The 144,179-nt window shown below is 27.1% G+C and overlaps 8 protein-coding genes and 1 long non-coding RNA gene across 12 annotated transcripts; 7 read left to right on the top strand and 2 right to left on the bottom strand.

Annotated features, from left to right (window-relative positions):
* The first annotated feature begins 2,346 nt into the window (after positions 1 to 2,346).
* On the top strand, positions 2,347 to 9,826 carry LOC122269366 (uncharacterized). Its single transcript, XM_043042095.2, has 3 exons — positions 2,347 to 2,520; positions 5,442 to 5,563; positions 9,519 to 9,826. Exons 1-3 carry the CDS (start codon positions 2,448 to 2,450, stop codon positions 9,687 to 9,689), a joined length of 366 nt encoding a protein of 121 aa, XP_042898029.1. The 5' UTR covers positions 2,347 to 2,447; the 3' UTR covers positions 9,690 to 9,826.
* An 18,319-nt stretch (positions 9,827 to 28,145) lies between these two features.
* On the top strand, positions 28,146 to 45,629 carry LOC107446096 (coiled-coil domain-containing protein 6). Of its 2 annotated transcripts, none has more exons than XM_016060664.3 (8): positions 28,146 to 28,550; positions 33,245 to 33,394; positions 37,156 to 37,388; positions 38,039 to 38,196; positions 40,017 to 40,173; positions 40,952 to 41,055; positions 41,201 to 41,343; positions 44,474 to 45,629. In XM_016060664.3, the coding sequence occupies exons 1-8, from the start codon at positions 28,338 to 28,340 to the stop codon at positions 44,612 to 44,614; spliced, it is 1,299 nt and encodes a 432-aa protein (XP_015916150.1). In that variant the 5' UTR covers positions 28,146 to 28,337; the 3' UTR covers positions 44,615 to 45,629. The 2 variants fall into 2 exon arrangements, with proteins under 2 accessions (XP_015916150.1, XP_015916141.1); XM_016060655.3 differs by having other exon boundaries at positions 41,201 to 41,347.
* Positions 45,630 to 51,485: 5,856 nt separating this feature from the next.
* Positions 51,486 to 83,549, top strand: LOC107446081 (uncharacterized). Of its 2 annotated transcripts, none has more exons than XM_016060641.3 (27): positions 51,486 to 51,617; positions 53,364 to 53,783; positions 55,549 to 55,692; positions 58,359 to 58,441; positions 59,344 to 59,438; positions 61,258 to 61,391; positions 61,560 to 61,636; positions 62,518 to 62,556; positions 63,041 to 63,074; positions 64,163 to 64,246; positions 65,136 to 65,212; positions 65,977 to 66,071; positions 68,396 to 68,529; positions 70,062 to 70,135; positions 71,215 to 71,275; positions 72,567 to 72,641; positions 72,737 to 72,813; positions 74,663 to 74,757; positions 75,868 to 75,998; positions 76,401 to 76,495; positions 76,933 to 77,026; positions 77,763 to 77,833; positions 78,176 to 78,341; positions 78,894 to 78,973; positions 79,060 to 79,143; positions 80,984 to 81,052; positions 82,145 to 83,549. In XM_016060641.3, exons 2-27 carry the CDS (start codon positions 53,492 to 53,494, stop codon positions 82,202 to 82,204), a joined length of 2,520 nt encoding a protein of 839 aa, XP_015916127.1. In that variant the 5' UTR covers positions 51,486 to 51,617; positions 53,364 to 53,491; the 3' UTR covers positions 82,205 to 83,549. The 2 variants fall into 2 exon arrangements, with proteins under 2 accessions (XP_015916127.1, XP_015916110.1); XM_016060624.3 differs by having other exon boundaries at positions 78,176 to 78,344; positions 82,145 to 82,398.
* Positions 83,550 to 87,548: 3,999 nt separating this feature from the next.
* LOC107446072 (UPF0389 protein CG9231) lies at positions 87,549 to 91,162 on the bottom strand. Its single transcript, XM_016060610.3, has 3 exons — positions 90,940 to 91,162; positions 88,421 to 88,505; positions 87,549 to 87,901 (listed from the first exon to the last, which is right to left on the bottom strand). The coding sequence occupies exons 1-3, from the start codon at positions 91,058 to 91,060 to the stop codon at positions 87,721 to 87,723; spliced, it is 387 nt and encodes a 128-aa protein (XP_015916096.1). The 5' UTR covers positions 91,061 to 91,162; the 3' UTR covers positions 87,549 to 87,720.
* A 93-nt stretch (positions 91,163 to 91,255) lies between these two features.
* On the top strand, positions 91,256 to 96,218 carry LOC107446062 (oligosaccharyltransferase complex subunit ostc-A). The gene is made up of 4 exons (XM_016060599.4): positions 91,256 to 91,693; positions 93,411 to 93,484; positions 95,429 to 95,646; positions 96,129 to 96,218. Exons 1-4 carry the CDS (start codon positions 91,555 to 91,557, stop codon positions 96,142 to 96,144), a joined length of 447 nt encoding a protein of 148 aa, XP_015916085.1. The 5' UTR covers positions 91,256 to 91,554; the 3' UTR covers positions 96,145 to 96,218.
* Positions 96,219 to 99,680: 3,462 nt separating this feature from the next.
* On the bottom strand, positions 99,681 to 118,569 carry LOC107446044 (ZZ-type zinc finger-containing protein 3). Of its 2 annotated transcripts, none has more exons than XM_016060580.4 (8): positions 118,003 to 118,501; positions 117,565 to 117,820; positions 115,225 to 115,394; positions 113,886 to 113,966; positions 103,706 to 103,813; positions 101,091 to 101,210; positions 100,907 to 101,001; positions 99,681 to 99,876 (listed from the first exon to the last, which is right to left on the bottom strand). In XM_016060580.4, exons 1-8 carry the CDS (start codon positions 118,234 to 118,236, stop codon positions 99,732 to 99,734), a joined length of 1,209 nt encoding a protein of 402 aa, XP_015916066.2. In that variant the 5' UTR covers positions 118,237 to 118,501; the 3' UTR covers positions 99,681 to 99,731. The 2 variants fall into 2 exon arrangements, with proteins under 2 accessions (XP_015916066.2, XP_042898010.1); XM_043042076.2 differs by lacking the exons at positions 99,681 to 99,876; positions 100,907 to 101,001; positions 101,091 to 101,210; positions 103,706 to 103,813 and adding exons at positions 105,889 to 106,084; positions 107,192 to 107,286; positions 107,376 to 107,495; positions 110,591 to 110,698 and having other exon boundaries at positions 118,003 to 118,569.
* A 31-nt stretch (positions 118,570 to 118,600) lies between these two features.
* Positions 118,601 to 130,514, top strand: LOC107446053 (Ribosomal RNA processing 47). The gene is made up of 5 exons (XM_016060590.4): positions 118,601 to 118,942; positions 120,790 to 120,856; positions 124,232 to 124,287; positions 126,373 to 126,499; positions 130,354 to 130,514. Exons 1-5 carry the CDS (start codon positions 118,811 to 118,813, stop codon positions 130,452 to 130,454), a joined length of 483 nt encoding a protein of 160 aa, XP_015916076.1. The 5' UTR covers positions 118,601 to 118,810; the 3' UTR covers positions 130,455 to 130,514.
* Positions 130,515 to 136,360: 5,846 nt separating this feature from the next.
* Positions 136,361 to 142,127, top strand: LOC122268337 (uncharacterized). Its single transcript, XR_006225142.2, has 4 exons — positions 136,361 to 136,542; positions 137,339 to 137,542; positions 138,235 to 138,456; positions 141,690 to 142,127. It is a non-coding gene; the product is annotated as an uncharacterized lncRNA (long non-coding RNA).
* On the top strand, positions 136,540 to 137,284 carry LOC107446033 (serine/arginine-rich splicing factor 10). The gene has a single exon (XM_016060569.2). It carries the CDS (start codon positions 136,611 to 136,613, stop codon positions 137,124 to 137,126), a length of 516 nt encoding a protein of 171 aa, XP_015916055.1. The 5' UTR covers positions 136,540 to 136,610; the 3' UTR covers positions 137,127 to 137,284.
* Positions 142,128 to 144,179: the final 2,052 nt, after the last annotated feature.

Genomic DNA, 144,179 nt, shown 5'->3' with positions numbered 1-144,179 from the left:
CGATTTACCATTATAGCTTCATTTGTGTTGTTGACAGTAAATTGAAAAGTTCTTCTCTTTCAAANTTAGGTTGATCAATTCAAAAAGAACAATTAATCTGGAGTTGAAATAGCAACCAGATATGTGATGACCTTTAATTTTCTTAAATGCGTAGCTGTACATATTCCTTGACCACCTTTCAAACTAAACCATCCGATTGTTGCACCACAAACAGTAAATAGCAAACTTATAGTGGTTTTTCATGGGAACGAAATGATAACAAAAACACAAATCACAATTTCGTTCTGCGAATTTTTTGTTTATTGATGAATTGTATCGAGAAATTATAAGCATATCTATTCAGCATTATACAGTATTTATCCTTAGTTAAACTATGCCTTCAAATTTGATGATCTAAATAAAAAAAATTTCAAAACTTGAATTTGTGAAGAATAAAGCTAAAATATAATTTAAATGTTGATAAAAATTACTATTTTTTTTATATAAAACTGTATTGGTACCTTGTACCAACATGATACAATATGAAATATAATTTGAGAATTTTGAAAGTATGTGCATGCTGAAAAATTATTTACAGTGATAAAATCTTCATTTCTAATTGGGGATAAAGTATCAAAAAAGCAGTAAATAAAGAAAGTATCATAGTAAGCTTGTTTTAAAAAATTAGCTGCTATTAAACAACTATAAGCTGAAAACCGAAATGGCCCTATCTGTATTACCAATAGTGATCGAATAAATTTTTGCAATAAAGATAGTCAAAGAGGCATTTAGTGTAGCCATTTAGTCATAACTCTGCAATAAATGCTACTTATTTAAATTTCTTTAATTTAGATTTGAACACTAAATTTTAAAATACAAAAAACAAATATTTTTTTAATTACAAACGTAATAAACTATAAGGTTGATGATTGAACTAGTAGCATATTAATTAGAATTATAATAATAATAAAAAGCTTTAAGTCAAAGAACTAAAAAGTCAAATAATAATAATAAAAAACTTTAAGTCAAAGAACTATTTATAATATCTTAACCAAGTATGTTATTTCAGTGTGCTTCTTCTGCTTTGGGGCATCATGACAAATAATACCACCCAAATAAACTCCGATCATTATTAAAAGATTAATAAACAAAACAGTTTTAATTAAGAATCATACAAAATACATTATAAATAAAATATTTTTATTTAAATAACGGTATCCACAAGAGAAATTTCAAATTAATAAATTTATATTATTAAGTTTTCTCTCAGTTTCTTTGGGTACTCTATAAAACGAAAAGGTATTTAATATGTCAATTACCAATTAAAATTTTAGTTTATTAATTTATAGTCACAATGATACGTTATAAATGCATTTGTGTAATTATGGGATCTCTCAGAAATATAGGTAATAATAGGTTTTACTTTCTTCCTTTGAAGAAAGTAAAAAAATTTTATTTTCCTTTGAACTCTATTCATGATCTAATTTCAACATTTGTGGGTTGTGATATTTCCTAAGCTTTGATACATGTACTGTTTCAAAATTTTATTTACTTACATTTTTATTTTTTGTAATCAGTTTTTTGGTCATTCTTTCTTTTTCCTATTTTTCCTTTTCTTTTTGTTACCCTTTTTTTATTTTTCCGTCGATATTAACCTGATAATGTACGCATCCATTACCTAGATCTATCTTCGAATCATTTGACCTTTTTGGACATTCTTTCTTTTTATTTTTTCAATGTTCACTTTTACTGAAACATCTTCAACTTTTATTTTTTCGATGTTTACTTTTACTCAAAACATCTTTTTCATCATTTTTAAACTTAACATTTTGAGAATTCTGCTGTCTAATGTGCAAAGATAAGTTGTCACTTTTAAAATTAGCAGAGATGATCAGTCTCTTACCAAGTAGAGTAACAACTGGCCCGACACAATCAATAAACAAACAAAAACCTTTGCAAGTTAAAATGGGCACTACAATAAGAATAAAATAAAAGTAAACAAAACAATTCAGAAACTGGTTCAATCTTTTCTAAGGAAAGAAAAAGGCAAATAAGTTAAATAAAAGATGTTCATAGTCAAACACAAAATATTTAATATACTTTTATATGATAAATGAAATCTTACAATAGCATTTTATCACGTGAGCATAATATTTTAAGCAGCATGTAACATAAAAATAATACTATTTTTTTAATAACTAATTGCACAGAGAAAAACATTTTGGTAAAATCGTTATCTATTAAAGCTTTTCCAGCAATTTCTCTCATCTGATGGATTAAGCCAAAATAACAATCATTCAAGTCCAGAAAGTAGTGATAAAATTACACTGGGGCGCAACCGCAAGGGACAGATTTAATTCCCGAAAGATGAAATTTGGAGTTAGACTCGATTATTCAATTGCACTTTTTTTGGTGATACATATACTAAATCTGATATAATGGAACGCTTCGCAGTATAACAGCTTGTGATGGATAGATACAGACTGGAGATTTTTCTAGTCCTTTTTACCATGGGAGCTATACTCTCAGTTTGTAGCGGAGGTAAATAAAGCTTTTTTGAAAGTTAATTTTTAACATTGTATTTTATACTTGTTAAAAATATTTTATATGTCCTATTAACTAATTAATAATAAGATAATTATATTTTAGTTTATATCTAATTATTCTACAAAATAACGGGGAAAATTCAGCATTTTTAGAAACCATAGGCAAAACAAAAATGTGTGTTTAATATATTTTAAACCTTCATAAGACAATTTGTTTTAGTAATGTTATATTGAAATATTTTTGGAATTGAGATAGATTTGTAAAATTAAATTCATTGGGTTTACACGTAAAATTGATTTAATTTTTAAGAGCATTTTTTTTCTGGTAGGATTTTAAAAATTCTTCCTTCTTTAAAGGATTGGCCATAAACTTGCATTTTTGCGCTGGTAAATAAACAAAATTATAAACGTGATAACTACAAATAAACTAGAATTAGATAGTACTATTCATAATATATCAATAATGTATAAATATTTATATTTTGATCCAAAATAAAAACACTTTTCATTTCGCAGATATTAAAAGTTAAGGATAGCTTTAAAAAAGAATGCAATAAAAAGTTACCCCCATTTTCTGAGTAACTTTGCCCATCGGGTGTTTCAACTTTTAACTGAAAGAGAAAACAGTGAAAATACATTTAAACACCATAAATCAAAGCTGCAGACCTCTGATAACCCTAAGCATTTTTTTTTTCTACAACAGATGGAGAAACTTGAAATTTAAAACTGGATAAAAGAACGAGTAAACATAGTTTAGAAGAGACTTACGATAAAATTTACCTAAATTCATTTATTTTATATATGTTTCTTTTTAATGTTAGTCCTTACAAATTTAAAGATACAAAAAATTAAAATAAAGAAATAAAATAGTTTTAAAATGATATTTTCTCGCGTTAGCTATCCGCTTTCATTCTAAAAAGAAAACAAAAAAAGAGAGAATTAAACTCAATTAATATTAAATGCATTATAAATATCTTGTACTAGTTACAAATCGAAATCAATTTTATGCGTCTCGAGTTCGACAAATTGGATAAAAACCGTCTAAAAGAAATGAACATAATATAAAAATATTGAAAATGTGACGACCTTACAATTTTTAACATTCCCTTTTTAAATATCGTTATATTGTCGATGGTGTTCATGCCTGATATTTATTTTACTTTCTAGTTGGATGTTATACGTGCTCGGTTGACCTCAGAACAGAAAAGTTTCCAGCCAATAACAGCTGTGCTTTTCCAAAGGATGGCAATGATTTCGCCCATTGTAGTCACAATAGTAAATACTGCAAAGTAAGATAATTTTATTTAAATTCATTTCTTTCTGATTTGAATTTTATTGCTTTAAAAATTCAAAAAAAATAGTTTAAGGCTTAGAATAGAGGAGGGAGAGATAAAACCATCCATGTCCATCATAATATAAGCTTTTGAGACACCGCATCCTTATATTGGACAACATTTGGCACAATTTTAATACCTAAGATATTATATTTAATGATCTTTTTTCTGTTTGTTATGTCACAAAGCGATTGTATATGAAAAATTATGATTGGTTTTGCCTTCCTTAATTAAAATTTTTGAATACAACAAGTAAGTGATTCGATTAAAGTGAAGGGATTTATTCATAGTCGTGTATGTCAACCTTTATCTATCAAAAGGTAACTCAATAGTGAATTAAGTTAACATGTGTTATATACTAGTGAATTGGTATTTAATATTTATAGTGGTAGTTACACTACATTACTCCCTTCCAGAATTTTATCTGTGATAGAATTCGATGAACGGATACCAACCCCTAATCATTGGGGGCCCTAGGCCATGGCCTATTCTGGCCTGTAATGGGTAATTTAGTAGTGGGTAATCCAGCACTGCTTATCACTTCTAAACTCGAATTTACCAGAACTATTATTTGGTCGCCAAGTATCGCCAAGAAATATGCGACTTTCTTGTAAATTTTCTCATCAAACTATCTATGTAGGGTCCGTCTGCGTCTGAGATACACAGCCTCACAACACAAAAACACACAAATAATCAGAAACTCATTATACGTTACATTATGCATCATTCACGAGCAGTACATTATATCAGCGTATGTAAAGGTGAAGTGATTATGAATTTTTTTTTTTTTCTGTTNCATTTTTGCGCTGGTAAATAAACAAAATTATAAACGTGATAACTACAAATAAACTAGAATTAGATAGTACTATTCATAATATATCAATAATGTATAAATATTTATATTTTGATCCAAAATAAAAACACTTTTCATTTCGCAGATATTAAAAATTAAAGATAGCTTTAAAAAAGAATGCAATAAAAAGTTATCCCCATTTTCTGAGTAACTTTGCCCATCGGGTGTTTAAACTTTTAACTGAAAGTGAAAACAGCGAAAATACATTTAAACACCATAAATCAAAGCTGCAAACCTCTGATAACCTTAAGCATTTTTTTTTTCTTCAACGGATGGAGAAACTTGAAATTTAAAACTGGATAAAATAACGAGTAAACATAGTTTACAAGAGACTTACGGAAAAATTTACCTAAATTCATTTATTTTATATATGTTTCTTTTTAATGTTAGTCCTTATAAATTTAAAGATATTAAAAATTAAAATAAAGAAATAAAATAGTGCTAAAATGATATTTTCTCGAGTTAGCCGAGTTTTTATTCTAAAATGAAAAGAAAAAAAAGAATTAAACTCAATTAATATTAAATGCATTATAAATATTTTGCACCAATTACAAATCGAAATAATTTTATGCGTCTCGAGTTCGACAAATTGAATAAAAACAGTCTAGAGAAAAGATGAACATGTAAAAATATTGAAAATGTGACGACCTTACAATTTTTTTTATTCTCTTTTTAAATATCGTTATATTGTCGATGGTATTCATGCTTGATATTTATTTTACTTTCTAGTTGGATGTTATACGTGCTCAGTTGACTTCAGATCAGAAAAGTTTTCAGTCAATAACAGCTGTGTTTTTCCAAAGGATGGCAATGATTTCGCCCATTGTAGTCACAATAGTAAATTCTGCAAGGTAAGTTAATTTTATTTAAATTCATTTCTTTCTGATTTGAACTCTGTTGCTTTAAAAATGCAACAAAAAAAAATTTATGTGGCTCAGAATAGAGGAAGAAAGGATAAAACTACCCATGCTCAACAAAATACAATGAGCTTTTGAGACACCGCATCCATTATATTGGACAACATTTGGTACAATTTTAATACTTAAAAAATTATATTGAATGATCTTTTTTCTGTTTCTTATGTCACAAAGCGATTGTTTATGAAAAATTATTATTGGTTTTACCTTCTTTAATTAGAATTTTTAAATACAACAAGAAATTCGATTAACGTAACCATTCTAACAGCTTTATAACAAACAAATATCTAATTATTAGTCTAATCTAATGTATTCTCTTTCAGGGCCAAAATACGAAGAACAACCCTATAAAAATATTCTACAACGTGAAAAAACTCTAAGAAATTACAATTTATTATTTTTAAGCATTAATTTAAAGTAATTAAAAAACTAATTAACCCTTTTAAATACCAATCAGTCAAATGACTATATTTTTGAAATTTTTAGAATTATTGCATTTAATAATGAACATAGGAAGTAGAAGAAATGTTTTTTATTAAAAAAATAATTAGATTTTATTTTCATAGCTTGTTTCTTATATTTTCCGCTTAAACTCCCATTTCGGGACAGATATGATAATTTTCTTCGAACCAGCTTTTCACAAGTATTGAAGATGACTTACTTCTAAAAAAATTTCACAATTATAGAAAAAAATTTTTTCAAGGATTGCTTTCAAAAAAGTGAATAGAGGAAAAAGTCACAATTTCTTCATTTCAAATATTTTTCATTCTCATAAAAAATATGACAAATGACAATATTTTTTGAAATTTTTAGAATTATTGCTATATAGTAATGAACATCTAAAGCAGGATAAATATTTTTTACGAAAAAAAATAATTGGTTTGATTTTTCATAGATTGTTCCCTATATTTCCTGCCTAAGCTCCCCATATCGGAAAAGACGATAATTTTTTTTATCCTGCTTTTGACAGGTATTGAAGATGACATATTTCTAAAAATTTTCCGCATTTATAGAAAAAATTATTTCTGAGGATTGTATTCAATAAAGTGAATGGAAAAAAAAGTCACAATTTTCCCATTATAAAATTGAAATACTTAATAAATATTTTTCATTCTCATAAAAATTAATAAAAGATTATCATAGTTTATATTTATTGATACATTTATAGAATTTAAATTAATCTATAAAGGGTAAGTAGGAAAAATAAAGAGTAGTTGTTCCCATATCGAAAGTTTTGGTGCCTAATGGTTTAAATTTAATTAATTGATTTTTTTTTAAAACATATATATTATCGCATTAATTAGTTAACTTTCTTCTTAGAAACATATTTCTTAGAAACATATTTCTTAGTAACAATAACTTTACACTCTATTTAATCCAGTAAAATCGTCCCTAATATTCTTGAATAGTTACAACAAAAATTAATGTAGTTTAAATTTTTTGATAGAACTGGAAAAGAACTTTGAATTCAAGTTTTCTTATTGGGTACTTCTTGCAAGCGACGTTATGCGTAAGTCAACTAATCAGGTTCGACACACACGCGTGACGTCGTTAGCGTGTATCCGATTAAATCTGATACGAAAAGTGATTCAGCGTGATAATAAATCCAATCCTTTAACACATAACCACACGCAATGCACAACCACACAGTCATGTAATTTGTTACAAATATCTAATGTCTCATCCCCGCCACTATCTTGAAAGAAAAAAAATTCAAATTTCGAACTTTTTTTTTCAAATATCTATTAAACTATTGATTTTACAAAATAAATAAATAAATAAAAAAGGCGAAATGTTTTTGTTTCTTTCATTTTTTTTTACAAAATTAAGTTTTTTTACAATTTAAGACAAATACGAAAAGCTTCCTGAATAGAGCTCATTGAATTTTAAGATTTCCTCCAAAAAATATGAAGAGTTTAAATTCCTGGTAGTACCCTAACAGACAAACAGTTGTGCAAAAAATTATTATTAGTTGTATAATATGTATGTTTATCATTCTTGATATAATTTTTTCTAATAAATACCAGCATTTAAAATATTGTATCTCAGAGTTTATAGTCACTTAGATATCTATAATTATTATTCCGACAAACTTACTCCTCGAATTCACTTTTTAGTTGGAATCGAGCAATACCTACAGAATTTCATATTTTTGGCAAAATTATATCAACTCAAATGAATTATATCAGCAAATCAATTACATCAATTAAATTATATCAACAAAAACTCAAAATTATATCAACTAGCTTCCTCTTGGTCTCAAAATGTACAAAAAACAGCAATTTACATCTTTTTCTAACACGAATACTTCAGAAGAAAAAAAAAGAGTAAAAAATTAAGTGGTTTTTTTTCCTCACACGTAGTGGTCGAAGATATTGGAAAACTTAATTGGATGGGCTTGAAGTAATTGGATTTTTTATCACTCATTTTACCAACCAATGCAACAAATGAAAAAATTTCTTATTTTTTTCAGAAATTAAAAAGTAATATTTGAATCATGCATTTTAGTAAACACTTTTTGACAAACTCAATTTACTCCGATTGTAACGTAAATCGATGTTTACTTTTCGATAGCATTTTCGGCAGTTATTGATTCTCGCATGAATTTTAAATATCCCGATATATATCAAACAATATGGAAAATTGGAATCGTGCATTTGAGTGTTTACTTTTTAAGGCAATAATTCTATCGAATATTTGGCAATTGTTGCCATTGATTTCTCCATAGTTTTTTTTTAAATCCGATAATCGCGAAACGAAAACACGCATTTTAGGAGTCCCGATTCGCGTGATTTCATGGTCGATATTTTTTTCGGCAATTAAATTACTACTACATATTTAATGATTTTTAATTATTTTTTTTATTGTGATAATTATTTACAAAATGCGAAGGAAATAATTTGTCCAACAAAATGGGAGAATATGACCATAATATTAGAATAAAAAATTATTACATATTCAATTAAAACAAATTATATATTTTTTTAAACACAGTGCTTTTGTTATTTTAAATTAGCAACATATACACCGAAGAGCATTACATTATGACCACCCTCCATCTATAACAATGGTTTCTCGCCCAGGAACAATGTTTTCATGGGGCACATTAGGACCCATAATCCTCATAGAAAAATCCCTGACGTGTGTAAGCTACTTGAACATAGTTGCAGACCAGGTTCACCCATTCATGGCAACAGTTTTTCCTGCGAGGGATGGTGTTTACCAATAGGATAATGCACCATGTCATAAGGGTCGAATCGTCATGGATTGGTTCGAGGAACATTCCAGTGACTTTCATGTCTTGGCCCCCAAATTCACCTGACCTTAATCCAATAGAGCATTTGTGGTCCTACTTGGAAAACCAAATTCGTGCTTCCACGTTACCCCCTCGCAATGTGAGGGAATTACAAGACCAGTTGGTGAGCGTTTGGTACCAGATACCTCAGACTACCTATGCACCTTGTGGAACCAATGCCACGGCGGGTGCTAGCAGTTTTGAGGGCTAAAGGTGGTCATAATGTAATGGCTCTTCGGTGTATATGTTTAAATTGAATGGCTATTTCTTTCTGCTACTTACTGCTTTTGCTTTGCAAAATCACATGTTTCAAACATAAATATTTATATTAATAATAGTGACAGATAGAGGTACCTTATACCTACTATATAAATACTAATACTGAAATATGTATGCAACGACTTATCATAACTTTTATGGAAAAAAGTAACAGTCATTTTAGAAGGCGAGTGTTTTTTAAAAATGATAAAAATAACTAAATGAGTTATTAATTTTTAATAAAACCATTGATTTTACAACCATTTTTTAACTTTATAGAGTAATACTTAAATGTTAATTCAGAAATAGTTAAATGAACTATGAATTTATTTTCAGGCCGTGGTCACAAGAATCAATGGAATTTTTGTAATGATATCAAGAGGTTGTTCGGACGACTGCTCGGAGGACTGCGTTGAAAAAGGATATGGAATTCGAATAAGAGACTGCGTAATATGCTGTGAAAAGGAAGCCGACTGCGGGACCAGCGATCTTTACAAGAAAAAATGACCCGCGGAGAAACAAAAAAATGACCAGGAGAACCAAAATAACGTTGGATGCATGGTTTTCTCGTCATTTTTGAACACGGCTTTGTTGATTTTTCTTAATTTAAGAGAATGGAAGGTGTTCTACGCATTAGGTTGATCAATTCAAAAAGAACAATTAATCTGGAGTTGAAATAGCAACCAGATATGTGATGACCTTTAATATTCTTAAATGTGTAGCTGTACAAAGTTGACCACCTTTCAAACTAAACCATCCAATTGCTGCACCACAAACCGTAAATAGCAAACTTATAGTGGTTTTTCATGGGAACGAGATGACAACAAAAACACAAATCACATCAATTTCGTTCAGCGAATTTTTTGTATATTGATGAATTGTATCGAGAAACTATAAGCATATCTATTCAGCATTATACAGTATTTATCCTTAGTAAAACTAAGTCCTCAAATTTGATGATTTAAATAAAAAATTTGAAACTTGAATTTGTGAAGAATAAAGCTACAATATAATTTAAATGTTGATAAAAATTATTATTACTTTTTATAAAACTGTATTGGTACCTTGCACCAACATGATACAATATGGAATATAATTTGAGAAATTTGAAAGTATGCGCATGCTTAAAAATTATTTACGGTGATGAAATTTTCATTTTTAATTGGGGATAAAGTATCAAGAAAGCAGTAAATAAAGAAAGTAGTATAGTAAGCAGTATAGAAAGTAGTATAGTAAAGTAGTATAGAAAGTAGTATTGTTTTAAAAAATGAGCTGCTATTAAACAAATTAAGCTGAAAACCGAAATGACCCTATCTGTATTACCAATAGTGATCGAATAAATTTTTGCAATAAAGATAGTCAAAGAGGCATTTAGTCATAACTCTGCGATAAATGCTACTTATTTCTATTTTTTTCATTTTAAATTTGAACACTAAATTTTAAAATATGAAAAAACAAATATTTTTTAATTGCAAACGTATTAAACTATAAAGTTGGTGATTGAACTATTGCCATATTATTCAGAATAATAATGAAAAAAAAAACTTTAAGACAAACTAAAATAATAATATTTATAACTTAACCTAGTATGTTATTTCAGTTTGCTCCTTTTGCTTTGGGTTTCGTGACAAATAATATCACTCAAATAAACTCCTAACATTATTAAAAAATTAATAAACAAAGCAGTTTTAATTTTGAATCGTATAAAATACTTTATAAATAAAATATTTGTAAATAGAGGTATCTATAAGAGAAATTTTAAATGAACAAATTGATATTATTAAGTCTTCTCTCAGTTTCTTTGGGTACTCTATAAAACGAAAAGGTATTTAATATGTCAATTACCAATTAAAATTATATTTAATTAATAGTTAGTCACAATGATTATAAATGTATTTGTGTAATTATGAAATTAAATTTTTATGCATAAAATACCTTATAAAAAATTCAAAGAAACTTTTTTTAATCTTAGTTACGAAAACATATTTTTTTTAAAAAAAGACTCTTCTGTGAAATAAGTAAATAAGTTAGACTTGACTTGCACAACAGAAGAGGTTATTAAACAATGTAATAATGAAAAACAAGTTAGTAAAGGAAAATTCGAATTAACAGAAGGAATTTTTGAAATCAAATTCAATGAAATGAAAATTTATAAATATAAAAGCATTCTTTTAAAGTGTTTCTTTCAAACTAATGTAATTAAATAATATTCAATATTTTTTTTAACCCATCAATAACTTCATTATGCAATAAATGAGACAAATTTTTTTTTTAATAATCGGGGCAAATTTAATAATATTGGTTTGTGATTGCAAAATAATTTTTTTCATTTCAACTGATTCCAAAAATGAATAAAATATATATTTATTTAATGATATGACCCATGATATAAAATGAAAAAAATCTAAAAAGGCAATTTTTTAACAATAATCACTAAACATTTTTCCCAATCGATATATGGATGTTTTTTTTTTTTTTTTTTAACTTTTAGAACGTATTTCTACAATTCAGATACTTGTAATTTCACATAGATTGAAGTTTGAAAAATCACTCATTAAGTAAGAAGATATAATATTAAAAAATCTAACAAAAGCAGGCTAATATACATGATTATGAAATTAAAAACAATTTTAAAATATAGGAATTCTTTATTTCAAGACTATTAGATATGAAATTGTCATCCTACAATCAGAAACAATGAAAAAAATCAGTTAAAGGTAAAACATTAGCAAAGACGAACATCACAAATCCAATTTTTAAATATTCCACATGTGCGATAATAATAAATACAGTGGAACCCCGGTTTTACGTTTCGTACGTTAGTTATCCCGCTTTCTACGTCATTTTCTGCTGGTCTGTGAAAATTATGTATACAGATAATATTAAATTATCACGGATTTTACGTTTCCCTTTTAAGAAAATCCCGCTGAACAGATCAAAATCATATTTTCTCTACAAAACTCGCACAAACTTTTTCTGAATTTCCTTTTGCTTCGTTTTCTTTAAGAGAGACTTGTTTATTAGCCGTTAGTAGCATTATTGTATTACTTTCTATTCTATCTTATTGTCCGTGAGAGGCAGGGCCGGATTGAGCGTACGCTGGGCCCTAGGCCATTCAAATTTTTTGAGCCCTTCGATTAAGTTGTTTTTCTCGTATATTTTTTATTTATTCAACTATAAAAGTATTTATATATCTTTTCATTTGAGATAGCATATTTAAAATAAAAATAAATAATAATAAATTAAATTTCACTTTATTTTGTTAAATTAGAACTAAAAAAATTTATTTTGAAAAAATTTTAATTGAAAAAATTTATACAATATTTGAAATAGATTTTTTTTAAAAAAAATCATTGTTTTTCTTAATTTTTTTAAATTCATTTTCAAAAAATCCATTTTAAGGGGGCCCCAGGTCGCTCTAACGAGTAATACGGCACTGGTGAGAGGTTATTTCCCCCTCGAGTCAAAATCAGAAATGGAATGAGCAAAGCACGGGAGGGAACTGTGGTTAAAAGAAATATGGGAGTTTACGAGTGGAATTTTTTCCAGCAAACTTCAACCTTTGAATCATGGAATCATCCAATCATTTAAAGAACGTTACACTAAAACAACTAAATAATCCTTTCTTTTTTTTATTTCGGTCACCTGCAAGTTGCTTCAAAAGGAAAATTAAATGTTCTGGGAGGTCTGAATTTTATTTCTAAAGCGTTGGACAGTGTGGAAAGCCTCTCGGGGTTGATTGCTTCTTGGTATCCAATAGGAACATTGGCCCTTCTGAAAAAATGCATGTCTGAAGATCTTTCGAAGTCGATGATGCAACCCACATCCCATTTCTTTTCAATTCCTTCAATATCTGATTTAATGCTCTCAATGATAGTCACGAAAACGATGAAGATGAACAAAAAATATCTGACAACTGCTTAAGAATTTGAAAACTCTGAAACACTTGTGGAACTAACCTCTAAAGCAAATTTACAAACAATATTAAGTATCCAGAAGAATATTTTTATAATTGTATTTAAAAACAAAAAATATTTAAAGATTACACATTTTTTCCAGTTGTCCTCCATCAATGTATTTTTTAATGCAAGTTCCTTGGTAAAACGTAAAATCGAGGTTTCACTGGGTATAAAAATATATGAATGTAAAATAAAATGCAAGTAAATAAAATGCAGACAAAATTAAAATGCAATAAGTAAAAATGTAACAAATTGAATAATTTTCTTTACCCTTCATTAAATTTGGTAGTAAGAAAGATAACATTGTAAATGACTAGATAATGTTTCACATATGCTACAATAAAATGTCTGAAAAATATATCAAACAGAAATTTTTAAAAATTAAAACATAATTAACTTTTCTTATGATTAGAAATCTCATTTTTATTTGTGTCCATTGACAATGGAAATAAATACATAAAAATATTTTATTTTAAAAAAAGCATGTAAATAGAAGAATAAAAAACTGTAAAAGAATACAATACTTTAGAAAAAAGAAAGAAAAGATAATTGCATTACTTGCTACAATTTATCAGAATTTTTGGTTTCGTTAAATTCAGCAAAAAGAAACATAAATGCAGCAATAGTTAATGACTAAAAATGTTTCAAAAAGTATCATAATAAAATATTTCAGTAGTACTTCCAAAATTATAATAATAATTCTTAAATAAAGTTCAAATAATAATTCACCAAGATACTATTAAAAAAAAATTCTTTTTTTAATTTCGTTACTTTCCAGTAACAGGAAACAAAAAAATAACTTGAATCAAAACAATATATAAAAAATGCAAATGGAATAATTAAGAATTGAGTAATAACAATAAATTACAGAAAAAATTTAATTTTAAATAAATTGTAACAGCTTATAGTACAAAATTATGTAAGTTTCCTTAAATTCAGCAACAAGAAATATAACACAGTAAATTACTTGAAAAAAATTATAGTACCACAATAANATCACTTTTATGGAAAAAAGTAACTGCCATTTTAGAAGGCGAGCGCTTTTTAAATCTGTAATAATTACAATGATAAAAATAACTAAATGAGTTATTAATTTTTAATAAAACCATTGATTTTAAAATCATTTTTTAACTTTATAGAGTAATACTTAAATGAAAATTCAGAAATAGTTAAATGAACTATGAATTTATTTTCAGGCCGTGGTCACAAGAATCAATGGAATTTTTGTAATGATATCAAGAGGTTGTTCGGACGACTGCTCGGAGGACTGCGTTGAAAAAGGATATGGAATTCGAATAAGAGACTGCGTAATATGCTGCGAAAAGGAAGCCGACTGCGGGACCAGCGATCTTTACAAGAAAAAATGACCCGCGGAGAAGCAAAAAAATGACCAGGAGAATCAAAATAACGTTGGATGCATGGTTTTCTCGTCATTTTTAAACATGGCTTTGTTGATTTTTCTAAATTTACGCGAATGGAAGGTGTTCTATATATATTAGGTTGATCAATTCAAAAAGAACAATTAATCTGGAGTTGAAATATCAATCAGATTTGTGATGACCTCTAATTTTCTTAAATGCATAGCTGTACAAAGTTAACCACCTTTCAAACTAAACCATCCAATTGTTGCACCACGAACAGTAAATAGCAAACTTATAGTGGTTTTTCATGGGAACGAAATGACAGCAAAAACACAAACCACATCAATTTCGTATATGGTCACGATTATGATTCGTATATGTCAATCACCAATTATAATTATAGTAAATTAATAGTTAGTCACAATGATACATTATAAATGTATTTGTGTAATTATTAAATTAAAATTTTATGCATGAAATACTTTATAAAAAATTCAAAGAAACTTTTTTTAATCTTAGTTACGAAAATGTATTTAAAAAAAAAGACTCTTCTGATAAAATAAGTTAGACGTGACTTACACAACAGTAGAGGTTATTAAACAATGTGATAACCAAAAACAAGTTAATATAGGAAAATTCGAATTAACAGAAGAAATTTTTGAAATCAAATTCGATGTGTGTAAAATGAAAATTTATCGATGTAAAAGCATTCTTTTAAAGTGTTTCTTTCAAACTAATGTAATTAAATAATATTGCATATTTTCTTAAACCCTTCAATAACTTCATTATGTAATAAATGAAACAGAAGTTCTTTTTTTTTAATAATTGAAGCATATTAATTAACATTGGTTCGTGATTGTAAAATAATTTTTTAATTCATTCATTGAAAAATTGAATAAAATAGATATCTTTAACGATATGACCCATGATATAAAATGAAAAAAATCTAAAAGGGCATTTTTTTAACAAAAATCACTAAACCTTTTACCCAATCGATATATGGATGTTTTTTAAATTTTTAAACTTTTAGAACTTATTTCTAGAATTGAAATACTTGTAATTTCACATAGATTGAAGTTTGAAGAACCACTCATTAAGTAAGAAGATATAATATTAAAAAATCTAGCAGAAACAGGTTAATATGCATGATTATGAAATAAAAAACAATTTTAAAATATAGGAATTCTTTATTTCAGGACTATTAAATATGAAATTGTCATCCTACAATCAGAAACATTGAAAAAAATCAGTTAAAGGTGAAACATTAGCAAAGACGAACATCACAAATCCAATTTTTAAATATTCCACATGTGCGATAATAATAAATATAGTGAAACCCCGGTTTTATGTTAGTTATCCCGCTTTCTACACCCTTTTCTGCTGGTTTGTGAAAATTACGTATACAGAACACTGGCCCTTCTGAAAAAAATGCATGTCTGAAGATCTTTCAAAGTCGATGATGCAACCCCCATCCCATTCCTTTTCAATTCCTTCAATATCTGATTTAATGCTCTCAATGATAGTCACGAAAACGATGAAGATGAACAAAAAATATCGGACAACAGCTTAAGAATTTGAAAACATGAAAACTCTGAAACATTTGTGGAACTAAACTATAAATCAAATTTACAAACAATGCTAAGTATCCAGATGAATATTTTTATAATTGTATTTAAAAACAAAAAATATTTAAAGATTACACACTTTTTCCAGTAGTTTATCTCGTAAATGTTAATTTTTGAAAAATATATTTACATTTATTTTTGCCACAATTTTAAGTTATCCTCCATCAATGTATTTTTTAATGCAAGTTCCTTGGTAAAACGTAAAATCGAGAGTTCACTGGGTATAAAAATATATGAATGTAAAATAAAATGCAAGTAAATAAAATGCAGACAAAATTAAAATGCAATAAGTAAAAATGTAACAAATTGAATAATTTTCTTTACCCTTCATTAAATTTGGTAGTAAGAAAGATAACATTGTAAATGACTAGATAATGTTTCACATATGCTACAATAAAATGTCTGAAAAATATATCAAACAGAAATTTTTAAAAATTAAAACATAATTAACTTTTCTTATGATTAGAAATCTCATTTTTATTTGTGTCCATTGACAATGGAAATAAATACATAAAAATATTTTATTTTAAAAAAAGCATGTAAATAGAAGAATAAAAAACGGTAAAAGAATACAATACTTTATAAAAAAGAAAGAAAAGATAATTGCATTACTTGCTACAATTTATCAGAATTTTTGGTTTCGTTAAATTCAGCAAAAAGAAACATAAATGCAGCAATAGTTAATGACTAAAAATGTTTCAAAAAGTATCATAATAAAATATTTCAGTAGTACTTCCAAAATTATAATAATAATTCTTAAATAAAGTTCAAATAATAATTCACCAAGATACTATTAAAAAAAAATTCTTTTTTTAATTTCGTTACTTTCCAGTAACAGGAAACAAAAAAATAACTTGAATCAAAACAATATATAAAAAAATGCAAATGGAATAATAAAGAATTGATTTATAACAATAAATTACAGAAAAAATTTAATTTTAAATAAATTGTAACAGCTTATAGTACAAAATTATGTAAGTTTCCTTAAATTCAGCAACAAGAAATATAACACAGTAAATTACTTGAAAAAAATTATAGTACCACAATAAATAAATATGCATATAAAAATAAATAAATAAAAATAAACAGTAGGTATATAAATATGACAAATTGCAATGCGTGACTAAAAATATTTAGCTTTAAAATAAAGTGACTAGAAAAGTTTTTATAAAATAAATGAACAAAATTACAAATGAAATGTCATAAATATTAGAAAATAAATCATTGAATAAAAAATAAATCAGGAAGAAAATACATAAAAATAAATACTAAAATATAAAAAAATGGAAAATAAATTTACTGAGGAGAAATAATAATAAAAAAAACTAATATCATAAAATGAACCCCTTTTTAAAGGAAAAAAAATGGAAAAGGAAGGATTTTTAAAATATAAATTTTTTTTTAACAGAATAGCAAATGAAGAGAAGAAAATGTATAAAAACTCACACAATATAATAAACTCACATGTTACCTTTCATTACTCACATGTGTGGTAAAACAAGATTGATTAGTTGTTATTTGTTATTTTCATTCAATAACTATATTGTGAGTCAAATTAATTTGGTAGCATTGAAGAACTTGTAGCATATAATGTAGTCCATCAGAACTGTAGAATAATTATTACAAAATGAAACTTTAAATGGAGTTTAAAGCTAATATGTTTTCTTTAACGTTAAATTGAAATTAAAATTACAAATTATCTCTTATTTGGCTTAGTTTTCAAAAATTGCATCAGATTCACCACAATAATTTTTTATTATTTATTTTTTTTTTGAGCAAAAGCAATTCTAAAGGCAAAATTAAAAATACAGATTGGAGAAAATAATTTGGTGATAGATATATTTTTTCTTCATGTACTTAGTAATATGACATGACATTTATTTCATATTTTTTCAAGTGAAATCAGTTCTATAATATAAAGCTTTTTAATTCCTATTGTTTTAAAAATATCTGCAATTAAAATGCAGATATTAAAAATTAAAATGCAAAAATTAATTTATATGCAACTCTGCAAGCAGTTTTATCTGAAATCACAAAAATAGATAAATGCATAAAAAGATATCTGAAATAAAAATGCACCACCAAAAATATATATCTATATCACACATGAAGAGATGTACGAAGTATTGCACAATATTGCAACTAACAATTTAAATATATTGTACAGTGCGAAAAATAAAGAACGGACCACTCGGAATAACTTTTGATCTAATGATCAAATCTTCATGTTCTAGGACTCATTCTTAATGGTTCGAAGGGGTGACCTCAAATATGCTAATTAATGAGTGCAGACCATATTTCAAGTTACGAAATCAGACACAAAAGCATACTTTCTCTGAATAAACATACCCTTTTTTCAACGGATTTGGGTTTCTGATCCCCAAAATATGTAGCAACAATCTGGGAAATATAGTCCCTTTAGTTTGGTCAGGAGAGCGGTCCAAAGTTTGAACCCTTTAAGGTAAATTTTACTTTTTGTGTATCTTACCATATCTCGAGAATTGAAAAACTTTTGCACACATTTATTAAATTCGTTTATCCAAAGATAAACCTATGCAAAAAATAAATTTCAGCATATATTTAGTATTTTTTATTATTTTATTTCAAAATAGTCGAGAAATATTTTGAATTGTAAGGTATGTAATTTTTTACATTATTTAAAAGTATGTAACATTGCAAATAGAAAATTTACAAATACAAATTTGGCAAAATACAAAATTTGAGCAAAATCAGTTGAATGGTTCCAGAAAAATAGAATTTTAAAGAAGTTCTATATTTAAATCAAAGTAACCCCCTCGAGTCAACAAGAATGAGTCTTAGAACGAGAAGATCTGATCATTAGATCAAAAGTTATTTAGGGTGGTCATTTTTTTTGGCGCACTGTACAATGAGAAGTGCTATTTAATTTCGTTACATAATCTTTTTGAAAATATTTCAACTGCTAATTGAAAACAACTGCAAACAATTGTAGCAAATGAATTATCATTTTTAAAAAGAATCTACTGATAATGACTAATTAAAGAAAAAAATTTAAATAATAAATAAAATGCATGTAAATATATGAGGCTTCTCTAATAGCAGCATTGGTCCCTTTTCTAAAATCCCACAATAGATTTAATTATATTATGGCAAAAAATATAAATAAATGCACACTTTATTCACTCAAGACAGCAAAAAAGTGTCAGTGCCAAAAACAATTTAAAAAAATTAAATAACTTATTAAAAAGCAAAAGGATAGTTTTACATACATTGTAAAAATAGACAAAAAATTAAAATGAGGTAATTAGAGACTTCAATTATTACAAATTTAGGAAGAGATATATTAAAAGGGAAAGAATACATAAAAGAAAAATGAGTTATAGACCCTGTTAATTAAATAGTAATCTTACTTGTTATTTTATTCTATTAACAGTTAAAAGAGTTTTCTAAAAAGTTAAAAGAGTTCACATTATAACTACATTGTAATAGTAAAGTAATAGCGAAGCTTATATTAATCATCAGATGAAAAACTTATACAGTCAATTCGCTATAACTTGAAATATAATAACTCAAATGTATATAACTGGGTTGTTTTTATGAGGTTGCATCAATTTTATCTTTACCTTCATGTTAATTATTCTCAAGTTTTACTCCAACTCAATTTTTTCAAAAAATGATTTAATCATTTGTAGTTGAAAAAAGTAAAGAAAAATATTAGCCACAACTAAAAAAATAAAAAATATTTGCCCTGTTGCTTGCAATTTTAGTGCAATAGACTTAATTTTCTGATTAAGTCTATTGCACTAAGCCACTTTATAAAAATTAAAAATTTTAAGCAATTAAAAAACTGTTAATGCTATTAATGTAAGGCATTTTTCAAAATATGGTAAACACTATAAGGTTCATTTCATAAATGAAGAAAAAATTTCAAAAACAAGTTTGAAATAAAGTAACTTTCAAACTTTTACAAAATATTCATAATAATGCCATATTTATCAAACAAATTAATAATGATAATTTATATAGGGTGCGTTTTGGCAACAAAAAAAACAAACAAAAAAACCTTGGATCAGGTGGCAATTCGTAGATAATTTTTGAATAGATATTGGTCATAATAAGTTGCCATGCTGGTGGTAGAGAGGTCCTCTCAGGTAGAACGCGGACAGCCTAACCACTACACCATGAATACACATCAGCTGAAAAGTTTAATTAGTTTAAAAGTAAATGAACTTAAACATTAATGAGTCATATTTCATCATAAGGGTAGATCAGATGGAAAATTTGTATCTTATTTAAAGTTTTCAACCAGGCTCTTTACTTTCAGTTTACTTTTGTTTTAATAGGAATTTTGCAGATGCGTACTTCCTTTGTTGGCAAAATTTAAAAACTCTTAGTTTGGAAGTTAACATTAATCTTACTTAAGATAAGGATATATATCAAATCATGAAAAAGAAAAATATAGCTCAAAAGTATGGTATTCTTCTGAATGCTTGTAACCACAATAGCAAAAAGAAAAAGAGAGAGAAATAATAACGTTAAATGGTATTTACCTGTAAGGCATAAGCCGAAAAGAAATCTTCATTATTTTTAAGTCAAGAGCCAAAACTAGCATTAAATTTCATTATAATAGGGAGGAGTTATCACGAATTGACTGCAATTAGTATAAAGGTAATAGCTGAGTGCACCACAATAAAGTCAAGCATTAAACATGCAATGAAAAAAATTATTGCTAAACTGAAATAGTGGGAAAGATTCAAAATAATATTTCAATATTGTAAAATTTGACATTAGATATTTAATAATGTTAATATGTCATCAAAATGTAACTGGAATTGTAAGTATCTATTCTAATTTAGAAAAGAGGCACTTAGCATTCATATGCAGTGCAAATTAGCAAAGTGTCAAAATATAATGCATCTGTGTTAATTGCAGATAAAATTACATATTGCATATTACTTGCAATAGAAACATTCCCTGGGAGAAGTAGTATGAAGAATTCTAACTCTAATTTAGTACGGTTCTATATTCAGAAGCAAAATAATCTGTTGATCAAAAAATATGTAAGATAAGTTAATAATAATGACTACAAACTAGACTAAGTTATAAAATTTACAAACATGAACTACACCTTAAATACCTAAAAAAAAAATCAACAATACATGTAATATATACGCATAGTAAAATAAAATTAGCTTCCTTTAATTTATATTGAATGAATTTTCAAGTTAAAAAAAATATAAAATTCAAATGTTAAAACTCGTGTTTTTTAAATGAGTGTTTCACTTACCAAATTGGTAAAACTCACTTTTTACATTTTTTAAAATGTTAATAAAGTGCTTAACTGATAACTAACTGTATAAATTCAAAGCAAATTTCTCAAATAATAAAATATGAATAGTACCACCAATATAAAAATTTTTTTATCTTGACCATTAAACAATAAATTTTTTCAGATGTATTTAATTATTTATTTATATTACTATTTGTATTTGTTTTATAGAGATAATTAATTGAAGAATTCTAATATTTTAAGATTTATAAGGTGTTAAATTCATTGAATGATTTATTTTCAATTTTATTCAAAAAATACTATTTATTTATTTCTTTTTTTAATTTAAAAAAGTTATGTAAATGAAAATGTTAATTATACATCTAATTAATCTTACCTGACTAATAAAAGAAATGAAACAAAAAAAATTTTATTTTAAATAAATTTTTTTAATCTTAATATAATTCAATAGAAATATTTTTTTTCAATAAAGTAGTATGTAAATTGATAAAAAACTTAAATTGATTCTACAAAGTAAAGTTAAAAATGTCAGACAATCAATTTTATTCAGTAATCAAAAATAATTTGATTTAGTAGTTTTAAGTAAATTATTTAATGTTGAAAAAATTAATTTATATCTAATTAGTTAAATCCTACTAATTAGATATTTTTAATTCTTTTGCTATAATTACATTAAAATTTATGATTTTATCAAAATATAAAAAGTCTGATGAAACAATTTACAAATTGCATTGCCAATACCTGTTTCTCTTTTTTATTTTATACTAATATATTCATCATTCGAGTTGAACACATTATATTTATTGATTTTTTCAAGTTATATAAAGTTAATTTTAAAAGTTTTCATAGCATCTAAGCATCTGCTAAAGACATAAATCTACTTGATGTAATACTAGTACATATTAAAAATTTCAAGAGAAGCATAAAAATTCCATGTGCATATTTTTTTCTTAAATAAATATTTATTTGTGATTTTTGATTTATTATAGAATTAAAAAAAATTTTTTAATGACTTTACAAATAAGAATTAATATTATTGAACTAATGATTAATTATATATATACATATATATTATACAGTGGAAAATCCCATATCTCTGGGATCCTCGGGACTTCGGCAAGTCTGGGAAATGGATTTTTCCTGTTAATAGGTCTTTAAGGTAAACAAACATCATAACATGTGTTATTCAATAACAAAATAACAAATTGATGATAATTAACATCAATTTTATGCATAAAAGTTTTCTTATAGGTTCAAAATTTTATAAAAATGAGCAGGCAATAATTTGAATTTTCTCTTTAATGAATACAAACATGTTTTCTCTTTCTTATCCTTTCCAGATTGGCAGATAATTAGTTAAAAATAACAATAAAAAAGGAGCCTTATATTCCAAAAGTAAATGAATCTGATTTAATAAAAAAAATTTGTATAAAACAAGGAACTGAATAAAGCAGATTTTTACAGTAAAAACATTTATATTTTAAAAGGGAACACAGCTTGTCTACTGCTGTTCTTTTTAAACACCATTTATATTCAGCTTCAACTGCTCTCATCTTTTCAATAACTCTTTTAATGCAATTATTGAAGCAGAATAAATATTTAGGAATAGAAAAAAAAAACAAAAGAAAATTAATAATATTTTTTTAAACAGAATGTAAACATAATTTTTAAAAAAAGGGAAAAGATATGTATTTATTTCAGTTATAAAAAGTGTATGGAAAATAGACCTTTCCCGTAAAGAGACTTCCAGATGTGGGACTTTGTACTGTATATAATATTAAATGCATTGAATATTTAAATATTTTTAAGGAATATAATTTACAACAAGAAAATTAAAAATGATGATAAAATTTATTATAGTTACACAAATAAAGTGTTAAAAAATATTTTTAATACATTTTAAATAATTGTCAGTACTGCTACTAAATTAAATACTTATGAAACAGCGTCCTAATTTCCAAAAAATAAAATTATAGACTTTACATACTTTAGATAAAATAAATTTAAAAAAAAAAAAACTAAATTTAGTAAATAAATAAGATTTTAAGAAAGCTTAAAAATATAAGACTTAAATCAATAGTTGTTACAACTTTTTACAAATATTTTTCTACTTTTAACAAAATGTAAAGTTCTTAAAGACATCCATTACCAGAAAAATATTTAAATGTACACTTTAAAAATCTCTCAGGCTCAGGTAAATTACACATCATTATGAAGAGGTCATATACATAAATATTATATGTGATTATAATTAAGGACAATCTCTTAAAGCAAAGTTTCCAAGGATTTAAAAAATGTAAAATATCTGTATAGTGCCATTCCTGCAATTAAAATTAAATATTTATCATTTGGGGTAGCATTTTCTGTTCCAAAATTGCCATAATTGCAGAGATATTTATTGCAGCAAGATCGACAGAGAAAAAGCTTCACCCGCTCACCAACAGTGTTGCAACCTTCATGACATGTTTCTTCACAACGTCGCTCGATAGACCAAAAGAAATACTCACTAGAATCAGCAGAATATCGAAATAGAATAACCTAAAATACAACAAATTATATACTATCTCAAAACACACGATTTAAGTACTTTATTTCATATATATATACACACAACAAGATAAATACAAAAAAAAATAAAGTAAACAGAAGTAAACTTATTGTTTAAGAAAAACAATAAGTTTTATTTATTGCGCATAAGCTGCAAAGCAGCAAGTAAACAGAACTCATTAGATAAGTTCAAAATGAAGCTAAAACAAAGGAAAATTACAGACATATAAAAAAAGGGGGGGGAAGAAAAATAATAATTAAAAAAAAAAAAAAATTAATTTTTCTAACTAGTAACTNAGAAAAAAAAGGATAAAATTTTCTTAAAAAATCCGGAAAATAAAAGATATAATCTTTTGTGGGCTGATGAAAAGATTATACCTTTTATTTTCCGGATTTTTTAAAAAAAATTTTATCTATATTTTTTCCTTTCCCCCCAGTTGTTTGATATTTTTATTATTATTATTTTTATTCCCCCCCCNTGATTGTTAGATTAATGAATAAGCAATTAGCGACTATAGCTTGATGAACTTTATTACTTTGACTTTTTCAAAATCAAAATATCAAACAGAAGAAAAAAAACAGCAGCCGAAAATATTATCATGTTGCCATTTTTAAAAATATTAATTAAAACAAATGAAGAGCACATTTTATCGAAATTCTAAATATTTTTTAAGTTTTTAAAGATTCTGTGAAAATTTCTGTTACTAAATTCAGGATTTTTACATAAATTGCAAAATATTTAAGAAATTTAAAAAAATTTTTACTGTGTTTTTATTTGGCAACATGTTTTTTTCAGATGAGACTACGAGTTGTCGACAAAATGCGTATTTCAGTGTTTGCGTGGGTTGTATAATTAAAAATTTACTTTCATTAGTATAATTTTAAGTTATAACACTATGTAAAATATGTAGATTAATTCTTGGTTCATTTCATGTATCACAATGAGAGTTAGGAGTCAGAAATTTTAAGTAAACAATGGCAGACAGCGCTAGTGAGAGTGATAGTAGCTCGGTAGATGGTGGAATGTTAATTCCATCTTCACCAGCTTCTAGAGAACAATTTCAAAAAAGGATCGAATCTTTACAGCAAGAAAATAGAGTTTTAAAAATGGAACTGGAAACTTATAGATTAAGAGTTAAGAACATATATATCATACTATAAATTGCATCTTATGTATATTCACTAAGAAAAATCAAATTTTAATGCCTATTCAAATTAAGCCAATATAGGAAAAAACAAAACATATTTAAATGGGAGATTTATAAGTTCCTTAAAATGATCATAGTAGTTACATTCAAATGCATTTTCATAACAATTAAGATAAATATTAAACTTTATTAACATGCTATATTATTTTATTAAGAAAAATTACAATAACAAATCAATATATAAAAAGTAAACAAAAAAGCTAAGATGAAGAAATAAAATTTAAATACAAGATTTAGACCACACTACAATATACTCATTAGTTATTTTATTACACTTGATACTCAAGTTTAACTTTTTTTAAAACGAAAATAAGAATTAAATTATTTTTAAATTATAACCTTAAGAGAAGCAGAATTTGAAAACTAAACAATAAAACCAATGTAGAAAACAAAAAAGTATTCTTCAAATATGATATTTTTATAAGTTAATTAAATAAAGAGTTATAATTTTCATAAGTTAATCACATAAATTATTACACTGACCATCTTCCAAACACTAAATACTTCAATTTTTCCCCTTTTATGAAAAATTATAATGCATGAAATTTATTCATTTAATAATTTTCCGAAATTCAAACTTCAGTTAAAATCAAAAAGCATTTAAGTTTCTGATTGTGAAAAAATTACCAACAGAATTTTCAGAAACTTTACAAAATACTCTTATAGAAAATTAATCAGAAATTCAACTCAAAAAATTACAACTTATGTAAGTATAGTCTCAAACATTTACAAATTAATGCATAAAATAGATATAATAAAAAAATTCACAATTAAAAAAAAAAAATACCAACCTAATAAGCTAAACAAAACAATTCTAAGTGTACTATTTTAATTTCACTTTTAATTAAATATATAAACTAAATATCATACTTACAGAACAAAACATCTGACTTGTTTTACAGGATCTCTGTAGTGCTGAGTTGTTGTATTGAAGATTTCGGCATGTATCTCCATGATTTAAGGTATTACACTCATAACATGAAAGGTTATGAGGCGTGCGGGATAGATGGCCAGCTATAACAGTTTGACTACCTAAAATGAAATATTACATTTAGGTTAACTTGGTTAATTTAATAGATCGTTATTTTATCAATTGTAAAAAATTTTTAGAAGTGTACAAAAATTTTTTAAATAATATGGTGCTTTCCTTTTGTGGGGATATCCTATTAAAATGATTAATTAAAGGCCATCATTAATTCAAATGTAAAAGTTCAGTTGTTTAGCATACTTACAGCATAATTTTTATAGCATTATATATAGATGAATAATGGGATTACTGACAATTAAATTGAATTTTAAATATTTTTTCTTTTTAAATACCAACTGAATGTTTTATCGCCAGCATTTCTTTGTAATTTTATATTTGCACTGTTAAAAGATAAATAAAAAACACTCAATCTTATGCTGAAGCTGGTTTTATTCTCAAGTTCACCAACTAATCGATTTTAAAAGTATTCTGAAGGAAATATATATAATTAGAAAAATATACAAGATATTATGAAAAAAAATCTAAACACTGGCATTAATCTAATCATAAATATTTTGTATGAAATAAATAAAAAAGATAAAATTTCTCTAGGTTCCAATTTGACATAACCATAAAAATTTGATTAATTAAGAAAGAAATAATAACGCTCGTTAATTTTACTGTGTGAAAAAGTTTTTAAATATTAGCTGATGCTCATAATGCTATGAATAGCTATGAGTTTAATGAATTCATTAAATTTAAGTTTTGCAAGATGGATATTTAAAATATATATTCAGTGAATTTTATTCAAGAGAAATATTAATATTGCAAAATATTGTTAATGCTAAATTTTTTTTGAACCTAATCATTTGTCCAAAAAACGCGGGTTCAAAAAAACATTATTTTACTTTTAGATACATTTTTTTTACATTATTTTAAATAGGGGAGACTTTTGTGATAGAATAATCATAAAGTTTTGGCAACTGCCGGGCAGCAGCCCCGGAGAAACTAAAAAAACAACATCACAGAAAGGGACTAACTCGAAAGGTATAACTTGTAGCCATCCTCACAAAAATGCTTTTATTTAAAAAAAATTTGCAAGTTTAAAATCACATTTTTAGTGATTGTAGCAGATCATGATACAGAAAAATCCCCCAAAAAAATCACTGACAATGAGATAACTCACACATAAATTAATTACAATTTTATAAAAATAAAATTAAATAAAATTTTATCGATTGACAGAAGACATTATTTTTAACAACAAACACAAATATACATATATTTATTACAGGTTAACACTTAATCTTAAACTGAAATTTAATTAATTAATTAAGTTTCCTACATAAGTAAATTTCATGTTATTTAATTATCAAAATCAAGAATAAATTGTGTCAATTTACAGAACAGGTTTGAAGGATCCTTATAATATTTTCCGTAAAATTCGAAAAATTGAATTAAAAACAGAAACTGACTGTCGCTTTTGACTCTAAATAATAAAAAAAATAAAAAAATTGGATGATTTTTTTATTCTTTAACTTACGAGTTAAAACGGAAAATATTAAATTAAGAGTTAAAATCCAGGAGAGACAAATGCTTCCTTTAATACATTGAAACATTATAGGTTGATTAATTTACGGAACAAAATATTCACATAACAATAGTGTGCAGCTAAAATGGTTAATTTATTAATTTATATTTCAATAAGCTCAAAACATCTGTGTGATTGTTAGATTAATGAATAAGCAATTAGCGACTATAGCTTGATGAACTTTATTACTTTGACTTTTTCAAAATCAAAATATCAAACAGAAGAAAAAAAACAGCAGCCGAAAATATTATCATGTTGCCATTTTTAAAAATATTAATTAAAACAAATGAAGAGCACATTTTATCGAAATTCTAAATATTTTTTAAGTTTTTAAAGATTCTGTGAAAATTTCTGTTACTAAATTCAGGATTTTTACATAAATTGCAAAATATTTAAGAAATTTAAAAAAATTTTTACTGTGTTTTTATTTGGCAACATGTTTTTTTCAGATGAGACTACGAGTTGTCGACAAAATGCGTATTTCAGTGTTTGCGTGGGTTGTATAATTAAAAATTTACTTTCATTAGTATAATTTTAAGTTATAACACTATGTAAAATATGTAGATTAATTCTTGGTTCATTTCATGTATCACAATGAGAGTTAGGAGTCAGAAATTTTAAGTAAACAATGGCAGACAGCGCTAGTGAGAGTGATAGTAGCTCGGTAGATGGTGGAATGTTAATTCCATCTTCACCAGCTTCTAGAGAACAATTTCAAAAAAGGATCGAATCTTTACAGCAAGAAAATAGAGTTTTAAAAATGGAACTGGAAACTTATAGATTAAGAGTTAAGAACCTTCAAGAAGAAAATAGAGCCCTAAGACAAGCGAGTGTGAATATTGTAGGTTTATTTAAAGTGATAATATTATTAAACATGACAATACTGAAGAAAAAACATTTAGAAACTACTATTTAAGTTTGAATAAACTTACAGTTTAACTTAGAATCGAGTTCAGCTGTATGATTGTAATCGTTTTAATTCAAAATCACCTGACTTAATTATCAGGGGTAGATAGAAACAGTTTTATTTTTGTAATCATCAGCTATTTTTTTTTTTTTAAATAAGTAAAAAAACCTGCGTGTTGCACAAGTTTTTTGTATTAATTCTAGACATTTAAAATTGGTTTAGAGATTTAAGTGACACTTTTTAAAGGCTATTCGTTAATAGTTAAACAAGTAAAATTTAAATATATCTTTTTTTTCATGGCGATTAAATATAATTTTTCATATTTTTTAATCTATGTTGTTAGTTTAAGGATAAGAGAAATCAAAACGTACCCACAGGCAGAAAATATTGTTAACTTTATTTTCTTGTAGGTGAGAAGGTCATCCAATTTTTCTTTCCCTCTTAAAGATACCCCCCTCACAATTGCAATAAAATAATCTCTTGATAATTTCTAAAATAAATGAATAAATTCATTCACTTGGATCTATTTCCATATCTTGATCTATTATATCAACTAATATCGCCAAGACACCAAATGGATTTCTTTCTTTTTTTATTAAGAAAAATATTTAACTTTTTTCTTATATTCACTTTATTTTCCCAAAATATTTTGATAAAATAATTGAATTTTTTTAAGGAAATTTTGAACAAAAAAAAAACTTTGTTCAGAGGAAATATTAGGCTCAGAATTTTCTGCACTCTTGCTTATATGCACATGAATGATTCCAATAAATCATGACTATAATATATTTCTTGATAAGTATACTGATTTTAATTTATGAAAAATATAAATCTTTGTTTGAATGAGTAAATTTTCAATCAATCAATTCAAGGTTTTAATTAGTACTACAGTTATTAGAATAAATTCCCTAATTACATGTTATTATATTATGTTATAATTTACGCCTTTATTCTCGTCTGTGCAGATCAGCATCAATCAAATTAATAATTTCAAATTTTGGTCTTATTCATACAAAACTGCAAAATGAACTTGAGAACAGAGGACTTCATAACTATTTTTTGTAATCTCATGCCTTGGAGAAAGGAGGAGTTAAAATAGGTGTTAAAAAATTTTTGATTTTACATGTAACAATTAAGATGATTGTTAATTTATTTTTTTCGTAATATGATTTTTATTTTTAATAATTAAACAAGGTAACGAATTAGATGCATTGCGATTTTAAACATTTTTATTTATAATAATTAATAATATAATATTTATAATTATTTAATAATTTTACATGTATGTTTATTTATAAATACTTCATATTTATAATAGCTAATAATTATCTTTACACCGTTACTTTATTTTTTTAGTTTTTACTATTATCAAAAATTATGTCAAAAAGATTTTTTTTTAAATTTATAAAAGTAATTGAGAGTCTTCTAAAAAAGTTATTTTGAACGCAACCACATAACCAGTGGTTCCCAATTTTTATATATTAATTTTTTTTTGCTATGGAACTCTAAATAATCAAGTAATTGTGAACACTATAACCTTTAGAAGACTAATTTTGAAATATTTCATTAGGGGAATGAAGATTTTTCAATGTTTTACCTTTAATAATCTTAAACAAGGTTTTATATCTGACAGTTAAATTTATAGTCCTTGTGCTCTTTCTAGTCTAGTTATAAATTTATCTTTGGTGTATATACATAAACTGAAAATGAATAAAATAATCCTAATTATGGTTTACATCAAAATGAAAACTTAAGAGAACTGCTATAAATGTTTGAAATGATTATTAGAGAAACATATTTATTTTAATTTCGATAATTTATTTCGATTTGAAAAGCGTGATAGGAAATTCTAATGCAATATTTTATAAATGCTTGTTTTTTTTATAAGTCTAAAAAAAGCTATTTCTATTTCATTGGCATTTCATTTGAAATAATTTCACAAAGGCAACCAGAAAATAAAATAAATAATGAGTTATAGGTTGGATTTAAATATAACTGAGGTTCCAAACCTCATGACTAAAAAGTACTAACTCACAGAACCTCTTCTACTCTTTCATGTAAAGCTAGATTTCTGCGAAACATCATTGGGAACCACAGATCTAGAATCTGCATAGATGTAATTATTAGAAATCATGATCGTTTATTTGACCTGGCTGTAAAAAAAAAGTTTGTCAGAAAAAAAACCTCTCTTACAGACAGACACATTTATTTTATTTTTATTAAAGTAATTTTGCACAATTGCTTTATCAAAAAACCTATATAAAATTATGTGAAGAAAATAGAAAACTTTGTTTTTAATTCTTTACTCTTACTTTGCATCTATTAAATCATTTCATTTCTGTAGTATAATGTTTGACAGAGATTAAACAGTGATTTTATTTTTAAATACATCTATTATTTGTTTGCACTAACACTAAGCATTAAAATCTTTGTACTATTTTATTTTTCTAAAATAATATTTGATTGTATAATTATGAGTTTTGTTCAAAGAATTTTTAAATGATCTCAAATTACAGTGTGATATAAGATGCATTTTTAAAAGTTTATTTTTTTCATTAGAATAAAAAGATCTAATTTTATAATCATCTTCTGCATGTTCTGTCTTTTTATAAGCATTATTTTTTTCTCTTATTATGATCTCCTACCTATATGATTTCCTTTTCTTTCATAGAGCTATTTTTAGACATTACATCTGCTTTTAAAAAAGTTTTAAGTTTTTTTTTTGGGGGGGGGGAGGTCTTTCAAAATCAAAAAGTTGGATTAATTATTGAGAAAACTCTTGAATCTAAAAATAAATTATTAGCATTAACTTTGTTAATTTTTTCCCCATTGCATTTTGATATCTGAAAATCAACATTGACTTACAAAACTTTTATTGTGAGAATGAAGATCTTGATCATGAACCCCGTGGCAGAATCTCTGCTACATTGTTGCAGAACGTCAGAGTTCTTACAGAAAGGTTTTTCTTTTGAAAAGTAAAAAATTTTTTTTTTTTTTTTTTTTTTTTTTTTTTTGCAGAAATTTACATGTAATATTTGAAACATGCATTTAGATCACTTTTTGACGCGCTCAATTTACGGCAATAGTATCATAAATCAATATAATGTTTCAATTGTATTTTCGTCAGTTATTGACATTGATTTTCTCGAGGTTTTTATATATCCCGAAATATTTCGAACAATATGGGAAATTGGAATTGTGCATTTGAGTATTTACTTTTTTAAGGCAATGATTTTATTAAATTTTTGGCAGTTATTGCAATTGATTTATCAATAATTCTTAAATCTGATATTTTTTATGCTATATTACAATTATTTATTCTGCATTTGAGTTACACTTTTTCGAGGAGTCCGATTCATGTGATTTCGTTGTCGACCTTTTTTTTCGTCAGCGGTTTCAATTATTTTTTTACTGTGATGATTACTATTTATAAAATGCAAGGAAGGAAATAATTTGTGCATTACTCTGCCTGCTCTCAAAAAAATGCAAGAATATCACCCATAATATTAGAATAAAAAATTATTACATGTTCAATTTTAAAAAGAATTGTTTTGTACACACAGCATTTTTGTTAATTATTTATTAAATTAGTAATTATTAATAGTTAGTTAGTAGTTATTAATTAAATTAGTAACATATATGTTTGTTATTACTAAAAGTATCTTGCAGAAAAATATTAGTGCTAGACAGTTTTGTCACAGATAGCTCGAAAAAATTATGCCACAGGGATCATGAAAAGTAAGAACTTTTGGTGTGAGGAAGAAGAAAAAAAATTTTTTCCCTGTAGCCTGTAGAACATGTTTTTTCTTTTTTTTTTCTTCATTTTATTTTTCAGTTACTATACGTGCCGTAACTCCCCATTTATATGAGGCCTGTCATCAGGCTCGTGACATTGCTAGAGTAACAAAAACTCAATTTGTCATCTTCAATTCTCGTTACCTGCCTTTCGGCAAGCATTGTTAGCAAAGATGATGTGTGATGATTGACTCTTTGCGTCACTTGGTTATTTTTCACCTATTCTTCCAAGATGGGGTTCTTAATATCAGGAATGGTGTAAATTTGGCAAGCCTTTTTTTCAGGCTTGTGACACCTGAAGACTGCTTTCAGGTGCCTTTTTTCAGTTCTCCTGTAAATAGGCTTTAGTGCATGAGCTTAAGCACTTTTTATGTCAAGACAGGCAACAGTTTTAAGACTTTCTGGGTTACATAAAACATCCATTAAATATTTCTTTAATGTTCTAAGATAAATATGTAGAAGACACGCTAAATATACTATGAAATATGTATGTGTTCGTAAAACATCTTTAAAATTTGATTTATGACATTAATAAATTTTACTTATGAATGTTACAAGTAGTAGGAGATGGTAAGAAACTTTCCCAAAAATGGAAAAAAAATTTGGTTTTTTGTTTTATTACTAAAGATATTTAATGTGCTACCAATTAAATTAAACATTCATTTCTCTTATAATCTTTTTTTTTTTTAAAGAAGCTTGTGTTTTTAATTGGTGTTAAACTGCATTATATATTTATTTTTTAATTTATTTAAAATTATTAAGCGATCCTTTTTTTAATGTGTTTATAATTTCCAGATTTAATTGCTTGTTAATTCTTTATTTTTATAATTTAGCAAGCAAAGGCAGAACAAGAAGAGGAGTTTATCAGTAATACTTTATTGAAACAAATTAAAACTCTAAAGAAAGAAAAAGAGACATTGGCTCTGAATTATGAACAGGAAGAGGAGTGTCTTACTAATGATCTATCTAGAAAACTCAATCAAGTTAGTTAATTTTCTTTATTTATTTATTTATTATTTTATTTTTTTTAGAATTTTATAAGTTTTAGGTCACTTACCAGAAACTTTCTTTTCACTCTCAGAGCACAATGCTATAGAATAAGGAAAAAAATATGAAATCCTGTTTTTTTTCTTTAAAGAAATGTAAAGTTTGAGGAGCATTCTGCTATAGTTATTTTATTTCTAAATTTAAGGGTCTTTTTTGCTTTATTTGATTTTGCGAAAATTATTAATTGTGGAATAATGATTTTTGCAACAACATACTGTCACGTCTTGAAATGAGTTCGCAATCCTTTTTAAAGGGTTTTTTTTTTAGTTTTAATTTAAAGGTATATAAAGTAATCTACCGATGGCGCAGTTGGTTAAGTCGTCTCTCACACCACTGGCTGGAAATCTGGGGTCTGTGTATACGCAGCATTAAATCTGTCATGGCTGAAAGTCTCCTCATTAGTTGTGGAGTGGAAATTAGGAGAGCAAAAGAGGAGTACCAGGGATGTGAAATATGTATGATTGCATGAATTTGGTTTGAAATTAGTTCAAAGCCTTTGGTCAAATAAAAAAAATGCTACAAAAGTTTTTATAGTAAAAAATTTTTAACTTTACTAAAGTTTTCCTCTTTAAAAAAAAGTTTAATAACTTTATTTTGGTATTTTCTTTTTCAGAATCGAAAATAAATTAATTTCATCCTTGATAAGTTATTCATTTTTAAGTAAAATTAAACATTCAGCTTTTTCAAACAAAATTTTGCTTTTCATTATCTACGATGTGATTTTATGAACTCCCTCAGTGAGTAACGACGTATTAATGCGATTTATGAAAAAGTCATAGCTCCATGCCATTTAAAGACATTAAATATCGCGATTCCTTTACTTGCGATTAAAAATTATAATTTGAATGGATGTGATTTTGAAATTAGACGTGGTGATTCGTATTCACGCAATTTTAATATTCTGAAAACTCGTTTTTACATTGTTTACAATTTGTATTCACCTAATTTTAAAATCAAATGTGTTTCATATTTGCATGATTGTTTTCTCACACCATTTATAAAAATAAAATACTGCAATTCTTATTTACCTGATTTTAAACTAGAACATTAGCTTATCTGTAGGTTTGAAAGTCACATTGCAATTCATATTCCATGCGATTTCAAAATTACATGTCATATTTAATATTCATGTGATTTAAAAAATCGAAACATCTTGATTCATATTTGAACAATTTAAAAAATTTTCTTTTACCTATCAACTACTTTCATTTATAGACTTTTTGGAGTTAATTACAAAATATTGTTGTATTTCTCAAAATGTAAATGTTTCTGTTTGAACACTTGTTGATTGGAATTCATCAATAAAAAAATATCTTTAAACAAGGCGATAGAGTGATGAAAATCATCAAAGTGCCTTAACTTTATTGTACTCATAAACTTAAGTTTTTAAGTGGGACCTTAAATTTAATTTTACCTTATATTTATTTTGTATTATATTATTTTTAACACATATGTTAATTTAATCANCGAAACTGAAACATACAATGTAAACACAGTTGCAGTTACATCACAACCGCGATACTAGCGCCAGTGAGTGGAATTACATGGAAGATCCCAACAAACATTAGCTTATCTGTAGGTTTGAAAGTCACATTGCAATTCATATTCATGCGATTTCGAAATTACATGTCATATTTAATATTAACGTGACTTAAAAAATCGAAACATCTTGATTCATATTTGAACAATTTAAAAAAATTTCTTTTACCTATCAACTACTTTCATTTGACTTTTTGGAGTTAATTACAAAATATTGTTGTATTTCTCAAAATGTAAATGTTTCTGTTTGAACACTTGTTGATTGGAATTCATCAATAAAAAAATATCTTTAAACAAGGTGATAGAGTGATGAAAATCATCAAAGTGCCTTAACTTTATGTTACTCATAAACTTAAGTTTTTAAGTGGGGCCTTAAATTTAGTTTTACCTTATATTTATTTTGTATTATATTATTTTTAACACATATGTTAATTTAATCAAGAATTGTGCAAAAAAAAAATGAAATGAATTTTTTCTTTGTTAAGGAAAAAATTATCAGAAAATTTTGACAATTACAAACTTTACTTTCCAAAAATATTTTAAGTGGGGCCTTAAATTTAGTTTTACCTTATATTTATTTTGTATTATATTATTTTTAACACATATGTTAATTTAACTAAGAATTGTGCAAAAAAAAAAAATGAAATGAATTTTTTCTTTGTTAAGGAAAAAATTATCAGAAAATTTTAACAATATGCAAACTTTACTTTCCAAAAATATTTTGAAAGCGTTATTATAACTAAATCAAAAAGAAAAGCACCACAATTTTTAAAGAAATTTTGAACAAAAAAAAAAACTGTTTTGGGAAAATATTTGGCTTTGGGAGTTTTCTGCACCTCTGTGTCTGACCAGTGTCAAAATTACGTGGCATTCCTTCCATTAAAAGATAGAGCAGTAAATATGGAGTTAGGTGCTTGGCCATGGTTGGGTGATGATACAGAATCTATATATTTCTGAAAGATTTATAAAAATTTCGTATTTTTAGAAGATATTGACCTGTCTTCATTTAAAAGAAAAATTGGATTATATTTATTAATGAAGTTAACACAAATAATTTAAATTAATGAGAGATTCTTAATATTTTCATTTATTCGATCATCACTTGTGTAATGATTCTGTGTTAAACTTCTTCGTTTGAAGCTGACTATGAATATATTAACTTTCTCAAAACTGCTTGTAAACTCCTTTCAATTTGCTTCTGTGGTTTTTAACTGTGCACACTGAAAATTGCTTATCTATTTACTCATCTGCTAAGAATTTTTTTGGTGAACTTATTATTTCACTTGAGTGAGAATGTTTGTTAAATATGAGAATGTTTGATAATTTGTGTTTGTTAAATATCTCACATTTTGTAACTCAAATCATTAGTAGTTAGTCCGTCCCATTGTGTTTTGAAGAAGTTAAATAAGTGAGCAAAGCAAAGTGATCTGGGAAGAAACTGTACACGCAGTTTTTGAAACTTAAGTGAGCAGCCAGAATCATAATCTTCTTATCCTATGCATAAAAATATTTGCAAATGGGTGGTCAACTAATTTTTTGTAGAATAAGTAGTTGCTTGTATCTAAAAAAAATCGTCTGGAAGGAACGATGACAAATTTATAAGGTCATTTTAAAAGTGTTTCATAGTTGCAACTTGATATACTGCATTAAAAGTAATGTTTTATTTTTCTTTAACAGTTAATTTTAATTTATTACATTGGGTTTTTATTAGTTCTAATTTATTGACATACTTGTTATAAAGAATGTGCTATCAGGGGTCTGTCCAAGCCGAATTTACTACCGTTTAGCGGTACCTTCACAAATTCAACTTTAGGAAAAACGGTAGTTTCACAAATTCAATTTTAGGAAAAACGGTAGTTTCACAAAATACTTTTTCTTAAAATTTTATTTTTGTATCCCTTAAGAAACGATAAATCCATATTTTTGTGTTGATTTTTTAATATAATTTTTAATTTTTCACAAATTATGTCTAAATTTTCACAAAATAGGTACCTCTCAGAAAAACCTAGACAGACCCCTGGCTATAAAAATCTCAATTTTTCTTGTGATTTTATGGTTTTGTTTCCTGTTTTTTTTATATACTTTATCATACTAATTATAAATATATTAATTCATCATCAAAGTAAATAGCTTGATAGTGATTATTTCACTTTTTCAGTTAAGACAGGAAAAGGTGCAATTAGAACAGACTTTAGAGCAAGAACAGGAAGCTCTTGTTAATAAGTTGATGCGGAAAATAGAAAAGTTAGAAGCTGAGACTCATGGAAAGCAAAATAACTTGGAGCAGCTAAGAAGAGAAAAAGTTGAATTAGAAAACACTTTAGAACAAGAGCAAGAAGCCCTTGTCAATAGGTTGTGGAAAAGGATGGACAAATTAGAGGCAGAAAAAAGGTAACTTTTTATTCTGAATTTTTTTTTTTTTTAGCTGAGCTGTATAAAGCTAGAAGCTTTTTATAGGAATTGAAAACTTTCCGCTTCACCACATTTTGATGCAATATTGTTGACAAAAACATATCTGAACAAAATATTTCTGTTGAACAAAAAATCTATTTATTACATCAACTCGACACTATTCCAAAAATTTGTTGAAAAGAAGAAAACTGTTGAAGGATCATTTACTTCTTGTCTATCATATTTAAATAAATAGTATTAGATTTATGTAGTAATTTAATCATATTCAGTTAAAACTTTTCTTATTTGTACTTCATTTTTCCTAGATAATTTAAACGTTTTCTAATAACCTGTTCACTGACAATGTGTTGATCTATTAGTGTTACATCAATCCTCTTGTTAAAAGACTAAGAAATATATTATTATAACATTGTGTTAAATTTGATACTTTTCACTTCATGAAGCAGCAAAACTTGCATAAGTTTGTTCCACAAAAACAATATTTTTAGTTATTTTTTAAGTGAACTCTTTCATTTATTATTATTTTACAATCTTGTAAAAAAAAAAAAAATTATCTTCTCATTTTTTCAGAGTACTCAGTTTTCTTTTAACCATACTATTGTGCATTTTGTAAATTTTGCATTTTTCAGAATGCTTCAAGAAAAATTAGATCAACCTGTATCTGCTCCTCCCTCTCCAAGAGACATAAACAATGGAGATCTTGCTGCGAACTTAACAATGCATGTTCAACACCTAAGAAATGAAGTTGCAAAGTTGAAAACTCAGCTTCTGAATGCCCAGCAAGAACGTAATTTCCTTTGATTTTTTTATTCAATTATTTAAATTTGTATTTTTATTTCAATAACTTTATCTTTAAGGCATCAACTTACAAATATGGCTCAACTAATATCATGATCATCCAAAATTAAAACATTACATAAATGATAATTTAATTAATGCAGCTGAGTTCAAACATGAGTAAGTTTAAGTTGTAATTACAAAATATAGACAATATATGTATAACTTACGAAGTTTTTATACTTTCTAATTTCCTTCATACTTGCCACTGATGAAGCAGACAACTCAAATTATGATCAAAATAAAATGAAAAAAAACACTTATAAATATATACAATTAAAATAGTTGGCACAATACTTAAAGTAGGCAATACTTATTACTGATATTTGTTTTTTTAAAAGTGTTTATTTGTTATTGGTCTGTAAAAAGTGTTTAATTTTCTCCATTCCAATATGAGATTTTTTCTTTTCATGTGGGTGCATAAAAATAATAAAAACAGAGCATCAAAATAATAAAAACACAAAGTATTTTCATGTGGGACCAGAGCAGTCCTCTCCATTTTATTTATTTACTTAATAAAGATAGAAATAGGTATTTTTTAATCTTGGGCATTTGAACCGGAGGGACCACCCACTACTCATATAAAATATTTTAGGCTTTAATGGTAGTCTTATTTTACTGGATTTGTTATTAAAATTTGCAGTACTCTTGAGTTATTTCATGGGGTAAAAAATGGAATTTTATGGAGATAAAAAATCAACTCAGTAAATTTTAGAGATGTAATTATTAAATGAAGCATGAATTAAGATTATTTTAAGATTTAGCAAGTGCAGTAAAAAAAAAAACATATGTTATTCAAGTTTATCATTTTAAAATAATATAATTGACATTAAAAATTCAGCTATGTCAGATTTTTTAATCCCAAAAAACAAACCAGAAACAAACTCTATAGCACTCGGATAAAATTTCTGCAGAATATCTCCTGTGCCTATTGTACATCCCCCACAAATGCCATTCAGGTTATTCTGGCAATCCTTCCGCTACACATCATCCTTCAGCAGAGCAATGAGAATAAACCTCGTGGGAAATAAAAAATTTTCCACAATAATTTAACAAGTCTGACTTACGAGAAAAATAAACATATTTACAGATAGATCCAAGAAGGATGATGGAACGGGAGCAGAAATTGCAAAATATGAAGATTGCATAATCGCACCTACCATACAATTAAAACTTAATTCCTACAACACAGACAGTATATTAGGCGGAAGCTTTAAAGAATGCCATCACTCAAGCCATGAAACAAAAAGACCACAGTGTATTAAATTTAATGTATATGAATTTAAATTTCTAAAAACCATTGAATTGTTTAGTGTTCTGAATACATAAAGATCACCTATTAAGTTATATCTGTAATATACCCAGCCACTTTGGAGTCCTGGATTTTGCCCCTTAATGATTATGGTTAGTGATAAAAATAGTAAAGAAAAGTTTGTATACAATTCTTTGTTTAGTTGTTAAATATGTGTTGAATATTAAAAAGGTGAATTTTTTTGTATTGTGCATTTTCTTAGCATGAATTTGAGGTATGTGCATTTTTTAAAACACATTTTGAGCTATGTCCATTTTTTTAAACACAAACACATATTTTGAGCTATGTCTATTTTCTTAAACACGCATTTTAAGTTATGTCTATTTTCTTAAACCCACATTTCAAAAGCTTTTGTTCGTAAGCAATGACAAGCTCACCAACAATGTTTTTGTTAAGAAACCATAATTTCTTTCTTGACTTTACTCTTTGGCCTTATTTTAAAACTATTTCTGTTTTAGATTCTGAAAAAATGGCTCAATTTGCAATGGAAGAGAGACATGGTAGAGAAGAAAATAAGAGACTTCAAAGAAAACTTCAGTTAGAGGTTGAGCGCAGGGAGGCTTTGTGCCGTCACTTATCTGAGAGTGAGTCTAGTCTTGAAATGGATGAAGAAAGGTATTAGCTTGAAATTTTAATTACCTATTATTTTTCAAATACTAAATTTGTTTATCTCATTCACAATGCCAGGATATAAAGAGGTTCAGATTAAAATTGATCAGGCTTCAAAGACTTACAAATTAGAAGGTCTCAATAAATAATGTTTTTGATTAAAAATGCATTTAAAATTCTGGATTTAAAAAAAAAAAAGAATATTATTATAAACTTTTATATGCTCTTTATTTCAAATCAAATGCCTTTGTCACATCTGTGGGAACAAAAAAAGGGGAGAAAAAAACAATGACTTTATTTAGATGACCTTTGTATGTTTTTACAGTTCATAAATCTTTTCTCAATGTCTCATTTTGTTAAGAGTTACAAACAATAGAGAATACTTCATGTTTTACAATATTTGCTTTGAAGATTTGGCAATATAGTTTTTAACTAAAAGCAAATGTTGTGTCCACAAAAATGGTGGTCATCATTTAGTTTATGTTTAAATAATTATGTTTAATAAATCTTGTAAAACAGTCAAAACCACTGTAATAGTGTCATTATTTAAGTTTACATCTCTCTTACAAATTTAAATAAAATATCAGTAATCCTGCTCGATATGGTAATGACCCAAATATATGCATGTATTATATAAAAATTCGATAGTAAGCTCAAATTAGAAATTGCCTGAAAAAGTTTGTTTTGAATTGTTATGAATGGGAACAATATAGTATGGAGATTTTCTCAGCAAATTTATTTTAAAATCTTGGTTTAAAAAATTTTCTACATTTTAATTTTTCAGGTACTTTAATGAAATGACCTACTCATGGCATGCTCGACCTAGAGCTGCATCCAGTCCTGTTTTTCATATTCCTTCTCCTAGTTCTTCGCGTCCTCTAAGTCCTGGTAATTACCTTTTTCTGTCCAGTACTTTTTTTTNATTTTTTTTTTTTTTTTTTTTTTTTTTTTTTTTTTTTTTTGTTTATGCTGTTTTGTAAAGTTAACTAAAGTATATGAAAAGCAATTTGTCATAATCACTTATTTTTTATAGGCAGCAGAGATGCTTTTAGTCCTTCAACACATTCAACAAATAAGTGCCCTCACTGTAACCAGTATTTAAGTTCATCTCTGTCTCTCCCAGGAAGTCAAATATATAATCCTTCTGTAGGTTCTGGTATCGGGGCTCACTCCTCCGTAGGTGATGTTTATCTTTATTACAGATACATTTTCTTTGATTGTTATGCAAATTATTTTAATGCTAGCTCATGTCATACATATAAATCCTTTGAAAAACTTATTTCTAATAAGGGATTGGATTCATGGTTTGTGTAATTTAAATCTTTAATTTTACTACAGGCTTTCATATCCCTGAGAAAAAAAAATGACAAAAAATCTCTTAACTTTTTCTTTTATATTAATAAAAGACTTATTTTAACATTATTAATATAAAAATAAATAGGAAATTTTTCTGCCATTCAACCATGTTCAATTTTCTGCCAAGTTCTTACTTTTTTTGTATTGTTCTTTCAGTTTTTACTTTTTTAATATATTAATCAAATTTAAAATACATATTCAAGTCTAAAATTTATCTTTTCTATTCATGGCAAACTTATCTTAAAGTTTTGAAATACTGTGCTAAAATTTTCAAACCTTTTGTGGAAAAATTTTGAAAGCATTATATATTTCTTGATATTAAAGCATTAAGCAGGGGTGTAGAGCAATTATTCATAGCCAGCTAATATAAATAGTTCACACAGATGGTGAATTTTAAATATCTGCATGTTCAACATTGTAGTGTGGCAGCCCTAAATAGATTCATGTGGTCTTATTGAATTTATGAGCTGAGGCATTCATTAATGCCACGCCATGCCCAAATTGTTAACTTAATTAGTTTAATTTTTTGCTATGATAAAGCTTTGGATGTTAATGCAAGTGATTTTGTATTGAAGCATAATCACTTGCATTAATACTCAAATCTAAAAATTTCCAAAAATAAGTTTAATGATTAATTGTTATGCTTTGAATTTTTTTGGATTTTTTTTTTCTATGTATTTTTTTCTTCATTTTTGCAGCTTTTACTCTTGATTTTCTTATGGCAAGGTAATTTTTCTTGACATTACCAAAAGTTGAGGCTATTTTCTGATAGCCTAAAAAATTTTAGCGTAGTTAATATTAAATGTTTGAAATATTTCTGATTAACAATTATAAAATCACTGATGCTAGTCTAAAAATGCAATGGTATTCATGTCATCATACCACAATTTTTTTACATCAGATAAAAAAGTCATTTTTGATTTCATTTTTAAATATTGACAATTTTATGTTTGTCTTTTATTTCTAAGAATCATACATGCTCCATAGCAGAATATGCTTAAAATTTTGAGGCACATTGCAGAACAAGCGCCCATTTTGCTGAACAATAAAAAGTGAAAAAAAATTACATAATAAAAAAAAATAAACAATTGCATTGTGAGGCAAGTAACCTGTTAAGCATTGTTCAATAAATAAAAGAAGTATAGTAAGTTCGAGTAAGATTAATTTGTATCTGATGCCCATCGAAATACCACAAATTAATGACGACCCTCATTCCAATATTAACACTGATATCAGTGATGAAAATAATGTCAATAATATAATATAATTTGAAAAAAGTATGAATTATTGTCAACAAAGATACTATGAATAAATCATTATCAATCAAAATAAATAAGATTTTTTTTAAAAATAAAATTTATCTTAAGTTAATAATAAAATGTGTTTCGCACAAATTTAGACATCAATATTAAGGTACTTTTCATTAGTTTTTAATTATTAAATGTAAAAGCCGATTTCTAGTGAATTTTGCCATATTTTTTATTGCGTGATCAAAGATTTTTATTGATCTAAATAATGATTCTCATCTCATTTTTTTAATGATAAAAACTAATAAGGTGAGATACAAATACTCTTCATAAAAAGCACTTTCTTTGTAATTTGTTTAAGTAGGCAATTTTTACTCTTTTATCTAGCTCTGCATGTTGAATCCATGTTTTAATTTACTTTCCTTTGCTTTGAACAAGCTAACATTTTCCTGTATTCTAAAAAGTGAAACTCTATCTTTCAAAGTAAATTGTTTGGTTTTGTTTTTTAAAAAATCATTAACAAATTATTAGATTTGATTCTGTTTTATTTTATTTTTCCCCTCCCTTATTGTGTGTAGCCTTATTTTTCATTTCTGGTTTGTTTTACTTTTAATAAAATATTTCTGATATGATTAAATATAGCTTAACTTTAAAATGAATTCCTTTTTTTCTTCTGTTTTTTGCAATCTCATATGCCCATGTCTGTTTTATGTTGAATAAAATTGTCTGAAATTTTACCTAATTGTATTATTATCTCTCTTAGTTTCTACTAAATTTAATTTAATTTTTAAATGTGTATAGCAGTAATAGCAGGGTTGGCAAGGATTAGGACAAAATGGATTAATCCACGGTTTAAACCGTCCTGTCCAAAACCCCTTTGTCTTAAACTGTCCAAAACCCTTTTACTCAAATTATGTCACAATTTTATCTGAACAATATTTAATAGGTAAAATAAACATAGAACTAATAACACATTGATAATTAAATTTACTACAGAATATTCGTTTTTAAAAGTATAATGTTTTGTTAATATCCTTTGACTTTTCAATTTAAACATTAAACAAAGGAAGATTAATCAGTAATCAAGTTCATTTGGTCCTCTCATTCAATAATACATAACTGGATTTGTACCTTGCCTTACAGATTAAGCTATTAGGGACTAAGTGTTTGGTTAGTCATAAACAGGTTTATTTATCTATAGTATTATTCAAGAATACTGTTATTTCATTCATGTTCAATTCCTTTAGCATAGTGGTGATACATCACCAGTGTCAGTAACTGAAACTGATGTTATGCNCTTTTTTCTAATGATTTTTTTTATTTATTTATTGAAATGCACTATTTTATGACAGTAACTTTATCTGGGCCCACAAAGTTTATTTTATTGAGGTTTAACATAAGGTTTTATGTTTTGAAAATCTTAACTTCAATCATGTGATTTTGTTAGTATCTATGCTGAATTAGGTAATTTCAGAAGAAGGAAAATGTTAATTAACCATAGAAAACTTACTTTATAGAAATAAAAATTTGTGCAAACTCTCGACATCCTAAAGTATGTTCACAATTGAAGACACCGTACTTTCCCAGCATTTTATTATTGTTATTCTAATTAAGTCTGTAACTCTGAGATTATTACCTTTGTGTTGCAATAAATTGAATCAATATAAACAGTTATTATAAAATAAATAACTGAATCATTACAGGAATCAATCCCAATTCCAATCAAGAGCGTGATTCTAGGGGTGAACGAGAAATTTGTGAGGCCGAGTGCTCCACCACCAATCCTTCCAAGCACCCACTTAGCCCAAAATCTAGTGAATTCTCCGAACAGAGAAAAGAGCTAAAAAAGGCAAAGTTCCTCTCCATTGAAGACTTCATGTTAGACAAGCCTACAGGCAAGGAAGCTAAAGATGAATAACGTGCCTCACTAAAATTGGTTAAGAGTATTAACCAGATAACAATAATACCAGGAGTTTGTTTCAATGCTATTATGTTCTGACATAATTGCTTTAAAAAAAGGGGTTGTGCCTTTTACCAAATGACTGATAGATGTTAATGAAGTAAACTCAGTTCTGATTTTTATATCCTATGCAAATAGGACTTGATTTTCATCTCTTTGTGTGTTATCTTGTCATGTTTTCAAATATCTATACCAGTGAGCTTAGTGTAAAAATTTGTTATTTATGCATCTATATTTTATTAGTCTGTGTGAGGAAAGAGAAATATATGAGCAAATATCAGATATAATGTGATTGATGAATAAGCAAAGTGTTTATACATTTACTTTCCCTTTTATAACTTGTATATTCATATCTTAAAGAATGTATAACCCCAAGTTCAGAGGTATAATTTTAAAATGGGATAGTCAAAATGGTTTTATTTTGAGACTTAAGTCACAGGTGTGTATGTGAGTGTTGTATTTGAAATATAAGTTTAAATAGGATCATTTTGAGTCCAACTTTTAAAATAGAAATGATATTGATATGCAAAAATAATTAAAGATTGCTATTTAAATTGAAGTTTCTTAAAATATTATTAGTTAATTTGAGAGCATGTCCAGTATTAAGAGATTTTATTGGTACTGTTTGCAGGTATACCATCAAACATCTTTGTGTACATCATTTTCTTTACCAAATTTCTTAGATCGAAGCTATGTAAATTGATTTTTTTTTTCATCGAGACAAAGCATGCACAAATGTGAATATGACCAAAAATGTAACTCTTCATTTTCATATGTTAATAAATGAAACTCTATATTCTACTTAGGTGTTTTTAGCTGCGTAAAACAAAAACTTGTTAAGCAATTTAATTTTTTTCTTACTCAGTATTTGCACTCAAAAATATTTATTCAAAAATTTTCATATGTTAATAAATGACTTCATTTTCATATGTTAATAAATGAAACTCTATATTCTACTTGGGTGTTTTTAACTGCGTAAAACAAAAACTTGTTAAGCAATTTAATTTTTTTCTTACTCAGTATTTGCACTCAAAAATATTTATTCAAAAATTTTAAAACAAAATAATAGTTTTAACTGTAAAGAAATTAATTACACTTGAAGAAAATGCTTTTAATATTAAAATATGGCAAATAAGCTTTTAAGTTAACTTCATTCTGAATAAAACTGTTGAAAATTTTACTTAATGCTTTCTAGCCATAATATTATTTTTAATTAAATTAAAAAATAGAAATGATGCATATGTTATAAATAAAAAGTATTGTGCTAATAATTCTTAACATTATTATCGGAACTATTAGATAAAAGAATTGGAAATAGTTTAACAAAAATTGTTTGAGGTACCCTATTATTAAATATAATTGAGACTCAATTTAATGTCAAATTCTCTTGATTATGGTGTTCCTATTCTGTTTCAGCTTCAGATGAGATTGCCAAAATTTATAATTCTATTCTTTTATTAATTACTTGCTATTTAGAATGAAAATATGTATCTTCCTATCTCAAAATAAATGGTAAATAGAGTAATGTCTGAATCATACTTAAACTTTATTTGTGAGAAAAAAGTTTAAATCTTAAAAATAAATAATTTTAACTGGAAAATACTTGTTTCATTTTCCAAAACTAATTGATGTTCTAAAGAATATTTCTTAAATATTTAATCTACTCATAAGATATGAATATAAAATCTTAAAAATACTTCGTGATATTCCTATTTTAAAATTTGTGCCAAAATTTACTACATTACAATCTATGCAGAATAGCAATGACTGCTTAATGACACCAATTGTACATACCTTTATTATTCAGCTTTTGTAAAAGTTGAAGAGTTATTGATAGAAGGGCATCAATCAAAACATTAGAATTATCTATACATATTTATATATATATTTGTTTTGTTTTTTCTTTAAAAAATTGATATAGTCACAATACTGTGTGTTTTTGTTATTATGTGTTGTTAAAACAAAATTCATTTTATTCAGATATCATTTTACTTTGTGTAGAGTTTAAGTTGCAAATTCCATATCCTTGTTTTGGAAGCTCTTTTTCCTGCTAACCTACATTTTTATTTAGATGTATAATTTGGCAGTGGAATCAAATTAATTTTAAATTTTTGCCAAATCCACTGCCTTGTTTTAACACTTTATTTTCAGCAAAAATTTGCTAAAACTCTGTTAATTATTGTTACTTAAATTTAGTTTAATTTGTTAAGCTTAGCGTTTTTTGTTTATCTGTGATATTTGGTTGTTTCAATTACTTTTAATGTATTCTTTAAAAACTGGTTGTATTCTTAAAATGCATTTCAGTTCATTTCAGATTTGATTAAAGTATTTTTTTTTTTATGTAGTACAATCATTGTCAGAAAACTCTATTACATCTGTGGCAAAAAAAAAACAAGTTAATAAATAATATGTTGTAGGTTTATTTAAATATTTTTAATTGTAATATGTTGCTGTATAGAATGACAGTTATATTTTGCACAAGCGTAATCAGGCATAGTTAGCGCATTATTAACACTATTAAAAACCCCTCTATATAAAATAATAACAAATACGATAATTTTGGAAAAATTGGATTAATAATTTCTAGAACTTACTTCACAAGAAAAATATATGTATCCAGCACTTTTTTTTTTTTTATATTGTGCAGTTTTCATTTTTCCTTTTTTTTATTTAAAAAGGAATGTTCTCAGTTTAGTCCAGTTCTTTTGGGTTTAATTAGCACATGGAAAGTGACTTTTTATCATTAATAACTTTGGTTTCTATTGCTCATCTGCTATTGAACATTAAACCGTGAAATAAAACCTGGAGAAAATATCTTGGTTATTAATTATAGGAACAATGTTCATCTACATGGCTCTTAAGTTTTATGATTTTAAAAGCTTCAGCATTTACTAACAAATGCTTGACAATGATTGCACTTTTGATTAAGAATATTTTCTAAAATTGAAATCCATGAAAAGTTTCAGATTGAAATTAGTAATTTGAATAACTAATTTTTGATGTGTAGTTATAATTCTTTTTAAATAATCAGTAGTTTTTTATTTTTTTGAAATTTTCAAAATTTTATTACTTAAAAAAAACTTTTAAAAGTAAAAGTGTTTGTTAGTACGAGGTTTGAAAATTACAATGTAAATGTGTAAATATTGGGAAACAGAGTTGACTTCATTTAAAAAATTGGCTAAAGCTCTAAAATTGTGTAATGTAAAAAATGCATAGTTCATTCAGTTTGTGTATTAATTGTTTTACTAAGCAATGGAAATAGATGGTTGTACTAAAGATTGTCTTAATTTATACTATATTAATTGGAGAAAAAAAAATTATAAATATTTTTTACGTATATTATTTAGAATTTTAAAATTGGACTATTAAATAACAAATTATTTACATTGATTAATTTATACTATTAATCATTTATGTTATTTTTTTAATAACTTTTACCCTGTACTTTTCAAGCAAATAGTGCTTTCTTTAAGGTTTTTAAAAATAAAACAAGTACTAAACTTGCATTTGTGTTATCATATATATATTTTTTAACATTATATTTATATGAAGGTTAAAAGTACAGTATTTACCCTTTTTGTTGTTTAAAACTTTTTATTTTTAGTGCAATTGTTTTGAAGATCTTTATTTACAATAATAAAAATTAATTATACTCTTGATCTTAATAGTTATGTGTGCAAAATCTTAATCTGTGTAGTACATTTCATTTATAATCATATAGAAAATTATGTTTCAATGTTTTTATCATACTTTTGTTTTTGTTACACTATTGTAATTGTTGCCAATTCTTTGTTCTTTTTAAAAATTAGTAAATATTAAAAGGCTTTTAATTAAACCATTATGTTACTACAGTTTATTATTTGTTGTATAAATATATGATAACTACTTGCCTGTCTACTTGTTAAATATAATATTTGTTATTGAAATGTTCAACTTGGAAGAAAATCCCATTTTTTGTGTCGAATATTAAAAATAACTGTCCCACTGTGTTAGCCATCATTTGCATAAACTTGTAAATATTGTGCCACCATAACATTCCTTTTGAAACTTCCCATCTTATATTGTCTATCTTTTTCATTTTAACAATGAAATATTGTTCTTGGTGATGCTGATTGAGTGATTAATGGAGAAAAGAGAAATTTATTGGAAAAAGATTTATTTGTGTATTTGTAAATATTGTGAAGAAGGATTATTGTTGCTTTCTATATAGTACTACTTAGTACTATCTTTTGCGCTTCTGTTATTGTGAAATAAATGGTTGAAACAAAGAAAAAGTTAAGCTTTTTATTTTATTTGTCTACATTCATTTAAAATGTTATTGAGAGACTACTACTAGTACTACAATAGTTGAGTAAAAAACTCATTTTAAAAATTTTCGAAAATACTATCCAAATTAAATCTGTAAAAATGATGCTAAATAAACCTAAAATGTAAACAATATTCCTTTATAGAATTTGTTTCAGGTTTCTTGAAAGTAATTTTTTAAAAAATTTGGGGGGGGGATACCATAGACTGAAGTAATTGTTCTTTTTTTTGCAATTAAAATAATTCAAAGGATTTCCATCTTTGATAGCGTTCCCTCTGAATATGGGGGAAAGGATAGCTTCTTATGTACTTTAGTTTTATTAATATATTGTTAAATTTTCACTGATATGCTACGAAACCTTATTCTCAAGGATCACAAATCGAAAAAAAATATTAAGGATTTATCCTGTGACGTAAAAAAAATGAGATGACTGACGATTTTTGAAATAGAATTGTGATCAGTTTCTGTACTCTCACGAAATATTTTAATCAGAGAAAGTGCCTGACCTTCTGAATTACACAAATTATCGATAACAGACATGGTAATGAATTTTCGAATTGAGAGTGACAGTATAAAATAGTGATTGTAAATAAACGTGGCAAAGGTTTTGTTATATAAATGTAGTTGGAGGCATTAATTGAGACAATAAAAATTGCCTAAATCGGATTCTGAAAAGAAAAGTTTTTCTGTAGAAATTAGAAATCGATAAAAAAAAAAAGTAAACTAATGCTTATTAATTTAAACGAATGTATAATCCTCCCAAAAAAAACTTGCAATGGAGTGTTGAAATTTATTTTCAACATTCTAACCTGTAAAAAAGTGTTATTTTTCTCAATGTACTTTAATTTTTTGTTTTTGCCCTTTTATATTAGTTTTTCGGTGGGGCATTGGGCCCATGTCCGGGAGGTCGTGAGTTCGATTTCCGCTGACCGAAGACTTCCCATGTGCAAAATGGTGACTTTATTGGGTCTCAAAAGTTCCCATAACAAATTAATACCTCTGGGTGTACTGGATCGGAGATTGATCGTGCTCTGGTTCAGGTTAAAATTGCGCTCTACGGATGGATGCTGTGTAAATGTGTCTTCCCTGTGAAACGGGCAGTGATGTATGTATGTTGTTTCCGGTTCATCCGCAAGGATGTTTCCCAGACCGGCGCCAATTCGCGATCGCAACATTCGAATATACCATCTTGGGAGAAGACCGGTTCCATGTCCTCATCTTTTCAGTTGTATGGGAATACACTACGAGATTTTTTCGTATTTAAATGTCAGAAATATTTTCTAAAATTTCTACAACGCTTTCTTTCAGAACCAGAACTATGTTAAATGTAGGTTTCAGTTCCACAATGCTTCCTCACTTATAAGTTTTTAATCTATTTGAAAATCTGGACAGAAATTAATTAACTTTCTTTTCCTATGAATATCCATACGCTCAGTGCTGTCAAAGATACGATCCCAACTCTAGTTTCTAACAGTTGAAAACTTTTGATTGATTTGTATATTTTTTTTAGTATTTTTTTAAAATCTAAAATAGCTTATAATTAATAAAGTTTGTCCATATTTCGGTAAAATTGATGATTGAACGACTTCACAGTTGCGGCATTCGAATGCAGCACGAATAAACTCTGAGTGACTGTTCTTATTAAAATGAAATATTTAGTAGTTTAAAGATGGCATCACGTCTCATGACGCTTTATTTATACGGAGTGTCTATTGCACCGATTATCGGCGCAGTAAAATTCATTTTGCTATCTTACCGATCAAATTTTTAACCAATCATAGAGCGTATCTGTCCACGTGACTCTCCGATTTTTTTTTCAAAAATAATTTAGCTCTGTTTATCGTAGTCAAGGCAGCTACAATTTTTGTAGCATCTTGATTTTCTTCATATGAAGAATAACAAATAGCCATTCATGAATTTGAAAAAGAAAAAAGGACGATCTTCTGGAAGAGAGAAGCGAAAACTTTACAAAATGCTTCAAAGAAATTTAAAAAATTTGATAAGGCTCCGCTGGAATTGAAATACACATGGTGGAAGAATTCATTAAAAAAAATGNTTCACCAGAAAAAAAAGTAGGAAAAGACACCTTTATTTGTACTTTAGTAAAAACTTTATTTAAATTATTAATTAAAATATAAATGAGTCAAAAGAAACAATTAATATATTTAAATAAATCCAATATAATGTTAATAAATAATTTAGTTTTTAAAAATTCTATGAAAAATTTTATACGCTTTAAGGAAAAAAGAAATAATGTTCTTTTATTTTTAAATTTTTTGTTGTTGGTGAAACAATGACAACCCATTACCAATTTCACATACACAGGTAGAAAAGCATAACTTATAGCTATTGTACCGATGAATTAGTTTCTGTAAAGTGGCGCTGTTGTCAACGTCGGCGCGATAGCTCTGAGGCTATCTTACCGATAGTCGGTGTAATAGACACTGCCTTATTTATATTATTTGTTTTCCTCAGCGCTGAGTTTTGTTCTCGGTTTAGACGGTGAAGTGAACAAGCCGTATACAATAATATATAGTATAAAACTATAAATTGCACGAAACAATTTTAATTTTGTATATTTGTAAGATCATTTATTAAATAATGTGCTGATTTTCTGTTTACATTGTTTCTTGCATTTGTGCCTTATAGTTGAATTTAAGTTGTGAATATTAACAATAGATCAATATTTTTTTTAACTATTTAACTCCAAAGCATCTATTTTCGTAGCGTTTTCTGTACCTTAAGCTTTACTGATCATGTTTTCTTTAAACTTTATTCTTATATTTTTATTTAACATTTATTTTTACTGTTTTACTCATCTTTCTTGTTTAAAATGTTAAAAGTATGACTCTCTCCCTTGCAACCGAAAAGAATTAGATAGGAAAATCAATATTTAAGGAACATTTCTGATGTACTAACAGTAGTAATCGGAAGAAATATCTCTCTTAGTAATATATTTTTTGTATTCTGAAATTTTAGAAACAGTACTTTGTAACTTTGCATCTGATGTCTGCCAGAGTTTTTATTTTTTAAAAACACATGAAAAACTGTTTAAGAAAGGACATTTTTGTATTGGATCCTAAAAGCACCAACTGCAATGCCAAAGTGTTCCGGTCCTAAACTTTTATTCCTGATGTATTTATTTATTGTGGTTTGCCCGAAAGTGGCTAGATACAGATTTTGTCCTTTGATTTGCCCCATTCAGATATTTTACCGTATCAGTATCTGTTTGCTCCAACTACCACCACCTTTGGGTTTGTCTACATTTGCAATTTTTTGTTTGTTGCAGTCTGTTGGCTCAAAAGTCTAAAAAAATTGACAATTATTTTAGTGTAGTTTCTAATATGGAAATCTCTCTAAAAAATATCCATTTGGTATAAACACATATGTTTTTCCTCTTTTTCACATATAGGTATTTTTAATATATATATTCAAATTCTTTTGTGGGTGATCCATAATGGGTTAAGCTTCTTTAGCCTCAATAATTATTTTGCAATTTTTTATTATTTTTCCAAAATAGAGTAGATAATAATAAAGACTGTCTTTGTGTTTGATTTTTGGAAGAAAATGATCAACAAATGTTGAGTATACCTAGTTTCAAAGTTTTATGCAAGCAAGGCTGAATATAAGTTTTACAAGCCCCAAGGACAAACTTTTTTAGAGGCCTCTTCCTCTAAGTACTAAAAGCCTTATTTTCAGATTTTGTAGAATTTTTGAAGACCTTTTTCATGAAATTGTTTCTTTACATAGATCTAAAGAAATTCTCTGCAATTTTCTTTGAAAAAATAAAAAAACTAAGTAATAAATACTATATTTTTTTAAGGAAATTTTGGTCAATCTCTGATTTTTTTTTGTATTTAAGTTCACTCTTTTTCCTTTATTGTATTTTACAACATTTATCAAAGGTATTTAAGTTTTTTTGATTTTATTAAGGTCTATCAGAAATAAGAAGGTTTTTAACAGAAAATATTGTTTTAATATTGTTTGTTTTTATAAACAGGGGTCTGTCTAGTTTTTTCTGAGAGGTACCTATTTTGCAAAAATTTAGACATAATTTGTGAAAATTAAAAATTATATTAAAAAATCAACACACAGAATATGGTAAAAATATGGATTTATCGTTTCTTAAGGTATACAAAAATAAAATTTTAAGAAAGAGTATTTTGTGAAGCTGCCGTTTTTCCTAAAGTTGAATTTGTGAAGGTACCGCTAAACGGTAAATTTGGCATGGACAGACCCCTAATAAATATGGTTAAAATATTTCTGTAAAAAAAGTATGCCTGTTTAAAAAAATGTAAGAACTTGTCTAATTTAATGTCTGTTCTAGGTTTTATCATTGCTTTTTTTAACATGATAACAATTGTTACTCTGGGGTAGTTGTCATCAACCTTTGCAATGTTTAGTATATGATGCTTCCTTGAGCTACAGTATTTGACTCCTTCTCTTCAAATAAAAATGGCTTCTGAGGATGACGCTTCACAAATCTCGGAAGTAAATTCTGTTTCCGAGTCAAATGAGAATCAGAAAGATTATGATTCAGATTCATCTAATAAAGAAGAAAAAGAATCCAAAACAAGCAATGTAATTGACAAATCTGAGCCTCCTCAAAAACCACCAGAAACTATTCCTGTGAGGAGACCTGGTCGGAAACGTCGTGGTCAGATCTACGATAAAAATGATGATCCAGAGACAATAAAAGAAAAACGGAAAAAACGGGCTGTGGAACTGAAATTAAAAAATTTGAAATGTAAGTTTTTTTTGTTATTTACTTTTTATAGGAGCATGTTATTATATTATTACTACTTTTGGTGGAACAGGGTGGGAGTTTTCAGGATTTAAACCAGTTGCCAATAAATTGGGAAAGAGATTAAATTTTTAGAAAACTCTCCCATAACTGATAAAAACATTATAAAATAAGCAAAATGCAAATAAATGTAAAAGTTTTGCTGTAAATATTTAAAAGAAATTGCAATGGTTTCCAGCTCTCATTGGTTCAATCTTTGTGTATTAAGCATACAATTAGGAGAAAGCGTAAAAGAATTTTATTCAAAAAACTTTAGGGAAAAAAGAAAAGTATAAAAAATGTTGTGAAAAAAATTTAAACTGTGAAGATAAAGTGAAGATAAAAGTTCAGATTTTAATTAAAACATAATAAATATGACATAAGCTCAAAATTGTGCTTAAACTTATTTTAACAACTTTGTAAATGTTGCACACACTTTTTATAAATAGTTTATTGTTTATAATTTTTCTATTTTTACTGTCAAAAATTGAAAGTTAAATCCTTAAGAAATTTATAGATCGGAAAACCTAATCAGAAATATTTTCTGGCTGTGACAAGGACTAAATTATGTATTTTACTTAACTTTTTTTAAACAATTGGTGTACTTTTTTTCAATCTTATTTTCCCTACTATAAATTGTTTTCCTAGTTATAGCTTCAAAACATTATTTTTTTATTTTTTGGATATCTAATTTTGCCCCTGAATTCATATTTGTTGATCAAAAAATTAAAAAATTTAATTGTAAGAAATGTAAGAAAAAAATAAATAATAATAGTAATAATTTTTATTAATAATAATTTAAACCTTCATGATGGTGGTGTAAATGAAGTGTCTAAAACAAACAGGAAAAAAATAACTCTTAATTTTTTTTTTTTTTCATTTTTTCACCAACTTAAAAGATGTAGAGTATGATGTAAAAACTTTTATTTTTTGTTATCAGAATTTTGGTTGTGCTTTAATAGCAGTACTTCTCCTGTATTTCTGTTTATCTAAGTATGTGTATTAATCTGTATTGTTAACTTTTTTAAGTTAATTATCATTTGCTCTTTTTTTAATTTTTTTATTTTTAATCTTCACATTATTTGTTCGATTTCTTTAGCTAAGCATCAGGAAAAAATTTCAGGTGCAAGAGTATTTCGGAGGTAAATGGTTAATTTTAATTTTCAAATAATAATTTCCTGTTCCATAATAGATATATTGTTTCATATACATAAATGTTTCCGTACTTTTACATTAGCATGCCACAAATAAATTCAATGGTTTATTTTTATTTATGTCTCCATGACACCTGATGACTGAGTTGTAGTGCTTTGGTGCTCCCGTACCACATGTCCTGCAATCTATTCTCAAATGTGGTTAAAATTGACTCAGACTTTCATTTCTTCCGTGGATCAATAAAATGAGTACTGAGCATTCTTGAGGACTAAACATTGAGGCTTCTGAGTTCAGCTGACCACTGAGCCTGCTCTTGCCCCTTCTTGGGCTGTCACACCACTGGGTTTAGTTTATTTTTATTTATTTGTTTTTAATACAAAAAATGCCCATCACACCCTTCCTTTCCCAAAAACCGAAAAAATAAATAAAAATGTATTAGAGTGTATTTGTGCCCAACTAACAGAACAGTACTAACGTTTCTATTTTAAACAGGAAGTAGAATAGTTATAGTTAAGTAGAAAAATAACTAGTGTACTTATAGTAATTCAGTTTGAGATTGTTCTTTTAATTTCAGGGACTCTAAATCAACCAGCAGATGTTAGTGGGAAACGGCAGAAAAAAGCCCCTCAAAGATTTGAGTTGGTTCCTGTTGATAAAAGAAAATCATGTATGGATGATTGTGAAGGATTTGGAGAACCTTTAGGCTGCATAAATTGGAGTAAGTTCATTTTATTTTTATTGGTTAATATGTATATATTTTTTGTGTTTTTATTGTTCCTATTTAACCTTTATCAACTGATAATTTTTATTTATTTACTAATAATTAGAGTTTTCACACCAGTAAGGAAAATTTAGCAGTCCAATAGGACCAGCTAGGTATTCCTTTAGCAGTCCAAAAATTTAATATAGTAATCAAACTTCAGAGAGAAAAAATTTGCAATAATTCATATTATGATGCACATCAAAAAATATTAATTGCCATCTATATAACTATAATTACTAAGTAGGTGCATTACCTCATAATGATTGAAGATAAGTGTTTTTTTAAAATTAAGTGAAAAGATCCTAAAATAATAATAGTATAATAGACTAAATATATGGACTAAATAAATAGACTAAATAAATAGACTAATTCAATATAGAGACTAAAATGCTGAAATCAAATAAATAAATAAATGAGAAAAACTGAGAACTAGCAAAACATTTCATTATAAAAAATTTATGAAATATTTTGCTAGTTCTCAGTTCAGAAATTATAAAATTCAAAGTAAAATTATAAAAGTCAAGTCTAAAAGAGAAAAACACATTATTATATTGATGAGCAAATATATTGTTAATACTTGAATGCAACAGTAAACATGTAAATTTGAAATTTCAACATTTAATATTAAAAAATTTTGTAAGAGACACTATCAGTTATTCCATTTGAGTACCACACTTTTGAGTTCTAGGTCTAGACTGATAAAATTTGTACAATAATTGTTTTTAATTATTGGAATTCGATGCAAAAAAAAACAATTTTTCGTTATTATTTTGTAGATTCCTAACATATTTTAATAAGTTTGTTGCCCATGCATATGATTTTGTAGAACATTTGGTGACATTTCTTGCCATACTGCCATGGACCCTAATAATAATTTATTTATTTACTGATAATAGTTTTTAATATATTGTATTCTAATTGAATTGCATTTTTATTATTTTATTTTTATATATTTTTTATTTAAGTTTTCTTTAATTAAGATTAGAATTTAAAAAATACAAATTTACATTTAATTTCAATGTTATGTTGGTATCAGGGCAGGACAAATTATGTGAAGAATAAATTAGCTTTTTCATCTTTTATAGGATGAAACTTTATTAAGCAATCATTAGGAGACATTATTATCTTTAATATTAGTAGACATCACTTTTTCATCACAGATTTTGACATTTGCTATAATTACAACATTATAATTTTTTATTTGCTTTAAAAAACGAAATTGTATATAAAAAGTATTTTACAAGTTTTTGATGGCGGTTTTTTTCCCTTATTCCATTCTACCATTGCTAATAGTTTATATGCATATTTTAATAAGTATTAATAATAAGAAAGAATTAAATTATTTATGTTTAATATCCTTACATATAAATGTGTTATACCATATGAATACCATATGAAAAATTAATATAACAAGAACAATATTCACTTATATTTTATATTCTTTTGTAAACCTTGTTTTTTATTAATAAATTTAATATTTTTCTTTTGCATAATTTCTTTATTATAAAGGAGACAACTGAAATTTGTAGGCTGTCAGGAAAAATCTTTTTAGTTAAGTAAACCTTATATTATATGAAAGACAATTAAAATATTAAAGCTTTTTTTATGAAATTAAAAAAATTTTATCTGGAAAAAGTTGATCAGAAAATAAAATTTTATAGTTTTGAATGTCGCTAGCCCTTATCAATGATTTCTACTAAGCGCCTCAATTTATTTTTACCAACTCAGAAATTCTTCCTTCCAACAATGTTTAAGTAGTTGAAAGTAGTAACTATAAAAGTAAAATTATTTGGAAAACTTCACTGCAATGTTGTCAAGTCTTCAACAAACATATATTTAGATTGTTTATGTTTATACACTTTGGTGGCCTTAATTGAATTGAATAATAATCATGAAATTTACAACCACCTTAAATTTGAACGAAGAAAAAAAAACTCCTGTTACAGGGGTGGAACTTGGCATCTATATGATTTAACATTGAAAGAATATAATCTAATTGACTATAGAAAAAAAAATAAGTTGAAGTGTGTGGAATGCTCAGAACATTTGCAGCACTGTCTATAAATACATCAGGTGTGTGAAAATTCTTAACTGGATGATCTAAATCACCACTTCATTCTTGGTGATATTGCTAAAACTAAGCAGAAAGAATTTCTTACCTTGTTAAAGTAAACCAGAATTTTTGTTAATGGCATAAGTATTTAGAAATCTAATAACAAATTTTAGTTAAATCAATTTTTTTTTATTTAAAGAATGTGATTCCCTCAATTAGTTATAACTGTTGAGACAAGATCTAATTTTTTGGCAACTTTCTTAAATTTCTTTTCCTCCTTTCAAATACGGGAAATCAACAACTTAGTAATCTCGATTAGTGGTTTTTCTTAAAAAATTTTTAGATTTTAAATTTCTTGTTCAGCCATTTAAATGCAATTTATAGAGTATAGAAAATTTTTTTCCTTATTTTTATTATTTTTAATGAACTCATTTAAAATTCACAAAAAGAATTAATCATTATTCTTCATGGTTCCACATTCAATATATTGTGCTTTCTTTATTTTAACTGTGTTTCGACATCACACTATCTGCTTTAATTATCACTAATTTTTGTAAAATTTTTTCAGTTCATACAAAATTACAAGTTGCTTCTATTTATACACTACGTTTACTTCATAGGACTATTTATCGCAAACAAGGAATGTTTTCAGTAAGTATCTTATTATTTGCATGTAAAATTTAATTTATTTATTGGGAAAGTGAACAAATTTAGTATTCAAATAAGAATTTTTTCAAGCAATTTTCTTTTTTCTCATTTTAATTTATTAAAATCGAGTTTGTTCAACTTAATTATGGGTTATAAAAAGATTTTCGTTTAAAGAAAATATTTTAACCAATCAAATTTTTGAAACAATGTGTGCTCTTTTAGTCATGTATAAAATTCTTTCTGATTTGTTTTCTTAGTCAACAATAAAAACAACAGAATTTTTGATGCTATTATGCCGCACATTCTTTTGATGTAGAGTTGTCATGTTTCATGTTTTTTGTATGCAAAAAAAAAAAAGAAAGAATACTAATCCAAGCCCAACAGCCATTAGCCTTTTGTAAATTAAGTCAGGAAGATGTGCTTTTGATTTGGCACCACAAGGGTAAGTACGTCTTAGTTCACTCTTATCAAGTCATTAACAGATGACCCACGGCTAGATGGCAATACCACTCATTCGTGATGCCACTTTCTCAATTTAGTCATAGATCAGAAGGAGAAAGAAATTTTCTCCAGATCCCTGTATCCATTTTACTGCTCAGCAGCAAACCACAAGTCTTTCAATTTCACAGATCTATGAGCACATGTATGGCTTGTACTCGGTGGATCTTAACGGCATCAAGGATCGAACTCCGGCTCCTCAGAAACAAAGTTCCGTTATCTAATCAAAATGTTTTATAAAAGTTTGGTATTCTTTTTTTTGTTTGTTTTTCATATCTATTTGTGAATTCATTTTCTTTTTAAATAAAATTTGTTTTTTCTTTCTTTTTTATATCATTATGGTTTTGGTGATTAAAGTATGGTTTAAAAAAATAATATCACTTTACAATCATGTATTGCATTTTTAGGAGAAACTTATAAGAAAAACTGTTGGAAAATTCAGTGGTTTCCCTTTTGATGGAACTCATCCAGAAATGATGAAGAGAAGAGAACAGCTAGAAAAGTTAGTGTATTTAAAAGCTATTAAGTTTATATTTTTGATAATAATCTTGATTATGATTTGACAGTTTTATTGAACTCTTTTGATTTAACTCTTTGATTTAACTCCTTTGATTTAACAGTTAAGACATATAGTTATAGTAAGTTAGAGTTTATTTCCATGGTGTGTTCTTTGATCAATTTGTTTATATGTGTTTTTTGAATGTGTAATATTACCATACTAATACAAATAAAAACAGCTTTATATGGCTTTTTTTAAATCCTAGAATGTTAACTGAAATAGAACAGTCTGTTCTATTTTTAGTGGTTTGTAGTTTTCAAAACTGCACTCTCTGGTTTGATCTGTTGACAAAATTGCAAATTTTAAACCAAAAAGAAAAATAAAGAAAAATACAACTCTTGACTGTCTTACTTTAGAATTCTGCCTTTTAGCCAGCATGTTTCTCACAATAAAATTATTTCTCTGTAGGAAAACTAAGTATGAAGGGAAATTTGCCCATAAATAGGAAGCCCTAGAGAATTAATTGTTGAAAGAGGAATGTGCATTGTTTTACTGACAGTAAAATTATTAAATACTAAACCATTCTAAGTTTAATTTTTTTCTACTGATTAAGCCTTAGATTGTAATGTCTAAAAATGTATCTTCTCCTGCTGTTCTTAAAGTTAGTTAACTCCATTGTTATCAATAAAAAGTTGTGTACTGAGGAGACAATATATAAAATTGTTCAAATGCGAAATGGTTGAATTAAGTATGGTTATAAAATAAAGTAAGACATGAGTAAAATTTTTTTTAAAAAAACTGTTTGTTTAATATTCAAACAATAACTATTGTTATTGCTATTTAACTTCTTTGAGTAAGCTAACAGTATAAAATTTCAAGTTGAAATTCTGAAATTTTTTAAATAGAAATTTCATTCTTTGTCTGTTAACTACAAGGACATTCTATTTGCATATGTTACAATATCCTGCAAAAATTTTAATGTGATTTCTTTAGATACATTTTCCATACTGATTTAAAAACTTTCACGCTGATTCAAAAACTTTTACAATTTGCATTCAAAATTTCCTTTCAAATGGCAGTATTTCCTCTAAATGACAAGTAAGAAAATCTGCTTTCAGAGCTGGAAACTTTCCCCAAATTGTGCTCTAAGTCAACAGTTAAATGGTTAAAAGTGATAAATGCGAAATGCTCTCAGAGGTTTTAAACTTTTTTGTGTTACTGTGAGGAATTCTAGCGATATTTCCTCCTTTAGTTTTGTCTCTATAATTTTTTGTAATTGATTCAGTTTATAAAAAAGTTTAATTTCATTAAAATAAGTACATAGTATTTATATTTGCCAAAGTTTAACCATTTCTGGCATTTGTGCCATTAAACTTAGCAGACAAGCAACCTAAATTTTATCAATGATCGAGGTAATACGAAAAATGCCTGAGAATAATTTTGATTTTTTAAAAAAGCTATAAAAATAAACTTAAAAACAGTAAATGTAAAACTTAAAAACAGTTAACAGTTTTTAATATAAAATATCCCTAAATGCAATATACCTTCATATGGTTCTTCCACCTAAATTTTAATACATGAAAAAATTGTAAAAAAGTTTTTTATACGTTCTGAATGAAGTAACCTTTCATTTTCTAACTATTTGGTTCTTTTTCTTTTGACATAATTATTAAAAATGCTTAAAAATGTTATCTGTGTATAAACAATATGTTCATTACATTTTCTTCAATTTTTATTTTACAATATTTGGTGTTGATGAATTACCTGTTCATTGTCTTTTATTTGAGATTTAAATAAATTTGAATTTTATAACACTTTGTAGAGCTAATGCTAGTTCACTTGGGCATCTGTGTGACTTGTTAGCTCTTCATCGAGCCAGTAAAGAAGTAATGATAGATCGGATCATTGGATTTTTATTGAAACCAAATCGAGAAAGTGTAGAGGAATATATGAAAGGTATTTTTTTTAAAATGTTTTTAATTTTTTCATTAATACTTATAAACAATGTCTCTTTACAAGCTAATATTATATTTTATAAATATTTGTTAATTTATTTTTATAATTTATTTTTATAATTAAGGTGTTTTTTTTTTCATTATGTGATAATCTGATATTTATATTTAGTTGCCATGGCTGGGAAAATGCAACAGTCAAGTCTGAATATAGGAAAAGCAATGTGCCAATCCTTGAGAGTTATTCAGGTAATCATTTGTTAGTCATTAAGTGATTTACTGCAATTATTTATTTAAAAGTGATTGTTCTTTTTAGTGGCAATGAAATTTTAGTGAGCATTTTATTTATCAGGTTTTGTGTCTTAATGTATCATTTAATTTTATGAATTAAGATACAAATTGAAATTATTTGAAATAAAGAAAAGGGAAGAAAAATTATTAGATTTAGACATTTCAAGGAGCAGTGTGCAATATTTTAGTAAGATTAGTCTGTTAATTTTTAAGAAATTGTGTCCAAAATACTTTTTTTCTTCTAAGGACACTCTGAAAATCAGTTCTCTACTGTTGAATTTTCTAAATGTTTAGAAGAAATTTTTTTAAAATATTGTTCAAATATCGTTTTCTCATTAAAAAGATTTAAAGAAAATTTTCAAAACCCATGTAAAGAAATTTTGAGTAGTGTGAAAAACTTAAAATAAATAATAAAAAAATCTGCAAGTTTATTACTACATTTTCATATTTACTAATTACTAACAAAAAAATTAATAAACGAAAAAACTGCTGACTTTTTTTTTAAAAGCATTGCAATATGCAGAGGAAAAATTTTATGTATCTTTTTTTCTTACCCTTTGAATTCAATTGTATAAAAAATCTCTTTCGTAAAATAAAAGATTTCTTTAGCTTTTTTTTCCTTATAATATATACAAATGAAAAAAAATCATATTTCAAAGCTTAATGTAACAACCTTAAGTCATTCAATATTTTATATCCATTTTACTTATGAAAAAATCAATTTAAGAAACTCCAATTTTTTTATTAGTTTTATAAATTATGATTTTTTTGTCACAATGCTATTGTATTGAAGTTAATTTTTGATATTTTTATATATTTTATTATTATTACTTTAATAGGATCCTTTTCAGCCAATGCTGTTGTGTCCAACAGATCAGGTATATACTTTTTTTATTTTTATAAAAACAGATAATGCTTCAAAAGATTTTTTTATAAAGTGACTATTATAAAACTTAGATGATTTTCCTTTTTTAACAGTTATAACAAATTTTCAACAATTTTATGTAAAGGTATTTGAATAGTGGACCAACTTAACTTGTAAAAAAAAAGCAGTTAGTGTGATGAAACTATAAGGCATTGTACATTACCTAGCTTTTAAATTTCCTTTATTTCATAAATTTGATCATCTCTAATCTGTCTTTTAATAAATAAATCATTTAACTAATTTTAATTCAATTTTATAAAAAATAATTGCAAATATTTCTATTCTCAAGAAATGTAACAGCTAAAATTTTATTTCAATGCAAGTTTATAACTAATTATTATTCAATGTTATGACAACTTTTATATTCTTTCTGGTATCTGTTATATTCTCAAAAGTATACAAGCTCTTAATTAACATATTTTTGCACTGTTTTTTAGGACGGTATGAGAGATCTTTCTCTTGGAGAGGAAAGTAAGTAATTTTTTAACATTTCTTATGTGTACTTTTAGTTTTATGTACAGTTAAATCCCAGTTTACCTTTAAAAAACCCAACAAATTGTCTCATTAAGAAAGGTATCTGTTTAAGAGAAAAGTAGTCTTAGAAATTTAGTCAAAGAATCTTATGTTCATGATAGAAGAAATATGTTATGGAAATTAAATTCAAATTCATCTCTTTGTTCATGTATCATTCAACATGATGTGTAGCATTTTTAAAAGGTGCTTAAAGGTGCTTATTTTTGATTTTATTTTTTTAAAAGCACTTAAAGGTGTTTTTTTCATTGGGTGTTTTTAAAAAGTGCTTAATTTTCCCTTTTCAAAAATAAGATATTTTTTTTCTTCACCATGTTGATTTACGCCATGTATTATTCAAAAGCATGCTTTCGTATGAAAGAGTCAAACGTTTTACATATTTGGTTAAATACTTGCGGGCTCGTATGTGCATATACTGAGCTAGGCACGGTGAGATTCTTGCACTCTCATATGCAACTCTGCTGCATTTTGCAAGATATTCTCAATTTCAGGCTTCATTTTTCACCCTCAGATATCAAACCGAAAAACCTCTTGATCTTTTTATAATGGCTAATATAATCAAGAACGCAGTCCTTTGTCAGAAACTGATTATTTTATCATGATCATGTCATTATAGTCTTAGAAAATTATTTTTCATTTTGTTAATGTATGTAGTGCTTAAAAATATTTTTGAGAGCTTAAAAGGTGTGTATTTTTTGTTGAAAGATTTGGCTACACACCCTGTTCAAGAATCGATATATATCAATGAAGTATAAATAACTTTAACTGCTCTATTTTGTAAGTTAGAATTATATTTATATGCTTGTTTTTGTACCATAAAATGGAAGTTTTAATCTATCTTAAATTAATATTTAAAACGGAAAACAGCAGCCTAGTTTTGATCTGTACCTAAACCTAGTTCAGAGAGTTAGGACATGCAGGTAACAGTCTGTGATAACGGACAATAACTTCTGAATTATTACAGTATTTTATGATTACTTAACTACTAAAATAATTGGCTATCTGAATATTAAAATTGTTTATTTTAGATTCAGAGCTAAATGATATTGCCTGGGTAAAACCTGATTACTTTGTTGAAGGAAATGGAGTTAAATTGAAGTTCATTCGTGCAAGTAAGTTTATAAAGTATTGGAATGTTTATTTAAACAATTTTAACCCTTTGAGGATTTACCTTTAAATAAATGGTTTTGTTTATGCATGTTAATTTTGTTTTTACATGTATATATATACATATACGTATATATATTCTTTTAAAGACTGTAAAAACTATTTTGAAAATTTCTTGAAACTTTTTAAATTTTTCAGATATTCAAATCAAACTTTTTTTAATTAGTTACCAAATACGATTCAGTACAAAATGAAGGAAATTTTTTTTTCGCTCTTTCGCTGTACTACTTGAACTACTTGATATCTTGCTCAATTTTTAACGAATTTTTTTAAAATTTTAAATAAATAATTTTGCAATTAATTTTAATCTTTCTTTAAAAACTTTGTTTTCCATTGAATATTTATAAAGTTATTGCAAAAAAACTTAAGGCAAACAAATTTGTTTTTTTAATAAAATGTCCATATCTTCATAAATAATCTAGTTTTATGAAATTTTATTATTAAAAATAATTATTAAAAAAAATTAAAAATAACAACTAGAGTAATCAATTCAAGTTACAAGTTTATTGCTTGATTTTCTAGCATAGGGTGTTCTAAAATACTTGTTTTCTTTCGTAATTTATTGTCGGCCTAAGAAACCTCTGAAAGCTTTAAACTTTTTGATTATTTCTAAAGTTATAAAATAATTCTTTAAGTATTTTGTAAGAAGTTTTTTAAAAAATGTGAACAACTCAACGTGTCTCTTCCATTATTGTAGATAAGTGCGCATATGCATACACACACATATATATATATTATTACATATTATTCTTATATAATAAAGACTTAAAGAAATATTATGTTGTATGTGAATGCTTAATATGTATATATATATATATATATATTCTTTTTCAGTTGTTCATAGTATTCAAGCTGCTTCAGATCCATTCATCGAATTATTACATCGTCTGCTGTTTTTAAATGTTGATGAGGTATGTTAAAGTTTGTTTTGAAAATCACTTATAACTCTTCTGTTTCATTGTTCATATATATTTTGATTTGATGAAGTGCATCCGTTTACATTATTTTAATATTTATGCAGAAAATACTTCAATAGATATAAAAAATATTTATGAGAATATAATGTAGGTCTTAAGTATTACTTGTGGCACAACAGGATGGTCTGCAATCACTGCTCTTAATGTATATTTTTAGAGTCCTTCTAAAAAGGAATTAAATTAAATCAGCACATAAGAGGTTTCAGATTGATATTTAAGCAGGGAAAAAATTAAAGGCCCTGTCAAAACCTGAAAAATTGTTACTTTATTTTTTTTAAAAAAAAAAGTAGGATAGAAAACATCAAAACCTGCTAGATTGCTGAAGAGAACTGAATAAAAGGGAAGCTGAGAGAAAGTGAAAATGAGAACTGAATGAAAAGTAACTACTAAAAACACTTTCAAGTTTCAATTGGTATTAAAACTACTCTGGGTGTTTTCAAAACTGTCTTTGTCAGATTTTGATAATGTTTTTGTGTTTTTTCTCTTAAATATTATTTTCAGAATAAATATCGGAGTGTATGGCCATTGCAGCGCTGAAACTACACATTTTACTTTTTGCCTCAATAACTAATAATTCAATACAGTTTTCTCAGTACCGAGGAAATATTTTCATTATTTGTCTGTAAAATGTATTCATTACTAGCCTGTAAAATGTATACATTATTTTTTTAAAAATTTTTTTATCTTATTTTGAATAGAAAGTCAACATGCGAAAAAGTATTCTTGAATTCAGTGGATACAAATGTGAAGTTGGTTCTAATGAATATATGTACAGAGTAAGAATTCTTGCAGCGTAAGTTGAATTTTGCTTATTTGTTTCTATCTGTTAAAAAAATTACTTTTCGTCACGTTTTATCAAAAGTAATCTATGGCTCAGGGGATAGAGCGTTCGCCTTCCAATGAGGTGAATTGGGTTCGAATCCCAGCCATGGCTGGTTGACATATATTCTGCATCCAGCTTGCATCGACCACAGTGCTGACGTGAAGTACCCTCAGTGGTAAGCGGATCATGGGTTAGAGTCCCCTTGCCATCAGGCTAACCGTGGGAGGTTCTCGTGGTCTTCCTCTCCATGTAACGCAAATGCGGGTTAGTTCCATAAAAAAGAAGTTCACGAAGGCAAATTTCTCCCAATACTTGATCCAGGAATTCTCTTGTCTTCTGGATGGGCTTCAAAATTACAAGGCTACATAGTTGAACATTAGTAGATGCAAACCCAAAAATTGGGTCGACTGTTCAACGATGGTTATAAAATTAGATGGTTGTAAAGTTTAGTCTCTGGACTGAACTAACATCCTTTATTTGTGTATGAAGGTACATACTAAAAAATTAAAATTAGAGTTAGAGATGGATCTGTATTTGACATTTTGTACTTCGTACTGAAAAATATTTAGTACTTTGCAATCGTGCATCAGAAAAAAACATATATATTTAGTATCAGTTCATTTCCAAAATATAAAGCTTAGTAAATTTCTTAAAACTTGTTATATATATATATATATATATATTATTAATTTTTTGTATTTATTTATTTAAAATTGTTCCATTTATTTATTCCCATTTGTTTTGTTACGCATTTAATTGTTTTTGTCAGATCTAAAATAAAANATATATATAATAAAATTTACCTTGTTACATGCACAAATCCTTTGAAATATACAATCCTTACAAATTAGCAGATAATTTGTAACAAAAGGAATAATAAAAATAAAATGAAGCAGATAAGCAAATAAAATAAATATTAAAAACAAATGAGGTAATAAGAGGGGTAGAATTTTATCACAAAATTAAAATTAAATTATTAATTTTAAAAAGTTATCCTAGGTGGCAATATTATTTTAAAGTTTTATCTTATAATCAAGTAATTGCCTTTATTCACTTTGGCAGTTCATCATATTTCAACTTCTCTGAGGAACAGATCTGCTTACATCAATTATAAAGTACGAACTCCAGTACTTCAAATTTAATTCCTGTATTTAATATCAATTTGCGGACTCTTTTCAGATTAGTCTTGAAATAATTCATTTATGGACTCACACAATGAAGTTGTTATTTGAGCACTGATACAGATACAATCTCTTTTCTTCACAAACATTCATAATGAGTTTCGTACTCTTCATGATTACCTTTTCATTCGTATTAAATTAGTGAAGTTGTATGTTACTATTTTTTTTTCTGTCTTTTAAAATTAATAAAAAGAATTTACAGGAATACTTATTGAAAAACTATTAAAATATTTTTTTACAGTTTCAGATGAACTTTTTCTGAAAATTTTGACAAAATTAAGAATTTGTTATGTTTTAAGTGTTAAATTAAGAAGATTAAAAATTCTTTTTTTTCTTTCTAACTAACCTAATTCAAAAACGATTTAGAAGCACAATTAATTTTAACTTGATTCCCAAAATATTTTCTCATGAGCATTTCTTATAACAGCTAATTAAATTATCAAAAAATAAATAAATTTGTTTGACTTAGTATTATATTCAGCCTTAATTAATGCATGAATTTGTTACAGTTAAATCCTATGTAATTTTTTTTATCCTCTCTATTAATTAAGATTGAATTAAGTCTAGTTAAATAATATATTAAGACTTAAAGTCCATAAATTAAGACTAGTTGAAAGCCTGCATACATTTCTGAGTAATTTGTTTTTGATATAAGACAAAATATCACTAAAATGTGGCCATGTAATTTTTTATTTAGTGTGTGCCCTGTAAATGTGCATGTTGGGAAACAATTTGGCTTATGAGATCATATGTGAAAGCTACAGGTCATATTTTGTGGCATGGAGTACTATAAATGATTGGATCTTCTTATCTTATTCTTTGCGTGACTAAGATTAAGGAATACAGATCAGTATTTTTCGACAAATTCTAATATATTTAGTGGCATTTTGTCATTAATCTCAAAACTGTTTGCTTCTAAGCATTAGTAAAAAAAAAAAAATTTCCACTTAATTATTCACATTGTGACAAATTCAATTTAAAAAGTTTGCATTAAAATGTGTTGCATCTGTTTATTGATTGACTCAATATAAAGTTTCTTTTCTTTTTGACTGATATCTTTTTACTCTTAAGTATTTCAATCCGGCTATTTAACTGTTTTTTTTTCTCCCCTAGTTTACCTGCAGAGCAACTGAAACTTATTTGTAAAGTTCTTTGTCTTCCAACGTGGCATAAATCAAGACAGCTCTTGACTGAAGCAATTATGGACTTCCTTGCAGCACCTCGAATTTCTGTTATGAAGAAGAGAGGTTTGATGTTCTTTGTAATCTCCTTGTGTGATTTAAAACTTGTTAAAAGATTTGCTTCAGTCTGTATTCGCGGTGCATTTCATAAATTTTATAATATATTTTTGTTATTGCTGTTATAATTTTAATTGGGATGTTAAATATCTTTTGAATACTATAAACCAGAGTGAGTTCTATCATTACAAATATTTTTCATTGCTTGAAGTCTACTTTTAAAATTATAAATATTTCAGAACTCAATTTTTATTTTTATCAAATAAAGTAAACCCATTTAACTTAGGGATAATTTTGTCTCTTAAGTGTAAACAACATTGAATTGCAGTTTTTTTTTTTAAAGGGATAGTTCATGTAATTTTGTTATTAATTTGTATTGAATAATCTACCATACTTTTAATGGTTTTAAAGTGTGAAAAATTTTGTGAGTGTAAAGAAAAAATATTACAGAAAAAAAAAATTTTTTTTTTTTGAAAAGAAGAAATGGACACATTTCAAGTATCAAAACCATTATGAACAAATTAAAAAGTTATAATTCAATTAATGCCTTCTTATTTTCATTCATTTCTTTAAAAAATATTAAATATCTGTTATTACAGAACCGTCCTAAATGGAAATCGCAACCACCATTTTTTTAAAAAAAAATCTAGTGTTAAAAATGTTTGAAAATTCAAATTTCTGATATTTTCTCAGATTCCAGCTGACATGGAGTAAAAATAACTAGTTAATCAATCATTTTTCCTTAAGTCTAAACATTTCTTATGACCAAATTTATGTAGAGAAAGTAGCTCACCTAAAAACAAAAGCAATATCCAAACTGTATTAGGTCCAAATTTAGGAAACAATTAACGCGTTAATCATAAAAGATAGAAATGCATTCTAACAACCACTTTCACCTTGCAGAGTCTTCAAAAATTAACTGAACACTATGAGCAAAGAAGTATTTGCAATTAAAAATATTTATTTAATTTTCTTTCATGTAGGTGTTTTTTTTATTACTTTATGTAGGTAATTTAAAATGCTGTTTTTAATACTATATCTTATAATCAACATAATATATAATCAAACTAATAATAGACATTCAGAGATTTTTCTGCTTATTAAATTTATACACAGAGTTCCTGTTCTATGTGAAATAATTTTTCATCCATTTTTTTTTATCGTCGTTTTTACAGCATGTATTGCGTAATGATCTCCTAGACATTTGAATGACCTTGACTGATTCCAAAATTTAAACCATGTTTTAAATTTGACTAGCAAATAATGAAAAAATACAATGAATTATTTTCTGTTCTTTTTCAAAAAATGAAGAAGAAAAAAAATAGTGGCAAAAGGAGAAAAATGTTTTGTTTAGTAAAGTATAGTTAACTAAGAAAATTATGTTCACCCAAACAAATAAGAAGTAATATAAAATTTCAAACTGTAATGAAACGGATGATAAGCAGACAAACATGTATTTAAAAACTTTTTTTTTTGAAAAATAAAATAAAAATTCAAAAATTTGTTAATTACAAAAACTTACTTAGTTCATTTTCTTTCAGTTCCTCCTCATTTTACTGATGAAATTACATTTTCATTCGATGGAATTAAAGCTATCAAATCTCCATTGCCTGAGGTATTTCATAAATTTGTTATAAATTTTCAACAAATTTCCTAATCTCTTTTTTATATTTAAATGTTTTTATTTGCCTCTCTTATCTGAATTAAACTTATTTCAATTCACTATAGAATTGAAATTTTCTATTTGTTCCCTGCGGATTATCCACAATGTCTTATAATTTGCAGGCAAGAATTTCAATCAGTAGGCAAAGTTTCAGTTAACAACCCGCAATGCCATATACCTCACAAATTTTATGGTGGCTGGTTTAGCACGGGAGAAATAACAACGAATTTCAAAACTCATTCCACCGGCAAAATCTAAGTCATATATCAGCGAATCTATGTCATACTATATAAGTCAATGGGCATCTGCAAAGAAATAAGCAAGCGCACATATTCATGATTAAGTGGCGTTCACACTGGATTTGAAAAACCCTATTTGCAAGGTCGGATATGCAAATTTACTAGCTTTTTTTTTTTTTTTTTTTTTTTTTTTTTTTTTTTTTTTTTTTTTTTTNTTTTTTTTTTTTTTTTTGCTTTTACAAATATATTTTATGACTAAGTTACTCATATGCATCTCTGAATTTGCATGCTCATATTTGTCGCGTCCAGTGTGAATAGTCCTTTACACTTTTATGCCTGGCGAAAGTCATTAGGAAATTTGTGATACCAGATAAATAATTTTGCCAGACTACAGGCAGTGATGATTTCAATGTTTTTAACAGATAATCCATGTACAGTACGGCTTTCAGGAGAACTCCTCCAGACACCCGTCTCGCATCGTGGCGGGTACTATGGTTACAAAGAAAAGTCACTTTGGATAGGGGTGTGAGATGAATAGTTTTGTCTTAATCTTAGCTTAGATCATCGTGAGTAAATCAATCGACACCTTCTTTCCTTCATTTCACCCCCATTAGAAATGTGCTTTTCCTTGTTACCATAGCAGCAGACAGCCCCAGACATTCAGTCGGGAGGAGTTCTCCTCAAAGCCACACTATATTATATGCAGGAAATTATGATAACATTGATACTATTTCCTATATTGATAGAATGAAACTTAGGATGCTAACATTTAATACATAATTTCTTCCTTAGCTGAAGTCAGCAGAATCTGAGGAAATAGAAATAGTTCCTGACATACATATATCCGATGAATGTAAGAAAACTTTGCTATAATTATTTCCCCCTAATCACTAAAGTTTCCTGTAAATGATTCATTTACATTTTTTATCAATTTTAAAAGCTTTAGTACCTCAATTGTAAATTCAAATATTTTTGGGTAAAATAATAAATTAGCAGTAGTTAATTTGTATCATTCTATAATTTAAACTCTTTCAGAACTGTTGGTACATATTTGTACCAGAATCAATTGATAGCAAAATAATGATTACTATGTTAAGGTTGTACTTTTAAAAATGAAATAACCCAGCACTACGTGGATAATTCATTACCATTAAGATTAACGCCTAAAAATAGTTCTGAAATGATAAAAATTCTTTCCAATATTCAAAATTGTTTTACTTAGAAAAGATATGAATCACTTTGTTCTAGATGTAACACATATTTTCAAGGCAAGTATTTAATAATCTTTTTCAAGGAAATAATTTTAAATTTTCCTTATTTGAGTAGCTCAGCACAACTTTCACATTTAATAATAAAGAGGGCAAATTTTTTCTTTTGGCACAAAACCAACCAGTCTGAAGTTTGTATAAAGCTGAACTAATGATTTGAGGGTTTAAATTTTATTTTATTTACTTTGTACCTAGCTTATCTTTTTTTGTTTCAAGTACTAAGATATATAATTGTGAATTTTAATCAAAACTCTATGACTATGACAATATTAAAAAGTAAAAGATTTTTTCAATTTACCATTTTCCCCTCAGAAAAAAAGATGAATACTTCATTTTTTTTAACCCTCTGAATATTAGTCCCAGCTTTTCCCGAACTTACAGATGTGGGCTTTCCTGCGTCAAAAAACCAGTTTTTCCATGCTATTGAAGGGAAACATAGTGCATTTGGGAAATTTCTCTACAATTTTACCCAGGGGCTCAATGCTTGGAGGATTAATATTAATAAAAGATGGCAGAGTTTAATATTTTAAATAAATTTGGCATTTGATATCTGAGTATCAATTATTATTGTTTACTTTTTAGTTCTTACTAAAAATGTGTTAAAATTCAATAATATTGAGAACTGAAAGAATTAGAATTAATTAAAATGCAAATAAAAAGGAGCACTCTTATAATAAAAATACATGAGACAAGATAAAAAAAAATTGTTTTTTTTCCATCCAAAACATTACAAGTTTAGGATATCTTTAGTATTATTAGGGCTCTAAATTAACCAAAAAATTTATAGGTAACCTCTAACACAAGTCTAAAAAAATAATATTTTTATTCTGTGTATAATCATTTGTATTATATGCAAATTTTTTGTTTATTTATCAGCACCTTCCAATCTTGAGTGTAGCATGACAAATGATAATGAATATTTAGGAGTTAAACTGAAACATTTCTCAAATAGTAAGTATCTCCATTGATGTGAAAAAGTTTACATCAGTTTTTATATGAACTTGTGTTGATCTATTTAAATGCATTACATTCCATTTTTTTAACAGTACACTACCAAGTTATTAGTACTCCAGCTGCCAAATTAAGCGATGTTCACATGATTTTATACCTAACCACTAGTGCTGTAAGTATATTAGAATTGTATTGATACATGTATATATTTTTATAGATGTGAGTAAAAATGTATGTTATTAAGTGTAATGTAAGTATCTGTAAGAATTGACTAAAAAAGTTCTAGAATTATACCTTAATTCATCTATTCAAATAATGTGATATTTTAATTACTTGCTCTAGTGTTAGAAAGAGAGTATATATGTGGAATTTTTTAATATTTTACATTTTAATAAACTCCAAACTATGGATAAATATGTATAATTTGAAGAAATGAAATGTTTTCTATTTTGCAAAGAAAGGAAAAAACTTTTCTTTCAGCATTTCGACAGATTAATATTTAAATAAGAGGTTATCATACTGGTCTCCATCGGGAACTTTGCTCTCCAAAAAGATATAGGACATATTTAAAATTAAAAAATTATGAAACATATAATGTGAATAAATAAGTTTAAAATTTAACGGAAATATATAAAAAATCAGAAAATTTATTTGAATATTATGTTCTTTTGCTCTCTCAGTGTGTAAGGGAGAAAAAATCAAGCATCAATTAATTTTCATCTTTCGAGCAAAACATTAACAGTGTAATATGGATGTCAGCATTTTATGTGTCTGTTTCTCATCTGTTATTGAACAAAATAAGTTCTCGTCAAAAAGCTATATGCGGCAACACAATCTGACAAAAGCAAAATTTTAAATACAAAGGTCATTTTTTAAGTGAGATCCATTTTGTAATGGAGTAAGAGAAACTTTATGAACGCAAATTGTATCACTAACTAAAATGTGAACATTTATCCAAGTCATCACACCAGCATTTGGATCCCATCCTCAAAGATCTTTGTAGTCTAACCATTAAACCAGTTAACAGTTTCTTTCAATATGTCATCATTTTCTAAGCACTTTGCACTAAAAAGCTCTTTAAGCTTTGAAAACAGATAAAAGTCTGATGATGCTAGGTCAAGGAAATATGGCAGAAGATCCAGTACTTCCCATTCACGACAGTAGGCCATCCAGATCGTTCTTCTTTCATTAAAAAGCCTACACCATTTCTATGCATTTCCATCATTCATTACACCTTCACCATAAACTTCAACAAGCTGCTTGAAAATTTCATCAGAACAATGTTTTTTTTTTTTGCATTTAAAAACCGAATAACTAAGCAAAATCAAACTCACAGCACAATCTGTTGAAATACTGATTGACATGGTGATAAACGAAGCAATCTATCCATACAACAAACACTTGCAGAAACATACTGCCGGCCTAGCTAGAGACTTGCCAAGATTTTTCGACCTTGATCTGACATCGCTTAACAGGATGTGCAAGCGATTCTTACTTTAAACATGACCCTCATATAATCCCATTGTGCTGATTAAAGCTACCCTTCCTTTATCTATTTAAAGCCAAGTAAAAATTTGAAAAGAAACATAGTGCTGCCAAAATAATAGCATAACAAGTTATGAACCTGTTATATTTACCTTGAGTTTATTTTCAATGAATGTTTTTGTCCTAGTCCGAAAGTAAAGAGATTTAAAGATGGAAGTCTAATGTTTACATGATAAAACAACTTTGCGTCATTAATATTATTTTGTCTGTCAATTTACAAGCGGAAATGTAATGCTCAACATTGAATTTCCAGTATCAAAGATGTTACCTGACTGAAAAGTTATAAAACCTTTTATTTAAACCTTTAATTTTATGGGATGTTGCTATAAGTTTGTTCAAGATTAATGAATTTTTAATACTTTGAATAATAAATTTTTGTGTATGTGCATTTTCTTTTTGATATGCAAATTTGGGTAATAAATTTTTATTACATATTCTCTGAAATTATTGTGTTAACTTTGGGATTTAATTTTCAGCAAAATAACATTCGTCGTAATGTGCTTGAATTTTCTGGCTATCATTTTGATGAAAATTCTACAGAGTATCAGTGTCGTAGGAACTTAATGGAACAGTAAGATTAGAACCTTTTTTTCTTTCATATTAATAAAATTAATTGTGTATAAGTGTGAACATCAACTTTATTACATTTTATAATTTTTACATTATGAACGTTTTACAAATTTTCTTATCAAATATTTATAATTTTATTCCTATGTTTTTAAAAATTTATAAACAAAATAAAACTTTCCATTTTTTTACAAAATGTTGTATTAGTCATAGAAATACAAAACTGTTTATTAAAAAACATGTTATAATCAACTTTATGTCAAAAACTTAATTTTTTTACAATGTCAGACAGTTATTAAAGGGCAAGTATGTTTTGTAAACAACTTCTTGCTTTTTCTATAATATCTAAAGCTGATGTTTTTAAATTTGCTGAAATGTCATTTCGAATCTTTTTCCACAAAGATGAACATCACTTTTTTATTAGACACTGCCACTCCACCGTTCCTGGCCAAATTTTTAGAACCCAGTACTCAAACCTAGTTATCAGTTCTTATCTTTCAGTACTAGATGCTTAGAATCTAGCTAAATTTGCTGGGTAACACTCATTTATGTTAAATACAGCCATGTTAAGATTGTGTACTTAGACACTATTCATAAAAAAAATAATAGTTTATTAAACACGTGTAGTCATTTAGTTCTTAATCATTTAAACTAAAATTACTGGTAAGGCATGATAATTTTTATTATTAGGCAAAATTGCTCAAAAATTGAAAAGTAAATACTTTTCTCTTTATTTATGTATGCACATAATAAATTTACTCTAAACTATATGTTGTACAATAATTGTTCAATAGGAATTTTTTTGATTTTTATATTATTTTGCAAAAATGCTGTAATAACCGTGCTATATGAAAATTCTAATTTTTTATGATATACACAGCTTAAATTTTTACTGGGTTCCTAGAACCAGTCTGGTAAAAGCTACGATTTTCACAAGGCCTGTCAAAACTTTAGTACATCTTTAGTGTTAATGTTTTTATTTCTGTTGGAAACCAAGCATTTTTTTGAAATGATATTGCTAAGAAAATTCAATAATATCTAGTTTATATATTATTGTTATTGTGTTTACTGTTTTACAGTATTTGTTTTTGCATTAAAAACTCTTTGTGCTTAGGATGAGTTTGGAAGATCTTAAAGTAGTGGCTACTGTCCTTTGTGTTTCACAGTATATTGTTGATGAGTCAAAAGAGAGTCTTATAGAAGCAATTCTGAAGTTTTTATTAAAGCCATCAGCATTATTAAATAGTATGTTTCATTTATTCAATTCAAAAACTCTTTTTTTTTTTAATTCAAAAGCTTAAATGTTTAAATGATATTTCTTAACTCTATATTCTGAATTATAACTTTGAACATAAGCATAATTAACATTGTTTACTTCTTAAATGAATTACTATCAACAGGATGATGTAAAAAGTCTTTTTTTTATGCTTAAGATTTTTCTCCCTGTTATTTTTCAATTCCTTTGTGATTTTGCTAGCTGTTTGAATAACTGTTAGCTCATCTGTTTATTTAGTTATTTTACTATTTTTAAATATTCTTTTTCACTAAATTTAAGCATCTAAAATCCTTGGCAACAAAAACAATTTAAATTTAATTTTTTATCTTATGATATTTATAATCAATGAATTCATTGTAAAATATTTGTAGGTAGCACTATTATGCCAACAATATCACCTGCACCTTCAGCAAGAAAGATACCAGTTGTTAAGAAGAAGGCAACCAGCACTTGTTTTCCATTTCAGGTATTAATTATTAAACTTTTAAAAGAATTATCTTTTTTAAAGCTAGTGAGAATGTTATCATTCAAGGTTTTTATTATTATTATTTAATTATTGATCCTAGTTCTTAAGACATATTTCTAAAAATGAATTTTTGAGAAGTATAGAAAACAAACAATGAGTGCATAATCTCTAAAGCTTAATGTTATCTTCTACAATAATGAATGTCATATTTTAGCATAAACAAATTATGATCGGTACTGATCCAAAATTGAATCTGAAATTTTAATTAAATTTATTTATTGCAGTCATATTTTTTTATGTTTATGCTATGTTGTTAAATAATAGTGCATTTTATTTTAGTGACTGTTAACAACTATATTTTTTCCTCTTGTTTCTTTTTATGTTTTGATGTGCTACTACTATAACATATATAGATGCTATTCTTTTCATAATTTTAGTCACTTGATGGAATGCCAGAGATAATGATATCTAAAGTGGAAACTTTATCAAATTCCAAAGAAACAAACCAGTCATTTAATAATGTAAATAATGGTAAGATAATATAATCATAAGCATTAAAACATTTGTTACCGATGTATTTCCTTTGTAACGTCTTGAACATTAAATGAATTATATTTTGCATTGTAGCGCAAAATTTAAAATAGTAGGAAATAGAAAGACCAATTTATTACAAAAACTTATCTTCTGCATGAGATTAGATTTTATGCATTGTTATGAAATGTATACTCAGTGATGGGATTCAGCTCAGAAATAAGATGGAATCATCATAAAAAACTATGGTACTTTTCCTTGTACTCTAACATTCACCAAACCTTTAAACGATAAAAATTTTACTGTGCGAAAATTTTATACAGTCATCCAAAAAATATGAGTGCTGCACCTTAACATTGTTATAGTTTCACAAAAATTTTTTTTTGATTTTGAGAATAGTTTGTTTTATATAAAGAAAATATTAAGAAAAAAGCTCTTATCAAGCATTTGGTATACAATACAGTTTTTTATTGCTGTCAAATTTGACTGGAAAGCAGATTTCACCTTGTCTTGAAGAAATACCATGTGCTAATAAATTTTGTTTGTGGAATAATTGTAAATTAAATTGCTTAAATTAAACCTTTTTTTGTTCTAAGCTTTCAATATGGACCCTGAATTTTTGTTAGAAAGAGGCGTAAAATAGTCATTCTTTTTAAATTTCGTTGCTATGTAATTAATTGAAACTTCCATGCTGGATAAATTTTACTTTTCTAATTTAAAATATACTGTATTTCAGTTATAAGCTGTACCAGTACAACTGTGCACGAAGATATCAAGCCTGATATAGAAAAAGTTAAAGCTTCTCTTGTAAGTTAAGGAAAAATATTTTGAACTTTATCTTTCATTTTATTGGAATTTAACATAAATGCAATATTAACCAATCAAAAGGATTAAATTTTCTTATAATTTTATATTATAATAATATTTCTTGCAATTTTATATGATGATCTTATCATAAAATTATGGGAAGGAAAAAAATAATGAAAATTATCTTTAATAAGGTTAGAAATGTGGTAAAAAGAACAACTCAATATTTGAAAGAAAACTATTTGTTCATTAACGTAAATTAATAGACCAAATTTATAGCTCTTTATATTTGAGAAACATTTATCTACATTACATATTTAAAATTATTTTTCCTCTTTACAGTCTAGTAGTATTCAAATAGTGCCATTACCTTCCCCTGATGTAAAAAGTGTAACAATTACCCCTACAAGCAATAGGTATGTGCCAATATTACCTACTCCAGTCAAAACTCAAGAATCCACTAAGAAGGAAGATACTGATGAGCCTTTATCAAAAGTCAAAACTTCAGGTAGTGAGTGAAAATTTTGTCCTCAATTAGATTGTTTTATTTTAATCCTTCTACTATATTCAATTTGAAAAATATATTTCATTTAGAACATTATAAAAATATTTCCAGTGTAATATATTCAGATTTATCAGATTGTTGTGTACATAACTTTTTTTTTTATGGAATTAAGCTTTTATTTATAGATTGTATTTTATACTAATAGATTAATCATTACAAGTTGCGCATGGGAAATAGAATCATTAAATTATTGCCAATCTAATCTTATAAAATATCTAAGGCACCTGTTCATACTGTTGACTGTAAATTTAAGGTCTTAAATCAGATGGAGAGGAATATACAGTAACAAAAATATCTAAGATCATACAGCTGTTCCAATTTTATTAAACATCATTGAGAGAGTGTAACTTTGGCATAAATCATGTATGTAGTTATACAAATTTACCTCCTTTTTTTATCAGAACTGTTCTTACAGTAGCACATGCACATAATGTGGTTTTAATTACATGATTTTTCAATTGTTGATTTAAGTTTTAAAATGAGATGTCTTTTTAGTTATTCCAGCACCCATAGCTTATTTTGAAAGTGATGATGAAGATGATAAGCCATTATCTAAAATGATTGGACATCCTAATGTAAGTTAACCTTCATGTCTTGTAAGAATATAATTTTATGATCTCTTAATTTCGTGAGTTTTAAACTTTTCCTTTCCTTGTTACAGGATGATCAATTACGTGCTTTAGTAGCTAAAATCATCAAAGATTCCAGACTTGATGAAATAACCATGAAGACAGTAATAAGAAAAGTAGGGAATGCATGTTTTCACTAAATATTGGTCTACATGATTTTTAGTTACTATTAAACATTTTCTTGTTTCAATACTTAAAAAACAAATACTCATTAAAATATATACTATTCAAGTTTATGTCAATATTCTTTCTTCATATTTTCAGTTTGTCTATATAATTTACCATACGTTATATAATTAACAGACTTGCTCAGTTGAATTATCAGCTAAATTTGTAAACTTATGCATTTAAATTTCTTTAACTCTTTGACAATGAAAGAATTCTGTGTTTGACCTGCATGGTAGCTAACATAAACTCGTTTATCTCAAATTCAAATAAAAGATGTATATAGAAAAAAAAATTCTGTACTTATCAAAAAGATTAAAGTAAATACAGAACTTTTTTTTGATTTTAAATTTGTTCAATGAATTGTCTTTTTTTTTTTTCAAATACCGATAATACAAATTATTGAATAATTTGAAGTGACATTGATACACTGAGTATTTCCTGTTCATACCAATCTTAAAACTAGATCTTTAATTTAAAATTTTCCTGGCAATTTCAGTTTTTTTATGGTCTGATGAAGAGGGAATCAGGAAATTAGACTGCTTTTTAAGTTTATTATATTTCTTAATTGATAATATGTTAAAAATGAAACAAATAAAAAAATTTGGTTATCACAGAATTTTTTAAGTGCTCCTGAACAGCCTTTGTGCAAATAAAGTGTACATATGTTGACTTCAGGCATAATATTAAGGAGCTATACTTTTTCCTAAGATAAGGTTTTAACATTAAACTAATCCATATTATTGTTTCCGAATAAGTACTTTATATATTCACATAAAATTCTTTTAAAGACAGAAATGCACACAATTATCTCATAGCCTACATGCTAATCATTATTTATCTCCAAAAACAGTCTTTGGAACAATTTGAAATTGTGACTTATCTATATATTGCATATTATATTAATTAATTAACTTATTTTATTGATTAATTTAATTTATTACATTAATCAGAAGAATAGGAATGGTAAGTTAAGAGGATTTCAGTTTGTCTTGTTTCTTGCTGCTAATGAAGAAAATGCAAATGCTATAAATAAATGAAAATATAGTGAATCTGTTTTGGTTTGCAAATAACTACTGAAATAAATTTCTGGCAGATAGAATAAAATTAAAAAAAATATATATACAAGAATTTTTTCACTACTTCGAAACATTTAGGTTAAAAATTGGTATTTTTCTCATAGATATGTTTATATATGTTTGAAAATACATAATATATATTGAAAATTTCCTTATGTGTTAACATGGTATAATTGATCTTTGACAAAGGGTTCCTCACTATGAAAAGCACATACAATATGTTTTGCTTCCCTCTTCTTATGTTAAACCTATGGGAAACATACCAAAATCATTCACAAATGAAAGGTTATGAATATATTGTAATGCATAAAGCAAACCCAACGTAAGCTTTATATTTCAACATGAGGTATTAAACACTATTACTTAGATCTCGCAGAAAATAAAAAATTCATTAAAATGTATTTCGAACATTCTGAAATATTTGCATCAGAATTTTTATTTAAAAAAAATTTTCTGAATGGCTAGCAGTTATCTTTAAAATAAATAATGAAAAGTAATATGAATATAAAAAAAGAAATGAAACATGTATAAGTTGAATGTTGTTTGTGCATTTTTTATTTAAAATTTACTACATTTAAATTTTTTTTGTGTATATTTTTTTTGTGTATTCATTAGGAAGTGTTATTATTGACATTTAGTTTTTATTTTTCTATTTAATGTTCATTTAAATAAAAGTGCAATTGAAAAGGAAAAATGTCACTTCTTTTTATAGGTATTTGATACTTACCCGAATTATGATCTAAGTTATCGAAAAGAATTTATAAAATCAAATGTGAGACTGGTAAGTTTATTTTTTTTAAATTGCATACCTGTATATGCAAAATTATTGTTGTACTATTTGCTAAGATAAATGAGATAATTTAAATATTTGCATGAAGAATATAACCTTTGGTTCATACTAACTGCATTATCTATAACATAATTATCCATAATAGTAAAAAGTAGGGTTAACTTGAGAACCATTTGTGTTAAAGTCCTGAAATTTGGATAATTTGTGCATTGGGCAATTTTTAACCCCAATCCTAAACATTGTTAAAAAATTTTAATTAGTTCATTTGAAGGGTTAGTGTTAAAAAAAGTTATGATAGGTTTAACTTTGCTCATTATTGAGAATTAAACAGCAGAATACTTTTTTATTATTATTTGAAAAATAACATCAGTAACGTTTGCTAGTTTATAGTTATACAGTTTATATATATATGTGTGTGTTTTTCACTGTGAATTTATTGCAAATTATTTAATAATTATACATATTTGATATCCTATATTTGGTAAAAGCTATAATAAATTCAACTTAGATAGCCCGTGAACGCCTCATCTCCGAATCAGTATTTTGAAAGTTATCTGAAACTATGTGTTTATTTTATTTTAGTTATGCTTTTGATAAACATTTCTATCAACTGGAATAATTAAAAAAACAACAAACAAAACTTTATGCACTAAATTGCAAAATTAATGGGGAAAATTGCTTGATTAAAATAAATTTTGACTGTCATGAGTTGGCTACGCTCAACAGCTTCATTTTTGGTGTTTATTTATTTTAATAAGTTAAACTTTTAAAAAATGTGTTTTGCCTAATGAGATAAAGTAAAGGTTGCAGAATAACCTTTCGCAAACAAATTATAATTCAAAAAAACAACAAAAAGATAACAATAATAAATTTGGAGTTTTGAAGAGTTTTTTAATAGGTTTGTTTTTCAGTTTTGTGCATGATTACGTGGTGTTCATTAATACTTATTTATTGATTTTTATTTTTCCGCTTTATGAAAAATGAATAGAATATTCAATCATTTAGAATAGAATATTTATCAATATTTTATTTTTAATATAAATTGTAAGAATGATCTCTATCTATTGCTTATTTTTATTTTAGCTACTGTCACAGATGGATGATCAAAACTGTTCTGTTACAACAACAGTGATTACAATTTAAACGCATTCTTTCACGACTCATTTGTATCTTTGTCTAAGGTGCTGCATGTAACATTTTAATGCATTTAGTCATAGCTATTGTTTTTCCTGTGCAGCTTTCTTTTTTCCATCTTTCTCAATGCTGTTGTGATTGTATATATTAATTAGCTAAATGTTTTGTCAAATAACTGCAAGCTGTCATTTTATATATAAAAATAACATATTGTTTTCAAATATGACATATAATGCAATATTATCAGCTTTTGTTCCATTTAGGAATCTCATTCCATTTATGTAAATATATTTTTTAATGCATTGAATTGTTTCAAAATTTGCAAATGTCCTTAAAAAATAAAAAGTGATAGTAAAATTGTTCCATGATCAATTGGAGTAACTTTTTTTTTAATCATAAATCTTTATGATAAATGGCTTGTTTTATTTTACATTTTAAGGACAGTTGCAAAGTTTGATTGGGTGAGAAAAATATCAGTGATCTATGTTTCATGTCTCTTTCAAATTAATCTGAACTAAAAGTTTTAGAGAAAGAAAAAAAAAACATTGCACAAATCATTACACTTAAATGTTTAACGAATTGCATCTGACATTGATGAAGTTTTAGCTAGTAATCTTTATAATTATCTATTTTAAAAAGATTTTTAATAAAATTATTTTGAATAATTTTTTTTCTTCCCATTTTGAATTATTTCTTAATCATTAAATGCTCAATTGACAGTTAAAATAATCTGAATTCCTGAATTGTCAAGCTACTTAGCTGACTTTTTTTTATAAATAATAACTTTCCTTCCTACCACTATTTCTCTATCATTAAATAACGAGAGCATTTTTTAATGAAAAAAGTAACCTGATTCTAACCTTAGCAGATTTTGAAGTTTGGGGATGAAGAATTTTTTATTTTGTAACTTGAAACCATTTTCTTTTTCAAATGTAATTATATTTGTCTATTTTTCTGCCTATTTTTCTTATGAAAATACTCACTGAATGTTTAATTTGAAATGAATTGTATTCCCCTCACAAAAATTGTTTATTCTTTTGTTAATATGAATTTTTTTGAAATTTTTTATAATGCACAAATTTGTATGTTATGTGGATATTTAAATGTTATTAGAACTTAATAGCTTTAACCACTCTTTGTTCTCTCATAGTGGATTTTAATTAATTTAAACCAACTCTTCCTCCTGCTAGAGTAGTTTTATTGCGCAACTGAGAGTCTTGTACTCTAAGTGAATTATGACTCTGCCATAGCTGCCAACTTTTACAATATTCATAAATATTTTGTATTTAAAGCAGTTGTGAAATTTATGCTTTTTCTATTTAATTATAAATTTCTAATTTTAAATGGTTCTGACCACCACTACATATATATAAGAAATAAATTCTTCCATACCAAGAGGCAAACTCAATTAAACATATAAAGATGATCATTATGATAAAATTAGGCTCAGGAGCACAATTCAGGAGCTTGCTTGCTCAACAGGCAACCAGCCACAAAATGACAGAAATGCCACAGAACATGTGAGCCTGATAATGAGCCATCAATACAATCGATGAACTAGTCAACACTGTGGATCCATTGAATCGTGATCCAGACTGGAAAACTGCAACCACCTTGCACTTTACTTTGAAAACTATATATAAATAAATGCATATAGTAGTGTGTTTCAACTCGGACAAAATAAAAAAACATTTATACCTGTAATTTTACTACCATTAGGGAAAATCACCCTTAAAAAAATTTATAATTTAAAAGTATTTAATATTAATATATTTTTTTTTTTCATTTTATTGGCTTCTCATTGTTTGCATTTGATATGTATTTACCGAGTAACTAATGAATTTTCCGTAAAAAAAATTTTCTTCACAAAATACACAAATGCTTCTAATTTCTCACAGACCGTACAGTTGTTTGATGTGAGTCTGACATTTGTTCAATAATGAAATTCTTAACTGGGTGATTTGCTTGTGTAGATTTGATAAATTGTGCAGTGATTTAACACACATTTTTAATCTGAATCTTTAATAACATTTTTCTATTGATGGCATACAGTAATTTGCAACTTGCATTTAATAAATAACTTTATTTCTGTATTGAGTATAAAGTTATTTTTTGATGTATTAATAATTATTTATGGCTATATCCTTCTGCAATCGTGGGGTGTGTGTGGATGTGAATGAACCAGTTACATATACGTTACTCTGCTCTTGAACGGTTAAAACTTTTGACGATGAAAAAAGTTGCAATTTCGTCATCCAAAATCAAGCATTTTAGGTGAAGATGTTCTTTGTCATGTCATTGATTTCTTAATCGTAATGTTCATCACGAAATGAAAGGGAAAAATTTTATTAATGTAAAAAATTAAGAACTTTTAATGTTGAATGCAATATTTTAGTATGTTTTTATTATTTATTACTAACATTTTACTACTGAATTAATTACTGAAATATTTCGTGTAAAATTGAATTTTATTGAAAAGGCTTAATCAAAAAAAAAAAAATCAAATTACAATTGCAACACAAATCAAGTGATTTTCAAAATTTAACTTGAAAAACGTTTTTAATGCTACTGATCTAAATTCTATTGAGTTGTTAAAAGTTTAAAAGAAAATTACTGAACAAGTTGCAAATTCTTACTAAAAATGAATATTATTCTGATATATAATAGAGATATAATTTTATTTTGGAAATACAGAGTGATTATAAATTAAAGTAGAGGTGTCTCAGATTTTTTATTTCATAAGTGAAATTGTAAAAATACTATACTATTAAACTTATATGTTTAAAACTAATTAAATTTAATTATAATTGAAGAAATTTGTTTTCTTTGTGCGCCAAATTTCAATATTCTCATATTTTCCTTGTTTATTGATTTATTGCATTGAATACACTTCTTTTATAACTAGTAAAATTATTTCGTTTTTTTTTCACAATATTTTTTAATGTGATTTCTATTTATAGACTAAGCAATTAATAATCATGATAATCTTCATACACAGTGCCATATTGTGAAAATATATTGTGCCAATGATTCATAAAAATTAACTGATTTTAATAGTAATTTAATTTTCAGTAAACGAAACTTGTGATCATATAAAAGTTTGAGTGTATTAGAAATCCAATTATCACACATACCAAGAATCTAAAAATTTCTGGTATATATCATTAAGCTGACTCAAAGTTTTGTGACAGCTTTTTGTTATTTTTTCACATGAAATTTTTAGTTTTAATCTTATATTATTTTAGTCTTGTTCTTTCAAAAGAAAAAAAACATAAACATTGACAGCAACCTCTTATCAACTTAATTAACAACCTAATTGTCTGAATCAAATGTGATATAGGTTTATTTTTAGAGTAACAAAGTCTTTTAGGACACTTTGCTCTACACCACTACTTTGATTATAATCACCTTAGTATCAAAAACGCATTTAATTTTTTTTACTTTTTGTATATAATTATGAAAACCTTGTATATTTTGATCTAAAGCATAAAATGCAACTAAAATAGTAAGGATTTTAAATGTACTTTTTAGTTTTCCTACTATGTTTTATCTTGTCAAAAATAAAAATATATTTTATATCATACTTTTAAGCTGTATTGTTTTATTTATACTTTGTGATGCATACTTTAAAATTAAAACATTTAAGTTTTATTCATTAACACCAAAATTACTGAGAATTCTCAAAATTTTGTTGTTACTTATCCTCTTCTGGCCTGACGAAGTCAGAACAGATCTATGAAATCGAAGATCAAAAGAGGAGTAGAGTAGATGTCTTCCCAAAGAAGACCAAGACAGCCCAGGATATGATCGCCGGAAGCCCGGTCTTTATGGCATTTAGGGGGTAGGTTTAGTAAACTTTCGGGAAATAGTAGTAAACCTTTTAGATGGCCGGTAGCTAGGCGGGAGAGGGTGGTGCAGACTCTCCTTTCAAAGGAAAGAGTCAAAGAAACTCCAGGCTTATTTCCCTTGTACCAATGGTGGGTGGGGGGAATCAGCCAGTCCCTGAGAAGCTGGGATTTCTTCAGGGAGTAAAGTTTAAGATAGGTAAGATCAGAAGAGGTAGGGTGTGGGTGGCTGTAACCCTCTTTAGCTGTGGCTGTAACCTCGTTGCCATAGAGACCAACGTGAGAAAGAATCCACTGCAGGTGAATATTATACTGAATATATTTTGTTTAGGATGGAAATACTGGTTTAAAATTTTGTGATAAGATTAAAGAACTATAAATTAGCTATTAGTTTAAATTCGTGATAGAAAAAAATTTCAGAATGAAATTAAAAGGATTTTTAAAAAAAGGCGTTAGAAAAATTCTACATATAATATGAGGAAATTTAGCAGACTAACATTGACATTGTGAAAAATATTCAGCTTTTGAAATAATTGGAAACCACAACTCTGAGACCAATAAGACCCTCCTTGGACCATTATGAAATGAAATCTAATCCACAGGACCACCAAGTTTCCATAAATTAGTTCATTTTTTTAACCAACTGTTAGTGATATATGATGTGGTAGTTACAAAAAGTGTCTCTTTTTTTTTAATGCACTTTTTCTGAACATTTTAGTAACTGTGAAATACAGTGCTGATCTAATCAGAATTTTCTTCAAAGCATTCTTAAGCTTTCCAATCAAAAATCTGTGGATTTGTAAATGATTTTAAGATAACAAAACACTGACATTTTTGTGGGTAACAAGAATAAAATTTTATCTTTGTGGTTACAGTTTTAAGTTATCATATAAGCATTTGAGTATAAGAATTCATCTTTTCTAAAATATTTAAGTTTAATATACATTTCAGCATAAGAATGCAGTTAAGTTAAAATATTTTTTTTAGATATACAATAAAATAGTTTTAAGTCTCTTGTACTGATGCAATCAAATGCTGAAATTATTTATCCTAAAATATTTAAATCCATCATATTTGTTTAAATTTAAAGGTAATATTTTTTAAATAAAAGTTTCAGAGAAATAATTTGTAGCAATGTTCTTTCATTTATTACAGATATTTTACACTGTGTAAACTTTTTATTTTTATTTTAAAGAATGTATTTAGTTCCTACTAATTTAAAATAGGTAATATAGGCAGTTTTCGAAAATTACAATTACTAAAAGCTGCCAGTTATTTTCATTTTACATTTTTTTCTCAAAAAAGATACTTAAACCATTTTGCCCATACTACTGAATATTAAAATGACTAGCTAATACATAATTTCTAAAAATATGCAATGAAAATAAATCTTTAAACTATAATAATATTGTAAAGATCTTGCATAGAGCTATGTCATGTTCCATTGGAGAAAAACAAATTTCTCTTTTGTTTCCTATTGAACCTTTCAAAAGAACTAAAAACAATGATACAACAAAAAACGTTTTTATTTTATTTTAAATTCACAACTGCTTTTTACAAACAAAATAACAATTTTTTTTTCAAAATATTTAACTGATATAAGAGTAAAATTAATATTCAAATGGGTTCATTATTCCACTAAACAATGATATATTATTGCTAAAGTTGAACTCAACAAAATTACTTCTTTTCATTCTGTTCCTTGTGCCAATCCTGATTCATTTTTCGAATGCTCTCTCCTCTTTTAGCTGCTCTCTTGCCACTGAATATCATAAATACACATACAATGCCTGTGACGATCATCATATAAATAGTGATTTTGATTCGGGACTTGTTCCGAACTCTCTCCATCATGTCTGGTCTGGAAATAAAAAATTACTGTAACAAATTTTTTCAAAACTTGCCTAATAAAATTAAACAATATAGAAAATAGTAAGAGTTTTTATAGCAAAATAAAAAGTATTTTTTTAGTAATAACTGTAAGTATTGGAATATGTATTGTTGAAATATTGAGTTAAACAAAAGGTAAATTACATAAGTTGCTTGATTAACTTTTTTGAACATTGAACTAAGAAAGAATTAGGAACATTTTATTAAGAATTATTTTTCCCGATAAAATAATTTTATCCTACATTTAAATTAAAGTTAATTTGAAAAATGGATTTAAAATTTTTCAGTTAAAAAAGTTATTGGTTACCTACAGTGATTACACTTTTTAAGGACATCTTATCAAAAAGTTTGCTTAAAGGACCCACACACCTGTTTGCCACTATATAGAACATCTAAGTTATAAAATAGCTGAATTCAACTGTATGTATTTTACTGTAGAAACCAATTTATTGCAACTGCATTGAAATTAATTTATTTTGTAAATACTCACCGAACAAAGTCTGGGACTTCTTTGACTGAAGGATACTTTTTCATCCATACTAACAAGTACTTGTCAATTGTATTAGGTCTGTGACCTAAAATGTAATGATAAATAAAAATATCAATAATATATCATCATAAGGAATAATAAATTTGCTATTCATAATTTAATATTAAACTATATTTTTATGAAAAATTTTATTTGCATGAATCAGTGGGACATTCAAAATACTTTTATTTCTAATAAAATTTTAATTATCTACTCCCAAATGTTTCTATCTATTCTACCTGATATAACATATCTGCTTCATAAAGATTATAAAATTATTTATTGAAAATAAAATTATTTTTCTGAATTATGCAATTTTTTTTTCCAAATGATTTCTCTAATGGTACATGCTCCAAATATTGGTGGTAATAATGAAATATTTTTTAATAAAAACTTGATTCAAAAAATATTAAGTCAAATGCGAAAAAGCATAAAATAATTTTTAAAAAAAAGTTTCTTAATCAAATCGGGTTACGTAGTTGTCCTGATATTTCTGATAAAAAATATTCAGTCCTCATTTTCAGCCTTTTGTCCTGATATTCCAGATTTTTTTGAACACACAATTTTAAAAGCATCAGTTAGATTTTTTTTTTTTAATTTCTTTCACTTGAAAATAAATAAGAAAAACAAAACCTATCATAGTAAAAATTAGTTTATAAAGTGAAATCCGAAATGTGTAATGAATGAAAAGAAGTTAACGTGACTAACATAATTACTTCTTTATGTTCTCCTTTTCCTATTAAACTCCAATCCTCTTACAGAATCGTTTGCAATTTTTTCACTTTACACCTCTTTTTATTAGCATTATAGCTCTTTTCATATTAGATACATAGTTTGTAATTTTACATGGCTAAATACAAAAATTCAGCAAAATCAGCTAAATATTTCCTGAGAAATCGAATTTTAAAAAAGTCATACATTTAAAATTTGATTTTTCAGGAACTAGTCGACTGATTTTGGTCGAATTTTGCATTTTAGAATTTAAAATTAAATACTTTAAAATTATGCAAAAAAATTTAGACCTTACTACTCAAAATTTTTTGATTATCACTATATAAGATATAATAAATATTTACAAAATTTTATTTTGAACAAACAAATTTTATAATTGTGTGTCAATTCACTTAAGAAGTTCCGGAGATATAGCGAAATGTGCAAAAAAAATTAGCAATAAAAGGTTCAAACTTTTGGACCCTCACCTGACCAAACTATTGGGACCATATTTCGCAAATTGCGGCTACCCCCTATATTCTGGGGGTTAGAAATTCAAATCGATCGAGAAAATAAAAGACATGTTTATTCAGAGAACATATGTTTTTGTGTCAGATTTTGCAGCTTATCTTAATTAACACTTTTTAGGTCATCCCCTTGAACCTTGAACAAAAGCGCAAATTGAGTGTAACAAGAGGGTTTTAAAGTGCGCTTTAATTTGCGCACTTTAAAACCCGCTTTTGTTTTCATCTTTTGTAATCTGGCAATCTTTCTGCAAAAACACTTTTTAAATCATTCTTGAAAAATATCCGTCCATGTAAGTTGATCTGATTTTTCGCTTTATAGTCCTCCTTCTTTTTATTTCATTTTATTATCTGTTTTTACATGTTATTTTTACTTTTTGTGATCTAATTTATTTGTTGTTATTTTTATAAAAATATTTTTTGAGTGCTCCTCACACAATTGTATTAATATATTTAGCTTTGGCTTTATTGATACAATATCAGAAAGCACTCTGTTTTGCGGATATAATCGTGTGGGCTGAAGAAAAGATTATATCTTTTTTTCCGGTTTTTTAATTAACATTTCGTTTTTTTTTTTAAATAAACTGTTGCTTGTTATTTTTTTACTTATTATTCCCCCCCCCACCCCTCTTTTTTTTCATATGTCTATTATTTTTCTTTGTTTTATTCTTCATTTTAAACTTATCTAATGAGTTCTGTTTACTTGCAGCTTAAGCGCAATAAATGAAACTTATTGTTTTTCTTAACTTTCTTCGTGTTTTCTTGTATTTATTTATTTATTATATATATATGTAACTCATATGATCACACTGATATCAAATCTTAAGTTAAATCGTGACAAAAAATGAACAAAATGGTTATTTTTTTTATAACAAGTTCATTTTCAATCTTTATGGTATACTATCTAACTACACTTGCAGCTGTACCAAATAAAGAATTAAGAGGAAACTAGATACTAGTTAAAACAAAAGACATGTGACAGGCTCTTGAATACTACATATCAAACAACATAGTATGACAGGTAGAATTGTTTTAATAGCAATTAAATTTAAAATGACCTCTAATTAAAAGTAAAATATTTGAAAAGTTAAGGTCACATACACATTCGGATCCTAGTACACAAATAAATCTGGGTTTCATAGTTTTTTAATCACTGTTTTTCATTCAAAAAATTATGCATGCATTTCTGAAATTCATTATCATAAAAGTGTTTGGAAACAACGAAAAGCTTTTCAAAGTATCTACCTTTTGAAGTGGAATATAATTGTTTACATGGTTGACTTAAAATGACAGGTCTTAACTTCTCAATAATTCCAGCATTTTTATAAGTAACAAAAGACGGTCGACAGGATAATAACAAATTCATATTTAATAGGAAAATAACAATTTATAACTCCAAGATAAACATAACCACTATAATCTCGTAAAAATCATTTTCATCTTTACCTTACTCGTTGAACTTTACGAACATCAATCATCAATTTGATTATTAAATCATGTATTTTTAGCTCCGCCTTCTTTCAAAATAAAGAGGCGTATACTTAATCAATGGGCGTGTACATTTAAAAAGCGTCCTTTAAAAGATAAAAAATTTTACTTTGAAAACAAAAAAAAAGGAAATTTATTATAAGTTTTGAAAACAATTTTAGATTTGAGAATTTTTATTATTTGCAATGTTTCAATGATTTTTATTTAGTTTAAAGTTTGTGTTATTCATTTTGGCATTATTAAAACAAGAACTGATAGCAGCAAAAAATAAACAAACCCGGCGTAGCTACGTGTAGTTTTGTTTGAGATCTTTTGCGATAAATTTAAGTATTCGTTTGAGTGTGAGGCTTTATTTATTAAATTTTAATCAAAATGGAAACTCTATACAGTTTACCTTTTGCAGTCCTAGAAATTCCATGCTTAAAACTTAAAAGACCGTCATGGTTTCATAAACCAAGTGCTATGTTTGTTTATGCTCTAGTATTAATTTCTTACTTTTTGGTTTGTGGAGGTACGTTTAGATCTATGGCTCTTTTACTTCAACTTTTTTCTTACATCACAAATAAACATCTAGCTTTTGATTTGTTTTAAAAAAAACGAAGAAAAAATAACAAAAATCAGTGGAGTGATTGTCTTTAAATATTTGCTCAATAGATTTTAGACTGACATTGACTAAACTGTATTAATTATTTATCAACCTGACTAAAATAGAGTATTTTAAACTCATTCGTTCACTCAATACCTACAGTACCTTTTTTCAAAATTCTCCCTTTTATTTTCCTGTGTAATTTCTGCAATTTAAAAAAACCTTTAGGCATGTTAGTGAAGGTAATAAGTATGAACCAATGCCGAAATGCTCCTCAAACCCTAAGTAATAACAAAATATTATTGACCTATTATTATTACGTATATTTTTGTATTATCATGCTTTGATCCTTTGTTCATCTTGAAAAACATTACCTGTTATCCAAAGAGAAAAATCTTATTTCCAGTTATGGATTTTTTCTGCATTAAAAATATTTTTTAAATATTTATTGTGTTTCTAGATTAACAACTGTGACGTAAAAATTGAAGGAGTTTCCAGTTCCCTATTAATGATGTAGAAGCGTTTTCTAATTTCAAAAATATGCGATAAAACAAACTAGCATCAAAAGATCTCTAGTTTTAGTGTATAATATCATATGAAGATTCCTAATTAACTAAAAAAGGAGCGAAATATCAATGAGTTCAACTTCTAATAATATTACAATTTTAAACATTTTACTTGGAAATTTTTTTCCCCAACCCATTTTGTACATTTCTGCTACAAAAATATTTTTTCCTGTTCATAATCCTGTTATTCTTAACTATCTTTAGATTATTCAAATGTAGCCTAAAAGAAAAACATATACTTTGATATTACTCAGTGTTTTAAAATTACAAATATTATTATTTTTTAATTGTCCATGAGGACAGAAATACTTAAAAGCTTATAGAAAAAGATGTAGTTTTTCCTGCCTTGATCAAAAGACAGAAAGGTCCTAAAATATAAGATTAAAAAATAAAAATTAACTATAAGGACAAAATTATGCCATGATAATAATATTTTGATACTTTTAAGCTATTTTACTTCAGGTTAGTAAAAATATCGTAACTCTTTTATTGCATCAATGAATTCTCGTTTGTGTCAAGTTAGTTTTTATCTCATTGTTTTATGTTTCAGAACACATTTGAAGGATATTTAAAAACAAATAATTAACCTAGAATTTCACGCAAAAAAGAACCACAAACTACAATTTCAACCACAAAACTTTTAAGTAAAGCGAAAAACAAAGTAAATAAAGCACAAATAATGTTTCCACGAAAATTCTTTATTTGTGCTTGCTTTACTTTTGCTTTATTCATACATAGCTCAGTATAAATTTATTCCGATTAAACTTTTTTCAAATTTTTTTTCTTATTCTTTGGACATTATATTTTGTTAAAATAAGTTCACTTGACTGGAATCAGACTTCACTGGCTGAAAAAATCACAACCTATTACTGGTGATCACACGAGTTTGCCCTGTTATTAAACCATCCTTTCGTAAGAGTTATGAATTCATTCATTCTATTTCATGAATTAAATTGTTATAATGTGTATGTTTATTTGTATAAGTAGAACTATGTAATGTTCTGCTGTTACTAAGATTAGAACTATTATATCATAGCTTATTATAAATATATATTACTTTGCTTTATATTTTACAGGTGTCATTTATGATGTAATTGTTGAACCACCAAGCATTGGATCTACAGTGGATGAATTTGGCCATTCTCGACCAGTAAGACAATAATTTTTAATCAACATCTGTATAAGAGAACCTCTTGATTTAATATATATATTTTTCTTTCAAAATTTTTAAAAATATGGGAATTGGAGAGGGTTAAATTTTAAAAATAAGTTTGGATTGCTTAAAGATCTTTGAAAATGTAAAATTTTGTCCTTTGAATATGAAATACAAAAATTCAGATTCAAAAGAGAAATGTGAAACAAACTCTTTTGAATCTGAGAAGTACTGAAAGAATTGAAATTACATTAACAGATTCAGATTTAAAAATTTTTTGTTTTTGAAATGTATCCGTTTTGACATTGGCTAAGACAGAATTTTGGCAGAAGCAATGATTTATTTTTAGAATTAAAAATTAAATTAGAAAAAAATAAGTTTCTTTTAAAAAAAATTTAGTATCTTAAACAAACAAACCTTTTCTCATCTTCTAAGGCTAACTAATTTTTATGATAGAAAATTAAATGCAAACTTTAATCAAAAACATAATTGTTTATTTATTTAAAATAATTCTATCTTTTATAATTGGTAAATTTATATTTACACATAATTATATCAGTAGAGGTCATTTTTATTGATGCTTAATTTAATTTATCGATCCGGTTTTCATGACACCAACACAGGTGGCGTTTCCACACCAAGAAAATGACACTAACTAAAATTAAAATCATTTGCAAAATATCATGTACTTTTGATAACATTTTGAAGTCAATGAAGGTAACCCCTAAGAACTTCCATTAACGACCATTTTATTGTGGAACAGAGAGTGGTCTCTCCCGAGAGGTTTCACTGTATAAGGAATTGTGATACAGTATGAGGCATAAAATTTGATTTTACTAATTCATTTTTAATAAAGCACACACATTCCACAGAGCCAGCAATCAAGATATTAAAAATATATTTTATTCTAAGAGACCCAAACATTATCCAAAACAATCTTAAATTTCTGTCTGCTGTTTTATCAAAATACTCAGTTAAATTCTTAGCGAATTTCTGAATCATTATTTTTATATTTATATTATTTTAATCATGGTGCATAGCGTTTTAAAAAGTGCTTAAGAGTGCTTATTTTCGTTTTTTAAAAGCCCTTAAAGGAGCTTTTTTCGTTGGGTGTTTTTAAAAAGTGCTTAATTTTTCGTTTTCGAAAATGAGATTTTTTTCTTTACTATGTCAATTTTCGCCATGTAATTTGCAAAAGTGTGCTTTTCACATTGTTCTATTCAACACTTTCACAATTAGTTCAACCACAATCCATTTCGGCCTATCGTCGGTCCATAGCGTATGAAATCGGCAATCATTTTACAGGTTTGATGAAATACTTGCGAGCCCGCATGTGCGTATAGTGAGCTGGGTTCGGTGAGATAATTGCATTCTCATGTGCAACTCTGCTGCATTTTTCAAGATATTCTCAATTTCAAGCTTCATTTTCCACCCTCTGAAATCGAACCAAAATGTCTCTTGATCATTTTTTAGTGGCTAATATAATCAAGAAAAAGAGTTCTTTGTCAAAAACTAGTTATTTTATCATGATCATGTAAAGTCTTTGAAAATTATTTTGAATTTTGTTAATGTATATAGTGCTTAAAAATATCTTTTGAGTGCTTAAAAAGTACTTAAAAGGTGCTTATTTTTTGTTGAAATATTTGAATGCATACCCTGTTAATAAATTTATAATTATTATCATTTCTAAATGTGGAAGTTCCAATAAAAATTCATTAGTAATATGCTGGGAATAAATCCTTAGTAGGTATACAAGGTTAGCTATAAATGTTGCAAAACTGATTTTATGATTGTCAAGTTAGGGCATTTATACTATAAAGCATAAAATTTGTTCAATCTTACACATAAATTTATTTATTTTATCTGTTTTATTGTCTAAATATTTTCTAAACTAGCAAGTAATCTTTTAAATGATCTTTTAATTTGGAATATTTATTATAGGTAGCCTTTTTGCCGTATCGTGTAAATGGGCAGTATATTATGGAAGGTTTGGCTTCAAGCTTTTTATTTACTATGGGTGGCCTTGGATTTGTTATATTGGATCATACGCATAATCCTAATACTCCAAAACTAAACAGGATACTTCTTATCTGTGTTGGATTCATCTGCATTTTAGTGTCTTTTGCAACTTGTTGGGTATTTATGAGAATGAAACTTCCGTAAGTATATTAAATTTCCATTGTTTCTTATTCTATTTCAATGGAAGGGTGTCATAATTTTTTATTATTGTAATTATGTAATATAGTTTTTGGCTGCAACTTTAATTTTTTCCTGCAATTTGTACAAAAATATTATGTGAAAAAATGCATATATGATATTTTTTCTTCTGAGTTGTGAAACTTACTATGTACAGGCTGTAAAATGTTTGTCAAATACTAATGTGAAACTTAAATTCTTCAACTGTATAGTTTAAATATAAATACATAATGATTTTTTTTACATTTATTTCAATTAAAAATTGATCAGCAAAATTTTAACTTTAATGTGATTGCATTATGTAATACACATACTTGATTAAGTTCATTGTATTAAAAATATGCAATATAAAGATTTGAAAATGTCACTTAAATCACATATTTTATAATAATTTTGTATTTAATCTAGTTATGTATTTTTAAATTGTCTTTTTCTTTTCTTACAGAGGTTACTTGCAATAAAAAGGAGCTTAATAGCCTGTTATGATCTACTTATGAACTTTTATTATTTTCTAATAAAAAACTTAAATATTGAAGTATGTCTTATTGACTTTTCATCTACTACATAATAATGACAAAATTTTATATACTTGGATTAAGAATACAAAATTTAGCTGGATAATAAGCTTTTATATGCTTATTATTTTATCTATCTTTAAAAATGTCTAACATCACCATAGCAAGTAAAATCTTTCACTCTTTTAAGGAAATGGCGCAGTGATCATTTTGCCTTCCAAAAAATACAGATCTTGTATTTGAAAACAGAAAAAGAGATTGTAGCAAGTGCAATATATCATAGAAAGTTGTGTGCAACTTGTCTTGTCCACCAATTCAAGCCTGCTTCCACTTATTTTTATTCATTCTCATTTATGCATCAGCCATTTTATTAGCCAATTAACTTTTTAAATACAATTCTAATCTTATATCATTAGAAATAGAAAGATGTTTTTCTAGTAGATTATTTGTCTAATTTGATCACTTTTGAGATTAACTTATAGATTAATCGCTAAAATTTCCAATATTCTTTTCATTTATTATTCCTTCTATTATAGTTTTCCATTCATGCCAGTATGTTTGTGGACTAAAAAATGCACCTTTTTGGGCCACTATCACTTCATCTTTTCCCTAAAGATTATATATTTTGCACTTTGACAAATTCATATAAAACTTTCTCCTTAATACACAATTGTCCTGTTAAATAACAATTTCAAAAACTGAATTTTTGGCAAGAAAAACAACATGTGAAAAGGTATCTATGTGCTGCAAATAATCAGTTAATGAAAAAAAAAATTTTTCTTGATAAGGGGTATAATTTAATAATTAAAGCAGTTACAAATTAAATAGCATTTAACATCAGCACCTTGGTAGTTGCAAAGACAGTTTCATTTCAATAGATTTTGTAACACTGGTTGCCATTTCTTTGTTCAAACAAATTTGTTTAAAAAATAATAATACTGTCTTATGATGTCTTATTAGTTTTACATAATTATGTATGTTTTAAGTTTAATATTTTCAGCTCTTAAAGTTTTTTAAACTAGATTTTGTAATTATAAATAATTACACTCCTGTCAAATACTCGAAGAATTAAAAATTAGTTGCACATTGAAATATATTCTCAGGCGTCTTTTGTGTGTTCACAACACTTTCCGTTACCATAAATATAAAAAAAAATTTCATTGCTAATTCTATAATTATAGAAATACCACTTTTTTCACATGAAATTAAGATTTTGTTTTACATTTATCAAACTAAGTAATTTCTGATAAAGAAAAAATAAATGTGTAGCTTTTAACTTCCATGACTGATCTTATTACTCCTGAAAATATTATAAAAATAATTTATACATTTAATATTATTTAGTACGGAAAAATGCCCTTGAGTTTTCTGCTATGAATTTTCAGAATTTCTGTGTTTTACAAACATTAGGCTTTAACATGCACACAACAGTAGGTATAGGATTTATTCAATAGTTTGCATAACATATTCTGTAAGTTATTGAAATTTTGTAATTAGAGAAAAAAAATATGAGGAATTCTATATCACATTGTATTGCTTACATGATATTTTATTTTGTAACCGTCGTTTAACAGTCAACCCAATTCTGAATTTACGACCAGCAATGTTCAACTCCGTCACCTTGTAATTTTGAACCAAATTCAGAAGACAAGGGAACCTCTGGATCAAGTATTGGGAGAAATTTACCTTCATGGAGGGAATTTGGATAGAATTAACCCACATTTGCATTACATGGAGAGGCAAATCTCAAAACCTCCCACGGTTAGCCCGACGGCAAGGAGACTCTAACCCATGATCCATCTACCACTGAGGATATTTTACATCAGCACTGTGGGTAATTCATATTAAGCAGCCATTGTTGAGATTCAAACCCATGTTACCTCATTGGAGGGCGAACGCTCTATCCCCATGTCCATTACAGCTCTGCTTACATGATATGCAATGTTTTTTATTTTATAACTGTCGTTGAATAGCCGATACAATTTTTGAGTTTACGATTACCAGTGTTGAGCTCTATAGCCGTGCAATTTCGAACCTAATTCGGAAGACAGGGGAGTTCCTGAATCAAGTATTAGGAGAAATTTGCTTTTGTGAACTTAGTGTTAGGCTGAGAGAAAAACCTCCCACAGTTAGTCAGATGGTAAGGCGACTCTAACCCATGATCTGTCTACCACTGAGAATATTTTAAGTCTGCACTGTGGTCAGTGCAAGCTGGGTGCGGAATTCGTATTAGCCAGCCATCGTTGAGATTCAAACCAAGGTTACCTAATTGGAAGGCCGCCACTGCTCGATATGCAATGTTTGAACTAAATCGATGTTTTTTACCCTTTCAAAGATAAAGAAATTTCCACAATGAACCAAACACTTTTCTAACAGGTTTTATATACGCTTTTTACTATTAAACTGGGGGAAAAAATCTTAAAAATTCCCTTGTTAAACCTGAGTTCTATTTAAATCAAGGTTCATAGCTAGTTTACCTATTTTAAATTATATTCAAAAAATTTAAATCTATTCTCTTTTTAAAATTATTTATTCACAGCCTATAAAATTTCTAAATTTTGATTTGAGTCATTCAAATTTATATAGATAAACTGAGAAGGGGGAAAACATTAAGAATTATATATACACTGTTAATGAAAAGAATTAACAAATCGGTTTTAAAATGAAAATAAAAATATTAAATTTATTTATGTTTAAGTAGTGCATACAAGGGCGCCGGCAGAATAATATAAAAGGGGGTGCAACCCTCTAACAAATTTCCCTCCCCCCTAAAAAAAGTGAAAATATTCTGTTTTTTGTTATTACATATACTTCCATCTGTTAATTTTTTTCATCTATTTCAATATCTTATGAATCCCTCGAATACATCGATTTAGTTATTCAGGCCACACCGTTTTATCCAGCTGTATCGGGGAGGCAGTCAAAATCGGCCTAACTCTTCCAGCTACTACATGCACTATTGAACGCACTTTTAGTACAATGCGAAGCATCAAAACACAGAATCCGCCTACAATGTTTCACGAGAAATTAAGTAGTTTGTGCATGCTCATTGTGCATAAGAAAAGATTACTCAAAATTCATTGAAAAAGTTATAAACAGATTTGGACAGTTAACAAGATGATTACAATTCTTGTTTGACTATACAATTTTTTAATTGTTGTGTATCAATAATTACTTAATTATTTGTTCTTGAATAAAAATATTTTTAATAAACAAAATTTTATAACCAAATTTTTTTTCTGTATCTCTTTAATTGCTTTAAAAAAGCCAGGGGGGTGCAAGTGCACCCCCTTGCACCCCGCTGCCGGCGCCCTTGAGTGCATAAAATATTTTGTAGCTATCATGTAGTTAGCGTCTGATTTAAGTAGTCATAAATTATTACTTAGAAATGTATGTAATTCAAGTTAAAAAATCTGCATTTGAACGAAACATTTTGTATATTATGTGATCAGATTTTTATTTACTAAAATGAGAATGGAATATTAATCTTATTTACAATTTTATTACAATAAATAAATATAGTGTACAAAATATTAAGCAGCTGGCATGTAATTAGGGTCCAAATAGTTATAATCATTGCCCAAAAAATGCATGTAGTCTCTGTCTAAAAACCCAGCATTAGAATGATGAATTTCTTCTATCTGGTGATCAGATGTATGCTCGCCAATTTCCGGGGAACTAAAAGATTGAAAGAAACAAGGATTATAGTTTAAAGGTAATTAAGAAATTTAATGTTAGCAAATACCAAAAATAAATAACCAAGTCTAATTACTTGTAAATATCTTAGCATTAGCAGAACTGAATGTTTTTTATGCTTAATTTATGTTGGTTGCAAGTAAAATATACAAAGTAATAGATAAACTCAAACTAGGAGTGCTAATAAATGTTTTAGGGAATAATTGGAACTGTAATTCTTGTCTACACCATGCTATGACATAAAAAAATTAGGGTTAATGATTCAAAAACCTCAACATTTTATTTTTTTAACTAGCACCTAAAATGGATTATTTACTAAGACAACAAGCAACATATTGCGTGACAAAGTTAATAAGACAATTCTAGTTCATAGTGTGTTATATATTTAAGAGCTGAGAAGTATTGTTTATATATACCTTTTTTAAAAAATAATATAAAACTCAAAACAGAATGTTGCAATTTTTTAAACTTATTTCAATAAATTCTAACAAAACAATTAAATAAGATTAATAAATTTCAAACAAGCAAAGGTTTCAATTCAAATGTTTTCTTTTTCCAAAATATGGATTAATGATTTATTTAGAAACATATTAAAATGTAAGTTTATTTAGTTTTAAAAAAAAGGGTAGAAACTTGCTATAATTTATTATAAAATAAGAAAATGTGTTAACACTCCTCAATTTTAATAAATTCTAAGAAAATACTCAAATTATACAACAAAACATATTAAGGTGTAAGTTTATTTAATAAAAGAAAAAAGAGTGAAATATTTTTTTGTAGAAAAAGGTTAGAAACCTGCTATAATTTAATTCAAAAATAAGAGAATGAGTTAGCACACTTCAACTTGATTAGGAGCCATACACAAATTTCAAGTATTATATACATCAATTATAGCAATTTGCTTTTAAAACTTTTAAGACAAATTTATATTGTTCAAATTAAAACAGGAAAGAATTGATACCAACAAATAGAAATTTGCTGCTAACATTATTAAGTAATTAGTAAGACTTACTTTTTAAAACAGTCTTTGCAAAGATCTATTGAAGGATTGCATTCTACACAGTGGTATCTTATTCCTACAATAGGCTCTGACTTACACACCTTGCACTGTAAAATATGGATGAGTTAATGTATTGTGAGTTTAAATCTTTATGTTTATTTATTTTTTAAAAAAAGAAAAATTATTGAATAAGTACCTTAAATCCAAAATGTTGCATCATAGTGGATGACTTTATTCTTTTCTTAAGAAGTCTTTTGTACAGGAGTAACTCTTGATACTCCGCAGTATCATGTAGATCTGAACTTATTTCATCATCCTAAAAAGATGACAAATTATGAAGGTGCTAGATAGAAACCTTAAGTAAAATAATAACATTTTTGCATTGGAAAAATTATGAAACTGAAGAAAATAAATCCAAACAAACAAAAAATTACCCAAAAACTTTCTTTTCTTGGATATTGAAATTTAGGAGATAACTATGTTTAGAAAACATGCTTCTAAAAGTTTTACCATGAGAACAATGTAACATTTCAGCAATTTATTCCATTTCATTTTTTCCCACTCCACCTATTTTTGCATTTTTCCAGTTCACTAAACTATTAACTACCACTGGTTTACATATGTTTCCTGACTCAACTAAATGTTATTTAAAATTTAGTTAAGCTCTTTTTTCTCTCGCTATTCTATCATTATTTAATATATCATGATCAATTGCTACATGCTTAGAATTATTTTTTAGTTAGATTAAACAGAAATTAAAGCAATCCACACCACATGCTTATTATGTTCATTGTGCTACTACAATCTCAACTTATTCCTTTAGGATGCAGCAGAGGCAAACAGAAAAAGTTGTCCATTTTTTAAAACAGTTCAAAATGTTTACAACTTTTTTGGTCTTAGTATTGTACGATGAGAAAATCTGAGAATGTGTTCAGAGTCAAAATCAGAGATTACTAAGAAAGCACCCAATCCTACTCGCTGGGTAGGAAAGCAAGAAGCAGTGATTGCTCTTAAAGAAAGATTTACTGATGTTCTGAAAGAACTATCATTTATTTTTAAAAACAACAATCTAAAAGATAGGAATGATGCTATTGAACTTAAAATATTGCTTGATACTTTTAGATTTGTTTTGTTATTAGTAATACAAAATAAAGCTTTGGAGAATATAAATTTTGTTTCAAAACCCTCACAGTTAGAATATCTTTACCTACATGCTGCGTTTGACCTTGTCAAGACTAGTAGGCTTTTGATCTTTTAGTTAAAGACTACAACATGTAAAATATGGAGAATACCACTTCAATTCACTCAAAAGAATAATTCTAATAAATAACAGATGTAATTTATTCCCAACTTCAAAGTCGTTTTAAGAGAATGAAATCAATAGGGGATTCATAAAATCTTTTCTTTTTAGCTTCCTCTACTGATGAGCAACTTAAAATAAAAACTGAAAAATTTTCCAACCCCTTTTTTTAAAATGCTTCTCTTTCTATTAAATCTGAAATCCTATCAGTGAGAATTTCTTTTAGATGCAAGATTAAAAGTCTTGCAGATATCAAACAACTTGTTCATCTGCTATTGATGAGAACATTTTTTTTTTTGTCTTCTAGCAACAGTTCTCGTTGTATATACTTAATTGTATTTGTTATTGTGGCCAAAGTTGAAAGATCATTTTCAAAATTAAGATTGATCAAGCAGGGTGCATTTTTTAACAAAAAATAAGCACCTTTTAAGTACTTTTTAAGCACTCAAAAAAATATTCTTAATCACTTTCCAAAAAAATATTATAATTAGGATCTGTGCAGTAATAAAAATAATTTTTTCTATCATTTAAAGTTCTTAATTTATAAATATAAAATCAATAAAATTCACAAACAGTTTCACAATTTTATATAATCATGATAAAATAACAAGCTTCTGATAAAAATTGCAGAGAAAATCGGGAAAATCAGGCATTTTTTCTAATTTAGAACGACAATCAATACAGCAAAAAAAAATCTCTTTTAAAAGATAGAAAATTGAGCACTTTTTACAAACCCCGAGTAAAAAAAGCACCTTTAAGCACTTTTTAAAAAAGCTACATACCCTGTCAAGAACTACCTTAGAAGTTCTACAACACAAGAACGTCTTAGTAATTTAGTTAGCTTGTAAATTGAAAAAGAGAAACCACAACAAATAAATTTTTATGAAGTTGTTGATGTATTTGCTGACATCAAATCAAGAAGAAAACACATTCACTTTGCAAAAATCTTAATACCCGTTTCCACTAGTCAATAAATATTTTTTCCTAATATAAGAAATATTTGAAATAAAATTCTTGTTTGATTTTCTTTTATTTCTTCAAATTGTCCTTATAAACACTTATTAGATTTACTATTTAATTGTAACTAGAAATAAAATTAGACACTATTTAGCTATTTTGATTTTATAAAAAGCTTTACAGTACTTATACAATACCAAATTATTACTATTTAAATTTAGAACTCTTGATTTTACGGATCTTGCAGCGGGACATCGAAACACCTAGCTAAGACATTGGGAGTCAAATATGGCTACACAATTAAACAGATACAATAAAATTATGATTGCACAATTAGGATTCAAATTTAATATAAATTTGAATAAAATATTTTTTAAATTTAAAATATTAGAGCTGCCTTACATTATAGTTGTCACAATGAAATATTTACCAACAACGGAAAAAATACAATTCAAGCTAACTATTGTAATAAAAGAAATCAAGGTGACATAATATCTTTGTTTGAAACAAAGCTTAGAACAGCAAAAAGTAGAGAATAGAAAACCAAAACTAACTGAAATATCTAATTTTGAGTCTAAAGAATCTTCATCTTCACTTCCAGATTCAGAAATGCCATTATTCTTCTCTTGTATTTCATCTTCTAATCCAGCATTCTTCCTTTTCTAAATATTGGATATAAAAAAAAATTGCAGTTAAAGGTTATCTCTTTTTAAAGCTTCAAAATGCAAGTTTTTCCTGCAATAACTGTAACAATAGAAAGCATTGTATTTAAATTTATTCTATTTTTAAAATTATTTTAAATTATAACGAAGAAAAATTTAAACTAATATATGATATATTATCCTAAGTTAAAATTTTGTTATAAGTTGTCTTATAATGTTTGGGTGAATATACTACAATCATTGAACTGTCATTAGGCTTGATTACATTGTTTATTTTGAGTGGTCAAGAAAGTATAAAGAAACACCAGAAAAGCATCATCTAAGATCAAAGAAAAACCTAAGAAGAAGAGTATTGACGTCTAATATTATAGATCAAAAGCAGGGCTTTTTTGAGGCTAAGTGTGACTAAGTTCATTACTCAGAAATCTTTTTATTAGTGAGATATTTTAAAATTTTAACTAACACTGCTATTCGTAAAATATTTCAACAGGTAACTAATAAGTCTTGTGACGATTCGCTCACTGGAGACAGATGGTAACTTTATAAAGTAGAAAGTGTACACACTCATAATCGTTTCAACATATTTTTAAAGATAAATATGATACAACGAAAAATACATGAACTATCATCAATTATGCAACAAATAAACTTAATATGATGATGAATGAAAGACAAATATGACAATCACAGTAATCATTACACACAGATATCAGCATAGGAGAACAAATAATATGAACTCCGCTCCCTGGGTGACAAATGTGCATTCACTATAAAGGTCTAAACAAAGAAACCCCAAAAATAAACAAACGTAAGAATTTTGTTAGTACTATAGATAAGCTCATTTGATATCCGTAATCGACAGAACAACACTCTTAAACAGATCCCCAAAAAGAAAGACAAGATAAGGTAACATTGAACTAAGGAAATTAGAGTCATTAAATAAATAAAATAAAAAATCGCTATCTTTTGAATTTTATGTCACATTTTGGCTATTTATTAGTTAAACAAAACCATTATTTTCCCCTTCACATTATTGGGAATAATAAAGATTAATAAAATCTATAGTTAAACAAATAAAATTAAAACTTTTAATTGGTAAGATAATTTCAACTACCACTTCCTATATCTAGTTTTATTATCCATGCATAGAAAGCTCTTTAAACGATATTTTTTAAGAATAAATTTTGATTATTAAATCATCATTAGGGAGAACTTATTTACACACACATTTTAAAAAAAGTAGGAAGAGTTCATTAATATTTAATATGCTCAACTAATTAATTTTCAGAAACAAGATTTCAGAGTTAAAAATATACAATGATAAAAAGAACACAAAGTTAAGTAATAATAGTTGGTATCAACGCTTTTCAATAGATTTTTTTTTTTTTAAATAAGGGAGGAAAAGAATTATTTGACAGAAACATTAAAATATAACAATAATGTACCATATTAATTTTATAAATATACTATTACAGGGGTGATTGTGAGCCCAAGTCAAAATTCCGGAAAATTTCTTGAGTTAACAAAAAAAAAAAAAAAAAAAANAAAAAAAAAAAAAAAAAAAAACACAGTTTAAATTGAAAAATTAGAAAAAAATGTAAACAAGGTTTTTTCCTCTTTCTCAATATTTCTCAGTTTACTTAAAATATATTTAAAATTTTACACATACCTATGATGACCTGCAGAAGTAATTAAAATTTACAAATATGTCTTTCTTTCTTCAGTTTATGATTATAACTATTTACTAATAAAAAATGTATCTGGCTCTCCCTTACAAACAAAATAAACTGTGTTTTTAAGTTCCACCTTTGAAAATTTGATTTCCGGAAACTTCTGTGATCAANTGAAAAGAATTAACAAATCGGTTATAAAATGAGAATAAAAATATTAAATTTATCTACGTTTAAGTAATGAATAAAATAATTTGTAGCTATCATGTAGTTAGCGTCTGATTTAAGTAGTCATAAATTATTACTTAGAAATGTATGTAATTCAAGTTAAAAAATCTGCATTTGAACGAAACATTTTGTATATTATGTGATCAGATTTTTATTTACTAAAATGAGAATGGAATATTAATCTTATTTACAATTTTATTACAATAAATAAATATAGTGTACAAAATATTAAGCAGCTGGCATGTAATTAGGGTCCAAATAGTTATAATCATTGCCCAGAAAATGCATGTAGTCTCTGTCTAAAAACCCAGCATTAGAATGATGAATTTCTTCTATCTGGTGATCAGATGTATGCTCGCCAATTTCTGGGGAACTAAAAGATTGAAAGAAACAATGGTTATAGTTTAAAGGTAATTAAGAAATTTAATGTTAGCAAATACCAAAAATAAATAACCAAGTCTAATTACTTGTAAATATCTTAGCATTAGCAGAACTGAATGTTTTTTATGCTTAATTTATGTTGGTTGCAAGTAAAATATACAAAGTAATAGATAAACTCTAACTAGGAGTGCTAAGAAATGCTTTAGGGAATAATTGGAACTGCAATTCTTGTCTACACCAAGCTATGACATAAAAAAATTAGGGTTAATGATTCAAAAACCTCAACATTTTATTTTTTTAACTAGCACCTAAAATGGATTATTTACTAAGACAACAAGCAACATATTGCGTGACAAAGTTAATAAGACAATTCTAGTTCACAGTGTGTTTAATATTTAACAGCTGAGAAGTATTGTTTATATATACCTTTTTTAAAAAATAATATAAAACTCAAAACAGAATGTTGCAATTTTTTAAACTTATTTCAATAAATTCTAACAAAACAATTAAATAAGATTAATAAATTTCAAACAAGCAAAGGTTTCAATTCAAATGTTTTCTTTTTTCAAAATATGGATTAATAATTTATTTAGAAACATATTAAAATGTAAGTTTATTTAGTTTAAAAAAAAAGGGTAGAAGCCTGCTATAATTTATTATAAAATAAGAAAATGTGTTAGCACTCCTCAATTTTAAAAAATTCTAAGAAAATACTCAAATTATACAACAAAATTCAAACAAAGGTTCCACTTCAAACGTTTTCTTTTTTTTCTTCTAAATATGGATTAATAATTCATTAAAAAACATATTAAGGTGTAAGTTTATTTAATAAAAGAAAAAAGAGTGAAATATTTTTTTTGTAGAAAAAGGTTAGAAACCTGCTATAATTTAATTCAAAAATAAGAAAATGAGTTAGCACACTTCAACTTGATTAGGAGCCATACACAAATTTCAAGTATCATGTACATCAATTATAACAATTTGCTTTTAAAACTTTTAAGACAAATTTATATTGTTCTAATTAAAACAGGAAAGAATTGATACCAACAAATAGAATTTTGCTACTAACATTATTAAGTAATTAATTAGTAAGACTTACTTTTTAAAACAGTCTTTGCAAAGATCTATTGAAGGATTGCATTCTACACAGTGGTATCTTATTCCTACAATAGGCTCTGATTTACACACCTTGCACTGTAAAATATGGATGAGTTAATATGTTGTGAGTTTAAATCTTTATGTTTATTTATTTTTAAAAAAAAGAAAAATTATTGAATAAGTACCTTAAATCCAAAATGTTGCATCATAGTGGATGACTTTATTCTTTTCTTAAGAAGTCTTTTGTACAGGAGTAACTCTTGATACTCCGCAGTATCATGTAGATCTGAACTTATTTCATCATCCTAAAAAGATGACAAATTATGAAGGTGCTAGATAGAAACCTTAAGTAAGATAATAACATTTTTGTATTGGAAAAATCCAAAATTTAAAAAAAAAATCCAAACAAACAAAAAATTACCTAAAAACTTTTTTTTTCTTGGATTTTTGAAATTTAGGAGATTACTATATTTGGAAAACTTGCTTCGAATAGTTAAACCATGAGAACAATGTAACATTTCGGCTCCTTAATCAAGTTTTAATCTAATTCATTTTTTTTTTTCCATTCCACTTATTTTTGCATTTTTCTAGTTCACTAAACTTTAACTACGATTGGTTTATATATGTTTCCTGACTCAACTAAATGTTATTTAAAATCTAGTTAAGCTCTTTTTTTTCTTGCTATTCTATCATTATTTGATATATCATGCTTAATTGTTACAGGTTTAGAATTATTTTTTAGTTAGATTAAACAGAAATTAAAGCAATCCACACCACATGCTTATTATGTTCATTGTGCTACTACAATCTCAACTTAGTCCTTTAGGACAGTGTTCCCCAACCTTTTTATCACCGCGGACCTGTCAACATTTGATAATTTTACCGCGGCCCGCTCTGGGGGGGACGTTGATTGTTTATATTTCAGATTTAGATTTAATTTAATTGTATTTAAACATGCCTTCAAAATAAAATACAGTTACACCAAAAAATAAATATAAAGGGATTTAACATTTTAACTTACTTAAATCAATTAGTCACAATCGAGAGAGAAGACGAAGTTTTGTTTTTGTTTTCTTCTTCATTAGTTCCAATGTAAATTTCTCGCTCCGCTTTCGTGCTTTATTTATGATATTTACAGTTATGATGATTGATTTTTTTTAATTGAAAAAGAAAATAGTTGCAGTGGTTTTCTTTTCTTTTTTTACTTTTTAAAAAATTTATGTCACCACCTTCGGGGGCCCCTTTTTTTTTCAATAAATAAAATTTTAATGGAACTATTCTTAATCTGGGATTTATTTTTAATTTGGGGTATAAACCTAGGAATTTAAATTCAGTTTCAATGAAATGGGCAGCCCAGTGCCATTTGATCTACGGACCGGACCGGGGGTTGGGGAACACTGCTTTAGGATTCAGCAGAGGCAAAAAGAAAAAGTTGGCCATTTTTTAAAACAGTTCAAAATGTGTACAACTTTTTTAGTCTTAGTATTGTATAACGGGAAAATCTGAGAACATGTTCAGAGTCAAAATCAGAGATTACATAGAAAGCATTCAATCCTACTCGCTGGGTAGGAAAGCAAGAAGCAGTGATTGCTCTTAAAGAAAGATTTACTGATGTTCTGAAAGAATTATCATTTATTTTTAAAAGCAAAAATCTAAAAGAGAGGAATGATGCCATTGACCTTAAAATACTGCTCGATACTTTTAGATTTGTTTTGTTAATAGTAGTACAAAAATAAAGCTTTGGAGAACATAAAGTTTGTTTCAAAACCTTTACAGTTAGAATATCTTTACCTACATACTGTGTATGACCTTGCTGAGACTAGTAGGCTTTTGATCTTTTAGTTAAAGACTAAAATATGGAGAATACTACTTCAATTCACTCAAAAGAATAATTCTAATCAATGACAGATGTAATTTATTCCCAACTTGAAAGTCGTTTTAAGAGGATGAAATCAATAGGGGACCAGTAAAGTGATACAGTACAGAACCCATTATCCGGAAATCAGAAAACCGTAACAAAATTCAATAAATTTTCTCGCCATTTTTTAAAAAAAAAATTTTTTTCCTCGTAAGATTTTACGATTTTTCTTTCTTTTTTTAAAGATGTTTACCTTACCATCATTTTGGAAATAATCATTAGTGTATTACTTCATCGTTTTTTCTTATTTTTAAGATTATTTCCAAATAAACTGGTTTAACAATAAAAAAACGGCTTTTTGTAGCGATTCAGAAAACCGGAAAAATCAGTTATCCGGAATAGCGATGGTCCCGACCGTTCTGGATAATCGGTCCCCCACTGTACAACTTTTCTTTTTAGCTTCCTCCGCTGATGAGCAACTACAAATAGAAGATGAAAAATTTTCTTAAGATGCTTCTCTTTCAATTAAATCTCAAATCAAGTAAGAATTTCATTTAGATGTAAGATTAAAAGTCTAGTAGATATCAAACAACTTGTTCATCTACTATTGATTGAGAACAGTTTTCTGACTTCTAGCAACAGTTCTCGTTGTATGTACTTAATTGTATTTGTTATTGTGGCCAAAGTTGAAAGATCATTCTCAAAATTAAAATTGATCAAGAGCTACCTTAGAAGTTCTACAACACAAGAACCTCAGTAATTTAGTTAGCTTGTCAATTAAAAAAGAGAAAGCACAATAAATAAATTTTGATAAAGTTGTTGATGTATTTTCTGACATCAGATGAAGAAGAAAACATATTCACCTTTCAAAAAACTTAATGCCCGTTTTCACTAGTCAGAAAATATTTTTTCCTAATATAAAAAATATTTGAAATAAAATTCTTGTGTGATATTCTTCAAATTGTCCTTATAAACACTTATTAGATTTATTATTTAATCGTCACTAGAAATAAAATTAAACACTATTTAGCTATTTTGATTTTATAAAAAGCTTTACAGTACCTATACAATGCCAAATAATTTCTATTTTAATTTAGAAATTTTGCTTTCACGGATCTTGCAGCGGGACGTTGAAACACCTAGCTAAACCACAGGGAGTCAAATAAGGCTACACAATTAAACAGATACAATAAAATTAAGATTGCACAATGAGCTCACAACGCTTTCTGTTGTAATATATATATATATCATCCAATAAACAGTTCTAATTTTACCTTAACGACTGCAGTTTTCTAATTCAAAATTATTTCAAATTTATTTTATTTATATTTAACATAAATTTGAATAAAATATTTTTCAAATTTAAAATATTAGAGCTGCCTTACATTATAGTTGTCACAATGAAACATTTACCAACAACCGAAAAAAATACAATTCAAACTTACTATTGTGATAAAAGAAATCAAGGTGACGTAAATCATATCTTTGTTTGAAACAAAAGTTAGAACAACAAAAAGTAGAGAATAGAAAACCAAAACTAACTGAAATATCTAATTTTGAATCTAAAGAATCTTCATCTTCACTTCCAGATTCAGAAATGCCTTTATTCTTCTCTTGTATTTCATCCTCTAATCCAGCATTCTTCCTTTTCTAAATATTGTATATAAAAAAAATGCAATTAAAGGTTATCTCTTTTTAGCGATTTAAAATACAAGTTTCTCCTACAATAACTGTTATAATAGAAAGCATAGTATTTAAATTTATTCTATTCTTAAAATTACTTTAAATTATAACAAAGAAAAATTTAAACTAATATAAAATATTATCCTAATTTAAAATTTTGTTATAAGCTTTATTTTATTAAGTTTTGGTGAATATACTATAATCATTGAACTGTCGTTAGGCTTGATTACATAGTTTATTTTTGATAGGCCAAGATGAAAGTATGAAGAAGCATTTATAAACTGAGATAAAAGAAAAACCTAAGAAGAAAGGTATTGACGCCTAATATTATAGATCAAAAGCACTGCTTCTTCGAGGCAAAATGTGATTAAGTTCATTAGTCAAAATTTTTTTTATTAGTGAGATATTTTAAAATTTTAACTAATATTGCTATTTGTAAAATATTTCAACAGTTAACTAATAAGTCTTGTGATACACTTGCAATAAATAGTAGCAAGTGCGAAAATAAAACTCATAAGGTTAACACACTCTGACTGCGAGAAGAATGAAAAGATTCATTCGCTGGGGACAGATGGTAACTTTATAAACTAGAAAGTGTACAGACATTCACAACGTCTTCAACATATTTTTAAAGATAAACATGATACAACGAAAAATACATGAATTAAATACATCAATTATGCAACAAATAAACTTAATATGATGATGGATGAAAGACAAATATGACAATCACTGTAATAATTACACACAGATATCAACATAGAAGAATAAATAATATGAACTCTGCTCCTTGGGTGACAAATCTGCAAACACCATAAAGGTCTAAACCAGGGGTGTCAAACTCAAAAGCTAACTTGGGCCAAATAAACAATGCTTAACTTTAGATGGGCCGCAAAAAAAAATCAATGTTCATAGGAAACAAATATTTTTATTTTGAATTGTAATAAACATATATAAAGTTAAATTATTGTTTACGTCCTGATACTTGACATCTCTTCTCTGCTACCATCTTTTCTATTTCGGGAGAAATTTTATAGGCCGAGACTACTTTCAAAATTGACCCAACGTGAGCGTTATTAATACGGTTTCGGACAGGAGATTTATTTCCATTCATAACAGAAAATAATTGTTCTCACTGACTTTCAAACATGGAAGTAATTTTATATGCGAATTTTCGAGTATTTTCAAACCTTTCCGGTAAATATTCGTAAAATTCAGGCACACCCACTTCAATGACTTTTGCCTTCAAATTTGAGTCGCACTGAATCTCAATCACTTCCATTTGCATGTAACTGGGTACTGAGTCTATATTTATATAGAAAATCGAAGAAAACAAACAAAATTTTTCTTCCAAAGAATTAAAATCTTTAAACCTTGTTTCAAATTCTGTTCTAAGATTTGAAATTTTTTTCTGCATATTTTTGATACGATGCAGCAACATCTAAACTAGATTTATCCTTGTTGCACGTTGGGAAGTGCGTTAAATCGTCATTTTTCAGTTGCCTTTCCCAAGGAAATAGTTTACATTTGAATGCTTTAATTATGTCAAACATGATCATAATGATCTGATCCTTGCCTTGTAACAATAAATTTAAATCGGATAAGTGTTTGGTTATATCAGCCATAAAAGATAAATCTTGCAACCATATTTGATCAGAGAACAAGCTTGTATCTTGATTTTTAGTTTGTAAAAACTTATATATTTCTTCCTTCAAATCCCAGAATTTTTTGAGAACCTTGGAGCAAGATAACCAACGTACCTCGCTATAGTAGGATAATTCTGAATATGTACTATCTAATTGATAGCCTACTGTGAAACAAACTCCATTTCAGCCAATTAGAATTTTACATTTTCGAGCGTACGATTTAAAATGATCAGTATAGTTTATAAATAAAGTATATTATAATTTTATATGCTGGTTTGTTTCTAATTCACATTTCTATTTTATTTTTTATTTGCTTCGGATATATTGACTGGGTCACAAAAATGCTCATCTTGGGCCGCGAGTTTGACACCCCTGGTCTAAACAAATAAACCCCAAAAATAAACAAACGTAAGAATTTTGTTAGTACTATAGCTAAGCTCATTTGATGTCCATAATCGAAAGAACAACACTCTTAAAGAGCTCCCCAAAAAGAAAGACAAGATAAGGTAACAAATCCTACATTGAACTAAGGAAATTAGAATCATTAAATAAAAAATTGCTATCTTTTGAATTTTATGTCACATTTTGGCTATTTATTAAGTTAAACAAAACCATTATTTTCCCCTTCACTTTATTGAGAATAATAAAAATTAATAAAATCCATAGTTTAACAAATAAAATTAAAACTTTCAATTGGTAAGATGGTTTCAACTAACACTTCCTATATCTAGTTTCGTTATCCATGCATTGAAGGCTCTTTAAAAGATAATTTTTAAGAATAAATTTTAATTATTAAAACATCATTAGAGAGAACTAATTTGCACACACATTTAAAAAAAAGTATGAAGAGTTTATTAATATTTAATGTACTCAACTAATTAATTTTCAGAAACAAGATTTAGGAGTTAAAAAATTAAAATTATAAAAATCCACAATGATAAAAAGAACACAATAAAGTTAAGTAATAATAGGTATCAATGCTTTTCAATAGATTTTTTTTTTTTAAAAAAGGGAGCGAAAGAATTATTTGATATAAGCATTAAAATATAACAATAATGTACCATATTAATTTTATAAATATACTATTAAAAATTTTCATCATCCATTTTATTTTTTATAGTGATATGATAACTAACATATTTTTTAATAAAAGAGTTAACATTAAGAATGAAACAAGAACTTATTTTTGATCAAACTGAACAAGATTTTTAATTAACTGGAACTTAGAGATTGGTTATGTTAAAAGTGTAGTATAGTATACACATATTATCAAAATACTTATCTAGATTAAAACATTGAATTCTAGGTAAAAATGCTTACTTATAAATTATAGCTCACACACCCTATAATTTAAATTCAATGCACATTTATAACAAATTTAACAGCTACTCAAAACAAAAATTAATAACAAAGTTGTGCTTAATGTTATAATATTAAATATTTCTTAAACAAAAAAATAATACTAAATTAATTTAATTAGAAATCAAATAAAACTATGCAATATTTACTTTTCTAGAATCACTATCACTTGAAAGAAATGTATCCTTTCCAATGAATAGAGGAAAACTTTTCTGGACTTTACTATTTACCTAAATAAGGAAATCAAAATATTAGAAATACATGTATCCAATATTAATTGAAGAGTTAAGTGGATGAAGGTTTTGACAAAAAGTTCAGTGTGTTTAAATAAATTACATAATGCTTACATACACACAGTGTCAATAGGAAAGAAATATTATACAATGCCTTAATTTCTTGTTCTTTAATTGGCTAAATCTATGGATGGTGATTTCAGTAGAAATGTAAACAATAACAATCTCGAGCTGTATTCCTGCTCTAGTTCCGGTTAGAAAGTTTGCATCTGCTTACTACATGTTATTCCGCGAGGCGACATTTTCAAACGGATAATTTTATTTTCAATAAAAAAAATTAATTAGATAATTTCTAAACTCAAATCTGCTGTATTTCATAAGATATTAATGTTATTATTTAATTCTTGTGAGTTGGAAGTGAAAATTTGTTTTAGTTATTTAAAGATATATTGTTAAAAAAGGTGAAATGGTTGCTAGATTTTGAATAACTCGCTTTTTTGGCAGTCTTGATTTGGCCTCTTTCCATTTGTTTATTACTGTTTGTTCGTGTTGCAAGCTGTGCACCATCTTACGTTAGTGTTAACACTTTTAGTATTGTAAACACAAGTATTGTTAGCATTGTAAACATAAGTAATAAGTAATCAAATACATTGTTTTCAAGAATCTCAAAACACAATAATGCCAAATGGCTTTAAAATACAACCTAAACAGTAGCCCGGAAAATTAGGCGGTAACGAGCTTGCAGCGTTTCCTAGTGAAGAAAACACCATCCATATAAATCCCTAACACTCATTTAAATTATTCATAATATAATGCTCACACTTTTTAGTAGCCAAATGATTTTAGAAACTTCTTTCGTCTTGAAAACATTTAAAGACTATCAGACAGTACTAAATTTAAAGTCTAAATAAGATAAATGAATATTTTGAAGTTTAATGAAACTGAAATAAAATCTTACACCAATGAATCTCTATGATTTTTACCAAATATATTACTTAGAATTTTCTTGCACTAAACTTTTCAATTCCCTTGTCATTTATTTTTACATCAAATATTAATGGAATAATTTCAGATTCCTTTTTTAAACAAAGAAAATTTGTTTTAACCAAATATATTTATTATGAAAGGCAGTCTTTATTATAAAATTACTAAAGAAAAAGTAACTATATAAAAATATAATATCTTTTTGCCTCAAAGTTAATATAACTAGAGAGGTATTGCAAAATAATAGAACAATAATGTTACAGGAAATAACCTGGGAAGCTGTGTGATTTCCTAAACATTCAGCAATTTTTTCCCAACGATCATTCTGATTTTTTTCAGGGGGATATTTTTTTAGTAATTCCTCCAAATGCTTCTCTTCCTCAAGAGTCCAACAATCTGTTTCAATTTCTTTCTCACTATTTTTATTTTTTCTTTTAAAATCTACATAGTGAAAAAATATATTCATCAATATGTTGTATATTCATCAATATGAAATACATAATATGAAATAATATTTTGATAGTTCATTTATATATTTTAAAATAAAAAAATATGACAATAAAGAATTAAATTACCTTTAGGATATTAATTTTTATGTCGAATTTAACTTTAGGTACAAGGCTTAATGAGTCTATACAGTACAATAATTATTTGCACAATCATTAAGAAAACTTTAAATGAAGCAATTTTTGAAGCATCCAAATTAAGCATTATTTCCAAAAAACAAAATAATCTTTAATCATCATAACATGAAATTTGTGCCTAGAAAAACTTATTGAATGGTGAATGCACAGTTAAAAAATTAAAAGAATAAGAACATACATATTATTTACTGGAATAATTTTACAGCATAACTGCAACATTTATCAATAGTTATAAAAACATATTTACAACATACAATAGTTTTCAACATCGAAAAAATTAAGTTTTTCATAAATAGGACCTTTTAATATGCTAATTTAAAGTAGAACACATCATTTAGAAGGAAATACACTGAGAAAGAAAATACTCTGATATGAGATTCCTAATTGAACCAAATTTTAAAATGTTTCTTATGGCTCAACTTTTCTTATGATTTAATTTTCGTTCGGTAATATAGAGAAAAAAAATGAATAAAGTCTCTTTGAAGTGCCTATGATGAAACTTTAAAGGGATTTTGAGAATTTTCTTTTGCAAATAAGAATTTTAATAAAATAAATGTTAAGGAAAATCAGAATTTTCTAAAGAAATTGGTTTGTAAATTCAACTCCTATGGAAGCTGCAAAGTAAACAACTGAAATTGAACTCCTCGAGAATAAGATAAAACATATTAAGATAAACTATACATACTAGTTATACTGTTTAAAAAATACAAAGGATGGCTCCTTAACATAGGCATAATTCGAGAATGGATGAGGAGTTACATGCAGGGCTTTGGAGTCATTAGGATAATAAACCGAAAATTTTACACTTACTCCCTCATATATATGTAAATATATACACACATGCTATAATTTACTTTTTTTTTAAATATAAAAAAATTAATAGATACTATCGGGAAAAAAATTTATGGCATAGCAGATTACTTATATTTATTATCATTTATTGTGAATTGGAAAAAATGCTATTAGTTATACTAGTTATAATAGTATATCTTCTTTGATAGAGGACCTTAAACCTGATTTGAAAAATTTCAAATCTAAGAATAGTCTCTCCATTCTAACTTAAGTAGGATGAAAAGCTGTTACTGTTAGGACTATTACATTTAACTTTTAAGGATAGACTTGTATAAGGTCTAAACCAGGTGTTTTGAAAGAGTAATAATATCTTTCTATTTCTTCAAGGTCTGTGCAGAAATTTTATTTGTATTTTTCCATTTTTATATCTATAGGCTCTTGGTTCCTTATTTTCATTCGCTTTGCCATAGTCTTTTCAATATTATACTAAAATTTTTCAAAATCAAATTCATCATTGAAGAGGATGATAGACTTCCTTGTAATGTCTGTAGTCTGACTTTCTTGATTTGAATACTCAGAAAACAATTCATTCGAAGTAAAAATTCATAGATGGCTTTATTTTGCCTTTTTAATTTATTTGTCATCGAACTAAAAAACCTAGCAAGATCTCACCGTCTAGCAAACTACGTAGTTTCTTCAGTCTACATTTATTTATTAATAAGTCAATAAAATAGCAAATAACTAAATACTTATTACTATAGAATTTGTAAATAAATATGATAACACAGTTTGTCATTAATTTTCTTTTTTAATTCACTTTAATTTCATTTCAAATTCAAACTGTCCAACTAAAACTGGAGTCTGAGTTAATGCGTTTTTACTGACTTCATGACTCAGACTTTTATTCAAAAATCTGCCAAAGAAAAATTCCAGCCAGTTTATTTGTTGCAACAAAAAATGAGTTTTCTTCCCATATTTTTGATGAGAATCTTCAATTTATGCACATTCAGACACAATGTTTAGAAAGTTAATAAGTAAGTACATGAATCAAATTGAGAGATCAAAATTATTAGTAATGTAATTAATTGAAATTCTTTAAAATAACAAATGATAAATAAACACTATTGTTGTTGATTTCAATAAAAAAAAGTTTACAAAAAACAAACACATATTACTTTTTCTAACATCAGCAGCTATTCTAGATATTTGTCTTCGTTTAAATGCAACAGGATCTCCACTTAGGGCATATTTCCCCCATTCAATGGTGGGCACTGGATGAATTAATTGAGCAGATGGCATATCCATATCTTCTTTCTGTTTTAACTTTTCAACAAATTCCAAGGGATCAGCCAAAGCTTTATCTTTCAAATTCTTAAGATCGCTTAAATCTTTCACAGCTTGTTCTCGTTGGGCTTCTAATATAACTATTGCCTAGAAAATACACAAGAAATCACACATAATCTTTCCCGTTTGTTTAACAATATTGTAACTAATCGATTTTAAAATAATTAACGCAGTGTTAAAATGTAATACATTCAGATTATACTAAACAGCACAATGGCTTACTCTGGTTCAGACATTAATAAATATTTATAATTTGAATAAATACTTACTTCTAAAACATTCTTGTAATCATTGTTTCCTTTCAATGCCAAGATATCCGACTCAAAACAAAATTCTCCGATGGAATCAAAATCCATTTTTGGTGGTCGTTGTAACAAAGGATCAAAATCAAATTCATTTAATTTATTGCTATCTGTATTAATTTCTCGAAGAAATTCTGAGGAATGTTCATTTTCGACACTTTCAATATCAATTGAATCTTCTAAACTTTGATTGGAACTCATATTAAAAGTTAGATATGAATGAAAAATTACTTATAATATAAATTTTTTATTACTTCGAGTTACCGAAAGTAAACAGTGCAGGAAAATAAAATTTTGTTTACAATCGGTTCACGCTACAGATAAAGCCGTCAGATACTTGAACATAGCATTTTGAAAAACTGAAAACAAACGAAGTTTACATTCTGCATTAATACTTTAAAAACAAAAAGCTAAAAAATCGTTTGATGCCGATTGTAATGTTGAACTTTTTACACCGGTTTCCGAAAAGATAATTATATTCAGAGACTGCATTTCTCACCTTAAGTTCCGCCCTCATCTCTTTGGCTCCTCCTTGAAAATACTCCTCCTTTGCTTACTCCACCTACAATTCTAAAGAAATAAATAGCTTTCACACGTCAAAGCAAGCCGTAAGCTAAAGTTAATTATTAAAAGCAATTTCCGCTGCGAATATCTCCCGCCTATTTTCTTGTGCATTGCATTTACTTAAAGTTCAATAAGTTTACGCTGTATTTGATCATTTTAATAATAATTGGGTGTAATAATACATAACCTTAACAAAATTAGCTTGTAAATCATGGAAAATACTGAGATTTATATACCCGATGAAATTATGGGCAAACTCCAAAATTTCCACATTGCCATGGAGAAGATGGAAGAAACTTTGCAACCTCTACTGAAAACAAACATTAATTCTTCTGACATAAAGGTAGTTTTTTATAAATAATTCTGCCTAATTTGATGCATTCTTAAAATTGATCTTATGTTATCAAATGCACCATTTAATATAATTTCGGCCCATTTAAAAATAAAAAAAATTATTAATTTTCGGTACCTCTTACTTCATAAATGCTCGTTGTTTTTATTTTTATTTTAGAGCAGCTATTGTATGGAGCATAGTTGCAAAGTGGCGTGAGTTGATTGTATGAAGACTTTTTATTAACATTTGTTGTACTGAACGTACTTAAGTGTGATTTTGTTTACATTTCACATGGCAACACATATTACTATTTTCTCATAATAAGTACCTTATAATCAGAAATAAATATTGATAGTAATCCTGTACATTGATTTTTTATGTGAACCTGTTAGGATAATGGTTCTTCATTCTTAAACTGCATGAAGTCATGTAAATAAATAAACCAAAGTAAACAGTGTTGTTGAATCTGATTGAAAACTTCATTCGCTTCAGAAATAAACGTCGATCTGTTCGAAGTGCTTCAAAAATAGGCAGTTATTTTCTGTACTTGCGAGACGTGAATGTTAAGAAACAAAAAAGATTTAAAATAAAAATATTTTTGTTTCTTTATGTTTACATCTGGCAATGTGTGCAAATGAGTGTCTATTTTTGAAGCATTTCAAGCATGTTAATCTTTATTTCTGTAGCCAATAAATAAAGTTTTCAATCATGTAATATTTTGCCACTTCAGTCTCTTGAGATTATTCATTTAAAACAGTGTTGTAATTGTGTTTTATTTTTTCATTGAAGGATTATTGTGATGTGGCATCTTTTAGATCCCATGTTAGAGGGAAATTTAAGATTATTCTTATCAAGATATCCATTTAGCGTGGAAATCCAAATTAACAGAAAAAAATTTTAAATAATAAAAGTTTTTATTGGAATAACTTAAAGAGTTTTTACGATTGCTTTTTTGTCGCATTCCTTACTATTAATGTATACTAAAAAAAACTATCAATATCAGTTGCTAAATAAGAAATGTAACACAGTTTAAGAATGAAATTCTAAAAACTTAAAATTTGAGATAAAATACTTTTTTTAATGCATATTTAAGGTCCATAAAATACACAAATTTGAGTTTCATCAAAATTGCAGATTATACGCATGAAATCACTTTTTTTCCTCTGGTTGATATGATTTAAATGCATTCAAAGCAATAATAATTAATGCTAATAATGCAGTTGAATTTGCCTACAATGAGCCCTGATTCAACAAGAATCCATATTTATAGAGAAAAAAGAACTGAAATAATAAGGGGGGGGTGTACAATGTTAAATCTAGTGGGGCATTGTTTACTTTTAACATCTAAACCCCAGTTTTAGCTAGCAATATTTTGTGATTTGTAGAATGTTTATAAGTTTGTACCGCTCCAGCTCAGGTAATCCCTTCATAAAAAAATTCATTCGACATTCCAAAGACAACTAAAAGTTGTGATGAGTCATAAATCTAGCAAGCACTTAAACTTTTTTTCAAAGTAGGGTTGCAAATGACAATGTTTTTCAATCAATGAGTCTTAACCAAAAAACAAAACTAAAAAAACACACACAATAAGCCAGTTTAAAGAAAATTTAATAACCTCTTTTGTACTGTACGGAAAGAATAAATAAATAATTACTATATTTATTGTTTTATAAATATGTGTTAACTTGTGGTTTTTTTACACACCTGTTTTTTACGAGCACTCGGCTATGGCGAACAAATAGTACGATTCCTTCACACTTGTAATGAGTGAGTTTAACTGTATTGTCTTAATATCCAATTGTACTTTGAATTTATATCAGGTTCAAATAATTTTATATTATTTCTTTTTCTTTTAGCTAAGTCCTTTGGATAGAGCTCGATTAAACTTGGCTAGCGGATATGCTTTGAATTCTTTATTTTGGAGTTAGTATTACATGTTTTTTCCTAATTCTGTTTTGTTATTTTTAGTACTACTACTTTGTATTATTATAAGCTGGGCTATCATTATAATACAGATTCAATGTGCATCTACAGCAATTTTTCTTGCATAGATATTTCCAAATCATAATATGCCGTACCAAATACAATCACCAAGAAGCCGAATGAATTTTAAACTTGCAATTTTTCAACAAAAAAAGCAGAGGTTTGCCTGCTAGTTATACCCTTCAAGTTGGTCCCTTTCTGTGATTTTTTCTTTCTGGTGGGCTGCTGCCGAGAAGTTACAGATGCAGGTGGTTATTCAGACGCAGAACACTATATGGAAATCTTCTCTTTCTTGTCCAAATTTGTGCTATGATTTTAACTAGAATTAATTGATTTTCATAGCTTTATTTTAACAAACTTTGTCTTTTATTTTTTCTTTTTTTAAAAAATAGTGTGGTTTTATACTAAATGGTTATTTTTGAATCAATTCAAAATATAATTTCCTTAGTAGGGAAACAGCTTGTTTGTGTTGTGTGAATGAAGCTTGACAATTCATTAATTTCCCTATTTTAATATTTTTGTACAAAGTTCTTTGTTAAATTGCATTGAAGCAAGTATTGAGAAGGTAAAATATTCACAATACCTACCCTAGATGATTCTCATTCCATATAATGTAAATACAGGTTAGTTTCTCTTCATAAGTGTCCCAGTACTTGACTACATTTGTCCCAGTACTTGACTAGAAAATTTAATTAAGTCCAGTTCGATATGAAAAAGGTGCACCAAAAAGCACCTTAACTGCTCATCTGATGTATAGAATGTCTGTTTTAGAATCAAAATTATAAAGTGCATCGTTAAAATCAAGTATTTCACAAGGAATATATTAAACAAATTGGTAGCTCAGTGTTTTCACTACAATGCAAGAATCTCGCATGTTTTTTTCTTATCTCGCATTAAAAATTATTAACGCGAGAAGTTTGCTCACTCTATTAATCAATTTTAAAATGGCGAATCTCGAGAATTTTGGAAAAAATTTCGTATTCCGCCATTTTAAATAAAATCCGCTTCACTTTCATTATTTTCACCGTTAGTCATTGTTATCTAGCTTCCCTATTTACAGTATTGCTCAGAACAGGTGCGAACAGCAGAACCCCGAACCACAGAACCCCTTACAGAACACGTTTTTCTGCAACCACGTGTTCACCGTAGGTAAGGTTTCTTCATGTAAGATGTTTAATTTTTTGTGCATGAATGTAAGATGAACAAATACCTTGTTAAGGCAACATCTTCTATTCCGTAACGGACAAATGAAAATGAAACAAATGTCGGTAGAAACTGTCAGAACGAAACAAATACAGATATTTTTCAGCTAAATAAAAAATCTGTTGAGAAGAAAAATTAGTCCTTTATAATAAGTTATTTAAAGTCAGCTATATTTTTATGAATTACCAAACTCCCTCATCGACAATTTACAGCAATTTGTAAAAGTTAAAGGCTGTGAAAACTATGCTATATTGGAAGACATAGCATGAAGTATGAACATGGAAATAACTTCAACGAACTTCACTATTCTATAGCAGAAATAATTGAAAAGTCTGTGCTGGCAGATGTAAAGGATAGGTCAGCATCTGTTGCAAGGTCATTTAGCACCCAAAACCGATTTAGGACAAAATTTCGTAACAGATTGACTAATAATCATTTGAGCAACCTAATGAGAATAGCTGATGAAAAAGTAGATATATATTAACATTTTCCATATGATGATACAGCAAAAATATCCGATGCTTTAAAAATTAGAAGATGTTTAAAATGTATTATAATTAAAGAAATATTTTTTATCCAAGTCTATTCGTGTTTTTTTAATTTTTAGAAATCTCACTTAACTTTTTGAAATCTCACCCTGTTTTTGAAAAGGGTGGGAAATTCTCTCCAATTTTTTTTCTGTAATGAAAACACTGTGGCTTGTATGTGGACTTTTATTCCTTATCATTTATGTGATTTAATTGTTAAGCTTCGAATTTTAGGAGTACTAAAATCAACATTGAAAACAAAAAATTTAGGTGCTTCTTTTTTTTTTATCATTTTTATCCGTTGTGATTTTATTCATGCTCTAATTGCTTTGAATATTAGATATGTTTACTACATATCTGATATTCACTTATCAGGGTTGATTGTATTCTGGGTTTTTCATATCATTCTTCTGCATCTATTAACTAGATGTAGTTTTTTTTTTGTGAATATCTCAAAATTCCATGTATCTCAAGACCATTGGTTTGCAGCCTTCCGCAAAAAAAAAAACTTATAATCCAACTTATGATCTGATTCTAAAACTTTTGCTAGATTCTGTTAATGAAACTTTACATACATATGACTTTTTCGCTAATTTGATTCTTTTGGTTTGGCAGGGTTTTGTAATTTTAAATGTTTGCAACTGCACCAGAATCTGCCAATATTGTAATTCTTATTCAAGTGATTTTAATATCAAACATAGATTTTTGTATTTACCTGATTTAAAAGTTATGTGTTGCTATTTGTAGTCATACGATTTAAAAATCGTGTTGGAAGATATTTCTAAGTCCAAAGTGTCAACAAATAGATGGGCAGTGTTTTCCAGAAGAAAGATGTGTCACAGCTTGGAGGAAGTGAGGGTTTTATTGTCAGTTATGTTCTGCTCTTGGTAAAGTGATGAATAGTTGTTATGTGTAGTTTTTAACTTTGTGTTTATAGTTTTATCTTATTTTCAATAAACTTAGTTTTTAAAACAGTTGTACAGCCCTTCTGTGAGCTGAATGCTTTATTTTTGTAATTTAAATTCTGAAACTTAATAAGTATGTTTTCTTTTTACAAAAAATCCTACATTGTGAATCCTTTAACACACGATTTAAAAAACAATATCGCGATTTGTATTTACACATTTTTAAAACCCAAAATTACAATTCACATTCAAGTGATTTTAAAATCCAATATTGCTCATGTTCATGCAATTTTAAAATCCAATGTCTTGATTCTTGTAAGAAGTAAGTTTTTTCTTGAATTAGTTAAACTGTGTAATATTCTTTACTTGTAGGTTACTTAATTATGAATAATACATCGATTTTTTGCACATAAAATTTTCAGGGTTTTTCATTTTGTGTCATAATTATGTAATGAAGAAAAGAAAGTATTATATATCTCATAAAGTTTCTGTATTTTTTATTTATAACTTCATTATTTTATGCAAAATTTTTAAATAAAAGAGAGAATATGTAATTTAAATGTGAGCAATCAGTTTAATACCTACATGTTATAGTTGTTTTTAATGAAATTTTTAGGTTTTTTTAATTTAAATTTTTAATGAAATTAGTTAAAGTTTTAATATATGTTTTTATTTTTCAGTGTTTTTAAATACCTTAGGAGTGAATCCTAAAGATCATGGAATCAGAGTTGAGCTGGTAATATTCTTATTACTTTTCAGAAAGCTTTTTATAAATTATCTTGTAGAATATTTTATTATTCTTGCATTAACTGTTTTTAAAAATTTTTTTACATCAATAGTTAAATATCTGTTTCTACAATAGTTATCATTATTTAGATTTGACTGTAATAGATTGATAATTTAACTATTTATTTTTAAGTATTTATTTTTAATTCAACTCATTGCATATTATTTTTTTATATATTTCAGCTGTGTAAAAAATATAAATGCATACACTTTAATTTTTTATCTATTACAATAAAAGATGGTTCAGATAATTATAATGCAAACTTTACCTGTATTTTCATTTCATGTCATCAGCATGTGGCTATATTTTCAGTTTCTTCTTAATTATTTTTTTTAAAGTACTTTTTTTCCTTATATTTAAATCATGTTTTCTACAGTCGAGGATGTTATCTCTGGTTCTTGATGCTTCTTAGATTCTAAAAAAACTATGTCATATTAAGCTCTCGATTCATACTCACACGAGTTTAAAATCCAAGGCCATGATTCATATTCATGCATTTTTAAAATCCAGTACAGCAATTTGGATTCACACATTTTTAATATCAAACATCGATTTTTGAATTTTTATACATGATATAAAAAACTACACACATTGCAATCATATTTACGTGATCTAGTGATTCGTATTTGAATGATTCAACGATTTTATATCGCAAGTTGCATTTTCGCGCTTTTTAAATTCCAATATCACGATTCATGTTCACTCGGTTTTAAAATCTAATATCGCGGTTCTTGTTAGAAATAAGCTTCTTGAATAGTTGCTCTAAAGGTGTGATATATTTTGCAGGTTTATTTAATTATAATTGTTAGTTCAAAAAATTATGTTAAATATGAAAGATGTATGGTATATAAATTGATTTAGATTTTCCCCACATAAAATTTTTGGGGTTTTTCTATTTGTGCCACAATCACCCCTGTTATATAAAATATAAGTAAATTCGTACCTGTCTCAATTGAATTTATTTTTTATCAATTTATATATATATGTCAGAATATAATAATACTCCTCATGCTGTTACAACTTTTTCACCTGCTTATTTAATATTTGGCTCCTTGCCTTTTGATTCCCCTATTGATCAACCTTTATACCCCCCAGTAGAAAAAGCCTAGAAAAATTACTATCTTGTCATCAATATAAAAAAGGATATTAAAATATGACTGCAAATATTATGGAATGCAGTATTATGATTAATTAAAGGCCACAGTTCAAGAGTTTACGAGAAAACACGAGAAGGAGCACTACATATATATATATTTGAAAGTTACATTTTTTTTCTTGTAATTTAAGCCAGAAATAGTTTTTTTTTCCCCCAAAGAAAGTAGTGTCTAGTTTGAAGAGATAGAAAATACCATTTCAGGGCAAAAGTGACTGTCTGCATCCGGTTACGGGAGTGTCCGCTTTGTGGAGAATGTATATAATGCTTTATTTATAGAAGATTCACTGGGAATTTAAAATATGTCTGCCTTGAGAGGCACCCGTTTTGCAAGAGTGTCCATAACAGGAGGTTTCACTGTGTGTGTATATATATATATATATATACATTGGCTACATTGAATGAGATGTTAAATGTTTTGTCAGCACACAGATTATTTACAAAAGGAAAAAAGTTAGTCCTTGATACTGCTTTGCAATTTTATTAGCATAATTTATTTTAATTGCATAAATTGACTGAACCCAAATACATATAAAAATTATTAAGACTTAAATTGAATTAATATATTGCTTAAAATGCCTCTTAGAAATACCTCTTTTTGTAGTAAACTTTCAAATTTCTCTAATAATTAAAATTAAAGAAATATATAAAATTTATTCCAGATTATTAATTTCATATGCTAATAGCTATATTAAATTTAATAATCTGGTGTGAAACTAGTTCTATCCTGGTGTTCTTTATCCAATAAGAATAGTCAGTGTGAACAGTTTCATATAATTGTATTACTTCTTAGATGTATGGATATAATAAATTCATTAGTCCTCCTTACTTATACTACAAAAAAATTGTATTTGTCTTTAAAAGAATGAAACTCTTTTTAGGAGCGATATAAAAGTTTCATGCAAAGAATAAAGGAAATAACTGATAAAGACAAAGCTCCTGTTTTAAACAAAGATGCTGCTCAAAGATTTGTTAGGAATGCTTTGTGGGAACCAAATGAACAGAAAGGTTTGTAGTAAATTTTTGATCATGCTCCTTATCATTTTAATCATACCAAGATTTTCTCACCAACAGCTTAACACTTCAGAGCTACCATCATGTAAGGGTTCAATATAAACACAATTCAGGACAAATGATCATTTCTCTCATTTTTCAAAAATTTTAAAATCAAATATTTAATGTATTTTTGAGCAAAAAAAGAAAGTGTATACGTAATATAAAATGCATTTTTAAGATAAGATGCAAAATATAATAGTTGAGAAATGGTAAAACAAACTGCTTGAGAATTATGGGGTCTAATTTAAAAAATAATTAATAAACCTTCAAGTTATTCTCATTGTTTTAGTTTATTTCAATAATTTTATTTATAATGAGCATCAGGGTTCAAAAATTACATTACTTGATGTGCCCATGAAACTTAAAAATTATTAACTGTGTTTATATCTTAGCATGTAAATCACTAAAATGGCAGATCAATAAATCACTAAAATGGTAGATCAAGTGAAAAAATACACCAAGGGAGAAAGAAAAAAGAATAAAAAAATCAAATATTTTTGATAAGATCTAAATGTTACTGAATTTAATTTTATAAAAAAGAATTTAATTATGTGAACAAATAAAAATTATGCAAATGAGAACCTAAATTAGCTTTCTTATTACCCTAGCCACACTTATTTTTATTAGATAAAGTTTACCCTAATTGTTTTGTATAAGGAAATACTTGAGATGCTTATAACATCAGTTTAATGTAACGTGTTGTAAAGCATGCATTTGCAGATAATACGTAATAATTTTTGATAATATTTCTTCCTTGATAATAATACTCTGCCTTTACTCCATAAATTCTTATTTGTGCTTCATTATACTTCCTCGTTAGTAGCGCCTAATACTCTTTTGCTTATACTACTTATATTTGTGATTTGTACTTAAAATACTGTTAATGTCATTTTTGTTCAAGAGATAAATAAATACATTCATATATTTTCATTAATATGCAATCAAAATAGAAGTTTGGTATGCAAACTATTTATTTGAATCTGTACTTTATTGATTAACATATTTGGCAGAGCATGTAAATATTGTGAGATTTTTAGAATCCTGATATGTGTTTATTTAAATATATAAAAAAATTTCATCTGGTCTAACGTTTTTTAGGTACCTTCTTTAAAAATGAAATAATATGTGCCTTTGGCTCAATCATCTTTCAAAAGCTCTCCTAAGTAATTTCTTGCTGATATCAAAATGAATATTTTTTTGCAATGTGTTTTTGTTTCCAGTATGTTACAACTATTATGGGCACAGTTGGTAATAGCGAAGCAGCACTGCAACTAAGTCCAATTTGTTGTCACTATAATTGCGCATGAAGGGAATGCTGTTTTGTTGCAAGTAGAATACAACTGTTGACAGCTAGAGGTACAAAGTAATCCTTAAACTCCCAGACTTTTGCCAGAGTTCCATTCGTTAATGCAATTTACCATATCGCTATGTCGCTAATGGCATGATACCAGCAGAGGAAATTAAAGCTGTCTCTCAGAGCTTAACCCTTCTGAATACGAATTTCTCAGCTTCAAATGACTCAGACAGTACGGTATAATGCCTGAATAATCAAGGGTTCCCTCTTTTCAGCAATTTATCTGATTACATCTGTCAGTTGCTGAATATAACACTACAGCTAGGTTAGAAGAGATAGGAAGTAGAAACAGACACCTAGCTATATTTATATTGCTATCTAATTTACATGAAATTGATTTCAACCATTTAATGTTTAATATTACCTAATAACTATTAGATATTACCTAAACAGGAAAATCTTTGCTAATTACCCTTTACCATATTGACTTTCTCTACGAATTATGCAAAAAGACACTGTTCACGTTGTTCTATTCAACGTTTTCACAATTAATTCAACCCCAATCTATTTTGGCGAGTGCTTAAAAGGTGGTTATTTTTTGTTGAATAATTGGGCTATGCACCCTGATGAACCTTCAAAGTAAATGAAACCCTAAATTTTGACTATCAGCATCTGTTGGGCTGAGATAGCCTGGTTGGTTGTGCATGGGACTCATGTTCGTGAGGGCGAGAGTTCGAATCCAGCTGGCCGAAGAATCCCTGTGTATTAAACGGTGACTGGTGCACGTTAAATCTGTCATGGTCACAAAGTTGTCCAAGTTCCTATTACAAATCATTACAGACCTGAATATTGGTAGCCGTATACTCAAAAAAATTAGGTCTGCTGTTCAACAGCGGTTATAAAATAAAATGAAATCAACATCAGTTGACCGACGCTTTTAATTTCATCAATTGTTAGAACATTGCAAGTAATGGGTTGTTAATGTTTAGTCTCCCATGAATTAAGAACTGCTTGTTTACAATATTGTTTTTATCAATTTAAATAAAATCAGAATATAATTTAATAGAAATTATTGGAGTTTAGCAAACTACAGTGAACACACCCTGAAGCTTTATAGCTATGAATAATAATAAATAGAAAAACATTGCAGAATAAAAGAAAACAACAAACTGGTTTAAAGCAGGAATGACTAAACTTTTTAATTCATGTTTTACTTTATGGTGTAATATCACCATAATTCATTAAAGTAAATTTTTGTTCAGGGTTAGTAAGCTCACATTTTCTAATACAACTTTTTCAACTCAGTGATGCTTGTGCTTGCACCCAAAGTGATTATAATTTTTGGAATGGTAAGATAAATTTTTAATCTTGTGAAAACAAGCATTACAGAGAATTAAGTTTGCTTAAATTTAATTATGAGCTTTCACATTGGAATAATAATCTCTAAACCTGAGATCTCCCATCTATGTTTCATTTTTTTAGGAGTTACTAAAATAGTGTGATGATTATAAATATTCTTAACTAATCTTATACCTCTTAATTTTACTAATATTTCTATTTAGAAATTGAATAGAAAGAGAAATAAGGCCTAGCACTTTTTTTTACTTACAGCAAAGAGAGAAGTCATGTTCCTTATAATTTTAACTTATGATAATTTAAATATTTTTACAATTCCCCTTGAGCTTGAGTTAAAAAGTGTTTACTGAATTTCCATTTCATTTTATCATTTCTATTCTTATAACTTGGCTTCCTTATTATATTACTTCATAAAACTTTGAAAGTCAAAAAAACTTTTAGTTGCACAAAAAAATTCAAATTAAAAATACAATTTTAACATTGTGGTAAGTGGAAATTGATGGTAGTTAGAGCTGCAATAGCTATGTGGCGTACTATGATTTTGACAGTTTAAAGTTCACCCAAATACAGATCCATAAGTGCATTGAAAATAAAGGTGTGTGGTGTGCAATGCTAATCACATTGTCATCATCATGTAGTTGGTTTCAAAATTCCCTTTTTTTATTCTTTTTTTTTACAACAAGAAAATCAGAAATTTTGAATTGCACTTTTAAGTTTTTGAACACGTCAAATCTTAATCAATGTAGTCTTTTGATTATTTGGTGTGTGTGTTTNTTTTTTTTTTTTTTTTTTTTTTTTTTTTTTTTTTGGTGATTATCACTACAAATTTCCATGGTTTTAAAGTTTTTTTTTTTCAGTAGATACATTTTAAAAAATTTTTGAAATGTCAGTACAATTATTAGTTTGACTGAAGTTTTGAAAATATTTGATATTCAATAAAACACTTGATTTTAGATATCACGAAATTTTTTGTGTCACCCTTCAACTTTGTGATATCGAGTTTTGGTTATAATTTAAATATTATTCTAAGCCTGTTTGATTTTTATGTATTATTATTATTAAGATTGTGACGTACATTATAGAAGATTTCTATTATGTTAATTGGGATTTTTTTTAAGAATGTTTTATTATAACAAATGTGTTCATTTTTATGCAGAAACTTCTGACTGTTCATCTAATCAAGCTTTAAATGTTAAAGAAGACAAAAGAAATTGTAGTTTTACAGACCATGGGAAGAAAAAGAAAAGAAGACACTGATACGTTACTGTAAAAATATGTAAATAGTCAACTTTTTAATAAAATTTACTTTGAAGTAAAGATATGTCATTTTTGATTTTACTTTATTTTCATTACTCCAGAAGTGAAAAATGAAATAGTTGATGCCTGAAATGTAATACATGTAAATGTATTGTGCAATCTCACAGGAAAGGCAAAAAATTTGAGATAAAGTGGTTTTGAGTTATATGAGTATTTTAAAAAGTTAAATTTAATTAAGAAATCCTATTAAAAGTGATTTAATTGTTTTTAGTCGAAAAAAACAAGCATTTCTGTAAATTAGTTATACCATGTACATCTATTTACATAAAAAATAAAAAAAATATTTAACATACATTTAACACTGAAAATAATTTTTCAAAGATTTTTGAAGTCTAACCTTTTTTGTTTCAATAATTTTTTTCAATAATTCAAGAAAGAGCAGCAAATCCCCCATAGCCAATATTTTCTTGGGATTCAAGAAAAGTTTGTAAGTGTTCTACAGCTTTTTCTCTTGCTCTCACTTTCGGTTGTTTATCAATATGATTTTCAACTTCTTCATCTGATATTCCTTTGACATTAAGATTTCCTCATGTTGCCATGCAGTTGTCTACTTGTAAAAACTTCAAAATTAATTTCAACATTAAATCCCGATTTTATTGTATTCCATTCTTGCAAATCTAGCACCTTTTTTTTCTTCTTTCCCCCAAGCCCTGAGCATGTACCTAGCACTGAGCAAATCTAGCACTGTATTTTCAGCATCATCAGTTTCTTCTTCTTTACTGATGCCTTCAACCTCTTGTCCATATTCACAGCTATTTTTAAAACCAGCCATTTTAAATCTATTTTGGATAATTTTTAGAGACACATTTCTACAAGCAGAACAGTCATTCTGATAGCGTCGAACACATTTATTTTTGGAAGAGTTCTCTAGTTTTTTCTATAGTTCACTTTAAAACACCTAATTATCCTTTGATCCATTGGTTGCAATTTTGAGGTGAAAATGAATTTCTATTCCTAGCTTTCCTATCTATGTTGAAAAGCTAATCACTGGTGGTCACTCCATCCTACTCATCAATCCCTCACTTATTGCCAGAATCGTTGTATTCTTTTCAAGTTAAGGAAGTGAAGGGACAGTGATCGAAATTCCAACAAACACCCCAACCTGTTCATCTCTACTTCCTGTGGGTTCACAAAATTCATCTCCGTCTGCAAGTTCTACTGATAAAGTTATGTTATTTGGACATTGTTTTGTTGCATGTGCAATTAGCAAACCCTTCTTTTTCCTGCACTTAAAAACGCACTGTCTCTATCATACTACAAGCTTTATTACTACGGCTCTGAATAGAAACCATATTTGATAAGGATTCCGCCCTGTTGTATTATATCTTGGCCATTCCACATAAGAAATTTCTAGGTGCACTAATATTTACCGTTCACATTTCTTGCATATGAGCCATGCGAGAAATTAAGTAAATTTTTTTTTATTTCCAATGGCAGAGAACTTGAAAAAATTGTGAATGCAATGAACAATAAAATAAGCATCTCGTTCAGCTTTTCACCTTCCAGTACCGCTTGACTACTGTATTTCCACGAAGCACTTCACAGCATAGAAGGTGATGTTGTTCTCTCTGTTCAGACATGTTGCTCTCTTAATAAAGTGCATTTTAAAATTCTCAAAAATTTATGTTTCATTTTAAATTGCAATATAAGTTTAATATGGAATTTTCATGGGATTGTTTTAATTTATGTGATTTGTCTACGATCGTAGTTGATTCGTATGATCGTTGTGATTTGTGTTCAAAATTTACGTGTTGGTTGGTTGGTGTCGTATCCTCTGTAGAATCATATTTCATGGTGTGCTTGAATAGTTTTTGTTATTTCTATGGCATTAAAAGAGTACAAATCCTCTTCTGTGGGGTAGTTTAAGAGGTGAAGGCCTGCAGCGACTGCAGGGCAGTTAAAAACATGATATGGTGTCAGTTCCACATTAAGACAGTTGCCACAGTTTTGATATTTTCTAGTCTTATCTGTAGAAATTTTCATGTTTTTATGATGTTTTGTTCTTAGTCTGATGAGAGTAGTGGCTGTCTTCCTATCGATGTCAAGATTAGTTATTTGATCGTGGGCTTTGAAAATTTACGTGTAGTTTTACCATTAGAGATTTTTATTTTTTAAATTCTAACAAGTCGTGAGCTTAAGACAAACGTAAGAAAATTGATATTACAACATAAATAAGGTGTAAGGTATGTGTGGGGGCGGAGTAATCGACCATGCCAACCTGCATCTATGAAAAGGTACCCCCGACATAGAGTCGAGTTAACATGTCTTATATACTAGTGAATTGTAGTTGTAATTTAGTAGTGGTAGTTACGCTACAGTACTCCCCTACTAGAATTTTATCTGTGATAGAATTCGATGAACGAATACCACTAGTTGAATTCATTGCTGTTTTGTGTGAAGCCGGGAGAGCTGTATTAAGATCACCGTATTTTTTTAGTGCTGAATGTGAGAGGTGTTTTAACTTCACGGTCGATCGTAGTCGCTCCTCTGTTGCCGTTAGCAGTCGAGTGATCACAAGTATGCAAGGTGACGTTGTGCGTGATCGAGACGAGACTGAGTAGCAACAGTGCGAGGAGGTGGATAATGTCGCAGTCACAAGCTGCAAGTCAACTTTTCAATGTGGATCATCCATCGAAGTAGGCGTTACTGTCTAGGTAGGCGTGTTCACATCACGTCCGAAGGTCACCAATATGGGAGCGGAGTAATCGACCATGTCAACCTTCATCTATGAAAAGGTACCCCCGACATAGAGTCGAGTTAACATGTCTTATATACTAGTAAATTATAGTTGTAATTTAGTAGTGGTAGTTACGCTACAGTATGCCATGTTTTTGACGTTATCCCTTATTGACTACAATTGGCGATCGAAATGGGCTGCAGATGGCGTAGAGCAGAACTACCCATGGCAACACTTCGCATGCTTTCCCCATTAGCGTGTGGAAAGTCATAGAGGAAGGAAGTACGCTAGTTTCTCTCTTGATTTTCATATAGATTAAAATTTTTTAAGCTAGAAAATGTATATGGAACTGAAAACAACATTAAACATAGTTCTAAAGAATATCGCCCCCCAGTGGACTGATCGTTAAGACACGGTTTCCAGCAGATCACCGAAGTCAAGCATCACTGGCTGCGGTCAGTGTGCGGGTGGGTGACCACTTGGATCAGTCTGCGTAGGGATCGAGGGTGTGCGGTATNATTTTGGAAAGACTTATTCGGATAATGGCTTTGTCTAAAAAATATCGATGGTTAAATCCTTTATTTTAAATATTAATTATTTGTTGCTTGTAAACTGAAGTTGCATTTTAATGTAAAGGTTCTCGATTGGGTAAATTTTTGACCGCTTAAAATTTTAAACTTACTTATCACCCCAGACAATATATAAATTTTAGAAAAATGTGTGTGCATCATGAAATTTTTAAACGAACAACAGCTAAGGCAAAATTTACTTTATTAATAATTATGTATTTGTCGATCTATGTGTTTGGATTAAATTAGATCATATAAATTTTAAATAATTTTTTCTGTAAACATGCATTTCGTCTCTATCTTTTTTTTTATATTTTCACCTAATTGCCGCTTGAGTGTAAAATTTAAGATACGACATTTTTATTAACTAAGGTTTAATGTAGTAATTTGGTCACATAACAGCCTACTTTGGTTTTAATAAACCGTAATTATAGAAACTTCTCAGAACTATTCAAAATATTTAATAATAATATTACATTACCTTCCTTTAAAAATCATTTTATGCCCGCTCAAAATAATATATTTTTTATCATAGATTATTGTAAAACAGTTTGTATTTATTATATTAATTCAGAACATTTCTTCTTAAAAAATTAAGTTTCTATACTCTATTTCATTTTTTTATTTATTTATTTTGTGAAATATGTGAAAATTGTGTGACGAATATGAACAAAAGAAATTAATATGTGTTTTTAACATTTTAATATTAGCGCAGATTTTCTAAATGTGTTTTCAGTTATTATTGTACTATTGTTAAATTTTTGTTTCTTTACATAAAAATAATATTCCATTTTGCTCAAATTTAAAGGAAATATATTAGGGGGGGGGAGGGTGTCATTACGATGCACAGAGTTTCGACCTGTTTTTCTAATCTAAGCTTCTAGGGAAAATTTTAAAGATCAAAAACTTAAATTCGATGAAAAATGAATGACATGCTTACTAAGGGGAAGTACGTTTTTATATTCGATTTTATTGCTCAAATTATTTTAGCTTATTTCTATGGATTTAAAGAAAAATGAAGTAATTTACAATTTTATCGTAATATTTCGTAATTTAAAATAAAAGATTTAACTTTTCTCTATCGAGCCATTAAAATTTTAATAGTACATGATAATCTAATACTAATACGTAATAGGATTATCAAAGGTAATTCTTTTTCTAATTTACTTGATAGGTTCCAACCACCTTCGGACTTATGTTATAAAGTGAACAAACAAAAATCAAAGCGAAGAATTTTTAATTTAAATTCACAAACTTTTAATTAAATATTTAATTCTTTTGAATAGTCCCAAGTCTACAATATGATTTTATAAAAAGTTTTATTACCCTAAAAAAGAAAAAAAAAGCGAAACGAGACTAAAATGTCTATACTTTTAGTGTCTTTATTTTCCTTTAAAAATTTCAAGCACAATGGCTCAAAAATATGTACATAGTGGTTTCCATTTTCTCTAACTACTTTAATATTAATTATAATCAGCATTATTAAAGAAGGTATTTCTTGAATTATCACTAATAATCATCCGAGTTTAGAATATATTAAAGATAATAAAATCTATTGCGACTTTTGATTTCCAGGATCTTTTCCCCTTTCTAAACCAAAAGATGTCTTTTNATTTCAGTTTTCCATTTTCCTCTCAAAACACAATGATGCCAAATGGCTTTAAAATACAACTGAAACAGTAACCCGGAAATTTAGGCAGTCCCGAGCTTGCAGCGCTCCCTAGTGTAGAAAACACCATCCTGTTCTAGAAATGCAGGGGGGGGGAGGCTAGCCCAGAATTATGGTCATTACTTTAAACTAAATTTACGTGTTGCTTGATAATGAAGTTTTTAAAATTATTCATAACACAACTAAATTGCGATGTTATGTTATGCTAAATTATGGTGTTATGCTAGTAGATGTTATGCTAAATTTGAGGTTATGTTTATTTCAATTTTTGTTACTTCATAACTGCAAAAGATAATTCTTATGGAAAAACAAACAAATGAAGAAAAAAAAATCGTATTTGTAATATTACTATACCATCTTATATTTGTAAAAACATTCTTTATTTTTATTGTTTTTAGCTTTGATGAATTTAAATCAATTAAAACATAAATATTGTCTGAAATACCCCACCCTAACGACGACATAATATTAAGTAAACATTTGCAAGGAATAAATAAATTCCGAGAATTTGTTGCCAAACTCATACAAACACCAGCCAACAGCCACCATCTCCCTTCCCCCAAACAGTGATCTCATTTTTGACCAATTGCGTGATCCGGCCCAAGTGAGAATTAATCGCTCGTGCTAAAAATAGTAGGAGAGGGAAGGGAGAAGGCCCATGGGCGTGAAACCGGAGATCGCCGATAGTGTAAAATATTGCCATTTGTTATTTTTTTATTTATTTAATTTGCATAGTGGATAGCAGGCTTGCGGAATCTTCCGAATTCATTCGTTGTTTGTTTCGGTGAAATTTAAATTAAAGAACGAGCTATACGGTCACATCAATTAAAGAACGAGCTAGACGACAAGCTTTGACAACGCATTTTAACTACTAGCGCCATCTGTGCTTCGCTTTACAGGATTAACCATGCATAGTAAACAACTCAACTTTATTCGCATTTTTTGTGACGTTTATTGCTGTTGCGCGTTATTTTGTGACCCTATTATTGTGTGATGATATAATTGGAATATTGTAACAAAAAAACTCTTCATTTATTAAGTTTATATTACTAATGTGATAGTTCTAAACGATAGCTGTTTGCTAAAGTAATATCTCATCAAAATTACTTATTTGTGAGTTGATTCCATTTTCCTTTTTATTGTGTTAATTACGTTAAGCCTACCAACTGGCTCCTAAAAGTATGTCCCGTTATTCACGGCCACCTAATTCATCGTTATTTGTTCGGAATGTACCGGACAGCGCGAGGCCTGAGGAATTGCGCCGATTGTTTGGAAAATATGGACCCATAACAGATGTTTATATTCCTTTAGATTATTACAATCGAAGACCTCGTGGTTTCGCCTATGTACAATTTGAAGATATTCGGGACGCCGAAGAAGCTCTCAATGAACTGGACCGAATGCGCTTTTATGGTCGTGAATTGGAAATCGAATTTGCTCAAGGAGATCGTAAGACACCTCAAGAAATGAGAGGTAAAGAAAGGCGAGGTTCTCGTCGTTCACCCCATCGTGGAGGATCCAGTCGTTATGATGATCATCGTCGTCGAGGCCGCTCAAGAAGTCGTTCACCATATTACAGAGACCGCAGCCCTGGATACCGGAAGAGACGATTTTCTGGAAGCCGATCTCGTTCCCGCTCACGATCTCGCTCCAAGGAAAGGTACCACAGAAGTGTTTCACCGCATAGTGATGCATAGGTCCTCCTCCTTCCTGCGTTAAGTTGGACATTTTTAAAAGCTAGGCTTCTTTGTTTTCATAGTTATCATTTGATTGTATAAATGCCATTTATTATCTCTTAATCATTCTCTGTATTATCTATGTACCATGAATAAATCTTTCTTTGCGTAACTATAAATGTATGTAAAAAATTGATCAATCAGGAATGTTTATTTTCATTTACTAATTGCAGTTTACTGGATATCCAGAAACAAATCAAGCAAGTCAGGGTAGAGTAAAGAGTCAAGCTCAAAATGTAATTCCAAGGTTTCAAGTTCAATGCTATATTTTCCCTGTTATAAAGGTTGTGTAAAGAGAAGCCAGATAAAGTATACAAGGTTTTGCAAATTTCAAGTGTGCCCACAAGGCTCACCAAGTGTACAGTTAAGAAATTAAGGTAATTGGGATGTAGGTTTAATAATCTAAAATTCTCCATTAAAAAAGAAATTTTATATTTGTTGTAGCTAAATGTTTTAAACTTAAACAAATTAAAACTTAACGTAAGATAATTATTTATGCTGTTGACAATGTAAGTATTTGTCAGATTTTACATTTTAAGTTTAATAATTTAAATCAATTTATTTATTAATCTAAATTTAAGGAGTTTTAATTATCATGAAACTTGTATATTTAACTCATGATAAGCACAGCAATTTTGATCTGGTTATGCAGCTTACATTTGTCACACGAGAAAATTATTTCTTAGAAATTGATGTTAAATAAGCAAATATATGAAAAAATTTAATTCATTAATGTTTCTCAAAATTTCTTTTTTTTTAATGAAAATGTAAGATATATTTGTTTTTATACGATTTTCTTTCTGCATATTATGTTTTTTTGTTATAGAAGATTAAGTTGTGTAAACATCTTTTAAAGCATTTAAGAATATTGAGAATTTGTGATATTTAAAGTATTAACTAGATATGATTGCAAATTAGTGAGCCGCTTTAATTCCTGACAAGAATATATACATGAAGCAATTATAAAATGCATAAATCTCTAAAGTAATTGCTTGTTTTGAGGTATGGCACTTATGACTTTATGAAGCAGAATTTCTAAGCTTATTTGAATTTTTTTTAACCATTACAGTCCAATTTGCAAGGTAAAGTCAAGTTGAAACAAAAGAATTCAAGCATATAAAAGGTAGCATTCAAGACCTTATTTTGTAAAGAATCAGATATGTAGTTGGCTTGTAAAGAACCGAAAAAGTATTACAAGTTTTCAAGTAAAGTAACAAGTCGTCAAAGGATACTCAAATTTGCAAGCTACAAAACTTGCTTTGGAAAAATAAAGTACAGAAAAGTTAAAGAGGTAAATGGGAAATAGTTTTACTATTAAATCTTTAAGTATAATAATTTTCAGAAACCCAGTAGCAGAATTGGGTTTATCATTCTGAAGTATCCAAATAATGATTGACTATGCTTATTGTAATTGAATTGTTCTAGTATAGTTGGTGTATGCGACTTAAATTTATCTTTTAAAGGACTGAAACTATCTAGGTAAGATGTAGTTTAAATTGAATGTAATTGTATAAACAATTTCTGAGAAGCTTGTTAATTTGAAAAGTGCACAAAAGTTGAAAATACTTACACAGATATTGTTAACGGTTTCTGCTACTGGGAATTAAATCTTATCTCAATTCGATAGGGTAAATTTGCGGAGTATTTTGAAGAATTAGTATCAAACTTGGAGACTAACACATTAAGGGTATAAAGGAAGAAACATTTTTAGGGTTATTTATTTAGATTCATACATAGATTAATAAATTGCCATTAGATGATACTATTTATTTAGCTAATTCCTTGTTATAAAATGAGCTTTAAAAGATAAAACATTGTACTTTATAAGTTAATGTTTAACTATACCAGGGATGCTACACCTGCGCCATTTGCGACAAACTGAGACAAAACGGCATAACTGCGCCATTTTGCGACATTCAGCTCAGTTTCTGCCAAAGCTGCGCCATTCTGAGACAAAACGTCCAAAATTTGGCAAACCTGAATTCAGTTTCAAATATTAATCCGCATTGCCGTGAGTCATTGGAGATCATTTTGCCGTTCACGTCTCCAAGGGATGAAAGACTTCCACGAAAAAGCGGAAATCCGCTTTTTTTCTCCCAATTTTGAAAATTTCCGACCATGTTCCAAAAACTAAAATTTTTGGGAAGTCCTATTGGAGAAACCCAAGCCGCCCGAACGATAGTCGGATTACCGCGACTTCTGCTATAGAGTGGAAAGGAGTCTAAGCGTTTCGTTNATTGTTATCAAACTGATTAATAGTCATTTTAGTTGAGATAAACTAAGTCAAAAAATAATTTTAGTTGAGACAAACTGAGCCAAAAAGAGATTTTAACTGAGACGAAATGCAATTTCTGGTGAGACAATTTGATATTTTGCGAGTAGCATCCCTGCTATACTATTACTCTCAAATATGGTCGCCTATGTCGAGACACTTCAGACATTTTGAGTTATAAACAGTTTTAACTCTTGTAAAACTATTTGTAATCTAAAAAATTTCATCTTTAGGTTTATTCCATTAGAATTGTAATTCTTGATTCGTAGCTTCAGTGATGATTTTATCTATTATGGTCAATTCATTAAAGCATGTTTATTTCACTGACAATTGTCAACATTAAATTATTTAATGCTAGTATGAAGTTTTAGGTCATTACATTTCAATAAATTTTTCTATTACATTTTCAATAAATTTCTATGATGCCTAATAATTTGAACTCACCAACCATAAGAATTAATGTTCGATGGGTTATTTGACAGTGCCTTTGTGAAAAAATTATGGTTGTTAATTTTCACATCTATTTAGCCTTGGTATTAGAGTGGCCGAAACTGAGTGTCTTCAATTTTTTATTAGATGTTTGCATTATGTATTATATTTGTGACATAGCCAGCCTGACATTCTCCATACCCATAGCCAGACTGATTCTCCATACCCATTGGCAGAGAATCATTCCTGTCATATATATCTAGACTATGGCATTGAAATTTCAGTTCTAAAGATACTAACCAGACTAAAATTATTTTTACCACAAAGTATGGAAAAAATCTTTTTTAACTGTTAGCAAAAGTAGTATGAAGAGCATTTTGGGAAATAAAACTGAAAAGATATATATAAAAATGGAAACATATTTATAGCAAAAAATATTTAAAATAAGGTTTAACTGATTCCAACATCTTCCATATACGTAAGAAAAATATCAGATATGTTACCATACTTTTAGCACTTTGTGTTTATATACCACTGACTTTCAACCCTAAAATAACATTAGTCGGGGTCAAGATACATAAAAAAAATCTGCACAAACCTTTTAGCGAATTTTTAATCTGATTTCTGAAGTTGCATCTTGATATTTTTCCTAGGTTTTCAACATAAATGCAAGATTTGAGAAAATTGTGACTGGTACTTTGATTTGAAATACAATTTTTAAACAAGATAAAACTTGCTTGCCAGGCCTAAATATTTGATCACCATTGGCGAGTGGATTGGATTACATACTGATCAAGGCTTTTGCTTTTTGGCCCTGATTGTCTTGTTTGGATATGGTTTAATTTTGATATGTCAGCTATGCACTAGAAATAAAACTAATTTACTGATTGTTACTGTCGAAATCAAAATGTATGTACAGAATCAAAACATCCTGAACATTCATTTTCAAATAATTAATACGAAAGATAAGATAAGAGAAAAAATAACAATTTGATTTTCTGCTTGAAGTGCAATTTTTTATTAAATTAGCAATGTAAGACTATTAATATTTTTTATTCAATTGCTGAATGAGTTAAAATAATTGTTAACTTTAATTTTGTTGACTTAAAGGTATCAAATATATATTTAGATAGTTTCTTTAATCGATTGAGGTAAAAATAATGCAAATTTGCTTGCACGTTTTTGCAACTGAAAAATTTATATTACTTTATACTATTGAGATAAAATTGTATTTTTTACTATTAAGGTAAGATTGAAAGTATACTTAACCCTGTCATATGCAACATAAAATTGAGACGTAGATGTGTTAAAATAATGAGGGAGAAAAAAAAACAACATAGAATTATTGATATCTATTTTAGTGAAATTGTAGACAAGTTCTAACATTACATGCTGAAAGTTGGTTTTTTTTTTTTTTTTTAAAGAAAAACAAAAACATTATACCTATGTCTCTTGTTTTTTTTATTTTATGCTACATTGAAAATAAGCTTTTCATGTCAAAGCATGAGTTTGTTATACTTAAACAAACATATAATTCTATATAAAATTTTGTAACACAGTGTATGTTACATGCATCTAATACCTAGTTTAAAGAATTAATGGATAGTTATAATTAATAAAATCTTGATTTGAAATACTTCCTGGTTTACTTTGAAACATAAGTTTTCTATTAAATGTTAATATAATTTTTTTATTCTGTAAAAAAAATATCGATAGTTTTATTTTGCTTAATCTATAAAATCATTGTATTTTTAGGTTTGCCATTTTTATATCAAATTTTATAAAAGGGTCTAAACCTAATCAAATTTTTTTAACCATTCCAGTCCGCAAGGTAAAGTCAAGTTGAAACAAAAGAGTTCAAGTAAATAAAAGTTAATCAAGTTCTTATATCTAAACGGATCTCGGATACGTTTTGGGCTTGTAAAGATCACAAGTAATCAAGTAAAGTTACAAGTCTCCTCAAAAGACAAGTTTCGTTTAAAGATACAAAGGTCTAACATATTTGCAGCTAAGAACACAAGCGGTATAGCAAGTAGTCAAGTCTCCATAAAAAGATCAAATGGCAGGCCATGATGTTCGTTTCGGAAAAAGTACAGAAAATTAAGAGGTAAATGGGAAACAGTTTTATTAAAATCTTAAATTAAGAAATTAAGCATAAATTTGATAGCTTACTGCTTATAAATTTGTTAGATAAAATTTGATAAATACTGAAATTTTTTAACTTATGTTGCACTTAAAATAAAGAGAAATAATAGATACTATTTTCGCATCTTGTTTGTTCTTTATTTCATGTCTTACATTTCACATGTTGAAAATTACATTTTTAATTCACATTATCTTCAATGTTTGGTTAATTGTGTGTTGTAAAAGGTATGGTATGACAAAAAAAGCTTTTTCATTTTTTTAACACAAAGATAAAAAAAAGCTGACAACTTAATATTTTAAATGAAAAAAAAAATTATTTCATCACTTGTCTGAAAATTTAAATGCTTAATTTGCAGATAAAGGCTGTCCTATATATCTTAAGATCTAGAAAAGAAAAAAATTTCTTTTTTCCTGCTTGCTAAGCTTTTTATTTTATTATTATTGTAAATTGCAGAAACTGCAAAATTAAATTTTTTTTATATTATCCTGTGTGTTGATTAGGCATTTTTGTAATGTGTAGCTGACATATGTTTCTAGTATGCAACAATAAAGTCTAAGCTATATTTTCGGTAGTTTCTTCTAGCTAAAGACAACATAAATTGCAAATACTAATGCTTTGTAAATAGAACATTGAATTATTACACACTATTTTTAAAATTTACTAGCAGAATTTAGTTTAGCATTCCTCCTATTTCACCCTTGTCAGTGAAAATCAAATTTCATGTTTGAAGGTAAATCTTCTGAGCCAGTGGTACCCAACAGAAGTTGAAAACAAGTACTTACTATATTTGCTTAAATTTTGATTACAATTACTTAGTACAATTCAATAAAAACTTAGAAAGTACAGAAGTACTGGAGCTTTTATAATTTTATATGTTAATTAATTAATACCTCTTCAAAAGTCCACTTTTTAGTGAAACTTTTGCATTCTCATTATGTTTTTGCTCACAAAATCTAATATTTAACAAAACAAATAAAATAAAGTTTTCTGAAGAAAAAATTAATGTGTAAAATATGGTATGGATTTCCATTAAAATTTACCTAGTATGCCTGGGAATTTTTTTTTTTCCTTCTGAAATTGAGTGGGATCTTTAACAAAGCATGCAAATGAAAATTAACTCTTGTTTTTTCTCAGAATTGAATTAATACAAATTTTAAAAGAGCATGAAAAATTTAAGGTAATACAATTTTCAATTCAAAAATATTTTGAAAAAATGGAATGGTGAAAAGGACTTTCAACATATTAATATGTAACTATCAAATTGGTTATTTACCTATCTGTTTTAAAAGTAGTAAAATAAAGGTATGCTATAATAGTAACTGTAATGGTCATTTTTTAACTCAAAGTAGCTTTCAGCATATCAATATGCTAGAAAGCAGTATAAATAGAACAATAGACATAGATTGAATTTTTAATATTTTCACATCATTCTCTTGGTTTTTTAAAGCATTTATTTTTTAAAATATTAGTCAATGAAATTATACTGCATACATGTAATAATTTTTTACACTGTTAAATAAAATTCAAAAAAGCAAGCATCTAATTCCCATTTATGCTTTCTACACATCAAAAGCACAATTAACCTATTTTAGGCCATGCATTGAAATTTTATTCAATGCAGCATTATTTTAATTTATTAAGATAAAAAAAAAAGTTTCATGAATGAAAAATATTTTTAAAAAGGTGTGTGTATGCACCATTGGCCAGATAATGGACAAACCATTTAGTTGAACACTAGTTTTTTTTTTAAATTCTATTTACAGACCTTGCAGCATTAATCCATCCTAAAAACATATGATTTATCTGAAATTAAATAATTGTGCATTTTCGAAAAGTCAAATTTGTCAATCATTTCAAGTTAAAAAAACTTGGGTAGTTTAAAAATTTTTCAATCAAAAGTGTTTACTCCCAATTGAATTACTAGTATTTCATAGATGTCTTCAGAACCCTTGATAATAGATTAGTGATAAATGCAGTGCTAATAAAAAATATTTATTGAAATAGTGCATTTACGCACTTTTAAGCAAAAGTAGGTTAACGTGATTAAAACGGAACTTTAATTGCATTTTTTTAATAATTTTAAAAACTATCTGAACATGGAAAAGATAGTCTGTATGATTAAAAGAAGTTTTAGAGACATTATGACTTGTTGACTTTACATTTACTC

Source organism: Parasteatoda tepidariorum, chromosome 3 (assembly GCF_043381705.1).
Source record: "Parasteatoda tepidariorum isolate YZ-2023 chromosome 3, CAS_Ptep_4.0, whole genome shotgun sequence".
NCBI classification, from domain to species: Eukaryota; Metazoa; Arthropoda; class Arachnida; order Araneae; family Theridiidae; genus Parasteatoda; species Parasteatoda tepidariorum.
This window is presented reverse-complemented; position numbering and strand designations above follow the sequence as displayed.

What these genes read in the sequence shown, in the direction of transcription:
- LOC122269366 (XM_043042095.2), top strand. Translation starts at nt 2,448, where the DNA reads ATGGATAGATACAGACTGGAGATTTTTCTAGTCCTTTTTACCATGGGA. An exon ending in ACTCTCAGTTTGTAGCGGAG is followed by an intron (nt 2,521 to 5,441) that starts GTAAATAAAGCT and finishes TTTACTTTCTAG; the next exon opens with TTGGATGTTATACGTGCTCA. An exon ending in ACAATAGTAAATTCTGCAAG is followed by an intron (nt 5,564 to 9,518) that starts GTAAGTTAATTT and finishes ATTTATTTTCAG; the next exon opens with GCCGTGGTCACAAGAATCAA.
- LOC107446096 (XM_016060655.3), top strand. Translation starts at nt 28,338, where the DNA reads ATGGCAGACAGCGCTAGTGAGAGTGATAGTAGCTCGGTAGATGGTGGA. An exon ending in TATCTAGAAAACTCAATCAA is followed by an intron (nt 33,395 to 37,155) that starts GTTAGTTAATTT and finishes TCACTTTTTCAG; the next exon opens with TTAAGACAGGAAAAGGTGCA. An exon ending in CTTGAAATGGATGAAGAAAG is followed by an intron (nt 40,174 to 40,951) that starts GTATTAGCTTGA and finishes TTAATTTTTCAG; the next exon opens with GTACTTTAATGAAATGACCT.
- LOC107446081 (XM_016060624.3), top strand. Translation starts at nt 53,492, where the DNA reads ATGGCTTCTGAGGATGACGCTTCACAAATCTCGGAAGTAAATTCTGTT. An exon ending in AGAGTAAGAATTCTTGCAGC is followed by an intron (nt 66,072 to 68,395) that starts GTAAGTTGAATT and finishes TTTCTCCCCTAG; the next exon opens with TTTACCTGCAGAGCAACTGA. An exon ending in ACTGAAACATTTCTCAAATA is followed by an intron (nt 72,642 to 72,736) that starts GTAAGTATCTCC and finishes TTTTTTTAACAG; the next exon opens with TACACTACCAAGTTATTAGT.
- LOC107446072 (XM_016060610.3), bottom strand. Translation starts at nt 91,060, where the DNA reads ATGAATTTGTTATTATCCTGTCGACCGTCTTTTGTTACTTATAAAAAT. An exon ending in ATTATATTCCACTTCAAAAG is followed by an intron (nt 88,506 to 90,939) that starts GTAGATACTTTG and finishes ATTACATTTTAG; the next exon opens with GTCACAGACCTAATACAATT. An exon ending in GAAGTCCCAGACTTTGTTCG is followed by an intron (nt 87,902 to 88,420) that starts GTGAGTATTTAC and finishes TTTTATTTCCAG; the next exon opens with ACCAGACATGATGGAGAGAG.
- LOC107446062 (XM_016060599.4), top strand. Translation starts at nt 91,555, where the DNA reads ATGGAAACTCTATACAGTTTACCTTTTGCAGTCCTAGAAATTCCATGC. An exon ending in TTACTTTTTGGTTTGTGGAG is followed by an intron (nt 91,694 to 93,410) that starts GTACGTTTAGAT and finishes TATATTTTACAG; the next exon opens with GTGTCATTTATGATGTAATT. An exon ending in AATTTGGCCATTCTCGACCA is followed by an intron (nt 93,485 to 95,428) that starts GTAAGACAATAA and finishes TATTTATTATAG; the next exon opens with GTAGCCTTTTTGCCGTATCG.
- LOC107446044 (XM_043042076.2), bottom strand. Translation starts at nt 118,236, where the DNA reads ATGAGTTCCAATCAAAGTTTAGAAGATTCAATTGATATTGAAAGTGTC. An exon ending in AGCTGCTGATGTTAGAAAAA is followed by an intron (nt 115,395 to 117,564) that starts GTAATATGTGTT and finishes TTCACTATGTAG; the next exon opens with ATTTTAAAAGAAAAAATAAA. An exon ending in TGCAAAGACTGTTTTAAAAA is followed by an intron (nt 106,085 to 107,191) that starts GTAAGTCTTACT and finishes TCAATCTTTTAG; the next exon opens with TTCCCCAGAAATTGGCGAGC.
- LOC107446053 (XM_016060590.4), top strand. Translation starts at nt 118,811, where the DNA reads ATGGAAAATACTGAGATTTATATACCCGATGAAATTATGGGCAAACTC. An exon ending in TTAATTCTTCTGACATAAAG is followed by an intron (nt 118,943 to 120,789) that starts GTAGTTTTTTAT and finishes TTTTTCTTTTAG; the next exon opens with CTAAGTCCTTTGGATAGAGC. An exon ending in GGAACCAAATGAACAGAAAG is followed by an intron (nt 126,500 to 130,353) that starts GTTTGTAGTAAA and finishes ATTTTTATGCAG; the next exon opens with AAACTTCTGACTGTTCATCT.
- LOC107446033 (XM_016060569.2), top strand. Translation starts at nt 136,611, where the DNA reads ATGTCCCGTTATTCACGGCCACCTAATTCATCGTTATTTGTTCGGAAT.